Source organism: Myotis daubentonii, chromosome 4 (assembly GCF_963259705.1).
Source record: "Myotis daubentonii chromosome 4, mMyoDau2.1, whole genome shotgun sequence".
NCBI classification, from domain to species: Eukaryota; Metazoa; Chordata; class Mammalia; order Chiroptera; family Vespertilionidae; genus Myotis; species Myotis daubentonii.
The window spans coordinates 47,615,653-47,728,379 of record NC_081843.1 but is presented as its reverse complement, the minus strand read 5'-3'; the positions used below and the strand labels follow the sequence as shown (position 1 = coordinate 47,728,379).

The 112,727-nt window shown below is 40.5% G+C and overlaps 2 protein-coding genes across 3 annotated transcripts; both read left to right on the top strand.

The window, feature by feature from the left end:
• Positions 1–21,762: 21,762 nt before the first annotated feature.
• On the top strand, positions 21,763–84,880 carry LVRN (laeverin). The gene is made up of 20 exons (XM_059693838.1): positions 21,763–23,066; positions 42,133–42,275; positions 42,856–42,992; positions 46,602–46,728; positions 49,834–49,988; positions 51,858–51,971; positions 57,543–57,686; positions 58,217–58,282; positions 58,373–58,438; positions 58,845–59,017; positions 60,831–60,907; positions 61,257–61,396; positions 63,711–63,766; positions 66,946–67,099; positions 68,777–68,871; positions 71,266–71,373; positions 72,905–73,072; positions 73,287–73,424; positions 77,917–77,992; positions 82,851–84,880. The coding sequence occupies exons 1-20, from the start codon at positions 22,411–22,413 to the stop codon at positions 82,989–82,991; spliced, it is 2,934 nt and encodes a 977-aa protein (XP_059549821.1). The 5' UTR covers positions 21,763–22,410; the 3' UTR covers positions 82,992–84,880.
• On the top strand, positions 73,293–111,978 carry ARL14EPL (ADP ribosylation factor like GTPase 14 effector protein like). 2 transcript variants are annotated; one of them, XM_059693858.1, is made up of 4 exons: positions 73,293–73,424; positions 105,520–105,621; positions 110,652–110,791; positions 111,687–111,978. In XM_059693858.1, exons 2-4 carry the CDS (start codon positions 105,529–105,531, stop codon positions 111,907–111,909), a joined length of 456 nt encoding a protein of 151 aa, XP_059549841.1. In that variant the 5' UTR covers positions 73,293–73,424; positions 105,520–105,528; the 3' UTR covers positions 111,910–111,978. The 2 variants fall into 2 exon arrangements, with proteins under 2 accessions (XP_059549841.1, XP_059549840.1); XM_059693857.1 differs by lacking the exon at positions 73,293–73,424 and adding an exon at positions 102,023–105,280.
• The last annotated feature ends 749 nt before the right edge of the window (positions 111,979–112,727 follow it).

Here is a 112,727-nt window from a genome sequence, read left to right as displayed (position 1 = left end):
TTGACTTTTGGTCCCGGTGTATTCCTCTGTCATTCTAAAACATGCCCAGGTCCCCAGAAAGAGGGACCTTAGCTAGCCCAGAAGCATTCTCACATCCTCTGTTTCTTGGTTACTTTAATTATCTACATGGTTCTTTCACAGTCACTGCAGACTCAGGCATAACAGGCAATATAATATTTCTTTCTGCTACCCAACCAGGTTCCTCTCCTGTCTTCGTTCTCTTTGTCATTATGCTACCGTCTCCTTCTGACCCAAGTAGGTTGTCTTAGAACTATCTTGAACTCATTTCTCTACTTCATTTCCCATGATAGTAAATTGCCACATCCTGTTGACTTTTAAAAAAACACAGTTTTATTGAGATAATTCACATATCATACAATTTGCCTGTTTAAGGTGTACAATTCAATCGTTTTTAGGATAGCCACAGATGTGTGCAATCATCACCACAAACAATTTTAGAACATTTTCATCACCTCAAAAAGAAACAGTTTCTTTCTAGCTATTATCCCTGTACTCTCCTGTCCCACTATCACCCCCGTCCCATTCTCTACCCTCTAGCCCTAAGCAACCACTACTCTACTTTGTGTCTCTAATAGAGTTGCTTATTCTGGACTTTCATATGAATAAAATCATGCAGCATGTGTTTTAGTTTTGTGGCTTCTTTCAATTAACTTAATGCTTTTAAAGTTCATTCATGTCATAGCCTATGTCTTCTCCACTGAGTGCCTTATACATTTTTTGGTATTGAGGATAGTTCCCGTTGTTCTGATGGCACTCAACCACACTCTGTCTTGTATTATCATTATTTGTGTACATGTCTTAACTTCCTTAGCCCAGAATCTATATATGAGGTAAATAATAAATATTTCTGAATGGGTAAATAAACATATAGTTGCATCTGTAGAAGACCAAGTGAAATATCCAATTCCTTAGCAGAGCAAATAGAGGGACCTCATCCTGGCAAAGATGGCAGCAGCCACCCTTTTCCCATGAACATATTTATAATTTTTCTTTAAAAAGCTTGTATAATATTATGAAATACTGATCCCCTTTCCAGTACTTTACACATAAACCTTTAATAATGGATTGTGGTTTTGGTCACCAAGGCTATTTTAATTAATTTCAGTAGTTAGCAAATACTTATGGCAAAATTTCTCCCAAGCTCTCTCATTGGCCAGTGCAGCAAACTGTTGTTTTTTTGCCAGGGTCTCTATGCTAGGATGTTTTCACCTTAAAAAAAAAAATTTTTTTTTTTAAATTTCTTTCTTTTCATCATGCTTCTCCTAGACTTTCATTATGGCCTAGCTGAACCAGTTGCCTCTCTGCTTATAATGGTAAGATTACACCTGGAAATAATTGGAGAAGAAACAGTTTCCCAAGTGATGACTATTTGATAAGGACAAGAACGGAGGGAGGGGAGCAGCCCAGCTGGGATGAACTGATGTCAGACTGGTTGGCTGATCCTGGGTAGAATTAAGCTGATGGCTCAGACCAGCACAGATATGTCAGTAATAACCCTGTAATGTTCCCACAAACTGTATGAGTTTTCTAATTGTGTCCATTTTTAAAACTACCATGGAAAACATAACTTTTCCTTTTATATATCCCCAGCTGCTACCATTCATTCTCTAGGCTTCAGTGGTCTAGGATTTCTGCCCCCTTCATATAAGGGCCATAGAACACATTTACATGTTTCATGTCCCCTATGATAATATGGAAGGCTTTAAGATGCCCCTAATGATTAACTCTGTGATAGAAAACCAACTAGACCTCTGCAGAGATGGGAAAGTCGAGCTGGTCCTGTAATGGAGACTGACAAGAAAGGCTGAGGCAGACCATAGAACCAGGGAACTTCAAGGAAAGAAGAGATGAGTTAAAGATCAAGAAGCAGAACTAAAGAATTGAAGATAGCAGGGAATTTCCTTCATTTCAAAAAGTGAATCTATGCATAAAAGCCTGAACAAACCGAATGACCGGTTGACCGGTCACTATGATGCGCACTGACCACCAGGGAGCAGATGCTCAACACAGGAGCTTCCCCCTGGTGGTCAGTGTGCTCCCACAGCCAACCTCCTGTGGCCCCTTCCCCCCTCCCTGGCCAGGCTGAGGGACCCCCACCCGTGCACGATTATAGTATATTCTATAAACTTGAAAAGTTTATTTTTGTTTCGTTTAAATGTTTTTCCCCAACATTAATATAAGCAGAGTAGTTCTTAAGAGAGGAATGCTAATAATAGAAATATCATGGACTTCGGGACTCAAAGACCTGGATTTAAATCCCAGCTCTGCCACTTCTTAGCTCTGTGTTCTTGAGAAAATTGCCTTTGTTTATACAATGGAGATTAAAAACAACTGCCAACAGGGCTATTACAAGGAGTAATGAGATGTATTTACATAAAGTACTTGCTTCAGTAAGTAGCACATAGTAATTGCTCAGCATATGTAGCTATATATGTTCTTCCACTACCACTGTGCTGACCTACCTGATCACCAGCCTCTTCATGATGGATGATGTGAACATGACAGAGTAACTATGACTGATGCAAAGAGAGATGGTAAAGGAAGTTAAAAAGATTAGCTAGTAAGAGATTTCTATGATAAAGAACATTAAAAAAAGACAATATATTTTCTCTAGTGAAAAGTATTTATGACACTGCAAAAGTATTTGAACAGCTCTTATGTAAAACTAGAGGCCTGGTGCATGGAATTTGTGCACGGGTGGGGTCCCGAGCTGGGGGCAGGGGGGTGGCTGGGATGTGATCGGCCCTCCAGGTGGGTGATGGGACACTCTTGCTGGCCCAGGATCCAGATCCATCCCACTGATATTTGCACTGGTTGTTGGGAGCCACATAGTGGCTGCTTTTATATTGTTTCTTCCTTGCGGAGTGTCTAGGGAGGAGGGGAAGCGGCTGCAGTGCCCGAGGCTGACTTTCAGGAGGCTGGTGGTGCTGTCAGGATTGTGCCAGCAGTGCTGGTCCATCGGTGCCTGGCCTGTTCTCTGGAGATTGAACCAGTAGGACTACTGAGGGAGTGAGTGGCTGCTGGTGGGCTGATGGGCTGGTGGGCTGCTGGGATGGGTCTCAGCTGAGTGGCTGTGGGAGCACACTGACCACAGGAGGCAGCTCTTATGCTGAGTGTCTGCCCCCTGGTGGTCAGTGTGCATCATAGTGACCAGTCATTCCGGTCGTTCCAGTCACTTAAGCTTTTATATATATAGAATTGATGTGACTATACCTTTCAAACAGAATTACAGGCACATAAATGCATCAAATAAGTGGATGCTGCCCAGTTTCTGATATAAATTACCTCAATACAGTTCTAACAATTTTAATTCTTGCCAACTTAAGCTTATCTGAAACTCAGGAAAGCCAACTGAGTCCCAGAAAGAAAAAGAATGAAGCAATGGTGAGTTTATATTATGCTGAAAATAAAAGGGGCAAAGTAAAATGAAAGTTATTATTTAAACCAAAGATCTTTAATAACTTTCAATATAAATCACCAATCAACCTTATAATATGAGTTATAAAGTCACGAGATAATAATCAGAAAAACTGGTTACATAGTCATAGCCAAAAATCACAGGAAATCATAGACCTTTGATTTTATCTTGAAAGACAGACTTGATTTGGATTTGAATACTTAAATTATATGCAATCATTTCATCTTCCCCAGTGCTCTAGTGTTCAGAAATGATTCTTGGCCTTAGTAATAACATTATATATATATATATTAGAGGCCTGTTGCACGAAGAGATTCATGCAATAGGCCTTCCCTTCTCCTGGCTGCTGGCACAGGTTTTCCTCTTGGCACCCAGGACCCAGGCCTTTGCTCCGGCTGGAGCCACCTTCAGTCTTCCGTTTTTGCTGCTCCAGCCGGAGGCGCCTTCCATCTTCCGTCTCTGCTGCTCTGGCTGGAGCCACCTTCAGTCTTCCCTCCGTTGCTTGAAGCCTACGTATGCAAATTAACCGCCATCTTTGTTGGCAGTTAATTTTCATATCATGCCGATTAGTCCATGGGAGGCATAGCGAAGGTACGGTCAATTACCATGTTTGTCTATTATTAGATAGGATATATATATTATTGATTTTTTACAAAGAGGAAGGGAGAGAGATAGTTAGAAACATCAATGAGAGAGTTACATTGAGCAGCTGCCTCCTGCACACCTCCTACTGGGGATGTGCCCACAACCAAGGTACATGCCTTTGACCGGAATCGAACCTGGGATCTTTCAGTCCACAGGCCAACACAGTATCCACTGAGCCAAACCAGTTAGAGCAGTAATAACATTCTTAAAGCTGCTTATATGCTAGTAAACATAACTTCCTTGGAAATAGAGTTGGACATAGAGGAAGAAGAACTCTTTAAAATTGTTTATCGAATTTGCAACTCTTTTCATTAATTTATAATTTATCAGGCATTGCCATAGAATGAGCTGTTCTACCTAAATAAATTTTGCAGGCAAGAACAAAAACAATTTTTTTATTCACTTGATTTTTAGATTCACTTGTTGATAGTTATGTATTTGTTCATAATTTTTATTTTTACCTTTTTCTTCTTCTTCCTCTTCTTAAAGAATACCTTTCAGCATTTTATATAATACTAGTTTGGTGGTGATGAACTCCTTTAGCTTTTTCTTATCAGTGAAGCTCTTTATCTGACCTTCAATTCTGAATGATAGCTTTGCTGGATAAAGTAATCTTGGTTGTAGGTTCTTGCTATTCTTCACTTTGAATATTTCTTGCCACTCCCTTCTGGCCTGCAAAGTTTCTGTTGAGAAATCAGCTGACAGTTGTATGGGTACTCCCTTGTAGGTAACTGACCTTTTTTCTCTTGCTGCTTTTAAGATTCTCTCTTTGTTTTTTGCCCTTGGCATTTTAATTATGATGTGTCTTGGTGTGGTCCTCTTTGGATTCCTTTTGTTTGGGGTTCTCTGCACTTCCTGGACTTGTAAGTCTATTTCTTTCACCAGGTAGGGGAAGTTTTCTGTCATTATTTCTTCAAATAGGTTTTCAATATCTTGCTCTCTCTCTTCTTCTGGCACCCCTATAATTCAGATGTTGGTACGCTTGAAGCTGTCCCAGAGGCTCCTTACACTATCTTCATATTTTTTGATTCTTTTTTCATTTTGCTTTTCTGGTTGGGTGTTTTTTGCTTCTTCATATTTCAAATCTTTAACTTGATTCTTGGGATCCTCTTGTCTGCTGTTGGACCTCTGTATATTATTCTTTATTTCAGTCAGTGTATGCTTAATTTCTAGTTGGTCCTTTTTCATATCCTCCAGGGTCTCACTAAATTTATCGGCGGTTTCTAGAAAATTCTTGAAAATCTTTATAACCGTGGTTTTGAACACTATATCCAGTAGTTTGCTTTCCTCCATTTCTGTCATTTGTGATCTGTTTCTTTGTCTCTGAATTTTGGCTGCTTCCCTGTGTTGATAGAGTGGCTTTGTGTGCTAGGTGTTCTATAGGGCCCAGTGGCTCAGCCTCCCCAATTACCTGAGGTGGACACTCTTGGTGAACCCCTTTGTGGGCTGTGTGCACAGTCTTGTTGTAGTTATGCCTTGATTGTTGTAGGATCACTGGGAGGAATTGACCTCCAGGCCAATTGGCCGTGAGAATCAGCTGTGTCTACAGTGGGAGAACTTCTGTGCTGGAGACACCCTTCTGGGGCAAGACTTGCTTCAGTGGGGCTTTGGTGCTCACTGAGTCTGCCCCCTGAGTGTGTCCCTTATGGATATGAAGAGTTGTAATCTGGATGGTCCCACTCTGACCAATGGGTACACTGGCTCTTGGATCTCTAAGGAGGTGCTAATTTAGCCTCTGCCTGAGGCTACCCAGCAGGACCTATGGAGAGATCTGCAGATTCCTCTTCTTTGTTTGGGGTTTGGAGGTGCCCAGATGAGGCCCAGCTGTGAAGCAATGCAAGCTGCTGTGGGGCCTTGAGCCTTCTTTTGGATGTTCTGGGTCTCTCTCCAAAACCAATTTTTTAACTTAACTACTTATTGAGGAAATCTATTACATTTTCAGACTCATTAAGCAGGATTGACAGAATATAATCATTGTTGACTTTTTGACCTGGATGACTCAGGGTAATCATTTTGAAGATCTAGAAGGTAGAGATATGATACAATTGAAAAAGCACAGGATAAGGAGATCTAGATATAACTAGCTAATTCTGTAAACTTGGACAAATCATTCATCTGGGTCTTGATTTTCTCACATTTAAAATTAGGGGTTGATTTCTAAGGTCTGTCTAGAATTAAATCCTTTACTTCTGAGATCAATTATGAGATTATGTTTTGAAGCTACATGTTGTATCCAAGTCCTCATTTTACTTGACCCATCAGCAGCATTTGACACAATTTATCACTCTCTCCCTCAAAACACTTCCTCCTATGGGTTCCCGGACTCTACACTCATCTGGTTCTCCTCTTACTTCAGGGCTTCTCCTTTTCTATGTCCTTTGTTGAATCCTCTTTCTCTTCCCAAAGTGTAAATATTGGAGTGCACACATATTTCCTAGGTTATTTTACCCAGTTCTATGGCCATAAAAAGATCACAACTGTTGATAACTCTCATATTTATATGTATAGCCCTAAGGTTTCCCCTGAATTCCAGACAACCCACTCAACATCTCCATTGGAGTATCTAATAGGCATTTTGAAATTAATGATCCAAACAGAACTCCAGATTTTCCTCCACACACTTAATTCTTCTAGATGCCAGTAAATGGCACTTCGTTCTATCCTGTTTCTCAGTCTTGGCTCCTCTCTTTCACTCACCTTTCACACTTCTTCATTAGCAGATCCTCTTGACTACACTTTCAAAATATACCCAAAATCCAACCATTTCTCAACACCTTTCAAATGTTACCACCTTAGTCCAAGCTACCATCATCTGTGGACATGAGATGGTTTCCTCATTAGTCTCTTTCAGCAGCAGACTAAGCCTTTCCAAATAAAACCCGACTATACCTCTCCCTGCTCACAACCTTCCAGTGGCTTCCTGTAGCAAAGAGAAGAGGATCCAAAGTCTTTACCTGGCTGGTAAGATCCTGCCCTGGTAGAACTCTGTTCCCTCTTTCCTCACCTTTCTCTCCACCCCAGCCACACCGGCTTCTTTGCTCTTTCATCAATTCAGTAAAGCATACTCCTTGCTCTTCCTCCTGCCTGGAATGCTGTCCCTCAGATCTTTGCATGGTTTGCTTCCTCACTTGTTTAAATGTCACTTCTTCAGAGAGATCTCTAGCCAGTCTGTCTAAAATTGCAGCTGTCTCACTTACACCATTCTTTTTCTTCACTGACTTTATATTTCTTTAAAACATTTACTTTTACCCAGTGTTAATTTGTCTGTTTCTCTGACTAGAGTGTCATCTTCATGAGGGCAGGGACCTGGCTCTTTTGTCCACTACTATATCTCCAGCAATTTGTTAAATGAATTATGAAGGTAATGGAGTGTTTGCCTCTGTTGTAATGTACCCCGTGAATCGCACAAAGGACGCCCCAAGTCAAGAAGTTGAATTAAGGAGTCATTTATTCAAAAGCTGTTGGCTACAAGGGGGCTTTAGCTCTCCGAATCTCGCAGCCCTGAGTGACTATAGTAGCGAGCTTATAAAGGTAAAAACCACATCCTACTAGACATTGGAATGTGGAGCTATCTTGCAAAAGCAGATTGGACAGAAGCAGAATTGAGCAAAGTTAATAATCTCTAAAGGTCATCTACATTCTCAGTTCCTGGAGTCACTAAGTCAACGGAAGCAATCTTTTGTGGTTCTGGCCCTCAGGCACAGAAGAACCTTTGTGATGTGGGCTGGCAACATAATGGGGTGATTTATGCGAGTTCCCAGGTTTCAATCTGGAAACTGAGGTAATTATCCTATTGTTAAAACAATCAGGTGTGTACAGAAGCCAGGATAGCAGGGTTAAAATTTAACCCTTTGAGTGCCAACCAATAGATGTGAAGCAATGAAGCATAGTAACATTCATCTGGGTAAAAACTGTTGTTTAATTTGTCTCAGAATGTTTGTGAGCATGATGTTTGATGGCTCTGCAATTTCCTTATTTCTCAGTGTTGCTAGCTTCTACTCTTACTCTCATCTTTCCATAATCTGCTGCTTCCAGTGAACTGTGGTTATAACCTACAGAGAATTCCAGTGTTTCCCGGGGATAGGCAAATAAACTTGTTTGGACAGTGAGATTAATTTTATGTCTAATGCTGCATTAATAAGTTCTGTCTGTGGCAATCTGGGGAAAAGACCTGCATTGGAACCAACCAGTTGTGTAATGGGGTGAGCCACATGGTTCCCCACCCCCTCTTCTATCTTGAAGATACCTTCATATGGCTGTTGAAGAGCAGAGTACATACGTTTATGACACCTATTTCTATCACTACTGGGAAGGTGTGTTTTTCCTTTCTTTTGGATTTTTGGGATGAGTGAAAGATGTGTTTGCTTAGAGTGATATAGGAGTAGATTGGAATTCAGGAATCATGTTCATTAATTTTATAAAAGATTTATTGTGTATATACTATGCCAAGCAGCCTAATAGAAATTGTAAATAAAGTGGTGAATAAGACAGTCCTTATCTTTGCTGTCATGGAGTAGACAGCCCAGTGATAAGACAGGCTTCAAACAAGCCATCACAGGCCAGGAGACCAGTTAAGAGGTTTTTGCAATGCTCCAGGTCAGAGATGATATTAGCCTGCTCTGGGGAGTATACAGGCACTGAGGAGAGAGAAAATTAGATGTTTTGGAGGCAAAACTGATAAAAGTTGGTAATTGATTGGATGCAGAGGCAGGGGAAACCTGAGTAACTCCCCAAATTTAGTGATTGATTAAATGTGAGAAATGAGAAAGAGGGAGGAAACATGGCTATCTTCCACTTTCTGGTTTGAGCAACAGTGGGTGGGAGTGGTGATGCCATTTCCCAAGACAGAAAATACTAGAAGAGGAGCAGATGTGGGGTCAGGAGAAAGAATAAGTCTAGTTCAGGATGAGGAGCCTGAGAAAGTCAGCTAGCATGTCAAGGAGCAGGTGAGCACAGAAGTTGAGACTGCAGACACAAATGTTAGATTCGTGGACTTTTTATGTCATATTTGGACCTATGACATCACAGAAGAAATATAGCACAGAGTCAGAATAGGATAGGGACTTGAATTCCTATGCTTAATATCCAGGTAGCAGAGAACATTGAGCAAAGGTATCTGCAAAGATGGGCCAGAGAGAAAGAAACCAAGGAGAGCTGGGTCCCAGCAGGGTTCAGGATCTGAAGGAGGGGCCAACACACAAAATGAAAATGCTATACAGTACAAGAAATATGAATTTAGAAGGCATTGGGGGCCAGGTGGAGGAGCCTCTTTCTTGAAGAGACACACCAACTTCTGGGCTGCTCCGCTATTTATTTACTTGAATACACATTTGCCGTTTAGCAATGCATACAGGCATATCAAAGTAAAGTTTGGTAAACAGTAAAAGGATTATCAGGTTAGGGAATTGCCTTGAGCCACTGAGCCCACAGTAGGGCAATATTATGCTGATTTTCAGCCCTGCTGAATATTGAAGTCCATTGGCCTTCCAATGATTCTTTTTGCATTAATATGCTAAGTGCTGTGGGCTTTAGCCTCCAGCACAGAACTGTGATGCCTGCTGTATCATGTTGAGAACCAAGGTGATTCCAATGTGCAGCCAGAGTTGAAACCACTGCTCTAAATTCCTTCACATCAGGCTCATTGACTGTAGGCTACTACTGAGTTTAGGTTCCAATGAATTTCAATCCAGATCTTCAAGCTAACATATTAAATGTAGAATATTAAATTAGAGCATCAATATGAATAAATTTGTCCTGATTCAGCCTTTTATGTGATACTAGAGGCCCGGTGCACAAAAATTTGTGCACTCGGGGGGCATCCCTCAGCCCAGCCTGCCCCCTCTAACAGTCTGGGAGCCCTCACAGGATGTCTTACTGATGTCCCTGTGGGGAGTGAGCCTAAGCCACAGTCTGGCCTCCCTCTGTGGAAGGCAACTGGCCGATCAGGTTATAGATACTTTCTGAAGGCAGCACAGACTCCTTCCTTATTCCTTTCCTCTGTCGTTGGAGAATAGGGTACTAAATAGGGTGGAGACAGAACTGTGGCCGGGACTGGGGCTCTTGTAGGTAGCAGGAAGAAGGAGAGGGCTGGGGAAAGTCTAGACATGGTTTCCTTCAATTGTCCTCCCTTCCTCCGGGCCCCTCACTCTGTTCTTTCCTTGTCATGGTGGACGCTTGGGCCTCGGACTGACAGGAGCCCAGCGATGGTGGAGTTCAGCCCCCTCACTTCTCAGCTGAACATATAACCGCCTCACATTCCAAGTGGAGCTGTTTTTAAGTGGCTAAAGTGGTGGCAATTCATGCCTCCTGGCCTTTCCCCTCTGGGGCTTCCTCCATGGGTCAGTTGCAAACTTCACCGAGACACTCTGCCCTGGTAGTTCTGCACCGGCCCCTGCACTCTTCCTTGAGGTCTCTGGGTCCACAGTCTGAGCTCAGGGAGGTCACCCAGAGCCCGTTCCCCCAGACATGTGGGGCAGGGGGGCTAGCTTGAAGAGCTGGAGGAAGATGGCAGAGTAAGAGTTGGTATGAACCAGCGCCTGCTTAGCCAGACTTCCTAAGCTCCCCACCGGGCCCAGGCCAGGCCCCTTCCCCACACCAGGAGGATCCCAGTTGAGGTCCCCTCCCTGCACCCAGCACTCTCCTCCCTGTTCTACCACTGGGGGAAGGGAGCAGCTCACCTGCTCTGGACCCTGCCAACCTGGCAGGCTGAGGCACAGGAGGTGCAGCCTAGGGTGCTGGTGGCTGCAAGCCTTCTCCCCCACCCTGAAGCATGGGGCGGGGTTGCAGCAGCTCACAGCCATCCCTGGGCACCATGCATGGAGAAACCGCTCTCCACTGGGCCACCATCCACCTCGCCTGAGCCCAAGCCCATGAGCAGGGCCCATGGTGGGGAGGGGGTTGGGGAGCTCCCCCCTATCAGGCACAGAGCAGGGCTGCTCAGGGGGTTGGGGTGCCTTCCCTTGTCACGAACAGAGCAGGATGGATAGGGAGGTTGTGGCCCCGCCCCCTGTCACACACAGAGCCGCAGGGTGATCAGGGGGTTTGGGCGCTGCCCCCTGTCACGCTGATCCCAGTGCCGGGAGGCATATTACCCTTTTACTATATAGGGTAGAGGCCTGGTGCATGGGTGGGGCCAGCTGGTTTGCCCTGAAGGGTGTCCTGGATCAGGGTGGGGGTCCCCACTGTGGTGCCTGGCCAGCCTGGGTGAGGGGATGATGGCTGTTTGCAGCTGGTCACACACCATTCAGGGTGGGGGGTCCCCACTGGGGTGCCTGGCCAGTCTGGGTTAGGGGCTGAGGGCTGTTTTCAGGCTGGGAGTGACTGAAGTTCCCAACCGCTCCTTTTTTTCTTTTTTCTTTTTTTTTTATTCTGGGCCAGCTTTAGCTTGAGGCTTGGCTCCAGCTCTTAGGCCTCCGCGCTGAAAGTAGGTTTCTGGCCTTTGCATACAATGTTGCGAATCTGCTGGCTGAAGTCCGACGGTATTTGTTACAATGTCTGAAACTGCAGGCTCAGAGGCCTGCAGCCGCAGGCAGGAACGTTGGTTTCCTCCGTCACTGAGGCAAGCAAGCCTCATGTTAGTTTCAAGCTGCCTGGCTGCCAGCTGCCATCTTGGCTGACAGTTAATTTGCATATCTCGCTGATTAGCCAATGAAAAGGGTAGCGGTCGTACGCCAATTACCATGTTTTTCTTTTATTAGTGTAGATAACACTCTTAGAATCTATTGCTCACCGGCTCCCCAGACTTCTGTTGATACAAAATTGTAAGATCATAGTTATGTAGGTTCTCTTCCTAGAGAGAACATATTTTGGCATCTCATTTCGAGCCTGGAAGCAATGAGTAGTGGGTGGGTGAGATCGGAGATTAAGTATCCCTTTTCAAGGCAAGGCATTGGTCCAGGAGGGGAAGACAGGTTTATGCAAGGAGAGGTGCTCCTCAAACAGAATAGAGAGCTGCTTCCATTGGTAAAAAAAGGGTCAAAGGGAACTGATGGTGTGAAATTCTCAGCTTTGTTCTATGTCTGTCCAAATATCCCCATCCCTGCTCGGAAAATTATAAGATACTGAAGAAAGAAATTGAAGAAGATACACAGAAATGGAAGCAATTACTGTGCTCATGGATAGGAAGACTTAACAATGTTAAAATGTCCATACTGTCAAGCCAGTTTGGCTCAGTGGTTGAACAAATGGTACTCCATCAAACTAAAAAAGTTTTTGGACAGCAAAGGAAACCATCAACAATATGAAAAGACAACTCATTGAATGGGAGAACATATTCACCAAGGATACATCTGATAAGGGGTTACAATCCAAAATTTATAAAGAACTCACACAACTCAATACTTACAAAACAAACAATCCAATTTAAAAAAGGGCAAAGGACCTTAATAAACACTTCTCCAAAGAGAACATCAGATGGCCAATAGGTATATGAAAAAATACTCAAATTACTAATCATCAGGAAAATGCTAATTAAAACCACAATGAGATATCACCTCATACCTGTCAGAATGGCTGTCATCAATAAATCAATAAACAACAAGTGTTGAGGATGCGGAGAAAAGGGAACCCTTGTGCATCGTTGGTGGGAGTTCAGATTGGTGCAGCCACTGTGGAAAACAGTATAGAGTTTCCTCAAAAAATTGAAAATGGAACAGCCTATGACCCAGCAATTCCTCTTATGGGAATATATCTAAAGAAATCCAAAACACTAATTTGAAAAAATATAAGTAGCCCTATGCTCATTGCAGTGTTATTTACAATAGCCAAGCTATGGAAGCTTCCCAAGTGCCCATCAATAGCTGAGTAGATAAAAAATTGGTAGTACATTTACACAATGGAATATTATTCGGCCATGAAAAGAACAAAATCTTACCATTTTCAACAGTATAGATGTACCTAAAGGATAGTATGCTAAATGAAATAAGTCAGTCAGAGAAAAACAAATACCATATGATTTCACTTATATGTGGAATATAAAGAACAATATAAAGGATCAAGCAAAAGAAAAACACTCATAGATACAGAGAACAGATAGTTGTTGTAGGGGGGTGATTGGGGGACTGAGTGAAAAGATGAAGGGATTAAGAAGTACAAATTGGTAGTTATAAAATAGCCATGGAGATATAAAGTACAGCATAGGGAATAGAGTTCATAGTATTGTAATAACTATGTATAGTGCCAGGTGGGTACTGGAAATATCAGGGAGAACACTGTAAAGTATATTACTGTCTAACCACTATCTATATACCTGAAACTAATACAAAGCAATATTGAATGTAAATTTTAATAAAAAAATTTTAAAGAGAAGTTTATTAAAATTTAAGCCTAAAAAAAGAACAAAACAAAAACAAATCGCACCCCAAGTCTCAGCATCCCACTCCTTTCCAGACAGTGCCCTTACCTTAGCATTAGGCCTGGTGGGGTTGTATGTTTAACTGACACTGCAACTCTGGGCCTAATTTCAACTATTTTAACTTGAAGCTAGATAAAGGGCTTCTTTAAGGTGACAACAGAGATTTCCTTACTGTCCACTTATACCTTGAGATGAGAGTTTAAAGCCTTAAATTAATCTTTTTCTTTTTGGCTCTCTCCATGGCAGTCAGAAGATACCATAATAATCCACAATCCTCATAATCACCATTATCACCATAATCACTAAATCTTACAGTCACTCCATCTCCTAAAATGCCTTGCTTTCTACCTATAACCCATCCTATGCCACCAGTGGTGAGAGTTTGAGTAAGCACTGTTCCAGCAGGGTGGATATTCATGTGCTCTTTAGATATGTGAGCTGCCCAATCCCACAGTCACATTTTGGGCATCTATTTCCGGGGACAATCCTGATAAACAGAAAACAGTTTCCAACAGAAAACAGTTCACAGAATCCATGAGAATTTAATGAAGGGGCTGTTTCTACTGATAGGATAAAGGGAAACAATAAGGAATTGTTATACACCTAGGGACTAGCAATAATGAGAAATCAGTACCACTACTTAGAACTGAATGGGGCAAGAGGAAAAAGTTTTAGTAGAACCTGGAGAAAGCTGTGAAAGAGCCACTCAACAGCAGCTGTGGCATAGACAAGCTCAGCCCTTGCCAGAATCCCAGTACTGAGGTACAGATGGACCAAGAGAGAAGAAATACCTCAACTTCTCTCTTTTTGCCTTTTGATCTTTTGACCATACCTCCCATTGATCAAACCCAACTGGACTCAGAGGTCAAGAGAGGCTGGTTGATGCAGTTAGTAGAGGGCAACCTCTGAGAGCATAGAAAAGGGCAAAAATTGAACTAGGTGATGGGGAACTGAGAATAGTCAAAGGTATCAATCTCCCACACACTGCTACAGGAGCAAAACAGATCTTTATGAAATCTTTGTTGATCTTGGCATTTGCTACCCATGAATTTATCTTTGGCCACTGATGGAATGCTTCCAGGATATGTAAGTTTTAAAAATGTTTTATTATTCTTGGGAAACACATCTTAGTGAGGTAGTAATAGAACCAGGAGGGGAAATGAAACTATCCAACTCTTAGCTTGCTGTTCAGTTCTCTGCCTGAACTGCAGAACTCTCCCTCTTGCTTTTGTACAGTGATCCCAAGTCACCTGATGCTGACTAAGGGTCTTCTGACCTCTGAGCAGGCTGAGTGAGATGCTAATTATAGGGAAGTGCTCAGTAAACCCCCACCCCCTCAAGGCATAGGAAATGGGGTAGAGTGGTAATTTTAGAGAAAACACTAGAGACATGAAGGTGCAGTTGGCAGGTATGAGCTCCATTTTTGGGTAAACTTCATTGCTTTTCTGTGACTCATAAACGATGTGACAAATGATAACCACACTCAGAGTGCTGTCTCTGCATTCTTGGATAAAATAATGTTTGACACCACACAACACTTTCCCTGAGGCTTAGCTTTGAGCTTCCTCTTTGTATGTGTTTTATTTAAATCCCAACACAAGAATGGCTGTATAAACTTTTTCTTCAATGATGGCAAAGACTGCCAATTGTCTTCCAGTGTCTGTTTGTTCTTTCCTCCTTTTAGTGATAGAAATCCCCCCTATAGAAATTTAGACACAAATCTAGTTTTCCTCAGGGCTAGATATGGCCATATGATTTCCTTACCATTGGAAAATGAACAAAGAAAGACATGTGCAACACATCTGCATCACTTGTTTAAAAGAAAACACTTGCTCTCCTCTTTCTCTTTCCCTTTCATGGGGCCAGGATGCAGATGTGGGGGTGGGAGCCAGTGTTGAGCATGTGGACAAGAACTACCCCCTTGGGGGATGGATGATGTCATCGAAGAGTCACCTGCCCACCTTGGATACTCCATTTGCCTCTGGACGACTGTGTGAAAAAAACAAACTCTGTCTTGCTGAAGTCACTGCTTTTTCTTGGATCCCTTTATTACAATAGTTTAGCCTAAACCTTAACTATTTCATCAGGGCTCATTTGGAAGTTACATGCCAAATGAACATTTTTGTGCAAATTTGTCTGAGGTTTTCCTATAAGTCCTAACTTCCCATCCAAACAGGTGACTAAACAACATATTTTGTTGAAAATTTGGGTTTTTAATGGACTCTTATGTAATTAAATGGAGAGCTGAGTACTCATTTTACTATGTTTTTAGCATCATATCTAGAATGGTCTTCTCCATATGTTTTTCTTCCTCTCCTTTTTTTAAATAACTGTTTTTTCCATACTCATGGTTCCCACATCAGATTGTGTGCAAGATACTATAGAGAGGAAAACCAGACTTGATCCTCCTCTTCTCTAACGTGTGTTCTCAATTATTATATGTGACCTGCCAAAGTCGACAGTGTGCTTTCTACTTTAGGAAACAGGGTTGATTTACACACAATTGATCTTCATTTTAAACACATTAACTTAGTGAAAGTGACTAAAATATTATATGCAATATGACAGAGTAACAGACATAAAATCTTTGGAACTAATCATTTAAATTCCATCATTCATTCCACAAACATTTATTGAACATAATATGCTGGGAGGATGCTGTGCTCAGTGCTTCATTAACACTGATGCCATGGTTTCTGGGACAAATACCTTTACTATATAGAAGAAAGGAAAGCAATCCTATATAATAAAGAGGTAATATGCAAATTGACCATCATGCCCTTGCACAAGATGGTAGCCCCATGTGGTCACAGGATGGCCAGCAGGGGATGGCAGTTATGGGCAATCAGGACAGCAGGAGAGGGCAGTTAGGGGCGACCTGGCCAGCAGAGGAGGGAAGTTGGAGGTGAAATCAGGCTGGCAGGGGAGGGAAGTTGGGGACGACTGGGCCTACAGGGGAGGGCAGTTGGGGGCAATCGAGCCAGCAGAGGAAGGCAGTTGGGGCGATTGGGCCGGCAAGGGAGGGCAGTTGGGGGTGATTGGGCTGTCAGGCAGAAGCAGTTAGGGGCAATCAGGCAGGCAGGCAGGTGAGCAGTTGGGAACCAGCAGTCCCGGATTGTGATAGGGATGTCCGACTGCCGGTTTAGGCCCGACCCCAAAGGGGTCGGACATCCCCTGAGGGGTCCAAGATTGGAGAGGATGCAGGCTGGGCTGAGGGACACCTCCCCCCCCCCCCCCGCCCCCAGTGCACAAATTTCATGCACTGGGCCTTTAGTTATATATAAGACTGTAAGTGATGGGGTGGAGATTTCTGTAAATAACACCTCATGAGAGCTCCTGACCCACCCTTCCTCAGCTTATCACTAAAATACCCAATCAGCTTAGGACTCCCAACTATCCACTCCCTGGATCAGAAACAGTATTGTTCTGACATGAATCCCCTGGTTTACAAGTGTGGCTTTTGGGGGCAGCCATAGTGCTATTGCTTTCCAATTATCTTCTTTCTTCCCCCTCTTTCATTACACCCAATAAATAATTACAACTCTGAGATAGTTGAGGAGGTAGCCAGGGAGTGACATGTTGCATCCAAGGTGGCATTATTCCCTAAATTAAATTATTTTAAGTGGGGATGGAAATAAGAGGCAGCAAAGCCTTTGGGCATTAGAGTTTCCTTATATTCCATCGATTCGTTGTCAGGTGCTGGTGGTAGTGGAGATATCATTTCAACCTCATGGAATACAGCCCTGTATTATACACACTCTCACCATCCACAGGTGTGCAGGACTCTTGATTTCACTCTCTATCTACTTGATCAAATGTCTTTGTCAGTACTCAGCCTGGTTGCTGCCCTTGTCCAGGTCCCAATACTGAATAGATTTTTCCTTTTGTGCAGCTATATTGTGGTGAGGAAACACTTGATAAATTCTGCAAGAACGACAGAGAAAAAGGACTTAAAATAAAAAGAGAGAGAAAGAGCATAATAGATAATGAAGACAATGACAGAGATTCAATCTAAGAATTATGGCTATTTCTGATGAAGGAACTAGAACAATTGAAACAGAAGAAGCAATAATTTAAAACATAAGCCTAAAGAACTCTCTTAAACTGGAAAAAAAAAACCTCATTACCAATCTCAAAAGAAAATGATGTTCTAATAAAAGTAAATCAACGAAAGAGGCTTTTTAAAAGACATACTTTAGCAGTAATTTGTGAGGAAAAGAAAAAAAATGATAGAAGTGTAACTGAATTTTAAACAGAGCTTTTTCTAGAGTGTGTTAGTTTGGGTGTTCCAGAAAGCAACTCTAAGATGAGATTAGATGTGGAAAGGACTTACTGGGGAGAAATGATGGTGAGAGGAAAAGGGCAGAGATCCAGAGGACTTAGGGAGAGTTATTACCTTGTGATGGTGGTCTGGCCACTATGGAGGAGGGAGGAGAGAGGAGAGCTGGATAAGAAGTCTCGGACTGCAGTGCAATGTTAAGAAAGTTTCTGGGCCAATGGGAAGCCTTCCGGCCAAAGTTGCCTATCAGTGTAATTCTTTCCCAGGACCTTCATTAAGATCCTTGCCATGCTCAGTCATTCGTTGTCTGAGAGCAGCCCAAGGGATGCATGGCCTCAGTGTGAACAGGGTGGGGGACTCAGAGCAGCATTGGGGTTGTCAGTCAATTATACTCACTCCAGCAGGAGATCTGAATGATATATTTCCATGGCCACCACATACAATCAGCCAAACCTTAAACCTGAGCACCATAAATGACAAGTATCAACTCTAAAAGTTTATTGGTATTAGTAAAAGACAGAAAAAAAAAATAGTCAAGAGACAGCCTCCCTAACCAAGCTCTAGAAGAGAAGGCTACAGTTTGGAATTTCAAAAAATATATATTTAAAGGAAAATTTTCTCTCCCTGGAAGGCTACTCCTATTCTTTCTTCAAATCCTGCTTTAATATCAGAAAAGGTATTCCCAACATGTATATTTAACAAAGGACTCATATCTAGGAAATATATAAGCAAAAACAAACGAACAAAACACCCACAGACAACCAGTAGAAAAATGTACAAAACCCTTGAATAAGCCCTTCACAAATGAAGAAATCCAAAGACCTGATGATTATGTGAAAAGGCCCTTAGCTTCATTATAAACCAAGAAAGTGAAAATTAAAACCCCAAACATACCAAAATGTCTCAAGTTCAAAATATTGACAATGTTGAATATTGGCAAATTTATGGAGCAGTGGAATTCATACACTGCTGGAAGGAGTGCAAATTGGTATTACCAATAGCTTTGCATCATCTACTTAAGTTGAAAGAACACACATATTCTATGGTTTAATAATTTAATTCCTAGATAACTATTCAGCAAAAATGTATTCCAGAAGACATATATACAAGAGTATTTATAGCAGAGCTCTTCTTTCTTTTGTAACTGAATCACTGTTTAAAATTTTAAATTATTACATTTATTTTTAAATTTTTACTGAGTTTATTAGGGTGACATGGATTAATAAAATTATATAGGTTTCAGGTGTACAATTTTATAATGCATCATCTGTATATTGCATTATGTGTCCATTACCCCAAGTCAAGTCTCCTTCCATCACCATTTATCCTCCCTTTACCCTCTTCTACTTCTCCCCACCCCTTTCCTCAGATAATCACCAAACTGTTGTCATCACAGACAGTCCTCTCTCTCTCTCTCTCTCTCTCTCTCTCTCTCTCTCTCTCTCTCTCTCTCTCCGCTCTCTCATGTTTTGCTTAATTTCTTCACTTTTTTCAACTAGCCCTGTAACCCCTCTTCCCTGGCTCTCTTCTTGCCTCCCAGTATTTTTCCTGTGACTCCCATTGGTGAAAAGCATCCTGAAACCAGAGGCAAAGAAGTCTGATAACTGCCTACTGAGATACATAAGAGGCAGAAGGTGAGGAATAAATGCAACAGCAGATACCCAAGTGATTGGCTCAGCATTTCAAACTCAACCTGACCAGAAGCCACATACTGATGACCCCTCTCCAAGTTTTCTTCACCCCGTAATCTTCCATTTCACAGTTGGTGGGAATTTCAACCTTGCAATTACTCAGTCTAACCTTGTAATCATCTTTGAAGTCTCTTTTTCTTTTACATCCTATATCTACTGTGCCAGGAAATCATGCTGGTTTTACCCTCAGAATCAGGACCAAGAAATAAAGATGGAAAAATAGTAGACATGCCAAAGCATAAACAACAAAGTAAATAGTGACATAAGATACTAAGGTGAAGTTTCACTTGGGTAGCATATAAAAGGCTTGAATAATTGCTTTAGCTTAGGATTTATAAGTAGCAGCACTGATCACATTTTGGGCAGGATATTTCTGTGTTATGGGTGACCTGTGCATGGTAGGATGTTTAGCAGTAACCTTGACCTCTACCCAGTAGCAACCCCCCAAAGTTGTGACAACCAAGAATGTCTCCAAACATTGTCAAATGTCCAGGGGAGGAGACCATCAACAGCTCTCCTATTGAGAATCACCACTTTAGCTGATAGGAATAGGAAGTAGGTTTTCTGAGTAACTCATTAAAAACATTTTTTAAAACTTTTTGGTCGGTGTTTTTCTGCCAACTGATCTGTCCCAGAACTACTCTTTGGTTGAGATGTTAAATGTTTTATATAATAGTATTTTCCAGTTCTTTTTTATTATTAACATAAGCACAACTCAGCCAGCATTTATTTTGTAACTTCTTTTGACTGAAATTAATGATTTATCAGAAGTATTTTCCCTTTTGGTAAGATATTTAAATTGCTTAATCATTTGGAATGATTTTATGACTATGAAGCTTTTTGTGTGGTAGCCAATCTTTATTTCTTTAATGATATTAGAGAAATAGAGTTAAATACTAGTGTCCATGTACTCACTTTTCAATAATTTCTTATATAAAATTGAGGGGAGCCACACATCTAATATGAATTATTTTGTTTAGCACTGTCTCCGCCCCCCCCCCCCCCCACCGCCTTTTTTTTAAAGGCAAACAAACAAAAAAACCTTTATATGGGAGTCTGGAATCCTTCAAGGTTCTTTAAAAAAAATGTCCAGGAGGTTGTAAGGACAAAAATTAATTAGCACTGCATCTAACAATCCCATCTGACAATGGCCCCTGATAGCCCAGTAACTCACAATCTGGCAGCTGACTTTGGGCAGGTTTTGCAGAAAGAAAGAGAAGGTCTCTACCCAGGATCTTCTGTGATGCAGGTGGTCATAGTTATTTTGAAATATAATTGTTTTGTTTCTGAAGAAAGGAAATCAAACTTGGAATCAGGAGACTAGTCACAGGTTACAGCACAGCCATCTGTGTGAACTTGTTGTCAAGTCTCCCTTCTTGGGTGTGTGTGTGTGGTGTTGTTGTTAATGTGATAACTTTCGGTTCCAGGAGCCGGGAAGATTACATTTCCCTGGAGAATCACCTGGGTTTAACCTGTCTCTGACCTCAGGAGGGAGGGTTTTCTCATTGGAAGGGAGATACAGTTCAAAGAAGAAAAATGAAAACGGTTTTAAGTTTTATGGCTGTAACAGACAAATTCTCTTCGATCTGAAATAAACGAAGGAGTCTAACGACAGGATGCACTCAGATAAATCTTGAGCCAACAACAGGATCTTTAACCGCCCTCTCCCTCCTCTTCCGCCGCGCCTCCTGGAGTACTTGCAGCCATTCCCAATTCTCTGCAGAGCGCGAGCCGGCCCAGGGGCCCGGACTCTCCCAGGAGCGTCGCTAAATAGCAAACAGATGCCCCAACGCCCTAAGCCTCCCCGACCAGGGCACCGCCTGGGAGACGAGTTCCAGCCGGCTGTTCCCCAGTGGAAAGCTTGGGCGCCGGATTGTCTTATTCTCTTTGCTTAAAAGAGGCCAATTTTGCCCTAACTGGTTTTGCTCAGTGGCTAGGCTAGTGCGACGGCCTGCGGACTGAAGGGTCCCAAGTTTCATTCCGGTCAAGGGCACATGCCCGGGTAGCGGGCTCGATCTCCAGTAGGGGGCGTGCAGGAAGCAGCCGATCAATGATTCTTATCATTGGCGTTTCTATCTCTCTCCCCCTCTCCCTTCCTCTCTGAAATAAATTATATATATAATTTTTTTTAAAGGCCGGTTTTGAGACCAGGATTCATTCCCCTTTCCCCGGGCAAGGGAGCGGAGAGCCAGACCCGGCTCCAGGACTGGCACCCAGTCCCTGGTGTTCGCGGAGCCTAGCTTCTCTCCCCGTCTGGTCAGGAGGTAAAGCGCCCCATCCCTCTCCTTCTCCCTGTTTTTTATTCGCCCCCTCCTCCAACCCTCCTTCCAAAAAGCTCGAGATGCCAATCCTTGATTTCATCCCAACTGTATTCAGGAGGTGAATTTTGCGCCAAAGATTTGGCTCCGGAAGTTCTCACCGCACAATTGTCCCTCTCAGGGTCATTTCAGAACGCACCCCAAAAGTACAGGTCCTTAAGCCTCCACCCAGCCCCTGGCGTGCGAGTCCCCGGTGGTGGCCCGCAGGTGTGCGACCGGCCGCTCCTCACTGCAGTCCAGGAGCTCCAGGTGCTCGGTCCTCTTCCTTTCCCGGCACCTGAGCTGCTCCGTGGCACACCCAACAAATCCCGTGAATCCAGATATTCCCGCCGGAGGTGTCTAAATCCGAGTTTGTCCCGACGGTCCTCGCCTCGCAGCGACTCTGGAAGCCTCTCGTGCGAGGTCTTGCCCGTCGGACCCGGAGGGGCGCGCGCCTCAGTGCGCCGGCTCGGCCTCTTCCCACGTCCTGGCGGGAGGGGTGTGTAGGCAGGGACCTGCATCTGATGAGGTGGGAGGGGAAGCCGAGGTCCCAATCGCGCTCTCTTGTCTCCCAACCCCTCGGGGAGGAGGAGGGGCCGTACAAGAGAGGGGCTCCCACCCCCGAGCACCCGGCCGCGGGGTTCTGAGCCGTCGCCGCCTCGCCGCCGCCTCCGGGCTCTCACTCATCCCCGCTGGAGGTCTTGGCGATGGGACCCCGTTCCAGCTCCGGCTTCTTCGTGAGCCGCGCGGTGGCCCTGCTGCTGGCCGCGCTGGCAGCCGCGCTCCTGTTGGCGCTCGCCGTGCTCGCCGCGCTGTACGGCCACTGCGCGCGCGTCGCGCCGTCGGAGCTTCACCCCTGCGGGGTCCCAGACGCCAGGAAGCCCAACCCCACTCTTGAGCCGGAGGTGACGGTCACCCCGGACGTGTGGCGACCCTCGGGGCCCTGGGACCAGCTGCGCCTGCCGCCCTGGCTCGTGCCGCTGCACTACGAGCTGGAGCTGTGGCCCCGGCTGCGGCCAGACGAGCTCTCCCCTCCAGCGCTGCGCTTCACGGGCCGCGTCAACATCACGGTGCGCTGCACCGAGGCCACCGCGCGGCTGCTGCTCCACAGCCTCTTCCTGCGCTGTGACCGCGCCGAGGTGAGGGGCCCTCTGTCCTCGGGAGCTGGAGACGCCACCGAGGGCCGCGTGCCGGTGGACAAGGTGTGGCTCGCGGAGGACATGCAGTACATGGTGCTGGAGCTCCGCGAGGCCCTGCAGCCCGGGAGCCTCTATGAGCTGCAGCTCAGCTTTTCGGGCCCCGTGTACCAGGACTTTAGGGAGGGACTCTTCATCAACCTCTACACGGACGAGGGTGAGCGCAGGTAAGGGCAGGACGGCCTCGGTCCTCCAGGTTTGGTCCGCGGACCAGCAATTGCTGTGATACTTGGGAGCTTGTTCAAAACGCAGACTCGTGGGCCCCTCCCTCAACCTAAGAGATCAGAATGTGCGCGTTAACCAGAGATCCGCAGGTGATGGCGTAGGAGAAGCCGCGGGAGGGGTGGGGTGGGGTGGGATGGGGGGCTATCTCACCCTCCGCCTTGCCGCCGCTCCTTTCCCGGGGCCACTCCGCGCTCAGATCCCTCCCTGCGTTGCCTCTTTACCTCTGCGCTCTGTAACGGCTGCTCTTGCAACAAAGATTCACGTCGGGGCTGTTTGTTCTCTTGTGTTTTTTTTTTCTTTTTGCGAAAGTTCTTGAAACCTTCGGAATGCCCTTCAATTCACCCCCTCCCACCCCTGCCTGGGGCCCGCGTCTGGTTTTGCTAGAGCGCAGCCGCATCCCCCGTACCCCACCCAGCCCTTTGAACAGCTCTGTCAAGGGTCCGAGCCTGCGCTTTTGGGATTCCTCTGCTGGAAAAAAAATAAATAAATAAAAGCGACGACAGACCGCCCCTCTGAGTTTGCAAGCTCACGTAGTGTACATATGTTCTTTTTATACTCATTTGAGATAATGTTTCCCACACGGAATGTTTCCACCTCAAGAACTGCCTGTTGCTACGGCCTGGGACCGCATTACTTGACCTCAGGCGAGCGAGCATGGGGGATAAATGGTTGGAAGATATCAAAAATCTTCCCCCCCCCCCCAAACCGGCGATCTCCTTCACTCACGCACTGGTGGAGCATTTGCGGTTTACACAACTGCATGTACTTCACCCTTTATTGTTAGAGAAAATGTTCTCAGATGTTCTCTCTGGGAAAGAAACCCACTAGATTACCCCTAATCTCGAGCACTATTTTCAAAACTTCGGGGGTTTTAAAATAAGTTTAATAAGCTGCCTTAGTGATGTGTAACGTTTGTTTTTAAGGACAGTATGCCTGGTTGTTCTCTTTCAAAAATGCATCCGTGCTTGAAAAATTGTTTTTGAAAGGTTTCACATTAGGATGATGTGTATCTGGAGTATGAGCATTGGGAACCTTTTGAATGAACTGTGGGTAGCTCAGGAGGCAAGAGTTTTCAGAGAAAAAACAGCCACACTGTGCACACACATCTCTTTCTGCTTCCTTAATGGCAAGTCTTAATGGGGCTCTGGCCCAGATGCACCGCTCCAGCAAACATGGGAAAGCAAAGTCCCCTTTTCTATTGTGCTGCCAACCGGCGGTAACTAGAAACCATAGTTCGAGAACATTAAAATTCAAACAGGCAGAAAACTCAATAAAGTTTTACAGATGTTCAGAGGCCAAGGCAGAGCTCCAGATTTGCGGCATCTTTAAGGAGCTGTTGCCTCAGAGTTGTTTTCAGGGTCCCTGCTTCTGAAGCCACAAGGAAATGAGACCTGCAGCTGAGCTTGAAGCCAAGGGAACAAAGAACCTAAACAAAGTGATGACTTACGGTGAGGCAGATTTTGGAAACCCAGCAGGCACAGTTTGAACCTGAGTCTCTCTCCCTCTCTGCGTTTGCTGCCTCCTTCCTGGAATACACATACTGAGTGAGAGTGTGGTGAGGATTTAATGAGGAAGGGGGAGACGGTGCAATGGTAACTACCGTCATTAACTCAGGATATTATTGTTAGGAGCACCCTCCTGTTATCTGAACTTGGAATCTGCCCAATTCCTGTTACATATGAGTTTAAGAAGATTTCCATGTGGGAGGAAACGGCCTACTGATTTCACATTTTCCTTAGGGTGTCTATAGCTTCCATTGCAGCAGTCAGAACATGTTTACCTCTCTCCTTTGGTGATCCTTTATCACCAAAGATAATATTAGAAGGCCAAAGTTTTTAAATAATTTTACTCAACGCTAAGGGAAACGAGAAAGGAAATCATTCCAGAAAATGGTTTTCAAAGAGCATCACTGTCCCTCACTTCTAATGTTTAGAGGCTCCTGGGGCTGCGTCCTCCCTGTTCTTGGCCTTTTCCCACTTGGCAGGTTCCATCACATTTCTGCCGTATAGGAGCCACGTTCTGGAGGCCCTGGATTTGTGCTTGTGTCAGGATCTAGTTTCCTCCTTCCATGTGTAGGAAGTTGAGAGCAAGATCAAAATGTCAGTGTCCCGCCTGGCCAGTGTGCCACAGTGGTTGAGCAGCGACCTATACACCAGGAGGTCATGGTTCAATGCCGGGTCATGGCACATGCCTGGGTTGCAGGCTTGATCCCCAGTAGGGGGCAGCTGATCAATGATTCTCTCTCATCATTGATGTTTCTATCTCCCTCTCCCTTTCTCCCTGAAATCAATAAAAATATATTTTAAAAAATGTTAATGTCCCTTCAAAGTAGTATTTCCCAAACTTCATCCACTGGCATACTACTATTTAATGTTATGTCATATTTACACATCTCCAGCCATATTATTTTCTTTAAAAAGTTACTTGATTTAAACAAAAATATTAAGTAGATGTATTAAAAAGCAACTCCAGCCGAAACCGGTTTGGCTCAGTGGATAGAGCGTCGGTCTGGGGACTGAAAGGTCCCGGGTTCGATTCCGGTCAAGGGCATGTACCTGGGTTGTGGGCACATCCCCAGTGGGAGATGTGCAGGAGGCAGCTGATCGATGTTTCTCTTTCATCGATGTTTCTGACTCTCTATCTCTCTCCCTTCCTCTCTGTAAAAAATCAATAAAATATATTTAAAAAAAAAAAAAAAAAAAGCAACTCCATACCATTGACATACATGGAAAACCATTTGTAATGTATAGACTGCAATGGCACAGACTAATATAATGAAAACAATGCTAATAAATTGTACCTATTATTATTGCCTACTGGAGGATCTGAAAGCTCTGAATCTGAGAGCTGCTCTCTCTTTGTTAAAAAGGAAAATTGGAATTAGATGTTTAAGATAAATAACCCCAAACAAAGACTTTCTCTTGATTCAATCGAGATGATTCATAAAATTGGAAAAGGACAGTTATGTGTGAGTCAAATCTATTATTATAGTGCATCTGAGGGCTACTGAAAATATTTCTCCATCTATACTTTGAGAGATCCTAATTGGAATAGTGGTTCACAAACATTTAATGTGCACCAGAACCATCAGGGGAGCTTATTAAAATTCAGATTCCTGGGCACACCCTCAAAATTTACAGGTCAGTTGTTGAGTGTTTCCTTCCCACGTCCTGTGTGGATCAGGGTTCAGGAACTGGAAGCAGAGTCGCACACAAATGAAAATGAAAAGACAAGAGATAATTGGAAATATTGGGGGACCAGGCGGGCAAGTCCAACTCAAGGGGAAGGACTTCCACCTGTGCTCAGGCCTCACCAAGCTTTTATTGATCTGGGATGTACCCATAGCATAGCCCTTAGGCAGGCGACCCCCTGCAACAGGCAGACTAGCCCATCAGCAAGGATTTACATAATAATAAATGGGGGGGTTGTTTCAGCTACCACCGTCTGGACAAACAGAGGTGGTGCCTAGCTCCAACCTTTGCTAGGGCTTCAAAGGCACCCAGCCTTGGGGGTGGGGGGTGGGGGGTGGGGGTTCTCTGTCTACGCTTATCAGATAGTGAAGGCAATAAACAGTTTCCCACAGTCAGTATATTCGTGTTGATAGCAATATTAAGGTGGGCAACCCAGTGTCCATTGATGAATGAATGGATAAACAAAATGTGATATATATATATATATATGGAATGTATTATTCAGCCTTTAAAAGGAAGGAAATTCTGAAATATGCTATAACATGGAGAAACCTTGAGGACATTATATAAGGTACTTAGAGTAGTCAAATTCAGAAAGTAGACAGAAAGTAAAATTGTGATTGCTAAGGGCTGGGGAAGTGGGGAGTTGTTTTATGAGGGACATTTTGGTTTCCAGTTTTGGGCTATTATAAATAAAGAGTCTGTGAACAATTGTGTATAGGTTTTTGTGTGGTTGTGAGTTTTTGTTTTTCTGGATAAAGGCCCAGGAGTGCAATTGCTGGGTCATATGGTAGTTGCATGTTTCATTTTTAAGAAACTGCCGAACTGTTTCCCAAAGTGTCTATACCACTTTACATTCCCACCAGCAATGTATGAATGATAGTTTCTTTGCTTCTTGGCCACCATTAGGTAGTCTCACTTTGTGGGTTGTTGTTTTTTTTATTTTTATTTTATTTTAGCTGTCCTGATAAGTGTATAGTGATATCTCATTGTAATTTTAATTTGCATTTATCTAATGGGTAATGACATTGATCACCTTATTATTGTTATTTTTTAATCCTCACCTGAGGATATTTTCCCATTGATTTTTAGAGAGAGTGGAAGAGAGAGGGAAACATCTATGTGAAAGAAACACATCGATTGGTTGCCTCTTTCAAGGCCCTGACCAGGGTTTGGCCAGGGAGGAGGTACGTGCCCTTGACTGGAATTGAATTAACCCGGGACCCTTCAAGGTATGCAGGCCAACCATCTATCCACTGAGCCAAACTGGCGAGGGTGACACTGAACATCTTTTCATGCTTATTTGCCATCTGTATATCGCCTTCAGTGAAATGGCTTGTCATCTCTTTTGCCCATTTTCTCACTGAACTGTTTGTTTTTTTACTGTTGAGTTCTGGGAGTTTTTTAAAATATATTTTATATCTGAAAGGGTTGTGAGATATATGGCTCATAAATATGTCCTCCCAGTCTGTATCTTGTCTTTTCATTGTTATTAATGTCTTTCAGAGACCAAAGGTTTTAATTTTTAATGAAGTCCAATTTATCAATTTTTATAGGTCATGCTTTCAGTGTCATGTCTAGGAATTCTTTTTTTATGAGTATTTTTTAGAGCAGTTTTAGGTTTACAACAAAATTGAGAGAGAAATACAGAGATTTCTCATATTGTCCCTGCTCCCACACATGCATGGCCTCCCCCACTATCAACATCACTCACCAGAATGTTGTTGTTTTTTTTTTTACGAAAGATGAATGTATATTGACACAACATAATCACCCAAAGTCCATAGTTTACTTTAGGGTTCCCTATTGGTGTACATTCTGTAAGTTTGAACAAACATATAATGACATATATCCATCATTATAAAGTTACTAGAGGCCCAGTGCACAAAAATTTGTGCACTCAGGGGTCTCTCAGCCCAGCCTATGCCCTCTTGCAGTCTGGGACTCCTCAGAGGATGTCCACCTGCTGGCTTAGGCCACTCCCTGGGGGATCGGGCCCAAGCTGGCAGTCAGACATCCCTCTGGCAGCCCGGCAGCCCTTGGGGGATGTCCAGTTGCCAGCGCGGAGCAGGCCTAAGCTGCAGTCGGACATCCTTAGTGATGCTGAGAAGGCGGGAGAGGCTCCCACCACTACCGCTGTACAGGCAGCCGTCAGCCTGGCTTGTGGCTGAGCAGAGCTGGGAGCGCACTGACCACCAGGAGGCAGTTCATGCATTGAGCGTCTGCCCCCTGGTGGTCAGTGTGTGTCATAGTGACCAGTCATTCCTAGTCGTTCTGCTGTTAGGGTCAGTTTGCATATTACCCTTTTATTATATAGGATAGAGGCCTTGTGCATGGGTGGGGGCTGGCTGGTTTGCCCTGAAAGGTGTCCCGGATCAGGCTGGGGGTCCCGCTGGGGTGCCTGGCCAGCCTGGGTGAGGGGCTGATGGGTGTTTTCAGGCTGGTCACACCCCCTTCAGGGTGGGGGTCCCCACTGGGGTGCCTGGCCAGCCTGAGTGAGGGGCTGATGGCTGTTTGCAGCTGGTCACACCCCCTTCAGGGTGGGGGTCCCCACTGGGGTGCCTGGCCAGCCTGAGTGAGGGGCTGATGACTGTTTGCAGGCTGGTCAAGCCTCCCTGCCCCCCAGTGGTGACCCTCACCACATGGAGGTTTGGCCAGCCTGGTTAGGGGCTGATGGCTGTTTTCAGTCTGGCCACACCCCCTTTAGGGTGGGGGGTCCCCACTGGGGTGCCTGGCCAGTCTGGGTGAGGGGCTGAGGGCCGTTTTCAGGCTGGCCAAGCCCCCCGCTGATGGAAGCTCCAGCCTCTCCTTTTTATTTATTTTTTATTTTTTTTTTATTCTGGGATTTCTTTACCTCCTATAATTGAAACTTTTTAGCCTTGAGAGGAGCTCAAAGCCGGCCAGGGCAGGCGGGAGGGAAGCCTCCTGCTCACTCCAGCTCCATGGCCACGGCCGGCTGAAAGCAGGTATCAGGGGTTTATTTATCTTCTATAATTGAAACTTGGTTGCTTTGAGTGGAGCTCAGAGCCCACTGCAACAAGCGGGAAGCTTGGCTTCCTCCATCATTGGGGCAACCAAGCCTCCTGCCTGCTCCAGCTCTGTGGCTGCCAGGCGCCATCTTGGTTGGGTTAATTTGCATATCGCCGCTCTGATTGGCTGGTGGGCATGGCTTAAGGTGTAGTGAAGTTACGGTCAATTTGCATGTTTATCTTTTATTAGTGTAGATACTGAATATATTCACTTCCCTAAAAGTCCTGTTATCTGCCTATTTATCAGCTCCCAACCTCTGGTATTTTTATTGTCTCCATAGTTTTGCCTTCTCCGGAATGTCATATTGTAGGAATTCATTGTACATATATAATGGCTATATATTATATAGCCTTTTATCATTATGTATTGTGTATACAAATATCCTTTTCAGATTGGCTTCTTTCTCTTGGTGATATGCAATAATTGAGGTTTCTCTTTTCATGGCTTGATAGCTCTTTCCTTTTTAGCACTGAATAATATTCCGCAGTTTATTCATTCACCTTCTAAGGACATCTTGGTTGCTTCCAATTTTGGCAATTGTGAGAAAGCTGCTATAAACTCTATATGCAGGTTTTTGTGTGGACATGCATTTTTAATACCTTTAGGTAAATACCAATAATTGCTAGATTGTATGGTAAGAGTATGCTTAGTTTTGTAACTATAACCACCAAACTGTCTTCCACCAGCAATGAATGAGAGAGTTCCTGTTACTCCGCATCTTTACCAACATTTGCTGTAAGTGTTCCAGATTTGGGTCATTCTAATAGCTTGTAGTGGTATCTCATTGTTCTTTTCATTTCCATTTCCCTGATGACATAGAATGTGGAGCATCTTTTATGTGCTTATTTGCCATCTGTACAGTTTCTTAGATGAGGTGTCAGTTTAGGTCTTTGACCCACTTTTTAATTGAGTTGTTTGTTTTCTTATTGTATTTTAAGAAATTTTTTTGTATATTTTGGACAGCAGTACTTTATAAGATGTGTCTTTTGCAAAGATTTTCTTCCAGTCTGCGGCTTGTCTTCTCATTCTCTTTATATTGTCTTTTGCAGAGCAGATGTTTTTAATTTTAATGAAGTTCAGGCTGTCATGTATTTCTTTCATGGATCATGTCTTTGGTGTAGTATCCAAAATGAGATCATAATATCCAAGGTTATTTAGGTTTTCTTTTCTATGTCATCTGGTAGGAGTTTTATAGTTTTGCATTTTATGTTTATGTGTATCACCCATTATGAGTATGAGTTAATTTTTGTTAAGGTAGTAGGGTCTTTGTCTAGATTATTATTATTTTTTACATGTAGATGTCCAATAGTTCTAGCTACATTTGTTGAAGAGACTATATTTACTCCATTGTATTGCCTTTGCTCCTTTGTCAAAGGTCAGTTGACTATATCTGGGCTCTTTATTCTATTCCATTAATCTATTTGCCTGTTCTTTTATCTATTCCTATTTTACTGAGAATTTATTATGAATAGCTGTGGATTTTGGCAAAAGTTTTTTTCTGCATCTATTGATCATGTGATTTTTCTCATTTAGTTTGTTGATGTGATGGATTAATTGATTTTCTTTTTTTAACTTTATTTTTATTGTTGACACTATTACAGATGTCCCCATTTTCCCTCTGGCCATCACCATACTGTTTTTGTGTCTATGGGCTGGCATATATGTGCTTTAGCTAATTCGCTCACTTTCTTTCATCCAGTTCTCCCTCTCCCCTCCCCTCTGACAGCTGTCAGTCTGTTCCACGTATCCACGCCTCTGTTTCTATTTTGTTCGTCAGTTTATTTTATTCATTAGATTCCACATAAAAGTGAGATCATAGGGTATTTTCCTTTCTCTGACTGGCTTATTTTACTTAGCATAATTAACCAGTCTTGCATACCTGGGATAAATCACACTTGGCTATGGTGTATAATTCTTTTTAAAGATTGTTAAATTAAATTTGCTAATATTTTGTTGAGAATTTTTACATCTTTGTTCATGAGAGAAATTGGTCTATAGTTTTATTTTCTTGTAATGTCTTTGTCTAGTTTTGGTATTAAGATAATTCTGGCTTCATAGAATAAGTAAAATAGTATTCCCTCTGCTTCTATTCTCTGAAAAAAGATTGTAAAGAATTGGTATTGTTTCTTCCTTAAATGTTTGGTAGAATTCACCAGTAAACCCATCTTGGCCTGGTGTTTTTTGTTTCAAAAGATTATTAATAATTTTATTTTAGCCCAGCTGTGTGTGGCTCAGCGGTTGAGCGTCCACCCAGGAACCAAGAGGTCGCCGGTTTGATTCCTGGTCAGGGCATATGCCCAGGTTGCAGGCTTGATCCCCAGTGGGGGGCATGCAGGAGGCAGCCGATCAGTGATTCTCTCTCATCATTGATGTTTCTGTCTCTCTTTCCCTCTCCCTTCCTCTCTGACATCAATAAAAAATACATTTTAAAAAATAATTTTATTTTATAATTATTAATTATTGATTCAATTTCTTTAATAGACATAGACTTATTCAGATTGACTATTTTTTCTTGTGTAAATTTTGGCAGATTATGTCTTTCAAAAAATTGGTCCATTTCCTCTAGATTATCAGATTTGTGAGCAGAGTATTACATAGTATTCCTTATTATCCTTTTAATGCCCATGGGATCTGTGGTGATGTTCCTGCTTTAATTTGTGAAATTAGTATTGATATAGTTGAATTAATATCTACCATAGTCATTGTTTTCTATTTGTTGGCCATGTTCTTTGTTCCTATTTTGTCCATTCTCTGCCTTTCTTTTCTATGTTGAATTTTTCAATCCATGAACACACATGTCTATCCATTTATTTAGATCTTTGATTTATTTCATCAACATTTTATCATTTTCAGCATACTGCTCTATATTTATTTTGTTAGATTTACATGTATTTAATTTTATTTGAGCAATTATTAATGGTATTGTGTTTTTAATTTTAGTTTTCACATGTTTGTTGCTACTAATAGAAATACTGAGATTTTTATATGTATCTTGTATCCTATGACTGGCCAATCTCACTTATTAGATCTAGTAGGGCATTGTTGTTTTTTTGTTTGTTTGTTTTTGTTTTTATTGTGTGTGTTGTTGTTTTTTGTTTTTGTTTTTTTTAGATTCCTTGAGATTTTCTAAGTACGTAGATCATCATGTCATCTGCAAATAGAGAAGTTTATTTCTTCCATTTCAGTTCATATGCTATTTATTTTATTTTCTTGCCTTATTGTTCAGGCTTAAACTTCTAGCACTGTGTGTAATAGAGTAAGAGTGGACATGTATGCCTTTTTTCTAATCTTAGGGGGAAAGATTTTAGCCTTTCACTGGTAAGTATGATGTTAGGCATACGTTTTTTGTATATATTCTTTATCAAGTTGAGGAAGCTCCCCTCTGTTTATACTATTTCTGAGAGGTGGGTGTTTTGTTTTGTTTTTTCCATAATGAACGAGTATTGGTTTTGTCCAACATTTTTCTGCATCAGTTGGTATAGGATCATGTAATTTTTCTTTTTTTGTCAATGAATATGGTGTGTGTTTTTAATTGAGTTTTTGAATACTGAATCAGTCTTTGTGTCCTCTCAGTGTTTGATAAGAGCAGTTGCCATATAGTAAGAGAGAGTAGTAGGAAGAAGAAGACTAGGAAGGGAGAGAGAAGGAGAAATGGACAAAACAATCTCTCTAATTTTCACTCTCTTTCTTCTGACCAGGTGTGACCTTGAGACAAATTTTCTTGTGAAGGTCATTTCTTATGAAATGTTCCTAGGAAAAACCAATGGGTGAATGGGAAGTATGACTTGGAAGAGAAGGAGGCCAACACAGGGTATGAGAGCAATCAAAGTTCCTTGGAGCAGAGTTCTGGACAGTGTGAGCCACACCTCAAAACTGTCCCTATCAGCACAGAAGGGTCATTGTTCCTATGCTGAGATCTCCTCCATGGCAGGGCTGATGGGCAGCCATATATGAGTTTCCATTAGCATGGATCCCACTGTGGCTCTACCCTGGTGATTGCCTGAGACCACACCCCACTCAATTTTCAGCCCCACACAAGCTATTTGCAGCAGCTTTTCCATATGAATGACCTATCCTGGCTCAGGCTTCAGACCTTCCTAAAATCTCTCAAACAAGCAGTAGCTGGTGTCAGCGTGCCCCATACCTACCAACAAAAGGCCCAAGACTGGGCACTAGCACCAGCCTGCCTTGCTTCACAGCTTGGCCTCACCTGGGCACTTCTAAGCTCAATACAAATAACAGCCATCTGCAGATAGCTCTGTAGCTCCTGCTGGGTGGCCCCAGGCAGTGGCTGACATTGCACCACCTGGAAGGTCCCAGAGCCAGTGGAACACTTCAGAGAATACCAAATTACAATTCTATACATGCACAAGTGACACACTCAAGGGGCAGACTCAGTGAGCATCAAAGCCCCACTGAAGCAAGTCCTTCTCTATACGAGTGTTTCCTGCACAGCAGTTCTTCCACTGTAGTCACAGCCAATTGGCCTGGAGGTCAATTCCTTCCAGTGATGCCAATGGCAACCCAGGCTCAACTATAACAAGACTGTGCACACAGCCCACACAGGGGTGCACCTAAGGTGTCCAGCTCAGGTGACTGGGGAGACTGAGTCATGGGCCCTACAGGACACCTACTACACAAGGCTACTTTACCAATTCCAGGAGACATAGCAGCTCTACCTAATACATAGAAACAAACACAGGGAAGTAGCCAAAATGTGGAGACAAAGAAACATGTCACAAGTGAAAGAACAGAAGAAATCTCTAGAAAAAGACCTAAATTAAATGGAAGCAAGCAAACTACTAGATACAGAGTTCAAAACAATGGTTATAAGGTTGCTGAAGGGTCTTAGTGAGACTTTCAAGGTACTTAGTGAGACTTTCAAGGATCTTAATGAAAATTTCAAAGGCATGAAAAAGGTCCAGTCAGAAATGAAAAATACACTAACTAAAATGAAGAATAATTTACAGGGAATCAACAGTAGAGTAGAGGATACTGAGAATCAAATCAACAATTTGGAACATTAGAAAACAAAAAACACCCAATCAGAAGAGGAAAAAAAAAAGGTGCTGTAAGGACCCTCTGGGACAAGTTCAAGTGTACCAACATTTGCATTATGGGGGTGCCAGAAGGAGAAGAGAGAGAGCAAGACATTGAAAACCTATTTGAAGAAACAATGACAAAAAACTTCTTCTAATTGGTAAAAGAAATAGACTTACAAGTCCAGGAAGTACAGAGAGTCCCAAACAAGAGGAATCCAAAGAGGCCCACTCTAAGACACATCATAATTAAAATGCTAAGGGTTAAAGACAAAGAGAGAATCTTAAAAGCAGTTAGTTACCCATAAGGGAGTGCCCATATGACCATCAGATGATTTCTCAACAGAAACTTTGCAGGCCAGAAGGGATCAGCAAGAAATATTCAAAGTGATGAATAGCAAGGACCTACAACCAAGATTACTCTACCCAGCAAAGCTCTCATTTAGAATTGAAGGTCAGATAAAGAGCTTCACAGACAGGAAAAAGCTAAAGGAGTTCATCACCACCAAACCAGTATTCCATGAAATGTCAAAGGGTATTCTTTAAGAAGAGGAAGAAGAAGACAAAGAAGACGAAGAAGAAGAAGCAGATGAAGAAGAAGAAGAAGAAGAAGAAGAAGAAGAAGAAGAAGAAGAAGAAGAAGAAGAAGAAGAAGAAGAAGAAGAAGAAGAAGAAAAAATATGGATAACAAAATGGCAATAAATAAGTGTTCCACTGGCTCTGGGACCTTCCATATCTATCAACAATTGTATCTAAAAATAAACAATATCAACAATTGTATTTAAAAATAAACAAGGAATCTAATGAACAAAATAAACTGATGAATAAAATAGAACCAGAGGCATGGAAACATGGAACAGACTGATGAATCTCAGAGGAGAGTGGGGGGGAGATTAACCAAAGATCTTATAAGTATACTAGGGACCCAGTGCATGAATTCATGCACCTTGTAAGGAACTGTGAGCCACGAGGCTGTGGTGGGCACAGGGGCGGGTCTTGGCCCATCCTCCATGCCCTGCCTTGTCCCTCCCGCTGTGGCCCCTGGTCCCCTGTCTGCTGGCAGCCCCACTCCTGCTGCCACTGCCGCCGCTCTCATGTGCTGATGGCTCCGGCCCCGCTCATGTCCGCTGACAGCTCAGAGTGATTGGGGCCCAGTGCTGGCAGCAGGTGCGAGCAGGGCTGGCGCTGGCAGTGGGTGCAAGCACAGGCGGGACCACGGCGTACAGGAGCAAAGAATTTTCAGTAACCACCAGGGGCTCACCCAGATGTCAGTGACCAGCGCCCCACCTTGGTCTGGAGCTCCTGCTTGCTTGTTCCACCATCCCGCCATGGCCAATGCCTGCCATGTTCCATGCTCTGTCGCCTGCGGCTGAAGCCTGCCATGTTCCACGTGGGCCCCCTGGTGGTCAGCGCACGTCATAGCAACCGGTTCTTCGGTTGTTCTGCTCTTCAGTCTATTTGCATATTAGGGTTTTATATAGATAGATATGCATTATCTATGGACACAGACAATAGGGTGGTGAGGGCCTGTGTTGGGGCAGGAACCAGGTGGAAGGGGACAGTGGTGGGAAAAGGGGAATATCTGTTATACTCTCAACAATAAAGATATATATATATATATATATATATGCATATAAACTGGAAAACAAACAAACAAAATGTCCTTATCAGGAGCAAAGGAGTAGGAGCAGCTTACTAGTGTGAAATGAATGGCTGGAGAAAATTTGGATCTTTATTTGGGACGGATTAAGGTGAAAAACAGAATGATCAAAATCAATCAATTTGTGTAGGTGTAGAAAGAGCATTCTGAAAATTGAAAGACTTCCCTCCAGCCACTGTTTTATCTAAGAATCTGGCACAACCCTCAGGGTATGACACACAAAAGAGAAGTTTGAGTAATATTAGGAAAGAATTGAGAAGTCTCAACACAAGGTCAGTGAACTCAAGTTCCAGGCACATGATGTCATTGATGTCACAGAAAAAAGAGGTCATTTCATTATCCTATACAAGTATTGAACCCATGCATTTCATACAGCTGATGGTTTTGCCATCAAAGACTTAGATCCTGCATCATTTGAAAACCAGTGTAACCAGCATATTGAAAAAACACACCTCATGGTTTAGCAAAAATACTGCCGTGTTTCTTCCACAGTCCTTTCATAATTTAGTCTCTGGGGTAATCTTTCCTGCTCCTGCATGAATATTCTAGTAGTCTAGAATTTCCTGCTCATTCTTAGGTGGCAGATGACCTGTGGTCACTGAATGACAAACACTGTCCAGATGCAGAAAATGGAAAATCAATCCAGTCCTGCGTGATACTCAAAACTTTGAACTTAACATTCTGTCAGATCTCCCTCTTTCTCCCTCCACCCTCACTTCTCCAAGTTGGGCCTGGCTTCAGGATAGAAGCCTGCAGCAAAGTTGGGGATAGTGGCCCTTCCATTTCTCCACTTCATATTTCTAGTCCTCCTCTTCCATCTTGAGAGCTGCTGTCTTAACCCCACCAGATCCAGTGGGACTGCAGGAGGCAAGGAGGGGGTGACACACAGGGAAGTTTTTACTGGAGCCAGTCCTCTTGTCATTTCATCTCACTTGGGTCTAGCAGACGCCTTTTTCCCTTGAGATGTCATTTTCCTGGACTCTTCAGCGTTTTCTCACTGTTTTTCTTTCCCCTGCAATTCCCTTGACCTTGCAGGATGTTTTTCTTATTTTTCTGTTCTGATGGTCACTTGTGACTCCTTCCTTAGCCCCTAGATCATTGATGGCGAACCTATGACACGCGTGTCAGAGGTGACACGCGAACTCATTTTTTTGGTTGATTTTTCTTTGTTAAATGGCATTTAAATATATAAAATAAATATCAAAAATATAAATCTTTGTTTTATTATGGTTGCAAATATAAAAAAATTTCTATATGTGATACGGCACCAGAGTTAAGTTAGGGTTTTTCAAAATGCTGACACGCCGAGCTCAAAAGGTTCGCCATCACTGCCCTAGACATTGAGTAGTGCATCTCCAAGTTCCTCCAGGTGGCTCTATTGGACAGAACCCAAGACAGTCCCCATACTGGCTCATTCCAAGGAGCACGCATACATCCCTTGCCTGGGACTGACCTGGGTCCCAAGGCAGCAGCGCCCTTCTGATTCTGCCTCCAAAGCAGGCAGTTCTGCTTTTCAGATTCCCACCTGGTAGGAGTGAGACTCTGGCCAATGCCAATTTCAACTTTATCAAGAGTCGGTTGGGCACCAGCCTCTAAGTCTCAGCCTCAGGAAACACATCTACTGATTTCTGAGGGATCTTCTCCCCTTAGCTCAGGGTGAGAGGGTTGCACCTCCTCCCAACTCCCTGAGAGCAGGAAGGCTTAGCAAATAATGCCGTTCCTCCACCCCCAGAAACCTCTTCTCTGATTTTTTTCATTTCCATTTCCTGACACTTTTTTTCTGTTCTTGATATAGCTGAGAAGTCCCAGGGGGAGCCCTCAGGTTCTTGGGAACATTTACTTTGAAAATCTTCATAACATGGTTTGGCACCTTTCTTTGGAATTTTGTTGTTGTTAATCCTCACCCGAGGTATTTTTCCATCGATTTTTAGAGAGAGTGGAGGGGAGGGGGTGAGACAGAGAGAGAAAAACATAGACGTGAGAGAGACACATCTATTGGTTGCCTCACATATGAGCCCCTACCAGCACCAGGGATTAAGCCTGCAACTGAGGTACGTGCCCTTGACTGGAATTGAACCCAGGACCATTCAGACCACAGATTGATGCTCTATCCACTGAGCCAAACCAGCTAGGGCAGAATTTTACATCTATTATTATTGTTGCCTGGTGGAAACTTCAGTTAAGATCCTATTACACAAGTAATAAACAAACATGATTCATGGGCCAATCTTTGAACCACAGTCCAGTGGTATAACATCTGTCTCTACTAAATATTTTGAGTGTGTCATGTAAAAAAAAAAAAATTAGGGACAACTCTCCAAAGAGTCTTATTTCATCTTTGACCACTGTGTTATTTAGCACTTGTTAAATAGAGCTGTAATAGAATAATTTGGAATGAAATGCCTTACTGAGTGGATATTTTTTATATGGTGTAGTTTTATCCCCAAGGGCATCAAGTGGTCTTGACAGCTAAGACCTCTTCCAGCACAAGAAAGGGGTAAGCCCACTGGCTGTGCAAGAGGGCAGGAAAGAAAGTTTCTTTGCAATCCTGAGCTGCTAGGAGACAAACTGTCCCAAATTAACTCCCTCACCAGCTGAGCCCTCTAAACCCAGACTTCATAGGCACCATAATAGCATGTTTCAGCGAGGTCTGAAGGGAGGAGAGGGTGGTGGATGGTTCTATTTTCTGAGGTCAGGATATCCTTACAGGGTTGCTTGAGTCCAAAGCAGAGAGAAGGGAAATAAATACCAGTCTTTGGTCCCCAGATGTAACATAACCAAATCGTATGTGTTGCTGGTTGGTTCTGACCTTTGCAATTAAGATTGAGAGCCAGAAAGACGCTGTATTGCAGGGGTTTTCTCCATTTTGTTTGTTTGTATAAAACCAGGGTGGGAAATAGTTGAGTAAAATCCAAGAGCGTTTCTTTAATTTCACTTCTCCAGAGACCTGAATATGAAACGGAAAGGCACTTGCTTGGTGTTTGATTTGTTAAATTGGTGATTCTAAGCGGCTGTCTCTTAGCCTTTTTGAACCTGTAGCCTGTTTTGGTGCTTACCCGTTTCCTGAAAGAGTCTGATTTTCTCCCTCCTCCCCACTGTGCAGCCTCCTTGAGATTTATATGCTTTGTGAAGTTATGGTATCAGAGAAGATGTTATCAAGCTTTAGTTTCTATAGTTTTTGTTGCACAAACAATAGGCATTTGTTGGCCTTCCAAATATATCAGCGTGACTACATAATTGGATGTGCTTTTTCACTCTACATTACACCTTCTGATGCTAATGTATCACTGTTAGTACAAAATATCCGGCAATTTCAGAGAGCCCGCAGATCTCCTGAAGCTCATGTGTGAGCTCTCAAGGGACTGTTTCTCCCAACCCTACATGACCTCATGGACTCTTTTTCCATCCGTTGGATTCTTTAACACTGTTAGAATCAATTTTAGAGTTGTAACTGGACTTAGTGATCACCTAGTCCCATCTGTGAATTTTATGGAAATGAATTCCCAAAGAGCTTAAGCAATTTTCGCCAAGTTACACCACTGTGTTTGCACCACAGACCCTGAGCAAGAACTCAGCTCGCTGAATTCCCTGCTCAATATTCTTTCCACTAGATTTTCAATTGCTGCATCTCCCCTACTGTATCCCATCCCTTTTAAAGATAGCAACCAATGCTACAAAACAAACAAATGCCAGTGTAGCAAAATCTGCAAAACTACTTTGTAGTATTTATATACTAATATCAAGCTGCCTTTATATTATAGTATCTCCAAAGCTGAAAAAATACTTATTCAATGGATATGAACCTACCTTTTTTTGCCAAGTACTGTAAATGATACAGAAGAAAAAATATGTAACCCTTAACATCTGGTTGTTTAAAATTTGTTGGGTAGACAGACATGGTTCATATTCAGCTTGTGGTCAACTGTGACCTCTGGAACCTTTTAAAATACATTTGTAATTAGTGATTTCCAGCCCTCCACCACTACCCTATAACTTATTCCTCCTTGAATTCTTCTGTAGTTCATTTATAGCAAGAACAATTTGTGAGATTGGGAGGAATATAAAATAATTCAAAGATCATTTGTTGGTAAATTTAGTTACTAATAACATGGAAGCTCAAACAACAATAAAAGATAGGTAGTTTTGTCATTTTTTAGATGGGGAAACTGAGGCTCAACAAGAACATGGGACTTGTTCAGGACTGCTCACTTGGTAGTAGATGGAGCGGAGTCTTGTAGCTGAAGTTGCTAGTGTTAGAGCCCATAGGCCCAATTCCAGTCCATGCTAGCAAGAGTATAATAAAGTGAGGAAAAGCAAGTAGGGCAAAATAGGCTTGTTAAAAATTGTATTTTTGGCCCTAACTGGTTTGGCTCATTGGATAGAGCGTCTGCCTGCGGACTGAAGGGTCCCAGGTTCGATTCTGGTCAAGGGCATGTACCTTGGTTGCGGGCACATCCCCAGTTGGGAGTGTGTAGGAGGCAGCTGATCGATGTTTCTCTCTCATCCATGTTTCTAACTATCCCTCTCCCTTCCTCTCTCTGTAAAAAAATCAATAAAATATATATTTTTTAAAAATTTTATTTTTGTCACAGTGAGGTTATGAACACATCAAATTAGTTGACTGTGAGAAGTTTTTGAACATGCCAACTTTTGTGTGTGTCCTTCCTAAAGCTGTGTGAATTTCTATGTGAGCAAGGGCCTTACCACTACAGGAGGAATCCACAGAGGTAGGTGATGGATGGGCCATGCTCTCTTGAGATACCTTTGTTTAATTCATGTCTCACTTACCTAAGAATGGGGCCTGAAGCAAGAGTAAATGCTAGAGACATTTGGTCTCAGGACCTCAGGAGAGAAAAGGAATATAGCCTCCACGATTGTTATCTAAAAACTAGTGGCCCGGTGCACGGATTTGTATGTGCACATGGAAAGGAAATTAATTAGAAGAAAGATTTGTGTGGTAATTACATTACTGCAGAAAATTACATGTCAAAATAGTATATGTGATATAGTATTATAAAATTCAAATACAAATTATTTTAATAGTAAATCAGACTCAGGGCCAACAGTACCCCAGTAACAACATAACCCACAGCCTAAGGTGGAATCGTGCGGGCCCTGCGAGAAATGGGGCTCCCTCCTCTCTGGTTCCGGAGTGCGACACCCGAGAACTGCCACTGCCAAGTCAGCAGCTCCTGCATTGAGTGTTTGCCCCTGGTGGTCGGTGTGCATCATAGGTACCAGCTGGTTGAATGGTCGGACAGTTGGATGGTCACTTAGCCTTTTATATATATAGGTAGGTTGCCAGGTCAGGAGTCTGGGAAAATGGGACAACGAGACTGCAGATTTATTCTGAGGAAAAGGTTGTTTGCTAGGACCCACCTGTTAGACGCAGGGAGTTTTTACAAGGGTGAACCTTGTTTGCTCAGGGTACTCTTGTCCTAAGCTTTTCCCTATAAATCACTGGTGCACAGTGGGATAATGGCATTTTTTGTAGTTTTCCATGGAGATTTGGGGAAGGAGCAGTAAGGGATTTGATCAATCTATCCATATATAGGATAATTCAAAAAGTAAAATGCAGGTTGTTTTGTTTAAGCATTTACTTACATTGTTTATCCCTCAAGAATGTTCAAAATAAAACATTTTGTATGTTTCAACCAGGAAGAAGAGGGAACATGTGAGCAAAAGATAAAAATATAGACATGCTTCAGCTGATTTGCATTTCAATGGAAGATAAAAGCAATAGACCATTCCCAAAACAATAATTCCATTTTAAAAAGTACTTGGTTTTCAAAAGCCTGGCATTGCATATTTGTTATTTTTGTTCCTATTTTGTTTGTAAAAGGTTTTAAAGGCATATGATGTAATGAAGTAAATATTATTTTGTGGTTGAAAATTAAATAGTTCTTTTGTATTTTGGTCTTGTGAGAATTGCAGTGTGTGTGTGTTATGGGGAGGGCAGCAAAGGAAATGAGGGGAAAACATTATAGCTCCTTCCTGTATATAATTATAAGTCATAATACCTCAGTAGTTTTTTCTCCCACTAGTTTGAGATAAAAATAAATAGATTTTCCCCTAAAATGTATTTTAGGGCCCTGTTAGCATCTCAGATGGAACCAACATTTGCCAGGAATGTTTTCCCTTGTTTTGATGAACCAGCTCTGAAAGCAACTTTTAATATTACAATTATTCATCATCCAAGTTATGTGGCTCTCTCCAACATGCCAAAGCTACGTAAGTAATGTTTCCTCTCTCTCTCTCCCTCTCTCTCCATATATATATAGTATATATCTACTTAACTCTGTAATAGCTTTTAAATCAATAGCTTTTCTATGCAATATGCTGGTAGTGTATTATAATTAGGAAGATCAGTCACATGGGATATGTGGTGGCACCCACATTTTGGAGATAATAAATCCTGTTTCTTTTTAAAAATTAAATTTATTGGGGTAACATTGGTTAATAACATTATATAAGTTTCAGGTATACAGTTTTATAATACATCATCTGTTTATTGCATTGTGTGCTCACCACCCAATGTCTAGTCTCTACATGGGGCCTAACTTAGAGTGCTCATGGATGTGGCACTCAGTCAAGACCAGTCACTCAACATACTAATTCAGGACTAAGATGCTGTCCTTAGATCTTCCCAATGTGGTCTTGATAAGTTAGGGTTAGAGAAATCCAAACTGCTAGACTGTGGGACATAGTTGGGAAGAAGTAGCCAGGTGACAGTCAACTTGACAAATTAATTTAAAGGTAGATATTGTTACTTAGGTTTATGGTGATTTTGGACTAAAATAAATTTCTCCAGGTCAGTCTGAAAAAGATGTGAATGGAAGCAAATGGACAGTTACCACCTTTCACACCACACCCCGCATGCCAACTTATTTAGCTGCATTTGTCATATGTGACTATGACCATGTCAACAGAACTGAAAGGGGCAAGGAGGTGAGTAAGGAAGTGTCTCCAGGTAAGGGTATCTTTGTACGGGCTGCAGAGTGTTCATTCACTCTCTCTGCATCTGGGAGCATGGCTACACATCCCATCGTCCCCTCCTGGTACTCACTCCAACTTTTCCCAAGTCCTTTACAAGCTCGTAGTGTGACTTTGAGGAATGAAACATAATCCCCGCTATAGCTCTGTGGAGGGTTTTCCATGGAAGGCTACACACTAAGTCCACTCAAGGCAAGTTCAGACCTCCCTCTTCCCAGGCTGTTGCTGCCTTTCAAAGGACAAGGGAGAACAGGGAGAACTGACGTACTAGCGCCTTGAAGCTCAGGTTTACCTGTTGTTTACCTCCCTATAACTCAGCCTTGAAGCTGGTGATACTCAGTGTGGCATGAGCATGACCCAGCTGGGAACGGTGCTGTGGTTGAGATGGAACGTGCAGGTTAAATACCATCTCTGCTGAGAAGCAGGGCTGTTGGCTTCCTCAGCTCTGCAGCTCATAACACTTCCCCAGATTTGTATAAAATAGGTGCTCTGTCCTGAAATACCTAGTTTTCTCCCAATGATATCCTCATTACATAATAATCCTTGCGGGAAGTACCCAACACTTTGTATACTGGTTCACTCTCTATGCTAGAGTGTGGAGGCAAGTAAGGCCACTGCTGTAGTCCTGGTTCTTTCTGGTCAGACTGACTTGATTGGGCTGAGAAAGATTCGGCCCTACAGCTGGCTGAGGCTCTCTCTTGGGCTCGTACTTTGTCTCCTACTTGTGGAGACAAGGAAGCTGTAGATGAGCCAAGTCTGTCATCAGGGGGAGAATCACTCATAGTTACTCCTTTTGCACTCCTAACTAATGATGAATTGGAAATACCGTGCTGGATGCAAACAGCGGCTCGTTATCTCCCTCAGCTCTTGGCTCCAGCCTGATTTTCTGGATTGAATAATCACTGGTAAATCCTTGATGTTCACAGATATAAGATTGGCCATGTCGAACCTTCATGACATCTATATTCATCAATATACTCAGGCACGATTTGAAAGCACACGCTTTGTGTCTGACATGAAGGAGTGGGCTCCAGAGCACACGAGCGACCCAAAGCGCTCTGTCAGCATCCACATCTCAAGTGGCTTGTTGCTCTCAATGCTACTTGCACAGTGAACAAGTCTCAGAAAAGCATCAAATCTGTTTCGTAGTGAAAGATTCCCCCTACAAAAAGGCCAGCTGCTATAGAAGCAAAGAGGAAATGCCGAAGAAAGTAATGTTGTCAGCCAGAAAGTTGAAATTTGGGATGAGTTTATCAGTGGAATGTTGCATTTGGCTAAGGCTCAGTGCTACAATGAAGGAGTCCTGTATACTCTACAGGAGAACTAGAATGTACCCTTGGAATAATGCCGAGATTGTATAAAAATTACTCATCAAGTAGGAGAAAACAGTGAAATTGAAAATGTGATTAATGTGTGGCATGAGGATAAACATAGGAAACACAGAATTAAGGTTGGAGATAACACATTTTAAGTAGAATTTAGCACACATGGGTATGTGCAAAGACATGCCTCTCTCTTAGATGCTGAGGTTGGCTGTGTATCGGGAGGGCCACACAGGAACACACTGGTGGACTAGCTATGGTTTTGAAGGAACTTTATGGCTCCATCTCCAGGTGCTCCTTGCTGCTCTACCCGGGCCACTCACGTCTCGCACCCAGCTAGAAATCTCCATTATTTGCCTGCCTCTTGGCTTATGGAATGGTAGTTTATGGGAGGAGCTTTATAAACTAAAAATTAACATAGAGACTTTAATTGTTATTGCCATTATTTTCCAAATAATTAAATGAATTAAAATGCATTCATTATCTTGAATGTGGGGAGAGGAGATTGTTCTTGTCACTCAGTAGTGTGCGCTTTGGGTTAGTAGTCTTTCTGTTGATGCAAAAGTTAGAACTAGAGTTGGGGAGGGTAGAAGTAGGGCTGAGCCCTGGGCCCATTTTCCCGAGGGTAATGAGACCTCGGCAGCAAGGGGAAGGTTGGAGGGAGTCAGGGGATCAGTGCAGAAGGCTTTAAAAGCAGGTGGTTACATGCTGTGAAAGGGGAGCATTCCTGAAGATCTTACATAATTCAAAATGTGCGTGCTTCAAGACACATTTTTCTAGCAGAAATTAAAGCAAAGTAAAGTGAATGTGTTCTTGAAGGGCAGTAATCTGCAAATATTGTTATGCTGTTTTTCATTTACTTAGCATTTTCCCTAATGTTTTGCAGAGAGATCTTTCTCAAATTAACTGTACTCACATCAGGACAATTATTTTAATTCCCTTCCCTTTTCATTTCAGGGTTATTGAGTTTCATACATGTTCTTTAACATTAACACTAGCAACTCCATTAAAAAGTGCTTAGATGGCATTGTTTTGGGGTATAAAATAATTTCATATAATTAAAATAATAATGAATGTTAAAACAACAGTAGTCACCAAAATTATGCAAATCAATTCCAAGTGCCCAAACAACATGGTTACATTAAACTAATAAAACATGGCAGGGATTTCTTTTTACCTACTATATATATAAACAGAGAATATAATTTACTTGCTTCAACAACTATAAAATCATAAAACTTTTGATGAACTCTTTAAAATCAGGGAAATTAACCATATTCTAAGTTTTGAAAGTAAGATGGGACTATTAATGTTTTCATTAACAAACCATTTTAAGTTGGCACGATTCAAATTTGTTTAATGTGTACCATACTGTATAACCCTCACTAACCACACAATTCTTTTTTGGGACATTGGAAATATGTCTAGAACCAGGAAATAAGGGCCCAAGGTGCCCACTTACTCTCTAACATAGAAGCTACATTTTCCGGCCGAAACCGGTTTGGCTCAGTGGATAGAGCGTCAGCCTGCGGACTGAAAGGTCCCAGGTTCGATTCCGGTCAAGGGCATGTACCTGGGCTGCGGGCACATCCCCAGTAGGAGATGTGCAGGAGGCAGCTGATCCATGTTTCTCTCTCATCGATGTTTCTAACTCTCTATCTCTCTCCCTTCCTCTCTGTAAAAAATCAATAAAATATATTTAAAAAAAAAAAAGAAGCTACATTTTCCGTGGAGGTAGGCACAGATTGTTTTGGGGTGACAATAGTTATACATGTTATTGCAAAAGACTGAAATAACACACTTTTTGGGGGAGCCACTGTTCACAACTCAGAGAAGAGCCTTCTGGGCTTTTCTCAGCGTGCATATGCATTTAAATGTTTTGTTATGTAGCTTCTTGTGAAACAGTGTGACTTTGGCTCTAGAGTCTAGAGCAGTGGTTCTCAACCTTCCTAATCCTGTGACCTTTTAATACAGTCCCTCATGTTGTGGTGACCCCCAACCATAAAATTATTTTCGTTGCTACTTCATAACTGTAATTTTGCTACTGTGATGAACTGTAATGTAAATATCTGATATGCAGGATGTATTTAGGCGACCCCTGTGAAAAGGTCGTTCGACTGCCAAAGGGGTTGCAACCCACAGGTTGAGAACCTCTGGTCTAGAGTATCAGGGAATTGGAGCAAGCAGGCTTCCACTTTCCAATACTGCTTTTTCGCATCACTGCTCAATTGTTTTTATGTAGATACGCATCTGGGCTCGGAAAGACGCCATTGCAAATGGAAATGCAGACTTTGCTTTGAACATCACAGGCCCCATCTTCTCTTTCCTGGAAGATTTATTTAATATTAGTTATCCTCTTCCAAAAACAGGTGAGTCATCTGCCCTTCCAATGCACTTGTTTTCCTTTTATGGGGCCCTGGGATGAGGTTGTATCCAGATGAGCCTCCAAGGAGCCACTGTCACCATTTAGCTGCTATTTTGGGGTTAGTTTCATCCCCTCCTGAAAACATGCAGGCCTGTCTGCTCTTCCTTCATGTGGTGTCCTGTGCCCAGCAGGTTTTCCAGGAGCTCTCAGGCTTTGGATCCCTCGCTAGCAGCCTCACATCATCCAGACCCTGCCTTCTCTCTTGCATCCAGTACTTTCCTCTCATAATGCAAGTGTGCAATGCAATGCTCTGGATTCTTTTAGCAGGCCTGCGTGAGTCACTCAGTTCCCTTTAGTAAGGTTTTATTGGTTTAAAAAAATATTCTTTAGTTTTGAGTCATTGGATTAGGATTTAAGAGTCCCATCTGTGAATTTTTGCTATATAAAATTGGAATCATGTGTGAAGATAATATGATTCTTGAGGAAATATGTAAACATTTTATCTCTCATAGATCTATACAGTATGTCCTTAAAGAGCCACTCAGCTTAGAAAGTTGTTCAATGTTTTTTTCTCTCTCTCTCTCTAGAGTGAGGGTATCATGTAAATGTATGTTGTTCCTTTGTCATGCATTGGTGGTGGGATGGGAGTGGGTGAAGGAAAGGGAAGGTTAGAAGAATGGGAAACTTAGGCTAAGGCAACTAAGTTTGACCCAAGATAATAGAGCATTATCTGTGGAGGCTATGAAATGACCTGGTTACACACTTTACTACACACTGTCAACTTCAACCTTGTATAAGGCCAACTTAAATTATTGAATTTAGCACAGCATAGAACATTCACTGGACAGATGTAGCACAGATTGTACGAATGAGATTTCTTCTAGTAGCAAAAGAAAATAAAAAAAACTTATTGTTCTTCTAGTTACAAAAGTAATAAATGATAACACTGTAGAAAATTTGGAAAAATAGGGGAAAGCACACACACATAAAAGAGAAGAAAAATCTCCTGCAATGCTGCCACACAGATATAACCATGGCCGAAATTTGGGTATGTCCCATTGCCTCTCAGTCTGGATCTCTGTCTTTCTCTGTTTGCTTCCTTGTTTTTTAACAAAATGTATTGACATGATCCAGATAATTAAGTATTCTCTTTTATTGTATTTAAAATATGTTTATTATTGATTTCAGAGAGAGAAAGGGAGAAGGAGTGAGAGATAGAAACATTAACTATGAGGAGTATCATGGATTGGGTGCCTCCTGCATGTCCCCTGCTGGGGATCGAGTCCACAACCCTGGCATATACACTGCCTGGAAATCAAACTGTGACCTCCTGGTTCATGGCTCAATGCTCAACCACTGAGCCACACCAGCCAGGCTATTATTTATTGTCATTTTAAAGACATAGAATACCTACATATTCAACTTGACAAACTACTTTATTTACTCCTCAGTGGTTGAATATTTGGACTGCTTCTACCACTTTGGGGGGACTGCTTTCAGGACACTACAGAAAATCCTTGTAAGAAAATGTTTACAAATATATGGGATATTTGCCTTAGTATAGATTCCAAAAGTTGAATGATTTAGTGAAAAGGTAGGAACATTTCTAAAGATTATGAAGCATTTTGCTGGATTGCTTCCGAAAGACACCTCACCAGCAAGCCATGTGCCAGTTTTCCTATAACTAATTATTAATACTAATGCTAACCAGTACTAATTAGTAAGCTTCTCATACATTTAAAAGATTAAGTTATACCATTATTTTAATCTTTGTTTTTTTGAGAAGTAAAGAAGTTGAACATTTTAGTAAGATTTTTGGCTGTTTGAATTATTTCTTTAGTGAATTATTCATATATTTTTTTAATTTGTCAGAATTATTTACTAAAAATATATTGTCTAGTTGTGATATATACTTTTCCCAGTTTGTGGTTTGCCTTTCAAATTTGTTTATGGTGTCTTTTAGTGAACTAAATGTTTAATTTTAAATAGACTTTATTTTTTAGAGAGTTCCCATATACCATATGTAGAATTTTTAGACTGGCTTCCTTTACTTAGTAATATACATTTACGATTTCTCCACGACTTCCCATAGCTTGATAGATCATTTCTTTTTATAACTGAATAATACACTATTGTATGGATGTCCAACATTTTGTTTATCCATTGGCCTTTGAAGGACATCTTGGTTGCTTTTCATTTTGGGCAATAAAGAGGCAATAAACATGTGTGTGCAAGTTTTTGTGTGGGCATAAATCTTCAACTAGGGGTGTAAATACTTAGAAGCTCAGTTGCTAGACTGTATGGTCAGCCTATATTTAGCTTTATCAGAAATCACCAAACTTTCTTCCAAAGTGACTGTACCACCAGCAATAATGAGAGTTTCTGTTGTTCCAAATCTTCTCCAACATTTGGTGGTGTGTTTTGGATTTTAGCCATCCTAATAGGTGTGTAGTGGTATCTCGTTGTTTTTGTTTTATTATTGTTTTAATTTGCAATTTCCTAATGACATATGATGTAGAACTTCTTTTCATATGCTTATTTTTCATTGGTATATATTCTTTTATTTTTTTAAAATATATTTTATTGATTTTTTACAGAGAGGAAGGGAGAGGGATAGAGAGTTAGAAACATCGATGAGAGAGAAACATCAATCAGCTGCCTCCTGCACACTCCCTACTGGGTATGTGCCACAACCAAGGTACATGCCCTTGACCGGAATCGAACCTGGGACCCTTGAGTCCACAGGTCAACGCTCTATCCACTGAGCCAAACTGGTTAAGGCAGGTATATATTCTTTAGTGGCATGTCTGTTTTGATCTTTTGCCAAATTTATAAAGTTATTTATTTGCTTATTGTTGACTTTTAAGAGATCTTCGTATATTTTGGATATAAGTCCTTCATTAAAAGTATTTGGTTTTTATATAATAAAAACAATTTATTTTCTGGCTTCTGTCTTTGGTATTTGTCTTTAAAGTCTACTCTCAGATTATGCATATTTACTTGTATTTTTTCAGTATTTATATGATTTAACTTTGAGATATTTATAACTGAAAATCTCAAATTTTTTGAAAGAATGATTCTATTGTTTCCTCCATTGAATTCCATTCAGATATGATTGCTTTGCCTACTTTTGACAACCGTGCAATGGAAAATTGGGGATTACTGATATTTGATGAGTCATTATTGTTGCTGAAACCAGATGAGCAACTAACAGAAAAAAAGACGGTGATCTCCCACATTGTCTCCCACGAGATTGGGCATCAGGCACGTGGTAAAATGTTTTCTCTTATTTCACATGAAGATGTTTCCCAGCTGCTCTACCAAAAATAGCAAAACACAAAGTAAAAAAAGTAAAACAACAACACCTGCCATACACCAAATTTTAAAAATTTATTCAAAAAATGGGACAATGAGAGTCCTGGCCAGTATGGGTCAGTTGGTTGGATTGCAGCCTATCCCTGGTAGTGGGCATGCAGAAGGCATTCAATCGATGTTTCACTCTCACATAGATGTTTCTCTCTCCCTTTTCCTTCCCCTCTTTCTAAAAAATACAATATTTAAAAAATAAAATGGGAGCCGTGGCCAGTGTGGTTCAGTTGGTTGAATGTCTTCTCATGCAGCTAGAGGTTGCAGGTTTGATCCCCAGTAGGGGTACATGTCTGGGTTGTGGGCTCAATCCCCAGTAGGACGCATGCAGGAGGCAGCTGATCAATGTTTCTCTCTCCTTCTCTCCCTTCTGCCCTCTCCAATATATATATATATATATATATATATATATATATATATATATATATATATATATATATATATATATATCATGAGAAAAACAAGGGAGGCTTTATGTAATCACATCCTGAGTAGATCTGAACAGTTGTTGATGGATCACAGTGATGAGACCTTTCAGTCCATTGGAGGATTTGCTATTTACATCCAAGGATTAACTTGCTCTGAAAAGTTCCCTTCAGGAAAAATAAGACAAGTAGAGCTATGATTATTTGTTTTCATGCCATCTCAAAGTAAGGTACCTCATAAAAGGTTACGGAAAGATATCCACATTTCATCAGTAGGTTGTTACAAGCTCTTTTTTGGGGTGGGGGTGGGGGAAGAGAGGTTAAAGGAATATATACAATATATTAGTGTCAATGAGATGAGTGATAATTAATCCTCGAGCTGCATCCCCAAAACTGGTGTAAACAAAGCTCATTACATTAGAACTATATACTTTCATGTTGTGGTTTGAGAAGTTCAGTTTGATGGAAATTTGGTTTGATGGAAATTTTCGTATGTGCCTTTTGACCTTGACTCCATTCATACAAGCCAGTCAAGAAAGAAATAACTAAACTATGAAATTATTTTGTTACATAGATTCATAAGAAATTTTGGGAAAGTGATTTACTGGGGTTGAATAACAAACACCCTGTTACACAGTCAACACACACTTCCACAAGTTTTGCTCAGTCACCCAAGGTGTCATTTTTTATTATATCCTAAGTGACACATTGTTTTGGAATACAGGCTAACTCTTAGCACATCACAGCTGTTCTAATAATTTGGTTAAATACTAGGGTGTGGATTTGTTGGTCTTGGAAATTATTGTGTTTTTCTTTCCTGATTCTATTCATCATCTGTTTGACACTTTCTTTCTATTAAGCTCAAATAGAAAATAATGATAGTGGTGCCATTTTGCAGAACAGGATTACTTGAGTGATTTGTACACAGCACAGATCAAATCATATTTTTAAAACATAATAACTGCTTACAGCCAAATCCTGCTGTAGTTTATTTAGAGTATAAGATGCTGTAATTAGTAGGTATTACATGACATTTAGAACTTCTGCTTTATTTAACTTATGGGCAAAGTGGACAGTTTAAGAAATGTTCCTCTGGCTTTCATTATTTTTGAACATCACATTAAAACAAAAATTGCTTTCAATCTTTGAATGTGAAATAATTATTTCATGGAAATGAGCGCATGACTAATATTTCTTCATGTTAAAACATGTTTTCTGGATTCCTGTTTTATTGATAGCAAATGAAGTTTGTCTTTGATTCTACATTTATTTAACATGCAATTTCAAGAAATATTACCTAAATTAAATTTAAGAAAACTCTTTTCTTTTCCATTTTCAAAAGTGGTTTGGAAACTTGGTTACCATGAGTTGGTGGAACAATATCTGGCTCAATGAAGGATTTGCATCTCATTTTGAGTTTGGAGTAGTTAATTACTTCAATCCTAAACTCTCAGGAGTAAGTATGTCTGTCAAATTTACTTGTAATTTTTTCTCCTACTTATAAAAGTAATGCATAGTTATTGTTGAAAATGTGTAAAATATAAGTAATACTACATTATCTGTAATACCAGAGATGATCAGTGTTATCTTTTTAATGTATTTTCTTTTCCTAGGCTTATTTATTGTAAATATTCATAAAAGTGGGAATTACACAGAAATGCATAATGCCTTTTTTAACTTCAAATGATATCAAAAGCATTTCCACAAATCATTAATTATTTTTGAAAACAAGGTTTTTAAAGGGTTGCCTAACATGTTATTATATAACCTTATAAGGTATATGTGTATAATCTTTTCCTATTATTTGATTTTAGGTTATTTTCACTTATTCCTACCTAACCTAAATTTTAAAGCAGTTATGATCAGTGGTCTATGCCTTTAATGATAAGTGATATGCTATATTATATATTTAAAATAGTACAAATAATTTCACATATAATATAGTTGATATGTAATCTATATAATAAAAGCCTAAGCAACTATTACAGTGGAACGACCAGAATGACCGGTCGCTATGATGAGCACTGACCACCAGGGGGCAGATGCTCAACGCAAGAGCTGCCCCCCGGTGGTTAGTGCGCTCCCACAGGGGGAGCGTCACTCAGCCAGAAGCTGGGCTTATGGCTGGCAAGCACAGCAGCGGTGGCGGGAGCCTCTCCCGCCTCCTTGGCAGCGCTAAGGAGCAGCAAGTCAAGTGATAAGGAGCGAGCAAGCAGGCGGTAAGGAGCAAGGGATCCTGGATTGTGAGGGTGGACATCCCCCAAGGGGTCGTGGACATCTAGAGGATGCAGGCCGGTGCATGAATTTTGTGCACCGGGCCTCTAGTATATATTATATAGCTGATGTTTATATATTATAGCTCATATTATTTTGCTCTTTTGAGTAACTGGTAATATGAAAAAAAGCATAAATTTATGGATAGGCAATTCTGATTATTTCAACTCTAAGTTATATTTTTGATAATTTATTTAGAGTAATTAGGTAGTGCTTTCAGGATGTCATGATACAGCTAAATTGACTTTATTTTACTTAGATGTTTACGTGTTTAAATTTAATATGCTTTGACACAGACCTCACCCCTTTATAACAAACCAGAGGCCCTTTCTTCTCTTCTGGTCCTGCCTCCCGCCACCTCTCTGATCCTTAGGGCAGCTCTTCCTGCTGCTCTCTGCCAGCCTCTCCCTCATCTCCCCTCCCAAGTGGTTCCCAGGCTGGATTCTTGTCCTCTTGTCCTCTCCCCACCCCCACTCATTCAAATAATGGATTGTTATTTGAAATGTTGATCTCCACTGGCCAGCTCCTCCTTACAGGCTAAATTTCTTCACTTTGAAGGAGTTTGTAAGAATGTATTGGTAATAAAATTTGCCTTCTTTTATGAAAGGATGGTGATGGTACATAGATAATGTTTGGTTTTTGTTGATTAAAAAGATGGTAGTGCCCTAGCTGGTTTGGCTCAGTGGATGCAGCGTTGGCCTGTGGACTAAAGGGTCTCGGGTTCAATTCTGGTCAAGGGCACATGCTGAGGTTGCGGACTCGATCCCCAGTAGGGGGCGTGCAGGAGGCAGCCAATCAATGATGCTCTCTCCTCATTGATGTTTCTATCTCTCTCTCCCCTCTCCCTTCCTCTCTGAAATCAATAAAAAAATATATTTTTTAAAAGATGGTAGAATAAAAAGTTGACAAACCTGTCTTAGCCCTACAGACTTAAAAAAAAACTTTTTTGCATCTGTTTGTGAAATCATGGTTTCTGGGAAGCACTGATATAGCAACCGCTGAATGTCCCAGTTCCATGCACCTACTCTCCCCTTTTCAGATATCCTATAAAATGCCCACAACCCTGCAGTCCAGCTGCTCTGTGGTGCCTCTGTTCTTTCTCCCTTGGATTGGACATTATTATATAGTTCAGCAGAAAGAAGTATCAAAAGGTTAACTGACTTTCCAAGTTCATTTTCCTGATTGGGACAGAACTGTGATTATAACCCAGTTGTCTGGATCTAGTCTAATGACTAGGGTAATGATGAGAGTGACAACAGTAATATGGTCTTTGCCATTAACTGAGCACTTCGGACTTAAGTGCCAGGTACTGTGAATTCTATACACACATCATCTAAATCCTCAAAACAATCATCTGAATGTAGTTGTTATTTTTTCTATTTTATAGTTAAGGAAACAGGCATGGAAGCATTAAGTGCAAGGTTTCAGAGTTATTAAATATCAAAGGTGAGATGCAATTCCAAATTCTCTGACTGCAAAGCCCATGCCTTTAACCACCGTGCTCTGCAGAGAAAGCACCCGGGAGTGTTCTTGCTCTCAAGGAGCCAGTGTGTGTGTGTGTGTGTGTGTGTGTGTGTGTGTGTGTGTGTGTGTGTGTATATGACTCTTTTCATATATATAAACTTTATATACATGTAGTAAATCTTAGTTTTCTTCAAAAGCCCTATCCATATACTCTAAACCTCTATGCTTAGAGTCAATAAAGAAGTTCCATTCCCAAAAAATAATTAGATTTACTCTCTATGTTCTTTTTAAATTTTATTTTCAATAACAGTTTACATGCAACATTATTTTTATTAATTTCAGATGTGCAGCATAGTGGTTATACAGCCATATACTTTACAAAGTGTTCTCTCCCAATTTTCTCAGTACCCGCCTGGTTCCATATATAGTTACAATATTATTACAATACTAGAGGCCCAGTGCACAAAATTTGTGCACTCAGGCGGCGGGGGGGGGGGGGGGGGTGTTCCTCAGCCTGGCCTGAACCCTCTTGCAGTCTGGGAGCCCTTGGAGGATGTCCAACTGCCGGGTTAGGCACACTTTTTGTCAGTCAGACATCCTGAGCACCGCCCAGCTTCTGGTTGAGCACATTGGCCACCAGGGGGCAGCTCCTGTGTTGAGTGTCTGCCCCCTGGTGGTCAGTGTGTATCATAGCAACTGGTCATTCTGCCGTTCAGTCGATTTGCATATTAGCCTTTTATTATATAGGATTATTGACTCTATTCCCTATGCTGCGCTTTGCATCCCTGTGACTGTCTTGTAACTACCAATTTGTGCTTCTTAACCCCTTCACCTTTTTCACCCAGCCCTCCAACTCCATCCCCTGTGGCAAACATCAGTCTGTTCTCTGTTTCTATAAGACTGTTTCAGTTTTGCTCATTAGTTTATTTTGTCACTTAGATTCCACATATAAGTGAAACCATCTGGTATTAGTCTTTCTCTGACTTACGTATTTCACTTAGTATAATACCCTCTAGGTTCATCTATGTTGTCACAGATGGTAAGATATCATTCTTTCTTTATGACCTGGTAATATTCCATTGTGTATATGTACCACTTGTCTATTGATGGACACTTGGGTTGCTTCCATATCTTGACTATTGCAATGAACATAGGGATATATATATTCCTTTAAATTAGTATTTTGGGTTTCTTTGGATATATTCCCAGAAGTGGAATTGCTGGGTCATAAGGCAGTTCCATTTTTAATTTTTTAAAAAACCCTCCATAATATTTTGCATAGTGGCTGCACCAATTTACATTCTCACCAAAATGCACAAGGTTTCCCTTTTCTCCACATCCTCACCAACACTTGTTGTTTGTTGATTTACTGATGATAGCCATTCTGACAGGTGTGGAGTGGTATCTCATTGTGGTTTTAATTTGCATTTCTTTGATGATTAGTGTTGTTGAGCATCTTTACATATGTCTATTAGCTATCTGTATACCCTCTTTGGTGAAATGTCTATTCAGGTTTTCTGCCCATTTTTAAAATTTTACCCTGTTCAGTACCTCTTAATGCAACTAAAATGGCTAAGGTATTGTCAAATCTGGGAAATTTGATGAAAACATATTAGTGGTGTTTTTGAAACTTAGATGGTAAGCTTAGCTCTTTTTGTATCATTTAGTTATTTTTTTCATCATTGGTTCTTTTTTTTTAAAAAAAATATATTTTATCGACTTTTTTACAGAGAGGAAGGGAGAGAGAGAGAGAGAGAGTTAGAAACATCGATCAGCCGCCTCCTGCACATCCCCCACTGGGGACGTGCCCGCAACCAAGGCACACGCCCCTGACCGGAATCGAACCTGGGACCCCCCAGTCCGCAGGCCGACGCTCCATCCACTGAGCCAAACTGGTTTGGGCCATCATTGGTTCTTAATTACTCTTTTCTGAGCTTACATTTCTCAATTATTGTGCAGCAGAGTGAATACAATCCTTGCTAGAAGAGCATCAGATCCTGGCACTTGAGAAAATTAGCATAAGCTTTGAAAAAAAATTTTTTTAAGCTTAAGGCCTTATTTCAATAATCTTTGAGAGATCATGGACTTTTAATCTAGTCATTAGATTGAAATTGAGAAGGAAAATCAGAGAACCATATGCAGATGCAGAACTCTTGAGTGTTAAATTAATAAAACCTATATTTAATGAATAAGATCAGACTTATGTAGATGTTGCCCCTAAATTTTTGTGACTCAAAGTGTGATTCTCAAATTAGCAATGTCAGCGGCATCTGGTTAAAATATAGGCCCCACCCCAGACCAATTGACAAAATCCCCAGATGATCTTTATTGACATTAAAGATTGTCTTTATTGTGATGCATTGCCCTAAATGATAGGCTTTCTCAGAGTTTGATAAGAGCCTAATCAATGGTATTAATAAATCTAAAAATACTGTGCTAATGGGAGAATGATGATTGGAACATAGGCTAATGGAAGTGGGGCAGAATTTGAAAGTTTATCTGACACTGACCAGGGGTGAGAGAGTCAATATAGGACCCCCAAAAGAGGCTTCATGTGGATTATCAGGGGCTCTCCAGGGTATGCTATTCCTGCAACTCTCCATTGTTCCTTCTTTGGCTCATCTACCTCATGCACCTCTTGGCTATACTTTGGTTATCCTTTCAGCTTTTCTTCAGAAAGAAATGGCCCTTGTCATGGGTCAGAGAGATTTAGTCTTTTATAGAGTTCTGTACTTCTTATTAAAATATAACAAATTGCCTTCTTATAATGTATAAGTTATATATAAACTTTTATATCCAATCTGTTACTTCCAATTACAAATTATTATATCAGCATTCTTTTGAATTTATAAATATGGCATGCTTTTGGTTTATGAATGCCCATGAAAGAGATACTGATTGATCTTAAGGGTTTGCTATTAGTAATTAGATTAATATTAGATTTTAATAATTCTCTATAAAATTCTAGAGGATTAAAACCACCAAGAGATACTATTCTCCCCCTCACCCCACCCCCCAGGAACCTCCTTAGGAAAAAGGTATATGGAGCTCTTGTAATTGATTTTTTAAAAATTGAAATAAAGAAAGACACTGAATGGGAAGGAAAGTATCCTAGAATTTTATTACTCATGGAATTCTTGCTTATTTGGCATATTGTAGCTCACAGAGCACTTCTCAATTATTGTTTTTCCCTTCTTCAGTGCCAGTTTTTTAAAGTATTTTGGGAACATTGAACTTTGTGTTTCTGTGACACCTCAGAACTTAATGTGGCTCAATCGTTTCCTTTTAGAATGAAGTGTTTTTTTCTAACCTTTTACATGATGTTCTCAGAGAAGATCACTCCCTGGTGTCACGAGCTGTATCCATGAAGGTGGAAAATTTCACAGAAATTAGTGAAATAAGTGAGCTCTTTGACATATTTACTTACAATAAGGTAAAATCAGTCATATATTTCCTCTTGTTCTGAACTCTTGCAGAAAGTTGCATAAAATAGATTCCAAGGTTCATAAGCTAATTTGCTATTGTATAACTTTTGATACAAATAACCCTAATTTTATTCAGTAGATAGATTTCAGAAAATGTGGTTAAATCAATTATTATCTGGTAAATATTAATAAAGCACATCTTAGGTGCTCAGTACCATCTACCATTATGAATAGACTTAGACACTTAGACCTAGACACTTCTATTTGGTACAAATTTATTTTTGCCATATATATATATAACTTTAAAACATTTTGTGTACCCTGAACTTTTTATATGTAGGGCATTAGTTCACCTTGTACCTATTAATTAGTGACAGTCTACTATTTTATTAAAATGTTTTAGAATAACTGAAGTTATTCAGCTAAAGTGCACAATGCAGTCAGGAGCACAGCCCAGCATAATGCTTGTTGAAATGAAATGTGTCAGTATTTAGATATTGAATTTTGTTCAGATCATGGACAACTTCTTATGTCTTAGGGAGCGTCTATGGTCCGGATGCTTTCTAGTTTCCTGAGTGAGAATTTATTTATCAGTGCACTTAAGGTAAGTTTACAAAATGTTACCTGGAAGGCAATAAATGTAAATTGCTTTAGGATGTGATTTATTTTAACCTTAACTTTTCTATTTTTACAGTCATATTTGGAGACATTTTCTTACTCGAATGCTAAGCAAGATGATCTCTGGAGGCATTTTCAAATGGTATTGGCCTACTTCCTGACATGTTTTTGCTGAGTTGTTCTGTATGATAGAGTTCAACAAGATGGGGCAGCCAGGCTTATATGGCAATGCCACAGGAAAACAGTTTTACCTTGTTTGGGAAACTCCCTTAAGTCGGGCTGTTTCTTTTGTCTCCAATACTGTATTCCCAGTGCCCAGAACAGAGCCTGCACATATTAGGTCTAAAAATATATGTTTAATGAGTGAATGAGTGAATAAACTAAGGAACCATTCAGGTATAGCGTTGAAGGGAGTTCTGAATTTGGCCCGGTATATCACCCACTGGGAATTACTATATAGAATAGCTATGTCGTTTCTTTTAGGAGATTGCTACCTCAAAAGATTTTGAAGATAAATACCTGCTTTTCTGATGTTTTTTTGAAAACAGGCCATAGATGACCAGAATAAAATTGTTTTGCCAGCAACAGTAAAAAGTATAATGGACAGTTGGACCTACCAGAGTGGTTTTCCAGTTATCACCTTAAATGTATCTACTGGCGTCATGAAACAGGAGCCATTTTATCTTGGAAAGGTTAAAAATCAGACTCTTCCAACCCACAAGTAGGTAGATTTGCTCCTCTGTCTCTCCCTTCCTTGGGTTGAGTTCTGATCAAATGGAAACCAGCCTGTGGGTGAGGAAGCATAACCCCTGCTGGCTACACCTTTTTGCAGAGTGACTCTGGGACGGTGACTTAGGACTCCGTGTAGGACGTTCCTGTGGTGCTAGGATAAGGGAGAGCTCCCGATGTCCTGAGCCAGGCCAGAGACCTGCTTTTAAGATTTCAAGGCAGTGCCTCTCCTCAACATCATTGACCAAAGCTTTGGGTGTTATGTATTTCTTTTTTGTCCTTCAGACAGAAATAACAAATTACTCAGGATTCTGGGTGACAGGCAATACGCTAGAGCCATAGATGACCTCATGCTAGTTAAGAGAAACGGATATCGTGTTGCAAGGTCATCTTCTTTTCTCTAGAAACAGTACCAAATGGTAACTATGTCTGAGGAATAGTTTTGTGCATGTCCACACATGCATGTCTATATGTATTTGTACCCCTACCTATAGCATTAGAATTATGGGCTTTCAATACTGTTAGGCCTGGGTTCAAATAGGAACTCCACCAAACTTCAAATCTTAGGTAGGTCTTATTTCTCTGAGTTTTAATTGGCTTATCTATAAAATAAACATAATAACAGGTATCCCAGTAGATTGTTGTAAAAATGAAATAATGAGTATAAAGTGGCTTAGTATTCATCATTTTCTCCTTCCCTCCTATTTCTTAATTTGTTAGATAATTTTTAACTGTTTTTCCTAAAATTTTGATCCTTACATCTCATTGTAGTATTGCCACAAATGAGTAATTAATTTTCAAATACCACCACCAAACTTTTCAGGCCCTCCTACTCTTTCTTTAAAACCCCAGGGGAGAGGAACAAGAGACCTAAAGATTTCTTCTCACTGTGATATACTGTGTCTTTTGAGAAGAGTTATGCCTTAGTCATCAGGTAAAACAGAGACCCTCAGTTTAATGCCTTTGAGAACCCAGACTTGTGAGTATTTGAGCAGATTGAAAAATATTGCCCAAATTCCAAGTAGCATGTCCGTCCCTTCAAATGACTAATGTCCTCCTTGTGGTCAGCTACTTCATCCAGGTCATGTCCACAAACATGGAAAGAATGCTGGCATTCAGGAAATATGAATGATCTGGCTGACTCATGCTGAACATTTTTCAGATGGGGAGAAAGCTTGATGCAGAAAAGTATTTTGAAATATTTGCCAAGTTTTTCTTCTTAAATTTCTCTTTACCTCTCTTGGCAAGGACGGATTTGGGTCTGTCTGCAGCATTTGAACAACCTCTGAACAGGCCAGGTGGATATAATTTATTATAAACAGGCCTTTAAAGTTTCAGATACAAGATAGTCCTAGAAGCTACCTTAAGTTTTAAGAAGTCAATCTATAACAGTGGTTCTCAACCTTCTGGCCCTTTAAATATAGTTCCTCATGTTGTGACCCAACCATAAAATTATTTTCATTGTTACTTCATAACTGTAATGTTGCTACTGTTATGAATCATACTGTAAATATCTGATATGCAGGATGGTCTTAGGCGACCCCTGTGAAAGGGTCGTTGGCCCGCCAAAGGGGTCGCGACCCACAGGTTGAGAACCACTGATCTATAAGATAAAACAAGAGAGAGTAAACCAACAACTAAAGCCAAACTGGCTTGTAAAATCAATAGTGAATAATAAAAAGCCAAGTCCTACATATCCAGAGGGAATGACCAATTTCTGTCTGTTATTTTATCATCTCATTTAACATTGGCTCAGTGCTTACATTCTTATGTGAAAATTAACTGAATTTAAAATTTTTTCTAAGTGATACATGGATTGTACCTGTTCTTTGGATGAAAAATGGAACTACACAATCTTTAGTCTGGCTAGATAAAAGCAGCAGTAAGTAACAAATTTTTTAAATATCTTCACATATATACATGCATATATATAATATAAAGGATAAAAAGTTGAAATATTTAGCTTTTGAAAAGCTATCCTGTTTAAAACTAAAGTATGATATCATTCTTGTTGAACATAGAGATTTAAAGAAAAGTTTCAAATCAAAAGCTATTAATGTGAAAAAATGTAATTATATGGTAAGATATGTATATATATACATATATATATGAATTCCTTTAATTTTTGTTTCATTGGATTTATTGTTTAGAATTAAAAGAATATAGTATAAACATATATTGAAATATTTTTCAAATGTACCACATCAAACATTTCACATATTTCTTTGTAGAATTATTTCCTGAAATGCAAATTTCAAATTTTGATCACGACTGGGTGATTTTAAATTTGAATATGACTGGATATTACAGAGTTAACTATGATAAATTAGGTTGGAAGAAATTAAATCAACAGCTTGAAAAAGATCATAAGGTAAGATTATTTTTGTATCTTTTTAAAAATATTAGTATTGCACTCTCTAGCCTTTCAGAGTTGAGTTTTCATACGTCTGTCTGATGAGAAGAGACCTTCCCCTCATTACTTATTCTTAGCAAGGGGAGATTTTGGTTGAATGCTTTGTATTTTGGTACATGCCCTTGACCAGAATCGAACCTGGGACCTTTCAGTCCGCAGGCCGACACTCTATCCACTGAGCCAAACTGGTTAGGGCGTATTTTTGAACATTACTCTCACTTTTCCACAATAATTTTACCTTTCTAGTTAAAAATAAGAATACATTTTCCTATTAACCATTAGTTTTGTGATGTTAGGCAAGTTACTTAAATGTTCTGCTTTCATTTCTTACTTTAAATGGAAATAATATTATGTATTACTTATTTATCATGAGGATTAGAGATGATGTAGGTAAACATATACTTAAAATTTCTAAGCCCATAATAGATGTGCAGTATATGCTAGAAAATGTTAATTTTTGTAAAAATTTTATTCTCACTCTTTCTCAGAGGGGAGAATTTAATCCACAAATATCAATAATAATCCAATATCACTTTAAATTGTGAAAGAATTATAAATCATTATACAATATGTAAATATTAAAATGTTGGCTAGCTCTAATCAGTAAGATTTTTATTGATTGAATTTAACCAAATCTCCATCGGTGGAGATAGATGCTGGCTTATAAGTCTATAGAGTTGGCTCAGCTGTGAAATCTTGGGCACGTCATCGAGACGACATTTGTGAAACTAGAGTGTTGAACTAAAAGAAATCTTGTTGTCTCACTCTGGAAATTCTCTGAGACACATGCAGGAACCTCTCCACCAGAAGAGGCAATTAAGAACATTGGTCCAGACTTTGGATTTTTGGTCAGGTAGATTTGTGTTTATATTTATGTTCCTCATTTGCGAGGTGTGTGACCTTAGGCCTCTTATTTGGCCAGCCATGCCTCAGTTTCCTTCTCTCTACAAATAAAGCTCTCACTGGTGCCAATTGCACATGTGTGTTTCCATCTGTCATTGTTGATCGTGAGTTTGGTTGACACTTCTATTATAGAGAAAGGGCGAATAGCGATATTAAAATATTTCTTCTAATTAATTTCCATTCAATGTGCATGAACTTGTGCACTGGGCCACTAGTCTGTATAATAACAGACCAACCTTGAAGGGTTGTTGTGAAGATTAAATAAAGTGATGCATGTGTTATGGTCTAACAGAGGCCTGACACAATTCAGGCATTCAGAGCACATTCAGTAATTTTTAAAAATTACTATTATACTTTTGAGTAAAGCTACAAAACCGACTTATGATGGCATTTTAAAATCTTTTTCTGAGTAGCTAAATTCTTGTTAATTTCTAAGGGCACGCTTGGCTATGGAAGCTTTAGGTCATGTTATTATAGCAATGATTTCTTGAAACCACTGCAGACTTACTTATTTAAAGACTGAGGTTAATTATTCCTACAACATAATTGGTGAGCAAATAAAAAAATATTTCAGTTATTAATATTGATCTATAAAATAGGTTATTACTGCCAGAAAGGAAAAGAGACTACTCCCAAGAAAAGAATTAAGCTTGGTTTGCTTAGATGTTCAAAGGGATGTAGTGAAGATAAATTTTCTAGTACCAAATATATGAAAATCCTGGAGCTATTGAAGGAATACTGTGGGAGGCGTTGGGCATCCTTAGGACACTACAGCTGAGACAGAGTCCTGTGGCCTGGCAATGCCAAGGAGCTCAAACAGGAGCCTCTGGAGTTAGGCTGGCAATTGACTCCTGCCTTTCTGTGATTCAAAGGGCCCTACTGGTGGTATTGTGTCAAAGCAGTAAATTCCTGAGAAGAGAGATACCATTTGAAAGAGTACCTCAATCTTACTAAAATAGTGCTAAATAATATTTATTTAAGCCCTCCTATGCCAAAAAATTCCCCTGACAATAATTTGGACATTGTCATACAATTTAATGTATGCTTTCTGTTTTGGAGAAGCCTTTTAAACTTGGCTTCCTGTTTTTATTTTCTAACATGCTGTTTTCAGGGAGAATTTTGGCATAGCTCTCTGCCTTATTTAAACCTTATGATTCATGTCCAGAGGGATCATTTATCAAAAACAGATGTATAATACATAAGTTATGGGGACTACCCTTAGTATTTATCATTTCTCTGTACATGAAACAATTCATGTGAAAGTACTTTGTAATTAGCCATGATCTTTAAATGTTATTCTTTTAAAATTATTTTTTTTTACTAAAAAAATTCTCATCTTTCTCTGCACATATTGGGATCTAATTTGCAGGCCATTCCCGTTATTCACAGACTGCAGCTGATTGATGATGCCTTTTCCTTGTCTAAGTGAGTATATTTTCTTCTCACATGGTTTTAGAGTTCACCTTGAGAATTTATCATTATGAACTTCATCACTATGAAGTTGGTTCTTTAGCATATCCAGGCCATAACTTCTCAAGATTAAGATCAAATTCTGTAGTTATAGTGGAATTTTATTACATAAAAGTGCCTGGAATGTGCAACAACATGGATGAAACTTGAGGGCATTATGCTAAGTGAAATAAGCCTGTCACAAAAAGAAAAGTACTATAATATTCCGCTTTACAATGAGGTGCTTGGAGTAATCAAAATCATAAAGATTTAAAGCGCAATGGTGGTTGCCAGGGGTTAGGGGAAAGGTGAAAAGGGAAGATATTATTTAATGGGTACAGAGTTTCAGTTTTACAAATGAAAAGAGTTAAGGAGACAGATGATGGTGATGGATGCACAAAATTATGAATGTATTTAATACTGCTGAACTGTACACTTAAAAATGGTTATAATGACAAATTTTATGTGTATTTTCCCACAGTAAAAGAAAGACAATTTAAAAAGTCCTATGAAGAAAGAGCAATAATGTCTATTATAATTAGAAAGCCACCAAGAAACAATGTTTTGAGAGAAAAAAATATGTTCTTCTCAAGTCAAACCTTGGCATTCAATTATAATCAAAGTCCTATATATTTTCGATTACATTAACTTTGGTATAATAAGATTTAAACTAGTTATGGAGAATTTTTAAAGGGTTTTAAAAGAATAGCAAAGATAACTCAATGTTTTGAAAGAAACACCTTAAAGGAAAAGTTTGAAAAGGATGTAGTAGAGATGATATAAAGAGAAAAAAGATAATAGTGTTTAAATATTTATAGGTTTATTATAAAAAGCATAAGAACCATTATTTTCAAAGTATCAATCAGGAATAAAAACTTACGTAAATTACAAGTGATTCAAGCTTACCTTTGTAAACTCTAGTAAATGTTAAAATGGATAAATATAGGAAGATTGTGTTCATATTTTTCTGTGATATTGAGTGTTAAGGAAATAAAGTAGCTGTCATCTAAAAAACGAATTGCTGGAAGTAGACTATTAAAATTTTGAAGTGATTTATGATACCTGACAATGATGGCTGTAGGTATAATTTTAATGAGATATGGCATTTATTTTAACATATTGCAAAATTATTGATTTTATTTATATCATCCTTATTCGTTATGATATAAATAAAATGTGACATATATGTAAAAGCAGCTGGTAAGTATTTGACCAGGCAAATTAATATATGTTCAGAATTTAAATTTTCAGACAATAAAATTAAGGAGTATACATAATAAATTATTTAGTGTGCTCACTCTCTCTTTGGCTTGTCCTATTTCTTGAATGAATGTCTGCTTATTTTATCTTTTATTTCTTTACCACTTTTCCCCTCTGTAACCTGCAGCATACTTCCTTGCTCACTACGTTGTTGAAACTCCTCTCTGAGATTACCCTGACTTTGGTACTGTTGACCACATCCTCCTGGAAACTTCTTTACTGGCTTCCTGAGACTTTAGTATGCAAACGTGGTTCTCCTCATGTATCTGACTTCCCTTCTTCTTGCTGCTGTGAGCATCCTAAAACCAGTGATGGTTGTGTTATTTTTTTCTATCTTCCCTTGGGATAATGCATGCATTTTTAAAATTTCAGTGATTTTATTACGTACATGTACAGTGCCTAGAAGATATAAGGTACTCAATAAATGTTTGTGGAAGATATGTTGATGACTTCTAAACCTACATCTCTACTTGTCTCTTCCTGTCTTCTATTTATCCTGTGGTCATTTAAATTCAGCACCTGGGACACTGAACTTTATTTGTCTCTAAACTGCTCCTGCTATCATTTTTTTCTCTCTGTCAAAGGTTCCACTATTCTTCCCATCACCCAAACTTGCAACATAAGAGATATCCTGAACTCCTGCACATTTCCCAAATAGTCACCATGTCTTTTCTATTCATTCCTAGAAAAGTCTTTTGGATTCCCACCTTACTTACTACCTCCACTGTTTCCATACTAAGCCAAGCTTTCATTGTCTTTTGCTTGGCCTATTGCATTAGCTTCTCGCCTTTAGTGCCTTTGAATTCCATTCTATCTTCTTGAGCCCAATTATAATAAAATTTTTAGGCATCACCTTCATGATGGTACCCAGGTATCTAAACATCTTCCCACCACATGTAAATTCTATATCCTAACATTCATGGCTCTTCACAGTTTTGATCCACCTTTCCTATTAGGCCCCACCTTCCAACTATACACAAAAGAAATTCTCTGCTTCGGTTAGCTTGGTCTGCCCATCATATTAATTCCCAATAATCTTCTTTGTCCTAAACTGTCTTCTTTTTTACTACCCATTTCAATCCTACCCAACCTTCATTGTTCTTCTCAAATTCCTACTCCAGGAGGCCTTCGCTGACTTTTCCATTACATGCCTGTTTACCGTCTTTGCTCCTTTATTGTATTCATTGTCTTTCTTAGGACCTTTTGTTAACATTTACTTATGCATAAATCTCAGCTCCTCATTGAAGTAGTAAGATCCTCAATAGTAGGAGAGCGTATTGTCCTATATTCTAGTTTTTGCTGGCAGAACATTAGAGAGAGAATGACTTTTAATTAATACTTGTTGAATGGAAACTATACTCTCATAAGAATGCATACTAAATGCATAAATATTCTTTTGCCCGATAATTAGGCCAATATTGGGCCTGGATTTTCTTTTTTTTTAAATATATTTTATTGATTTTTTACAGAGAGGAAGGGAGAGAGACAGAGAGTCAGAAACATCGATGAGAGAGAAACACCGATCAGCTGCCTCCTGCACATCTCCTATTGGGGATGTGCCCGCAACCCAGGTACATGCCCTTGACCGGAATAGAACCTGGGACCTTTCAGTCCGCAGGCCGACGCTCTATCCACTGAGCCAAACCGGTTTCGGCAAGGGCCTGGATTTTCTATAAAATCTCCAGGAATTTGGGTGCACATACCAAACTGAAAGGGAGGGTTGGTCAACATTGCTTGGTTCCCATCTTATCAATGAGATGGGACCTTTGCCCTCTAGCTTCTTGATTTCACATACTTTATAAAGTCAGGCATTGAAGCATGGAACAAATATGGAAAGTGTGCAAATCATTTTTAGCAAGTGAAGGTTTTTTAGTGTGTGTTTTTAAACCAAACAGAAACAATTATATTGAGATTGAAACAGCACTTGATTTAACCAAGTACCTTGCTGAAGAAGATGAAATCATAGTATGGCATACAGTCTTGGTGAACCTGCTACCCAGCAATTTTGTTTCTGATGTGGGCAACTATGATACATACACATTATTAAAGGTAATTTCATTCTTTGTTTGTGGTTTAAAAGAATCCATTCTTTCTCATTCTATATTCTAAAGAGCATCTGTGAAACAGGCCTTCCAAAAGTAGTTTATTTATATATATATATAACTAATTAATATATACATATTCATTTTTTTCAAGGAATGATTGATTATTCTTAAAAGAAAATACCTTAGTCATAAACCTGGTCTAGGAGATGAGTATGATAGAAGTTTAGAAAGGTATTTAATTCTCATGGAAGTGGCAATGTGTCCTAAGAAACCAGAGTGGATAGATATGGTATGCCTTTTTGCTTACAGAAAAGGATAGTATGCATTAGTAACTATTTTCCTAAAAGATTGTTAATCAAACAGAATGACTTTTTACAGTCCTATATGCATAAGTGAGATGCTTTGATTTACAGGGCCAGCACTTAAAACCAGAGAAGTGAGTTCCAGAAAAAGTAACGTTTCAAAGCTGCTCTTGATGTTGCGAAGAGAGTGAGGGAAATTAGACTTAATGACTAAAGACATAACATGCCATCATAACTGAAACAATATAAAAGGAGAAAAGTTCCATCATTTGGTTTTAAACAGTGATCATAAGAAAGATAGCACAGGTAGAATCAAAGCCTAAGTTAGGGAGCAAACCTTTGGAGAGTTAAGGGCTACAAACAAACTGGAAAGTAAGTTAGGTGAGGATTCCAAGTGAGTTGCTGAGGCAGTTTGAGGCTGAAATCATAACTACCTCAGGGTTCCATACTTTCTTTTCTTTTTTTTTTTTAATATATTTTATTGATTTTTTACAGAGAGGAAGGGAGAGAGATAGAGAGTCAGAAACATCGATGAGAGAGAAACATCCATCAGCCGCCTCCTGCACATCCCCCACTGGGGATGTGCCCGCAACCCAGGTACATGCCCTTGACCGGAATCGAACCTGGGACCTTTCAGTCCGCAGGCCGACGCTCTATCCACTGAGCCAAACCGGTTTCGGCATACTTTCTTGTCTCTACTGTCCAAAGTGCTGATGGAAACTTACTGGAATGTGGGGTTGGTGACCAATAGAAGGCACTTTAATATTTGTGGGATCAAGGAAACTCGTTGATTTATATCTGATGACTGGGTTTGCATAAATAAGTAAAAACTAATACTTGTTTTTAAAGAATTTCAATGAATACATTTAGTATTTCAATACAGGAATGTATAACTTTTATAATCTTATAATCTTATTATTTACTTCAGATTCAGGGCTTAAATTGTTTGAGACATAAATCAGTTCTTGTTTTCTTGGAGGTTTATATATTAAACATGGAATTTTTAAAATAGAAAGTTTAAGTTTTAAATTTTTATACGTTTTTCTCATTTTTTATGATAACGAGAAATGAATAGGATGATATTAAGTTATAATAATAGCTAATATTTATTGACTTATTTGCCAGGCAGTATGCTTACATACATTATATTGTTCAGTCTTCACAAAACTATAATAATGGTGTTATTGTAAACCTTGTTTTGTGTGAGAAAACTGAACCTATGCAGGCTAAAAAATAAACCAGTTACACATTACTAACAAATAAAAATCATTTCTGAAGACATATCTGTCATTATTAATGTCTCTTCAGATAAAGAGAAATGCAATGCAAATTCAGTGTTGCGAGCTAGACTAACAGTATATTTTCTTTATTGTTTATAGAAGTATCTATTAAAGAGACTGACCTCAATATGGAATCATTATTCAACTATAATTCGTGAAAATGTGACAGCATTGCAAGATGACTATTTAGCTTTGTAAGTATTTTTGAATAGTAATAATTGCATAAAATTATTCATATTAATAAATAGGCTTCCATACTTACATCATAACATCTTAATACCTATGATTCACTGAGAGATTTTTATATACTATTTTAGGACAGTAGCTTTGAGATTGATAAGCTACATGTATCCTAATAGGAAATAATAGTTTGGGATCTTAATTTACCCACAAAGCACATATGTGTATACACAGAAAATTTTTAAAATATATATTTTTTATTGTTGATATTATTATAGATATCTCCCATCCCCCCCACTTTAACCCCCTCCTCCCTACCTATACCCCCCAGGTACCCTATTGCCTGTGTCCATGGGATATGCATATAAGTGTATAAGTTCTTTGGTTTATCTCTTCTCGTTCTCCCAAACCCACACTGAGGTATGTCAGTCTGTTCCATGCCTCCATGCTTCGGGTCTTATTTTGTTGGTTAATTCATTTTGTTCATTAGATTCCACAAATAAGTGACATCATGTGACATTTTATGCAGGAATTTATAGCTCTGTATTCTCAAATCTTACTGGTTGAAATTGTAAGTATGTCATACTAATGGTGAAGAGCTGTGCTAAGCAAAGTCAGCCTATCCCAGTGAATTAAAGGGCATGGAAAAGGGGCCCCTCTGTATATTACTGGTGACAGAAATTCTCTCACAGTGCAAATTTTATGAGAGGTTGACAGTGAAATATATCAGTCATTGTGTATGATCATAAGTGTTATAAATGATTTTCAAATCATTGATTTGGTGAGAGAAGTAAGCACGTTGTCATAATGATCCAGGAAGGGGGTGAAAGGCAGAATACAGCTCTGCTGTCACCGGCCTCCCTGTGACCCAAGGCCATGTGTGTATGCTGGGCTTCTAGATTTAGGGAGGGAGTTTGTGATCAGCTATGGTACAGGGATTATATTTACAGCACTAGTCACATCAACTTTAAATCAATTAGACCGAACAAGAAATACAAAGCATACAAAATGTGATTATTATCTCTCATGAGTATCCTTCTGAGAGAGGAGAAAATTTTAGTGCTAGGACCTGTGACTAGAAGGACATAGGGTTGAATGGACAAGTAGATTGAAGATGGGAAGGACTAGTTGGAATAGTGAATGTGTAGGCATGTGTGAATAAACAGGAAGGCAAAAGTGTGCTCAAAACTGCAGGCATGGCCCTAACCGGTTTGGCTCAGTGGATGGAGCATCAGCCTGTTGCCTGAAGGGTCCCAGGTTTGATTCTGGTCAAGGGCTCATGCCCCAGTTGCAGGCTCGATCCCCAGTGTAGAGCATGCAGGAGGCAGTCAAACAATGATTCTTTCTCCTCCTTGATGTTCCTATCTCTCTCTCTCCCTCTCCCTTCCTCTCTCAATTCAATAAAAATATATTTTAAAAAAAACAACACACACGAAGGCAGCACAACTGTTAACTAGCCATAACCTTGGATTAGTTAATTGGACTGAAGTGACCTGCTTTTTTGTAGCATCCCAAGACGAGTTCTCTGCAGCCAGCTTGGGATGGGTGGGGAGGGACAGTGTGTGTATAAATGAATGCTCAGAGCTGTCTTTCAGAAGGCCTCCACCCTTGGACATTCCACTTCTGCTTATCAGAGAGTCAGGTCAAGCCGAGTTGAAACTAGAGGGTGGGGGAATAGAGATTTGGCTCTTGCATTTTCTGGAACTTTATGGCCACTTTGATTTCCTTTACCTTTTACTTCAAACTTGGGGAGAGCAGGGAGATATACCCCACGCACCGCTTATCTGGATTTATAATTGTTCTTCACTGTATTCTTTTGAACTTACTTGTTTTGAACCATAATGTGTACCCCTTCTCAGCTATAAAAACAAAACAAAACCTCTATCCTTTTTCTGGCCATAAATATAATAGCCAGGAGGAGTTGAAGAAGAAACAGAAACTTAAGCAAGGAAAAGCACATGGTTGAAAGAGAGAAATAAACCATTCCTTTCCATGTATAAAGAACTTTCTTTTTAAGAGTATTAGATCAAATACTCTAAAGTCATTTTTTATCCACAAGGCAATTATTATAAAAGGGAGGAAAAGTAAATTGATAACAGATGTGGAGTCTGTGTACACCATGTGTGATTGAGGGAGATAAAGGATGGCAGTAATTTATTTCTAACTTTTCAAAAAATACCAGTCTTAGGAGCTTATTTGGTTCCTGACAGGCTCTCAGAAAACATTTCTCTGAATCTTAAACACGTTTGTTATCCACAAAAGCGTTTTTTCTTCTTTTTTTAGCAAACTTGATGTTATTGGAAGGATGTTTTAAACTACCCATCTTTTTATGAAACATATTCTTGGAGGGAGAAAAAAATAACGTGGTAATGCAAAATAAAATGTTTTCCTTTGACTGTTCCTTCAAGAATATCGCTGGAAAAACTTTTTGCGAGTGTGTGTTTCTTGGGCCTTGAGGACTGTCTTCAGCTGTCAAGAGAACTCTTCAAAGACTGGATGGACAATCCAGAGAATGAGTAAGATAAATACTGAAATTGCACTGGTCTTTGTCCTATTTCAACACCAGCAATCTTTCTACCTTTTTGATGCTCTCACTCTGGGAATGATTGTTTTGTTTTCACTTGGTTAATCTCTCCTACAATTTTATTCAAGTATCTTTCTTTAAAAAAAACTATCTAATGTAGGTCTGTTCATAACAATAGATTAGAACTTATACAGCGATTGTCACTCAGGATCTATCATTGCCAGTGCATTCCCTTTAAGCACTTATGCTTATTTTGAGTCTTATTTAGGTTGTTCTTTATTATATACATACATACATCAGAGCAACTCTTTTTTTCTATTTGTTTGCAGTCTCTCAGAGAGCTGAGGCTAAGACTCTATTAATATATCACCTCAGATGTACTGTTAGGAAATGTGATAGTAAGATATGAACCCAGACTTATCAGTGCCGGGGTCCAACCCCAGCGGGTCCAGGGGTTCCCAAAGGTGTAGACGGAGTCGGCGAAGGAGGAATGACACAGAGACAGCATTCAGTTGATCAGCAGCCTAGCCAGGATCTCCAGCCAAGTTCTGGTCTGGATCTCTGGCAAAGTTCTGGTTAGGATCTCCAGAGAGGTTCTGCTTAGGATCTCCAGCCAGGTTCTGTGTCCATGTTCTCTTGCTAGGCTCTCCAGGTTCTCCAGCCAGGTTCTGTACTAGGTTCTCCAGCCAGGTTCAGTCACCAGGTTCTAGTCAGGTTCTCTTGCCAATTTCTGTAGTCAGGTTCAGTCCAGGATCTTTTGCCATGCTCTCTCCAGCGAAGTTCTTCTGTCCCTAGAGAACGTTCTGTGTAGGTTCTGTGCCTAGGTTCTGTCTCCTAAGTTCTGTCTTCTGAATTCTCTTCTAAGCTCTGTCTCTTTCTGTCTTGTTACATCTGTATTTATACCAGTTGATTCAATCCTATCAATCTCTATTCCAAAGGTTAGGGCGTTTCTTATCTCCATTCCAGGGAGTAAAGATTATGTAGCTTAAGCATGATTGTTCGTAGTTAAAGTGATTAATTACCCGCCTGGCACTTAGTTGAGGGGTTTTATTCCCTCCCTAACTTCAGGGGAAAATCCCTACCTGGGGAAACAACCTTTCTCAGAGGTGACCTTGGTTAAAACACATAGTGCCAAGAAGGTGAGGTTCTAGTCAGGTTCTCTTGCCATATATGCCAGGTGAGGTTCTAGTCAGGTTCTCTTGCCATATATGCCAGGTCCCTTGAAACAGCAAGCATGGACCGGCTCCCGGCATATCAGCATATACTTACCAATTGTACTACTCTAATTTATTTCTCCCCTAAACCCCTTTCTAAACTAATTTGACAGTCTCATCTCATCACGGTAACACTAATGATAGTTCCCACAGTTGCCTTTCTAGATCCCTACTTTTGCTCTTTATATCTGAGATCACAACATTTTTTTCTAGCTACATAGTTCTGAATATATGATAACCCATAAACACAAGTAACATGTTTATAACTCAACTTCTATGAGAAATATCATTACATGTTATACTTTACAGAATACCTTATCCAGTTAAAACTGTGATTTTATGTTACGGCATTGCCTCGGGAAGTGATAAAGAGTGGGATTTTTTGTTAAATATCTACGCCAATAACACAAATGAAGAAGAAAGGAATCAACTTGCTTATGCAATGAGCTGCAGTAAAGACCCATGGATACTTACCAGGTGATTATGGACAACTTACCTTGAAAGTTCCTGGTGGAAGAGTGCAATTAATAAACCAAAGGGAGAAAAGTATCACTGTGCTACGATAACAATTAATAAATATTTGTGCATCATTAACTTGGAATCATATGGGATTTTGATTCCATTTATTTAAATTAACTTCTTGTATTGCATAATTTCTACATCTTTATTTTCTGCAAATGCATTTTTACAGATATATGGAATATGCCATCACTACATATTCATTCAATTTTAATGAAACAAATATAATTGAAGTTGTGGCAGCATTTGATGTTGGCCGATATGTCGCAAAAGACTTTTTAGTCAACAATTGGCAAGCTGTGAGTGAAAGGTAAGAACAGGATGTGAGACCACCCTTTCATTTAGGTCATGAGTTTGGTGCTGGAAGCACAGAGTCAGCCTGGCTAGGTCACAAAAGTCCTTTGCACTGACTAGAAAAGGCATTTAGTTTCACCATAAACTGGCTGTGTTATGGGAGAGAAGGTCACTTATCTTCAGTTTTGGCTTTCTGAATAAAGATAGATTTGCATGGGATAGTTTTATACCACAGTTTCCCTGTTGTGCCCGCTCAGAAGTTTGAAAGCGAGACTAGAGCAAGTCACATTTTCCTGGTGCATGTACATCACCATTCGTTTATTTTGTGAAGTGCATCACCATGTCTTTATGAAACAACAACGCCCATCATTACATCAGCTGGATGTTGCTTGTGTGCTTTACTTGTCAGATTCCCTTTTATATGCCTGGATTCCATAGTCTTGAACTTTTTAATATTTCTCATAATTTAAGACTAATCTGTTTGCTTCCTAGCCCACCTATTGGGTAACGTATACATTGGCATACAAATATCAGACAGCAGGCCCTGGATGGCTGGTTTTTCTAGAACATTACTTAACCATGCATTCCTAATAATCACATGCTATAGAGTGAGCAGATTCGAAGTAGCCAACAGTTCAGGTACAAGCAACTGTAAAGTTGAAAGCTACATTGTATAAATAAATTCTTTTGAAACAAAATATTTTTAGCATAAAAATGTTTAAGAATGTGAATATGGTTCTCTTACAGAGCAAAATAATGGAATAGGGTGCATTTTTTTGGTTCTGTGTGTGTGTGTGTGTGTGTACATTTATTGAGCACCCATACAACATGTAGTTTTAAATCAGAAATAAAAAATGTGTAGATAAAAGCTTATTTGTACAGTACCATTACAGGCTCATCAGTGGAATTTGAGAAAATTGTCTTTATCTCCTGCTTTAAATGACTTATCATTCTAGGTTTATTGCTTCAGAGGGTGTTATAAATTCCTTAAATGTCTGGGATCCCTAAGACCTTTGGGATAAATGGTGTTTTCATTTTTGCTTAAGTTGTTAAAGATAATGCCCTCCTTCTTAGGTCCTACTTCTCACTGGGAATTCGGCTATAAATCAGAATTATGTCCACAGGTCCCCTTGTTCCATGAGGTTTCAGAGATGTGCCCACCCCCTAGGGTTGTATGTTTTCTCTTTCCCTGGAGCTTGTAATGAAAACTTCACCCCATGTTCACTCTAGGTCTGAAATGCCTGCCTTTTCATCTGTAATCCTACTATGCACTATAAATGTTCATGTAAACAAAGTATCGTTTTGCTAGTAGATCAGTCCTATCAGGATAAACGCAGATGAGAAAGTAACTTATCCATTTGACTTGGGGTGGTGAACACACAATACAGTGTACAGATGGTGTGTTATGGAATTGTGCACCTGAAACCTGTATAATTTTGTTACCAGTGTCACCCCAATAAATTCAATACAAAGGAAAGAAAAAGAAAATAAAGAAAATAAGTTCTCTCACCCTCTCATTTGGAACGGGAAGTGGAACATCTATTTATTGTTTGTCTATGAACATTGAGGCCTTAGTTTCCTCTTCTCTAAAATGAAAGACATGTATTTATTAATTCTAAAGTTCTTTCTAGTAATAAAGTATTTTGGTTTTACTCTGATAAGACAGTTAGTTTCAGCTGTTGTTGGGGATATAAAGTGATTAGAATGTGGAGATGGAGGCAGAGAGGGCTTTGGGGACTCAAAGGGAAGGAAGGGAATTGAGTGAGGTTTGAACAGGCAGATTTGGGAAAAGTCACTTTCCACATGGAAGGACTAAAAGATTGACTTGGAATGAGTCACATCCCTGGCTGGAACTTGGGGCTCTGGAAAGGGGGAGACAGGGGAGGTCACAGGGTTGAATTGAGCACACTGCCAATAGCAGTTCAGAAACATCTGCTCCCCTCGACCACGCCCAGGACTCTTCTCAGAAGGCCCAATCTGAAAATACATTCTGGAATATTTGCTTGAGTAAAACATCTTCAGCTTGCTCCTGCTCCTCCCTCCCTTGTGCAGACACTGCACTGGTCTCTGAGGGGTAATTATTTAACTGTTGGACCAAGATGATCCTTTGAGCACTGATCTAAAAGAAGGAACCTCCACTGACCATAAAGACATCTTTCAGGTTACAGGAAAATCAATATGTACATGTAGATGTGGGTAGATTCTATGGAAGAATGTGTGGATAGGGATGGAACACCAGGATTTTTGTGATCTTTTGTTGTATGTGGTAGAAGTTATATTTATGCCCTTATCACCCTTGTTAAGTTGCTTTTAGCTTTCTTAAAACAATGTGGATTTCACAGCCAACAGGAAAATGCTAGTTTTGTTTGAATATAGACTATAAGGTATAATCAGTTCCAAACTCAACTGGCCCAAAATGAATCTTCACTTTTCCTTATCAAACACTCGATTTCTCCTCCAAATATTGTTATATTGTCTAGAGTCCTAAGCTTGAAACCTGCACTTATTTTCACTTCCATTCTGTTGTATTTAATGATGGGGAACACAGAGTGGAAAAGGTTAAGTAGGAGCACAAGGGAACTGCGTGAGTTGAGATGTGGTTGGAGTGGACCCATTCCCACCACCTGCCACTGGATTGGGCTGGATGCCTTGGTGCCCCATGCTTGCCACAGGAAGTCAGACATGGCAGGGGAAGGGGGAGGAGAGAAGGAGAAATGTGAGAAAGGAAAGAGGCAGAATGCAAGCCAAACTAGAATACCCATATCACCGTGTCCACACTAGCATTGAATGTTATCAGTATTTTTTAAAGGGTAACTATGCTGACACCCACTGGCTCTTGTCTTGATATTAATTAGAATGCATTTGACTAGGGCAGAGATAAACTACTGGTAAAGTATGTATTTTTGTTTAATATTTCAAAGAGATTGCTCTCGCAACAAGAGTGACAAATCCTCTCTGTCTCAAAAATTATCTCCGCTTGAAGCTTGCAAGACCAGGAAGGAATGATGTGTGCCAGGTGCTCTGATAGATGCCACAACATACATTATCTCATTTACTCTCCAGAACAATGCTTCTAACTATATGTTATTCCTCATTTCTACAACTTATGAGTTGCCCAAGGTAACTTCAAATTGGGCCTCACCTGTTGAGGTAACCTTTCTTCTGGATCTGGTAGAAAATCCCATAGTTAGCACCTTATGTAGTTTTCCGCTTTTTTTTTTTTAAGCTTGGGACTTGGTTCTTTGCAAATTTTGCCAAGTCTCTTGAGTCACCTCACAGGCTTTTCATACCTGGCCAATAAAAATGAAAAATAAGAAATATTTCCGCTTTCCCCACAGAAACAAGTTTGCTTGTCTGAATTACGTGTAAACTGTCTCTTGTCCTCTACTTTGCTCAAGTAAACACAGTTTACACTATAGCTGGAGATCTAAAAAGAACAAAAGCACTGTTTTCTCTTACCCTTGTTTGTGTAGTATGCCAACATTAACTCTTATAATTTTAAATTTCAAGTATACTTTTTGAAATAAATTGTGTGTATAATTATCAAGCCAGTTCAACCATTTCTTATTCAGTCTGTATTAACCCTATCTTAATTTTCTTTCTTTTTTAATGCATCCAAAAGTCTTTATTTACTTTTATAACTACAGCACCACTTTGGGCAGGTATGTATCTGTTCTTTCTCTACAGCAACACTTCATGGCTTTTTTTTTTTTTTTTTTAGATGATTTTCATTGGGTATCAGGGGCACTAAACTAAGGAGGAAGTTTCAGTGACCACGCTTGTTTGAGGGAATGTAAATAGAGTAGAGCCACGTACTTAGCCGTGAGAATCTCAGATGATATGGATCCTCTTTCCAAAAAGCACGTACAAATACAACATTTTTAATGAGCTTTCAGTGTATTTTAGTCAGAGTTAAAAAAAAAAATACAAAAAAACCCACTGTTTTTAAGGGACATAATTTGCATATTTATTTACTCCCTTACAAATTTTCTGATTTTGAGGTATGTAATGGCTATTCTAACCACCTCATTTAAAAAGATAAAAACAGTTGACATTGTTATTGTTTTTAAAAAGAGTTTTTTTACATTTAAGTGAACTAAAAACTATGTGTTACACAAATCAGTGTTTAAATATAAACATTTTTAGTGCTAATAGAATTTTTTATTGATTTTAAAGAGATAGGAAGGGAGACATCAATTTGTTGTTCCATTTATTTATGCATTCATTGGTTGCTTCTTGTATGTGCCCTGACCAGAGATTGAACCTGCAATCCTGGCATATTTGGATGGTGCTCTAACCAACTAAGCTACCTGGCCAGGGCTAGAATTTTTTATATAATAGATTTTCTATTAAAAGATGAGGGTAAACTAATTCATACATGTTTTCTTTTAGATGTTGGAGATAAAAATTAAAAAGGGCTATATACTTAGCATTTATCTGGCAAATAAAATATAGCTTTGTCTTGCAAAACATTTCCCAACCCTGATTAGCATCTTGTTGCTTTGCAGGTATGGAATACACTCGTTGGTTACTATAATGTATTTAATAGGGAGAACCATAAGTACAGATTTACAGGTCATGGAGGTAAGTACTTTAGATATTATGAATTATAATGATAAGTTGGAAGTCACTTTTTTGTGTCATTTAGAGTTGCTAAAATTAAAATGCTTATCTGAATTATAACATTCTATGCTTCCATTGGTGCTGTCATAACTGTACATGAAATGTTTTTTAATTCTGTCTTGCTCTTGAGGGTTGGACATCATTCTTTCTCACCTGAATTACTTTAGTAGACTCTGGCCCAAGCTCCCTGGCCCAGGCTGGGCTTGCCTCCATCCATTCTGCACACTGCTACCAGCCATTGCCCTGTTCGCAAAGCTTCAGTAGCTTATCAGTTTTTAGGAAATTTTCAAATCTTTTCATTAACACATGAAGCCCTTAATAATCTGGACCCTGCCTTACCCTCTAGCTTCATTTTTGCCCAGCTCACCACTGAGTATCTGAAACCAAGAGACAGACCACCCCCAAATACTTTCCCTCTAGCTATACTCCACCACTTACAGATTTTCTGAAATTATTAGGTTGTTTTACATTTTCTAGATTTCAGAACCCTGTCCTTGACTGGATAATTCCTAATCATCATTTAAGACTCTGCTCCAACCACCTACCTATTCCAGGAATTTTTTATGAACTGATTTATATCTGTCCTTCCTCCATACTCCCAAATCATCCCATCAATATCTTTATTACAGCACTTACCACATTATACTGTAATCAGTGTGTGCATACATCTACTCTATGAGGGTAAAACAAGCTCCCTGAGGACAGAGACCATATTTTAATTATAACTGTATTCTAGAATCTAATGTGGAGCTTGCTGTTTCTAGCGTCTGCTTCCCTCTGGGCTGAATTTCTTCTTAGGCAGACTTTCTTCACATGGATGCAAACATAGGTCCAGCCTTACATGATCGTTAGCATCCTCAGTTGTAGAAAAAGGAATACCTTTTCACCCAGCTTCAAGTTCCAGTCCTGAAGGCAGAACTCTGATTGGTCCTACTTGGCTCACATGCACCAATCACCGTGTCCAGCGGGAAGGAAATACTCTGATTGGCCTAACCTGGGTCATTTGCCCACATTTGGAACCAGCCCCACCCAAACCACAGACACTGAGATAGGGAACGAGTAGTTCTGGAAAGAAAAGGGAAATCCTATAACCACAAGGTAAACTGAGTGGCAAAAGCAAATGTCTACAAAAAAGCAACACACAAAGTAAAACAAGAATAAAATATAAATACAACCTCTACACACCCAGCAGCATAGGTAAAATTAGAAAGATTGGCAATACCAAAGGTTGGCAAAGATGTAAAGCAACTGGAACTCTTACCCTACTGGTGGGACTGTGACATGGAAACTACTTTGGAAAACAGACAGTATCTCTAAATGTTAATTAGACGCATGTGACCCAACAATTCCACTTTAAGGTTTTTACTCAAAAGAAATGGAAACCTATGTCCACACAAATACTTGTACATGAATGTCCCTAGCAGCTTTATTCACATTAGCTAAAAACTGGAAACCACCCAAATGTCCATCAATAGGTGAATGGACAAGGAAAATGCAATATATCCACACAATGGAATTCTACCCCACAATTTAAAAAAGGAACAATTTTGTGTAGCAACATGGATGAATTTCAAGATGATTGTCCTGAGCAAAAGAAACCAGAGACTTTCTAGGAAATGCAAACTGATCCGTAGTAACAGAAGGTAAATCAGAGGTTGCCTGGGACAGAGGGAGGGATGACCTGAAAAGGGCAGGAAGGAACGTTGGTGGGCCATGGAAATGGACTGTATCTTGATTGTGGCTATGGTTTCACAGGTGTATACAGAGATCCAAACTTGACTTGTAGACTTTAAAGCTTATGTATATAAATTTTATCTCAATAAAGTTGATTATGAGTAAAAAAAAAAATACATGAGTAAAAATTAACTATGGCCTGGAACTATATTAATAAAAATAGTGCCGGGAGCCGGTCCATCCTTGCTGTTTCAAGGGACCTGGCATATATGGCATATGGTTCTTAATATGTTTGCTCACCTTCTTGGCGCTGTGTTTTAACCAAGGTCACCTCTCCAAGAAAGGTTGAATCCCCAGGTAGGGATTTTCCCCTGAAGTTAGGGAGGGAATAAAACCCCTCAACTAAGTGCCAGGCGGGTAATTAATCATTTTAACTATGAACAATCATGCTTAAGCTACATAATCTTTACTCCCTGGAATGGAGATAAGAAACGCCCTAACCTTTGGAATAGAGATTGATAGGATTGGAATCAACTGGTATAAATACAGATGCAACAAGACAGCGAGACACAGAACTTCAGAGACAGAACTCAGAACACAGAACTTAGGAGACAGGACTTAGAAGACAGGACCAAGAGAGACAGAACCTAGGCCCAGAACCTACACAGAACGTTCTCTAGAGACAGAAGGACTTCGCTGGAGAGAACATGGCAATAGATCCTGGATTGAACCTGACTATAGAACATGGCAAGAGAACCTGACTAGAACCTGGTGACTGAACCTGGCTGGAGAACCTGTACAGAACCTGGCTGGAGATCCTAAGCAGAACCTCTCTGGAGATCCAGACCAGAACTTGGCTGGAGATCCACCTTTGGGGACCCCTGGACCCGCTGGGGCTGGACCCCGGCAAAATAGGAAGGGACTGTGTAAATAAGAAAGGAAAATCAACTCCCTTCCCTAGCAAGTAAACAAATAAATGTTTAGGACATAAAGCCTGAAATTTGATCCTGAGCAAGAAAAAAAAAGCAGTCAGTTATGTAGTTGTTATAAAGAGAGAGAGGAAGAACTGCTAATTCCTGAAGGAATTAGCTTTGTTTCAGTTTGGCTTGCCTGAAGATGAACTGTCAGGACCTGATTTATCAGGGATTCCCTGGATCAGAGTGTGAAGGGCGCACCCAGAAATGCTGGAAAGAAGGCTTGGAATCCTGTGGAGTCTTCTAAAGTGTATCAGTTTATCTTTGTAGTTTATCTCTACAGAACCCAGTAAAATTTTATTGTTTTTCATTTTTAATTTTTATTGATTTTTAGAGAGGAAGGGGTGAGGGGGAGAGAGAGAGAGAGAGAGAGAAAGAGAGAGAGAGAGATTGGTTGACCCCTGCATGTGCCCCAACCGCGAATGGAACCTGTCTGTCACCTTTTGGTGTCTGGGATGATGCTCCAACCAACTGAGCCATACTGGCCAGGGCTTGTTGTTGTTGTTTAATGAATGAAGGTTGTATAAATTTAGCAGTCTTCAAAGTTCCAAAGCTCTGTAGTCACTGATAGTTTATTTAAAACTAGAGGCCTGGTGCACAAAATTCATGCATAGGTAGGCCCCCTAGGCCTGGCCAGTGATCAGGGCTGATCGGGGCCTTCGGCTGCCAGCTGGGACCTCCCTTCCCTAGCTGCCGGCTGCCGGCGAGGGTCTTCCTTCGTTCCACATCACCCCCTGGTGGCCAGCACACGTCATAGCAAGCAATTGAACTCCCTGTTGAACTCCTGAGGGGACAATTTGCATATTAGGCTTTTATATAGAGAGATGATGTAAAAGTGGATTTAGCAGTGATTACATTTTTGCAATTTTGAAAACAAGTTAGCTATTATGAATATCCTTGTCAAAAACCTATTAATGCCCAATAGTCCTCCTATAATGTATTAATTCACATGATAATATAAAAAATAATTACTAAAAAGAGGATGAAAAGGAAGTCACATGAGTCCCTTCTCCTTCCAGACCAGCATAGTTTCTATATACTCTTTGCTTCTCTTGCTCTGTTCCTTATACACTACCCTGTTGGAGCGTGGCCGCACTCATGCTCTCAAGCACACATAAAGCCCCCCTACAATGTCACGGACCCAACTCCTCTCCCACTCACTGCAGGTGCATGATCATATGGGGTTGTGGGGAGGTGGATTCCACTGCCTGGTAGGTATGGACAGGTGTGGAAGAGGGTGGGAGGTTCTGGTTCCTTAATCTACTTTTTCCAGAATGTTCCTTTTCCTTTGTAATTAGCCTTGATAACCCTATTACTACTCAATTTTAAGTGCATTAGGGTTTAAATGGCATTTTGTGAGCACGGGTATGCTGTCATCTCACATGTGCTAAGTTCTAATCCTTTGAAGGAGAAATAGACTAGGAATATAACTAATTAGTCAATTGGCATCTGGCTTGTACATAATATTGCATATGTTCCTATAGCTTAATGCTTGACTTGACTCAATGAAGGAATTTAGTCAAATGGACAAATCCTCTATCTAAATATCTATAATAATAAAAGGGTAATATGCTAATTAGACTGGACATCTTCCTGACATCATTCTGGACATCCTTCCTTACCAAGCTGGGGCTGGAGGGAAGCCATCCTGGGTCTTGGGTGCCTGTGGGCAGCCAGAGGAAAGCCAGCCTGGGCCCCAGGTGCTGGAGGGAAGCCGGTGCTGGCAGCCAGGGGAGGGAAGGACTACTCTTGCATGAATTTTTGTGCATTGGGCCTCTAGTTCTTAAATAAAGGATAACATCTGTAAAGACACAGATGTTGTGTGCCAGTTTTGAGCTTTGAAAGTTGCAAAGTATTTTTTGAAGTAAGAAAAGGTCTCACTCTATCTCTGTCCACAAATTTTGTCTAATATCTAGTATGCATTCAGTAAATCTTTATTGAACACCTACTAGGTAGTTGGGGAATAGAGCAGTGAATAAAATAGATGAAGTTCCTACATCATGGAGCTTCTAGTCTACATTTGACTCTCCAGGGTAGGTGGTCTTCACATATTGCCACCCATTCCAACTGTCATTGGCCATTTGCAAAATCATGTTGCTACTTAGAGTGAACCGTCCTGTTTTGTCTAAATGAGGAGTCAGATTGCCCTGACCGTCTCTTTGTCCTTTCAGCTGCAGCAGTTTTTCAGCCCCATGTTGGAGGAGCACCAGAGGCTCGAAGTTCATGCCAAATTACAGGCAATAAAGAATGAAAATCTGACAAACAAAAACCAAAGTGCCAGGATAGCTGCATGGCTACGGAAAAACACATAATTTAGTGGCCACTTTTGGCATTTCCCCTTGTATATTATACTGTAGTTTGCTGACTGTTTTGTCTTCTAATACTTTGTGAGTCTAGAAAACCACATGTTTTGTTATTTGTATTTCAGTCACATTTACTACTCAGCGTCCTGTTCCTCCCGTGTTGTCACGCTGGCACTGAGCTCACTGATTGCTGAGGAGTTTTCCAGCACTGCTGTGTTTTGGGGGAAGATTTCACTTCAAGTTGGGCTATAAAACCACAAAATTTACTTTAAATGCCTTGTAAAAAACAAATTTACCTTAGAAAGTCTTGCTTATTCTGTTGTGAAGGCCAGTAGAATATTAAATCATTGGCTAAATGAGCACATTCTTTTCTAAAGGAAATACAGATTTGCAATACTCTAGGGTTTATTTAGTTCAACTAGAGGCCCAGTGCATGAAATTCATGCACTGGGGAGGGGGTTCCCTCAGCCCGGCCTGCAACGACACCAGCGTCCCTCACCCCGGCCTGAGGACCCTCCCCTTCCTTCCCTCCACATGGCCGGGGCGCAGATGCTGGACTCACGTTGCCGGGGCGACACCGCCAGCATCCCGCCCCAGCCACTAAGGATGCCACCATCTTTGTCACGGAGTGATGCTTAATTTACATATTACTCTTTTATTAGATAGGGTATTTAAAAGAATAATGAGCAAGTAACACAACAGTGTAAAGAAGGAGAACCAGAAGAATAATACCCCCTAGAAATCAGAAAAGCTGAAGAAAAGCAAGTTTTAAAAAGAAGGTATGGGCAATTTTATGAGCCATGTGAACTGCCCTAAAAGCAGGAAATGTGTCTTGTGCCTCTTTCTCTCTACCCGGAGTACCTAGGCATTGTGCCACACTTTACTTACTGGCTACTGAATGTATGATGTCACAAAAAGACCCAGGATCACAGGATCCTAAAGTATCTTTAGGCTTGCTGTGTGGAGGCCAGATTGGAGAGGAAGGCTCTGCCTTGAAGCTCTTGACTGTATTTTCCTGTGGGAATGGACATTCTTTTAGCCAAAGTTTATGAGCAAAAATAATGTCAACAGACAATAGCAATTATAGGGTAATCTTCAGCACAAAGGGAGATGGTCAAATAAAGAGAAATGAAACTAACTGGCTAACCAGAATATACTCTTCACAGCTTTGCACTCGGGATTAGTTTGAAATGTGGTTTCATTTGGCCAAATTGAAACTACTTATAGTTTGGACAACTTTAAACATTTTCATCAGTCACAATGTATGGAATTAGATTAGTTTTATTATCCCTGATAAAAACCAGGACAGCTAAGGCAAATCACCCTACTCTAGAGTTTGTGTATATCTGATTTAACACTGTGCTTTAATTTTGATTTTGTAGAATGGGGATTAAACTACAGATCTCCTATCTACCTCAGAGCGATATTGTAAAAACTAAGGACTATGTCAATGAAAGGTCTTTAAATATCTAGGATAATAAAAGTGTAATATGCTAATTAGATCAGATGTCCTTCTGGACGACCTTCCAGACAAAGCTGTGGTGGCAGGGGCCAAGGCAGAGGCAGCTGCCATGGTGTAGGGGGCCAAGCCCCTTGCACGAATTTTGTGCATCGGGCCTCTAATGTTATATAAACTCAAGACAGGGTGATTTAAGGTTTTATTCCCTATTTCTTATATAAGTTAATGCAGCCACAAATTAAAATTTTATACAAAAATTCACTTGCATATTCGCTTCCTAAGAAGATGCTCCCTGAGTGTGAGTGGAGGCTACGAGACAACCATGAGGACAAACCAATGCACATTCTACTCAGATTTGACCATGGGTCACAGCTCAGAAAATTTTTCCTTGAAATTTAGAAATTTAAAATTAAAGCAATAAAATATCCCCATGTTTTCACATCATTGTGTATGAGATATCTTATGTTTCCTTAAGCATTCTTTCTATATTTCCTTTTTTTTCCCCTCTGATCATCAATCTCATCTTTTGATAATCATGTCACATGTCTTCTCAAGTGCTTTTCTCTTCCTCCTCCTTCTCTCCTCCACTTCCAGCTCTTCCCTCTCTCCCTCGGACTCCTCTGTCTTCCTTCCTTTTCAGTGACCTCGGCCTGGTTGACCATGTCCTCTGTCCTTGGTCTTCCTACCCTACTGTGTTCTCATTCCACCAAGGGCAGGTGGAGGCTGACACTCGGGGCCCCAGCAGGCTCTGATGCCTGTTGTTGGGTGATGCCAAGCACTGCCTGATCCTACCAAGAAGCACAAGCACTGCCTGATTCAGACCATCTGCTAAAAATTCACATCCCATCTTAGCCTCTGTGGTAATTAAATAGTGCTGGAAGTGGTTATCCAAAGTCAAATGCTCAAGTATTTGGTTAATAGTCCTTCCTCTAAATAGGAAAAGGAATTTTGAATAATGTAAATTGTTTTCTGGCTTGAATAAAGCCAGTTACTTTGACAAGAATTACATTTTATTATATTGTACCTAATAATTGTATAAAAAGAAGTAATTATGAATTTATTATTGTGACAGCAGTAAGTCAGGGAATGAAGCTGAGCCAGATTTATCTAAATGGTGTAAATACTTTATTAACTAATAAGCCATCTTATCTATTAGCACCCAAACTATAAATAGTTTCTCTTTATACTGTTCATCCTAAGAAAAGTTAACAAGATGTACAATGTACTCATGATTTTTTTTCAATTTTGGTAATTAGGAATTAAAGTTTTCCTCACAATCTCATGCTTCTTTTCTGCTCAAACACATTCAATGACTTTAAGTGAAAGAACAAATGCCTTTGTCTTGAAGACTGGAGATCCTCTATAATTCAAACCCTGAGGCCAATCTGTCTGTACAGTAAATCCATTCTGAGGAACAAATGAAAAAGCAAAATAAGATGAGATTTAAAAGGGAGCTCTACTTGATTACTTTTCCGCTTACCCCAATAAATGCTATCTTTATTTCATCCAAGCTTTAGCGAATAAATATATCCAAAGCAAAGTCTTAAGGGTGCTTATAACTAAATATAGCTGGCGCCTCTACAAAGAATTGTGTAGCAGTCAGCAGCATTTGAAACCACACATATATTGCTTCCAGCTTCGTCTCTCTAATTCAACAAAATTCAGCAAAGATATTCATTACACGCATAGGAGTTAATTGGACTCTTCCTTTTCCCTTTCTTTCAAAAGAGTCAGTCCTAAAGGTGAGGCAGGGCAAGGTAGGCTTCTACAGCAGTGCTGGCCTGTGGCCTGGAATGAGGTGGAAAAGCTTGAGTGGGGCAAAGAGGGAGTCCACATTGTGGGAGCAGCTTGGCACTGGCTGTCAGAGCCCAAGAAGAGTCAGTGGGTGACATAGTGCAGAGAGGCAGCTATGACATGAAGGGTCAGAGCCAAACAGGGTAAGAAGGACCTCTATGCAGGGAAGCCGCAAGCAAGAGCAGTCAAAGCCCAGATGGTGAGAAGAGAAGATGTAGAGCAGGGGTGGGGTGGCCCAGCATGAAATATTAGAGACTGAAGAGGGTGAGGGGGGCATCCATATGGGGTGAGGGAGAGGCAGAGATGGGAGCTTGGATACCACAGGGTTATGAAGCCAATAAGGAAATAGATGCGATAAGAGAATCCAGGTTTTCTCTCTGTGGAAGAGAGTTGCAGATATTCAAAAGGAAAAACAAAACAAAACACTAGGACAAACCCTTTGTTTTTGGATTAGAATTGGAGGTATTGATGTGAACAGATCTCACAGTTCTCAATACATGGATAGATTATACATATAGATGTAAATGTGTTTATAGACTTATCTTGCTCTTTCTCTGTATAGATATGTAATTATAGTTAATAATATATAGAAATATGGATAGGAATACAGATGTAGATATATGGATATAGAAATATAGCTATATAGATATAGATGATATAGATATAGAGCTAGGTATTCAACTGGTAAAGCCTGGGAGCAGCAACATGTTAATAACAATGAGCACCATTAGTGTCCAGATCTTGGCTTCTAAATGCCATATTCTGCTAGAATGAAAGAGAAGAAAGATATGTGGCAACAAAATGTGATGTGATTCTGAACTGGATTCTTTTGCTATAAATGACATTATTGGGACAACTGGAAAAATTTGAATGAATTCTGAGGATTAGGTACTAGAAATGCATCAGTGTTAACTTTCTGACTTTTATGGTTGTGTTGTATTTATGTAGGGAAAAAATCCCTGTTGTAGGAAACCCACATCAAGGGGTGAATGGGGCATCAGGTGTGACAACTAAATATTAATGATGCAGAAAAATATTTTTATTATAATTCTAACTTCTCTATAAAATTTTAATTATATAAATTACATTTAAAAATAAATAAAATATTTTTTTAGAACTGCAACGTATTTTTTTTCAAATTTTTTTTTTTTTAATTTCAAACTTGTTAAGGATCATAGCCACAGTCCTGAAGATATCTATTAAGCATTTCAGGAAGCACAAAGTGAAGGCACAGGTTGTCCCAAAAGACTTAATTTCTTGTTTCAGTCAGTAGTTTCCATCTTAAATCAAAGGGACTAAAATATTAAAATAAAAATATATTATTCAAAATTAGCAGAGCTACAAAATGTAAAATAAATGTAAATAATTAAATTTTTCTAATAAAGTTTGTTTGAAACTTGTATGTAAGTTTGTAGCATTTATGCTTCTGAAGTTTTTAAAACTGAACTATGTCTTTTGAAAAAACCTATATACACAAGGATAAGTGTAACCTTGAAAAGTCACTATGGAAACAACTTCACTTAAGCTATGCAGAGTGATGTCTAAACAATAATTGACTTAAGCTATGCAGAGTAATGCCTAAACGATATATTTCACACAACTAGTAACAAATGGTACATAAGTCTCAAAGTTGTATAGTATGTATTCTTTACTACTATCTTGATTTATTAAAAATTCTTTGCTAAGGCCCTGGCCAGGTGACTGGGTTGGTTGGACCATAGTAGAGTAGAAAAGAGATGTGGTTGGTAGGAAATCACTACTACCTGTTTAGTACCCTCTACATAGGACGTACTGAGCTATGTGCCACTTTATCTCATCCTCAAAATAACTCTATAAGACAGTGAATCCATTAAGATCCCGTCAGAAAAATAGAATGTAGCCCATTTTTGTTTGTTTGTTTTACCAAAGAGATTTTAATGTTAGGGATTTGTATAACAGCTATTAGAGAAGTGAAAATGCAAAAGAAAACCCCTAAGTTATAGTGCAGGAAGTAGTTCTCTTCTTTAGGGCTGGAGGATAAAGGGCAAAGGTTGGAGTTACTAGAATGTAGGAGCTTGGATTAGACAGCACACGATTTCCTGTTTAGTTTGGTCCACCCAGATGTCCACATTCCAAACCTCGGGGTCTCCTTTCCAATCAGTGCCCTAACTCTCACGGTGGAACCTTAGCAAGCCTGCGAATTCAACTTGCATTGTAATGACGCATCCTACAGAGCAGCTACAAGAAATATGAGATTTGGAGAGAACTGCCTTTGAAGGTCTTTGGCTCTTTATCACTTGAGTCAGCAATTTCCAACCAGCATGCCTCAGCAGGCAAACTAAACTGGTGTGCCACAAGAATTTTTAAAACATGGAATACCTGACTATTTAGTCAGGGGCACTGACCTCTTTTCCCTTAGGTTGTCCAAAAAAAAAAAAAAAAAAAAAAAAAAGACAACAGCCAACACAAAAATAGTCTGGTATGAATAAATCAAAATTATACCTATTTTTTGTGTCAGATTGGAAAAAAAAAGATATATTTTTTTGGTGTGCCACAGAATTTTGGTAATTAGTTTATGTGTGCCGATGAAACAGGTTAAAAATCGCTGACTTGAGCTGATGATAATTCCTTCCTGTAAATTATCCAGCTCATTCAGAAATAGCCATTCCTTCCATATCCTCAAGGTCACCCTGGTTAAATACAACAGCCCCTGGGCCCCAGAAGCCACGTGCTTCGGTAGATATCTCACTATAATCAAACACAGGTGATTACCTGATTCACCGGGTGGCATTAGGGGGTGAGCACTGTGTCCAAAGACAGGGCATGGTCAGAATCTGACCTTGAGATTCTTTTTCCTGGGAGTCTGCTGGCATCAGTCAGGAAAACAGAAACCGGATCAGCTTTTTTTGATTTACAGAACTTAGTATATAGCATTGGTATGTACGGAACTGAAAAAGGCAAAAGAGTAACACTGAGCTAACACCAAGACAGAGCTGCAAGAAAGAGCTAGCACGCCTAGGGCAGGGGCAACAAGGAGAAGGGATGGGGTTATCTGGGATCCAGAGCTGGTGCTGCTGCCTCAGGAGCTCAGAGGAAGGGTCTGGCAGAGCTGGGATCCAGACCCCGAAGAGGGGAACGGCTTGGCTGGGGCGGGTGCTCTAGGAACTCAGATGACGGCCTCTTGGTGCTGGACCCGGACCTCTGAGGCGGTGGCTCTGCCAGGTGCTGGTATCTGTGGGTGGCTCAACTAGGCTGGGCCTGGGAGATGGGGACGGGGTGGGGATGGTGAATCCTGAGAACCGGAACCCAACAGCACCAAGTCAGTAATAAGAATCTCTGCAGAGGAGATGCTGAGAGAAACCGGAAGCCAACAGCACCAAGTCAGTAATAAGAATCTCTGCAGAGGAGATGCTGAGAGAAACCGGAAGCCAACAGGGGAGAGCCAGCCTCTCCCTCCGCTAGTCTTCCGGGTCCCTCAGCGCCCCCTGGAGCTAAAGCGCCCTGCGGTTTGCAGACGCCCAGTCGTAACCCCTCAGGCGGAGGACAAAAAGGTGGATTTGGAACCGAGAGAGCGGCTTACGACCCGACTCCGGTCAGTATAACCGGCCAGATTTAAGACCCAATCTGTTTGCTGCCCCATTTACTTTGGGTTTTTCTCTGATCTGTTAAATTAGGACACGGTAAGACACTGCTATATACCGAGAAATCTCAGGTGAAAGCTTTGGATCCACACCATCTGTGGACCAGAAATACCGGGTGTCAAGTAGAATTTATCAGGCAGAGCTTCATGTAGATGTAACTACCCAAACAAAACTTTTTAAGAGTGAGTTTTAAAAGAGACTTAAATTTGGGCTTGTATTGAAAAGAAACGCGGTGAATTTATTTAAATAGGTTGTATCTACTTTGCAAACATTACGTAGACAGATTTTATAAAGGTTTGCAAAATTTTCTTTTTTTTTTGCAAACTTCTTTAACTAGCTTCATGCTGTCAAATCACCATTTGTATGGTTTATAATTGCATTTAAAAGTTATAGACTAGCCCTGGCCAATGTGCTCAGTGGATAGAGCGACGGCCTGCCCCGGTTGGATTCCGGTCAAGGGCACATGCCCAGCGGCTCAATCCCCAGTAGGGGGCGTGCAGGAGGCGGCGATCGATGATTCCTTCTCATCATTGATGTTTCTATCTCAATCTCTCTCTCCCTCTCCCTTCCTCTCTGAGATCAGTAAAGATATATTGATTAAAAAAATTATAGACTATACAGGAAGTACAGTCTGAGGACATTTTGATATAAGTAAACTTTATTGGTATAAATAAGACCCAGTAATATGCTTATATTACTCAACTAAATGCTGACTTCCTATAGTTTCATTAAACACATACATAAAAAGGATGGAAGTGAATCCAAAGTTTAAGATATCAGAAACTTAATTCAATATAAATTCTAAATGTTGTAAATTTTGTGAAAAGTATTGGTGTCGTTGTTATTGATGCATTTTAAATGGCCTTATTGTACCTTAAAACCAATTAACAATTTTTTATTTGCTTTTTATGTAGCTTTTCATTTCACATGGGAAGCTCTTCTCTGAGCATCTCTTTAATCAGCAGTAAAGTGACCGTACTACGCTGCATTAGAAGTTTTCTCTAGGGCTTCTTGGGAGTATTTTGTAGAGACTGTAGATGTTGATTCTGTCAGCCACCAAGGAAGCGGGGGTGGGGCGTTTGAATGAAGAGAAGGCCCACCATGGCTCTTGTCCTCAACTCCCGCTTCTAGAGGATGGTTCCAGTTTTGTTGCTTTTATATATTGTGATTAATTTAGAGAAAAATATAAAAAACAAATTTGAAAACTGATGGACAATATGATTTTCAAAGCCCTTTCCTGGTACAACATTACATTGACATCTAGCGCCCATTCCTCAAGATTCTTTTACACAAATCATCTTGCTCTGTAGCCTCTGTAGTTCCCACACTTTCCTTATTGAAAGACCCCTTATTTACCTCTGAAGTGACACCTTTGACTACAGAAGAGGTCAAACAAATTATATTTAACTAGAGGCCCAGTGCAGGAATTTGTGCACAGGTGGGGTCCGACCAGCCGGCCCCAGTTGGGGCACATCGGGGCTGGCCCTGTCAGGAGGAGGAGAAGGTGGGAGGTTGGCTGGCTGCCCGCCCCATAGGGGCCGATCAGGGCCGGACGGCTGTGGGGAGGGGCCGAGGGAGATTGGCTGGCTGGCCCCACCCCCTGATCTGACCAGTTGGTTGGCCGTAGTGGACATCATAGCAACTGGTTGTTCCGGTCGTTATGGCATTCTGTTTGCTGGCTTTTTATATATCTATAGATAGACATGAAAATTCCATTTTGATTGATTCTTAATCACCTAGAAACATACCATCCACATGGCATTCTTGAAGTAATAAGGGTTATTCTTTTAAAATGTGTTTAATTCTGGGTTGGGTTTTTGCACCATCTGCTGGACATATGTGTTTTGTACATACTATGAGAGAACTGTACATTTATTCTCAGATGTATGTTTGAAATATTTATTAATATTTTTAAACATGTAAAGGGTATCAACACTAATAAAAGAGAAAAATGGTAATTGGCGTACGAGCTACCCTTTTCATTGGCTAATCAGGGCTATATGCAAATTAACTGCCAACTGAGATGGCAGTTAACTGCCAACAAGATGGCAGTTAATTTGCATATGTAGGCACAATGCAGGGAGGCCAAAGGGAAAGCAGGAAGAAGCCCCCTGCCACTGACAGTGATCGGAAACCCAGGGGGGAGCTAAGAGCTGGGGGGCAGGGCAAAGGCGGCCCTGGGGCTGCCTTTGCCCTGCCCCCCAGCCATGATCAGAGAATCAGGTGCCTTTTCCGCCCTGGCCAGTGATAGCAGGAAGTAGGGGTGGAGCCAGCGATGGGAGCTGGGCACGGTCAAAGCTGGCAGTCCCAGGAGCAAGGGGTCCCTTGCCTGGGCCTAAAGCGAAGCCCACGATCGTGGGGCCGCTGCAGCTGCGGGTCCCCGCTGCCCGGGCCGAACGCCTAGGCCAGAGGCATCAGGCCTGGGCAAGGGGCCGATCCTGCGATTGGAGGGTGATGGGGGTCAACGCCTGAGGGCTCCCAGTATGTGAGAGGGGGCAGGCTGGGCTGAGGGACACTCCCCCCCCACACACACACCCAGTGCACGGGGATCAGCGGAGCCGCGAGGCCTCCCGGCACCGGCATCAGTGTGACAGGGGGCAGTGCCCAAACCCCCTGAACCCCCTGATCGCCCTGCGGCTCTGTGTGCGACAGGGGGCAGGGCCACAACCTCCCTATCCGCCCTGCTCTGTTCGGGACAGGGGAAGGCGCCCCAACCCCCTGATCAGCCCTGCTCTGTGCCTGATAGGGGGAGTTGCCCAAACCCCTGATCGCTCTGCGGCTCTGTGTGTGACAGGGTGCAGTGCCCCAACCCCCTGATCGGCCCTGCTCTGTGTGTGACAGGGTGTGGTGCCCCAACCCCCTTCCCCCCCGTCCCCCCCCAACGGGTCCTGCTCTGTGTGTGACGGGGTAGAGCCATAACCTCCCCTTCGGCCCTGCCCTGAGTGTGAGAGTGGCGGCGCCCCAACCCCTCTGATGGGCTCTGCTCTGTGAGTGACAGGGGCCAGCGCCCCAACCCCCTGATTGGCCCTGCTCTGTGCGTGACAGGGGGTTGCGCTGCAACCTCCCCATCGACCCTGCCTTGAGTGTGACAGGGGGCGGTGCCCCAATCCCCCAATCGGCCCTACCCTGAGCGTGACTGAGGGTGGCATCACAACCTCCTGATCCTCCCTGCTCTGTGCATGACATGGGGCGGTGCCCCAACTCCCCAAATGGCCCTGCTCTGAGCCCGACCAGGGGCTGCACCTAGGGATTGGGCCTGCCCTCTGCCACCCGGGAGCAGGCCTAAGCCAGCAGGTCGTTATCTCCCGAGGGGTCCCAGACTGCGAGAGGGCACAGGCCGGTCTGAGGGACTCCCCCTTCCCCCGAGTGCACAAATTTTTGTGCACCGGGCCTCTAGTGTTTATTATAGGAGGGGTTAAGATAAGAAATAATAAAGGATAAGACAAAAATCCAGAGATACCTATTATTAAGATCTAATGGTTTTATTTTCATGCACACAAGAATATGTTATCTTTCACCTTTGATTTGTGTTTTTTTTAAATTTTTATTGAATTTCTTGGGGTGACATTGGTTAATAAAATTATGTAGATTTCAGCCTCTGGCTGGTATAGTTCAGTTGGTTGGAGCATCATCCCTTGCAACAGAAAGTTGCAGGTTACATTCCCAGTCAGGGCACATACACAGGTTGCAGGTTCTATCCCTAGTTGGGGTACATACGGTATAGGTGTATCTCTCTCCCATCTATGTTTCTCTCTGTCTCCCTTCCTCCCTCTCTAAATCAATAAAAAATTATATAAGTTTCAGGTGTACAATCCTATAATACATTATCTATATAATGTATTGTGTGTTCACCACCTCAAGTCAAGTATCTTCCAATCACCACTGTTCTTCCCTTTACCCACTTCTACCTTCTTTCCCTCTGGTAATCACCAGACTGTTGTCTGTGTCTATGTATGTTTTTTTTTAAACTTAATCCCTTCACTTTTTCTATGCAGCCTCCCCCCCCCCCCCAACCCTCCTCCACTCTGACAGCTGTCAGTCTGTTCTATCTATCTATGAGTCTGTTTCTATTTTGTTTGTTAGTTTATTTTGTTCATTAGATTCCACATTGATCTAGTGAAATTATATGATATTTGACTTTCTCTGTCTGGCTTATTTCACTTAGCACAATACTGTCCGTGCCCATCCATGCTGTCCTAAAAGGTAATATTTCCTTCTTTTTTATGACCGAGTAGTATTCCATTGTGTAATTGTACCCGGTTTTTTATCCACTCATCTACTAATGGGCACTTGAGCTGTTTCCAAATCTTGGCTATTATAAATAATGCTGCAATGAACATAGGGTGCATATTTCCTTTTGAATTAGTGTTTCAGATGTCTTTGGATTTATACTCAGAAGAGGAATTGCTGGGTCATAGGCAGTAATTTTTGAGGTAACTCCATGTTGTTTTCCACAGTGGCAACACCAATCTGCATTCCCACCAACAGTAAAACAAGGATTCCCTTTTCTCCACAACCTTGCTCATACTTATTGTTTGTTGATTCATTGATGAGAGCCATTTTGACAGATGTGAGGTGATATTTCATTTTGGTTTTAGTTTGCATTTCTCTGATGATTAGTGATATTGAACATCTTTTCATAAGGCTATTGGTTATCTTTTTTTCCCCCTTGCCCAAGGAGATATATCAGAAAAAAATATTGCTACAAGAAATATCCAAGATTTTACTGCCTATATTTTCTTCTAGAATTTTTATGGTTTCAAGTCTTACCATTTAAGTCTTTAAATCCATTTTGAGTTTATTTTTGTATATGGTATAAGAAGGTAAGAAGGTGGTGTAGTTTCATTTTTTGCACATATCTGTTAATTTTCCCAACAACATTTATTGAATATTTTAGGTTCTTGCCTCCTTTGTTGAATATTAATTGACCCCAGAGGTGGGGTTTATTTCTGGGCTCTATTCTATTCCATTGATCTATGTGTTTGTTTTTATGCCAGCACCATGCTGTTTTGATTACCATGGCCTTGTAGTACGCTTTAATAGCATGATTCCTCCAACTTTGTTCTTCTTTTTCAAAATTGTGGTGGCCATTCTGGGTATTTTGTGGTTCCAGATAAAGTTTTAGAATATTTTTTCTAGTTCTGTGAAATACACCATTAGTATCTTTAAATTTTTTAAAAATATGTTTTTATTGACTGCAGAGAGAGGAAGGGAGAGGGAGAGAGAAAGATAGAAACATCAGTGATAAAAGATAATTATCAATTGGTTGCCTCCTGCATGCCCCCTTTTGGGGACCCAGCCCGCAACCCAGGCATGTGCCCTGATGGGAATCAAACTGTGACCTCTGGTTTATGGGTTGACAGTCAACCACTGAGCCACACTGGTCAGGCCTCCGTTGGACTAGTAAATTTAGTGAGGTATTATTAACTTTGAAAAATACTCTTTCATTTTTAAAGATTAAATTCATATCTTTTTAAAACATGATCTAAAGTTCTTTTGAAGATTTGCCAGTTAAACACCAATTAGTTTCAAAAGCTATTAGATTTTGCTTGAGAAACTTGGATATAATACGGGATAATTATTTTATATGATTTTTTTCTTTTTTAAATTAAAGAATTAAGAAGAAATAACTTTCTATTCTGCGGTGCACTATTATTTCTCAGCACTTTAGTTTTTTAAGTGTTCAATTGGGACTTCTCTTGGTTTTTAAGAGGATCACTGCCCTTGCATTGGATCTTGATATGTTTATTTTTTTCTGTAGCATCTTGAGTGGTTAGATCAGTGAAGACTACTTTTTTTCCGTTGATTGTATAAGAACAAAGCCAGACATTGGACAAAAATGTATTTTTGTAAAGTTTGATTTACTGTGGAAAGTGTAGTAGGATTTTTACCTACTTTGAGGTTTATCAATCCTTAATTGACAACCCTTAAATGGAAAATTTTTGAGAAGCAAAACATATGGTGTAATCTCAAAAATATAGCAGTTGCATAATGGATATAGTGTTCAGGTCAGATATACTTAATTCTGGTATCACCTTAAGGTTTCACATCATTGCCAGGTGCGTTGCAAGCTCTGTTTTTGTTTCCTTTCCTTCGTCTTTGCAGCAAAATTAATTAGGAATGAAATGGCGGTTTTTACCCTATAATTCACAAATGAATGGATGGTTATTAACTTGTAGTAGAGTGGTTTTAATGACTCACAGCACAATATCTGACTCCTAGTGGTAGAGGACAATGGTTAGAGCATTATAATTTAGAGATTAATATGTCTTAGACAATTTATGAACATGGTTTAGTTCTCTCTTAGGACAATAGTTTTTTCTTAAATGTTTTTTATTTTAAATACATGTATATATTTAAGCAACTTGCCAAGATTATATATATATATATGTATATAGATAGATAGATAGATAGCTATAGATAGATATAGATATAGATATAGATATATACACACACAAACATACTATATATATATATATATATATATGTATATATATATATACACACACACACACACATTATATATACTTTACAGTGAAGTATAAAAATAGCCAGGGGCAGTTTAGTGTTAATATTAGTTGAACACTTGGAGTTGATACATGAGACTGAGCAGTAGAGTCAAAACGTGAATTCTAGATTCATTTCTTAGTGCAAATGCAAAATGAGTGAGCAGATGAATTATGACTTCCTGATTTCATCTAATTTTAGAGTAGACTCGTGTTGGAAGAGAGAGTTAACAATGTTTACATCTATACCCTCCCCCCAAAAACCCCTCTGTTTCCCCACCTTTCCTCCTCTTGGCCAGTATTATTAAAGTGTTAAATTATAGCAGCACCTTGGGGGCCTGTGACTTTTCCCCTAGAGAGTTCTATGGTTTCTCAGCAAAACAAAGGAAACAAAGCAGTACAGTTTCTCTTTTTTTCCAGTATTCCTTCCTTCTTTTTCATCCAACTTAAAGGTATGTGGACTTTCTCCTTACCACCTATTGCTTCAGCTTGACAAGGCAACTCTCATTGAGAAGTAGGGAGTAGGAGAACTGTGGAAGGTCATAATTAGAAAGGCACTTCTTTTTCAATGATGCATTTAAACTTGATTCCCTCTGAGGCTGGTAGAGAAAGAAGCAGCCAAAGCAAGCCACTGAGTGTTGACTGTGAATATATATTGCCATATTAATGTGTTGTAGTTAAGAGTGGAAGAAAATTGGTGTTCTTTTGTTGCAGTGTGGACTGAATTAAAAATGGAAGAAAAAAAAAGAGCATAAAAGGGCCTTAGAGACCTGAAAAAAGCCTCCATACTTGAAATTTGGGATGAGTGGTTTTGAAGTATTTTTGTCAAAATAATGCTGACTGTATTTATCAGGATAATGCAGAAAATGGCCCAATCTTCTGGTCTCATAAGAGTTTTCTTCCTTCTCTTTGCTTTCTATTGATGGGGCCTAGTAAACAGGTTTCTGCGTTTTAGGATCCTTAAAATTGCAAGGAAGAATTTTAATGTATGATTCAAGAGATCCAGATTATAAATAAGTTGTGTATAGAGAGCCTCTCATGGAAGCTGATCTGTAACTGACTAGATGGCTCTTCAGCGGATTTGGTTTCAGAGCAGTACCAGATTGCAGAATTCCCGCATTAGCAAAAGCAACATCTCTCATTGTGTTCCACAGCTTCTCAAATCCTCTGCTGAATGAACTTTCAAATTGTTTTAAAAATATATTTGTATTCACATTATTTTATATTGAGCCACAGAAGTGTGTGTGTGTGTGTGTGTGTGTGTGTGTGTGTGTGTGTGTGTTGGAATATACAGCAATAAAAGTGCCTTTAGGAAAATTTATGTACAGTATTGTAAAGAAAGTTGCTAATCAAGCATTAACATTGTTTATCTAAAACCACTCTCAACTGGCTTAGATCAAAAGTACGTTTCATTCTTAGGAGAAATGATGATGGAGATTTTATTAAAGGTTGTTGAGCAGTTTTTTTTTGTGACTTTGAAAACAGCTGAATCAAACTGGGAGGGAGCAGCAAGGGAATGACTTAATTGATCACCTGCACAGCAGGTGTTTCTCTCCACCAAATATGATCCTGCTGGGATTTGATTTACCTGTCAATTATCCCAGTGACCTGCCATTTTTAGCGAGTATAGAAACCAAGGCCACAGACAGAATGAGATTAAAATAGCTTGAGCCTCTACTGTGATTGCTTTTAATGAATACTTTTTGATTAAGTTACTACTATATTACCCATGTGAATGGTCTCTGTCCGTGTCCATGTGTGTGTCTTTTACTTCTAAGTGTTTTCTGGGGGGTGCCTTACAGATAGTGTCGTTGAATAAGCCTATTTTTCTGCTACTGAATGAAATTGGAGGCCTTTTGAGCTAGAGTTTAAATTAAACACTTTTCTTGCTTTGGTAATTTGCTAGAGTCCTTAGGGATAAAAGTAGAAAAAATACTTTGTCTATATTTTGCATGGCACAATCAGCTTAACAAAATTCAACTGTCCGGTGCTGGGGCATTCTAAAGATAAGTGTAAATGAGTCATTTGCCTGCATTTCCCTTGATGACCTGTTCCTCAGCGTGGGGCAGTAAGATGGAGATCTGGACCCAGTGGTATTTCTATAAGACCCAGTTCCTAAGGCCTCCATAGAGTAAGCAACATGCCAGGGTGTGCAGATTCTGAAGTTTAAAGGTAAACATAATTAACTATGATGGCTCCTATGAATAAACCAACTACTTCATACGATGCTCAATCTAAGAAACAATAATTTATTTCAATACTGGAGAAATGCCTGACAGTATAGGGCTAGTCAGGCATTTCTAGGCATTTTCAAGGATAATTTTGTCTGCATGTGACTTTCCTCTTTTATGCTGACTTTAAGTTCCAGTCCTGAGCTCAGATGTGGTTCACATGCCTGAATGGCCCACGGTCTCTGTGCTATGACAGAAGAGCTGGAGGAGGTGAACTCACGATGATCTGAAGTGCACCTTCCCCTCCCCCTCCTCCAGGCTGCTTTTCGAAAGGCTCTGTGTGGCTGACACTGATTACATCCCATCCCTCAGCAATATCCTGTTGTAGAGATGGTGGTCATCATTAAACAAACCTTGAAGCAGTGTAACATCCTGAAAGGAGCTTAGTTTGAGAGCCCAGACAAGTCTGGGTTTCAAGCCATGCAGCCTACTGGTAACTATGGGGCCTAAATGATCCTTCTGGGCCTCAGTTTCCTCATCTGTAAAATACAGATAATAATATCTAGTTCCGTGTGTTGTTATGGAATTAAATGAAGCAATATGTACAGAGAATGTTTAGCCAAGTACTTGGCACGTAGTAGGTACCTAGTAATTGGTATTATTAGTGTTATAGGCACCTCTCACCAACACCAGAGAGGACAGCCCCCTGAGTCAGCGGGAGAGGGCTGTTCCCAACCTCAATCCTTGTCTTCTCATATAAATGAATTTATGTGAGAGATCTTGACTGCATTGTGAAAAGCCAGTTTATTATAGTAACTAAAGCATGCATCTTTATTGAAAAAGGCAAAAGCAAAGCTAGCAAGCCTATACATCTGGCTTATGAAGCACAGACGGGCTCAGCTAATCTGAAGAGCAAGTTGGGCGGGGGCCTGAGGCTTGTATACCTTCCTGTCTACAGGCTTCAAAATTCTTCTGCTGACTATTTTGGTACAGATTAATTCTCAAGGTCCCTTTTTTCAGTTTGTTGTGCCCCTCCCAGAATGCATGAAAAGCGCCAGGCAGCTTTATCTTGCCAAGCCTTGAGGCTGCTGGCTTCTCTGCTTAGGGAGTAAAATGGACCTTTTTTCCTTTCCCCTTTCCTCCTCCCTTTCTGAATTCTCTCATTAGGGAGTTGTTGGTTTGTGTGTTTTTTTACCATTTGCTCTGTGTCCTTGGCTGGCTACAAATTGCCCACACTGTTTGGCCTTCTTTTAACTTTTCTCGGTTTCCCTATTCCTCCTGCCCTGGAATCTGTAACATTAGCATAATATTCATGAGATATTTATTGAGCCCTGACTATATGTACTAGTCCTAGGTTTGCTGGGGGGTAAAGAAAATTATAATACTGGTTCCAGAGCTATTGACCTAATAGAAATAGGAATTTACATGTGAAAATTGAACTAAATATAGAAGGAAATTGAGTGTTATAGCGTGTGTACTCCAGTGCTAGTCAAGGTTCCTGTTCAAGGTGCTTCAAGGAGCTTATGCCAGAACGTGAATCAGTGAATTGCCTCCTCCGGAAGACAGTCTTGCTATGAAGAAAGATGTCAGCTAAACTACCCAATGTACTTAGTGAAGCAGTTGACTTCCATTCTGGCCCAAGTCTGGTACCCTTCTTGGTTCACGCTCTGAGGATCCCTGCTCTTGGAATCTGTTACATCTGCCACTTGGGGGAGCCTCTTCTCTTTGTGTCTGACTGTATTTTAAATCTTTATAAGCAATCTAGCATAATGTCAGCACAAAATAGAGAGTTTGCTAAATTGATGTCATACACTTTTTGTTCCATTAAATGCAATAATAAGCCAGGATAGACCACATTGCTTCCAGCCTTATGCTTGAAGAGGAGCATCTTCTATAACTAGAAGCTGTTCTTTTTTCCTCACCATGATCAATGGAGGTGGTAGTGGCAGTCTGTTCTCCCTGTCTCTTTGCAGGGGTTCTTAATCTTATTTTTTATGTTATGGGCCCCTTTGGCCAACTGTTATATCTATGGACCATTTCTTCAAATGATGTTTTTTAATCATATAAGACACAATCTGTAAGGTTACAAAGGAAACCAATTATACTGAAATATACTTATTGCAAGGTTAAAGCTAGTGGTGCGAGGGCAGGCTAAATAGCCACCTCAGACAGTGATTAAAGAAAAACTGAATTTATTTAAGGAAAAGGGGAAGGTGGTGGGGATATCCAAAGGGAAGGGCTGCACAGCACTGAGCCAAAGGGTATTGGGTCCATGATGGCAGCAAAAATATACTTAAAGCAATGAAACAAGGAAGGGCCTAGAGAAGAACCAGCAGAAAAGCCTAGGCTGGGCTGCTTTGGCTCACTGAGAAGTCAGGAAAAGGGGCCTTTGGGGACCGGTTCAGGGGGTTAGCTGCCACTGCCCATTGCTCCCCTGGTTGCAAGTCTCATGGGGTCCATTAGAGGTTGGGGGATATGTGACTATGGGGCAATCGTAGCTGGGTGCTCTTCGGAGGGATAGCATGCACTGGGTCCTTTGTTCTGAGTGAATTTATCTCTTTCTTGCAGGTGGAAATCTTAGGGGAGGTATCAGGGCAGGGTCTTAATAGAATATTCATCACTTTCCAGGTGTGCTCTTTCAGGGTCATGGTCTCCACTGAATGGTCAGTGCCAGGGCAGGTCCAACCAATGTAACTGGTCCTGAGGCAGCCACAGTGTCACTTGTCTGGTTTTGCTGCTTTTCTTGGCTTGGAGCTGAAATACAACTGAGGCCTAGATGTTATCTTTAGGGAGGAAAAGGTGGGGGGGAGGGGGGTGCACAATCAGCAGATATGCTAGGGGAGGAAAGGTTACCCTGGAGGTGAGGTTCTTGTTTTTCCAGTTTTGTCACCTGCCAGGCATCTGGTGAGCTTCTGTACCTGGCCCATGTCTCTGCTCTGTGGTCTAACACTTCCAAATGTTAAAAACAATTTGTGATAGTTATATATGTGTTTCATTATTAACATATAACAAAATCTAGCATCTAGTCTGAGAGCTACCATTGTTTTGAAGAAGTGATAAGCACAAATAACATTTTGACCTATCTATAACAACTCTGACGGGTTATGAAACCATCTGTGCTTTTATAGGTAACCAAGTCACAAGTATTGCTACCACGGTTGAGGTTTGTTGGTTGCATTATAATAGAAGGAAATGCTAGAATTTCAGTTAGAAATTAGTGAAAATAAGTATATTATTCTTTCTTTTTTTTTTTTTGAAATATATTTTATTGATTTTTCACAGAGAGGAAGGGAGAGAGATAGAAAGTTAGAAACATCGATGAGAGAGAAACATCGATCAGCCGCCTCCCGCACATCCCCCACTGGGGATGTGCCCGCAACCCAGGTACATGCCCTTGACCGGAATCGAACCTGGAACCCTTCAGTCCGCAGGCCGACGCTCTATCCACTGAGCCAAACCGGTTTCGGCAAGTATATTATTCTTTATTGATCCAAGCTGAAGGCCCCCTGCATTCACTCTCTGGTTAAGAACCCCTGCTTGGGAATACCAAGCTGGGAAAAGGGGGACTTCTGAAACTTTTTATTACTTTTCCTGGGACAGATATTTTGGGCTTGTAATAAATCCAATTATAGTTTTAGTCCCTGCTAAGGTTCTATTATAATTTTCTTTTGTTTTATTTGGAATACAAAGGAGCAATTTTTCTCTCTAATCTATTTGTGGAGACCAACATTCTACAAGGACTTAAACAAAGACATCTCAGGGAGAGTATTTGCATAAAATATTCATTTCTCCCAATGCAGTTAAATGGATGCCTCCTCAGGAACAGTTCTTGCTTTCAAAGGTGATCACAAGGTCATCTATATTCCCAGGGGGAGGAAAATTTGTTGCATGAAGAAGCTAGAGGGCTTAGGGCCCTTTGGGGGGAATTTTCTTGAGGAAGCTGTAAACAGAGAGAAAGGGATCTTGGAATTCTAGAGTGATGGAGGGGCTTCTTGGAGCAGAGAAGTAGATCAGAGTTCACGTGGGAGGGCTCAGTTACGTAAGAGATGGGAAGTGTGTTCAAGAAGTGAAGAGTCAGCTAGTTTTGGCCCAAGTGAAAGAATGAGGGACTATGAGCCTAGACAGGTAGATTGGAGATGGTTGTGATGGATCTTCACTGATATGCCAGGGATGTGGAACATTATTGACAGAGGGAGTCAGTGAAATCTTTTAGTAAGAATGAGATAAAGAAATTTCTGATGCAGGAATATCAACATGACCACATGTTTTTAGTTGAATTGGGTGTGGGAAGTAAATATGGACAATAGTTTGATAATCAGGTGGCAAGACAGATGGATAAAATTATCTCTGCTTTCCCTATCGTAACATCTTCCATAATGCCTAAGAATAGGATTCACTAGGAGAGCTTATTAATTATACAGGTTTCCAAGATTCTGCTCTGCAAATTATATCCCCAGTAGGTCTGGAATTTGTCATTTTTAAAACTGCTCCATGTGATTTTATCTTCTGACAAGTTGGAAAATACTCCACAGGAATGTTGGTCTGATCAGATGAGAAACTGAATGTGAGAATGTCACAGCAAAAATTGCACTGGACAAAGTTAAACAGACTGTGATGACTTTATTCAAGGCTATTGTAATGGGGAGAGAAACCAGAACTCAGTCTGAACTCAACTCCACATAAACCAAAGGGAAAAGGAAAAAACTAGAGTATTTTAAGAAAGAGATAGGTCAGTGGGATGTGTAGAGCACATTGACTTATTCCCAAGTTTGCAAATGTTTATCTCTGTGATTTGGCCGCCTGTGTTTGCTAATTGGTTCCCACCAATTAGCTAGTTAGGCTTCTACCTTCCCCCAGAGACTGGCAAATAGGGACACTATCTTTCCAGCTGGTTACATTTCTAAGGGATGGCTTCTAATCTTTGAGAAAGGCCTTGCTGGGTTGTAAAAGTGAGAGAATCTGGGAGATGACTTACATCTCGATGGGGAAGAAAAAGAATTTACAATTACAAGTTTTGGGAAGTAAGTGCTCCAAGAAGAGGGAGGTCAGGGACACAGTCTGGAAGAAGCCTGTCTGAATTTCAGTCAAGCTGACAGGAACATTCAGGCTGTTCTGGCCAAGGGCAAGGTACTATTAGTAGTACTACTGTCTTCAGGGTGGGTAGCGCCTGACAGGGAGTGGACAGGAAGAATCAATATTAGGAATATTGGGAGGGAAAATTCAACTTCCTAACCTAATGTTGAGAATTAATTGGATGGGGGATACAGAAAAGTGAGCAGTCAATGTCTAGTGACTCTAGACACAGGGAGAATGAAGGTACATTGACAAAAATGGAATTTCTAGTTGGCAGGCAAGTGGTGGTGCCAAAGGACCCAAGCCATCTTGGTAAAGCATAATTCTTAGTTTCCTTTGGTAGAAACGGGACCCTATAGTCAGTGCCATCAGTTGACAGAGAGAGAGAGAGGGAAAGCAGCAGGGCTGTGGAAGCCTCCTCTCGAGGGTGGGTGGTCCTTTCTAACAGAACCTGCAGAGCAGCCTGGATGGTGCATTTGTGATTAGCATCCTGTGTTACCTTCACCTAAGTCACACACACACACACACACACACACACACACACACACACACACACAGGCACCCTGGATACATACTGAAGCATTTCAAAGTAAATTATAGGCATTTTAGCAGCTAAGATTTATCGGAAAATGATTACTTCCATTTAGCACAAGTTGTATTAGAAAATTTTCAGGAGGTCAGCCTGGGAAAGGTCTCTGAAGAAGAGACAACTGAAACCATGGGAGTGGATAAGATTTTCACAAACTTACTGGGGATATATCACATTAATGTATCTTACCTTTTTTTAAGGGAATATAAAGGGGCAAAAATAGAGATCTAAGAATTCAGTTTTGTTAAGCAGTAGATGGTGGTCCTGGTGTTGCCTGCTCCAGTGAGGTCTGCGATGCTAAGAACTGTAAGAGGTGCCATTGATTTGCTCATGGGACACTGGCAAAGGAGAGCATCAGTAAAGTGGACAGGGGAGTCAAATGCAGGATTTGAGAGTGAGTGGTGAGACAAAGGAAGATAAATCCCACATCATAAGTGATTTCACTTATATGTGGAACCTAAAAATCAAAATAAATGCACAAACAAAACAAACAAGAACAAAAGAGTGAGTGGTAAAAAAGAAACCAGGTGTGCAGATGGAGGTCTGGCTTTGAAAGAAAGATGTAGGAAGAGAGCAGGAAAGTCACAGTGTTATAGTAATAAGTTTGAATTTATAGTGATAGGAAATAAAATTGTATTAGTGTGTGGTTTGGTATTATAAAGTTCATTCTAAAACTCCATCTTATATTGGAGGCATAACTTCATTTTGTATTAGAAGTGAAACTTAACCTGTGTGTGTGTGCATCCCAGGTAAGTACTTTGCAAACCCCTGCGTGTGTACCCCGATAAGCCCAGAAGGCACCACCGGAGCACACTGATAAGAGACACTGAAGAAGCCCATCCGTCGGGTATAAAAGAAGGACGCTCACACCAGCAGCCAGACGCCTGTCTGCCCTCCACAGACGAGACGTTCTCCTTACCCCCGGAACTTCTGCCGCTCCTGCTCTGCCCTGAGCCCAGACTGTTAGAGGCCTCTCTTTGTGTCAAGAGACGGAGCACCTGCAGCTGCGTATCTGACGACCTGTGTGTCTCTGTCAGCAAGTGTCTCCGGGTGGCCTGCCAAGGACTGAAACCCATCAGCTCTCTGGTAAATAAACCTGTGTGATTCTTGTACTCTGTTTGTCTCCTGTGTCTCCTCTCTTCTTAGTTTTGGTTTAAGCTCGGCCTAAATAATAAAGTACCCTTTGACGTCTGTATTGGTATATCCAAATGAGGCGGACTGGGTCACCTGTGCATACATTCCCATAGAAGTGGAACACACAGGATTAAGTTACTGGGGATGCATGAAATTAATGTGTTTTACTTTTTTCTATTTACCTTTTTTAGTGATCAGAAATGAGTGAACAGCCAGAAAAAACCACTTCCACTGAAGAGGGACACAGAGGTCAAAGTTCTGAGAAAAACTGTCAAATCGGACAAAAGCAACTGGTATGGCGTATGGATATTATGAGTCCATGGAATTTGGGGAGTTTCCAGCATGGGGGTTCCTGAGAGGCCCCAGATTTGCAGGGAAAGGTGGGCTAACTCAGGACTCCTCATAGAGGATTTCTGCCCCCTCCCCATAATGATGGGCCTTTTCTTCCTCTTAACTCTACTCATCGCTAAGCTGGTCGCACCTCATGTATCTCCGCTGTGCCTCTCAGTTTCAGAATTTTTATTAATGCTTGTATTGAGTTTATTAGAATGACATGGATTAATAAAATTACTAGTATATAGGTCTCAGGTGTACAGCTATATAATACATCATCTTCATATTGTATTATGTGTTCACCACCCCAAGTAAAATCTCCTCCATCAACATTTATCCCCCTTTTAATCACTGTATTATTGTCTGTGTCTATGAGGTGTTTTTTTTCTTAATCCCTTCACCTTTTTCACCCAGTTCTCAACCCCCCTTCCCTTTTACAGCTGTCAGCCTGATCTATGTATCTATGAGTATGTTTCTATTTTGTTAGTTAGTTTATTTTATTCATTAGATTCCACATATGAGCAAAATCATATGGTACTTGTCTTTCTCTGACTGGCTTATTTCACTTAGCAAAATACTTTGCAGGTCCATCCATGCTGTCACAAAAGGTAAGATTTCCTTATTTTTTAAAACTAAGTGGTATTACATTGTGTAAATTACCACAGCTTTCTTATTCACTTATCTACTGATGGTACTTGGGCTTTGTACAGATCTTGGCTATTTTAAATAACGCTGCAACAAACATAGGGGAGCACATATATTTTTCAATTTTTAAGTTGTGTTTCAAGTTTCTTTGGATATATATCCAGAAGTGGAATCCTTGGGTCATAGGCAGTTCCATTTTTAATTTTTTGAGGTAACTCCATACTGTTTTTTTCACAGTGGCTACACCAATCTGCATTCCCATCAACAGTCCATCAGGGTTTCCTTTTCTGCACAACCTTGCTAACACTTCTTTGTTGATTTATTGATGATAGCCATTCTGAGGTGTGAGGTGATGTTTTAATGTGGTTTTATTTGCAATTCTCTGACGATTACTGATGTTGAGCAACTTTTCATATATCTATTGGCCATCTGTATGTCCTAAATGGAGAAGTTTTAATTCAGGTCCTTTGCCCATTTTTTAATTGGATTGTTTGATTTTTTTGGTGTTGAGTTGTATAAAGTTCTTTACAAATTTTAGATATTAACCTCTTATCAGATATATCATTGGCAAATATGTTCTCCCATTCAATAAGTTGTCTTCATTTTGTTGATGATTTCCTTTGTTGTGTAAAAATGTTTTAGTTTGATGTAATCCAATTTTTTTATTTTTTATTTTGTTTCCTTTGCCCAAGGAGATATATCAGAAAACATATTGCTACAAGAAATGTCTGAGATTTTTACTATGTTTTCTTCTTTATGGTTTCAAGGTCCACCATTTAAATCTTTAATTTATTTTGAGTTTGTTCTTCTGTATGGTGTAAGAAGATGGTCTAGTTTCATTTTTTCCCCATTTATCTATCCAGTTTTTGTAACACCATTTATTGAATAGTCTATCTTTATCCCATTGTATGTCCTTGCCTTGTTTGTCAAATATTAATTGACTATAAAGGCATGGGTTTATTTCTGGGCTCTCCATTCTGTTCCATTGATTTATATGTCTGCTTTTATGCCAATACCATGCTGTTTTGATCACTATGACCTAATAGTGTAGTTCTATATCAGGTTGCGTGATACCTCCTAGACATGGGTCTTTTTCCTTCTTTAGGTTGTGGAAGTTTTCAGCCTTTATTTCTTCAGATTGTTTCTCAATTCCTTGCTCTTTCTCTCTTTCTTCTGGTACTCCTGAGATATGGATGTTGTTATGCTTCATGTCATCCCAAAGGTTCCTTAAGCTATTTTCATTAAATTTGTTTTACTTTGTGCTGCTCTGATTGGGTGTTTTCTACTATCATTTCCAAATCGCTTGTTCCATCTTCTGCTTCATTTAACCAGATATTGTATTCTTCATTTCTGACTGGTTATTTTTTTTATGGCTCCTGTGATGTTTTTTTATCTTCCATCTCTTTGTTAAATTTTTCACTGTGTTCCTTGAGCATCCTTATAATTGTTTTTATGAACTCTACTAGTGGCCTGGTGCACGAATTTGTGCACATTGAAAGGGAATTAATTAGAAGAAATATTTTAATATCACTATTTGCCAAGTCCTGGGTGTGGGTATTCGGCTCCCTCCTCCCTCCTGTCAGAGTCTGGGCCGACACCCGCAGGGATTCAGTGTCAAGTCCTGCCAGCACTGCGAGACCCAGAGTCAAGTCCCCACCCCCCCACACGCCCTCAAAATCACACAAGACCCAGACCCGCCAGTGCCTGCAGGGATGCAGCGTCAAGTCCCTGCCCACCCACGCGCACCTCGCCATGCACACAGCCCCGCCCACCCGTGAATGCCTGCCATGCACACAGCCTCCTGGTGATCGTTTGTTACGGCAGGAGGGTATCACGACTACAGGCTTTTTATAATATGGGATATCTGGTAAATTGCTTACCTATGCTTCATTTAGCTTTTTTTTCCCCTGGAGATTTCTTCTATCCTTTCATTTGGGGCATCTTTCTTTGTCTCCCCATTTTGACTGCCTTTTGTCTGCATTTTGTTTGTTTATATATTAGATCTGCTATGACTTCCAGTCTTGGAAGCGTAACATTATATAGTAAGTGTCCTATGGGACCCAGTGATGCAGTCCCCTTGACCACCTGAAGTTGGTGATCCTGGCAATGTCCCTTATGTGTATTAAGTGGACCTTCCTGTTGTACTTAAGTATTGCTTTCTATTAGCCTGTTCATCTGTGGGGTCAACCCTCAGACTGGCTGGCTTTCAGTGTACAAGCTGCTGTACCTCAAAATAGAATTTGCCTCAGCAGGGTCTGGTACCTGTTGAGTTCTCCCTTTGGTTATGCTGTTTGTGAAGCTATTTGGTTTCTGCTCTGATGTTGTCTAAAGCTGGCCCCTGGCTATGTTGGTTCTGTGCCTCTTGGGAGAGACTCTAGTGCAGGTCCATGTCAGATGCTGCCTGTGACTGGTCCTGGGCAACCTCTTTGAAGCTACAAAGCAGTCCATAGTTTTTGGCTGCCTCTGCTGAGCCTGAGTGTGTGCAGGAAGGACCAAGCTGTGCACCAAGGCCATCTCTTACCAGCATCTTTTGAAATTCAGCAAAAGTTCCAAGGTACCCCATGATCCACCTCCACCTGCCTCCATCTGCTGGCTGCCTGTTAGGCTTAGTCACTGAAGAGCCTCTAGTGGTACTTGAGTTGCATGAGGTAGGTTCACAGTGAGTCACCAGGTAGAGATGAGTGGTGTTCACCAGATCAATACAGTTTCAAACTCGGAGCCAATGCTGGGTCTGAGGCCATTCAACAAACGTCCCAGGGTATATCAAATCTAGCTGTCACCTGCTGAATTTTTGCACACCTTATGGTGGGGGCAGGGTCTCAGGGAATTATCAGGCCCAATGAAACCAAAATTTGGTTGTGTAAAGGGAGGGCTCTGCTCGATTTTCACAGACAGATGCTATGTGGGCACCCCTTCCCATCTCTGGTTCTCAGGACTGGGGACCCAGCTTGGGGTTTATGCCCCACGTTTCTCAGGAGGAACCTTTGCAGCTGAGATAACCCTCCAGAATCTCAGCTGCCGCTTGTGGGAATAGGGCTAGCCCTTTTCTTGTCTCCACCCTTCCTACCAGTCTCAATGTGGCTTCTTCTATAAATCTTTGGTTATAAGACTTTTCTTCGCCGAAACCGGTTTGGCTCAGTGGATAGAGCGTCGGCCTGCGGACTGAAAGGTTCCAGGTTCGATTCTGGTCAAGGGCATGTACCTGGGTTGCGGGCATAACCCCAGTAGGAGATGTGCAGGAGGCGGCTGATCGATGTTTCTCTCCCATCGATGTTTCTAACTCTCTATCTCTCTCCCTTCCTCTCTGTGAAAAATCAATAAAATATATTAAAAAAAAAGACTTTTCTTCAGTGAATCTTCACTTGGTTATTCAGGTTGATTGCTCTCTATTTTAATTGTAATTCCAGTTTTGTTCAGGGAAGAGGTGAGTGTAATGTCCCTAAACTCTGCCACCATCTTGGATCCCTCCTATTTATTAATTATTGTATTACTTTCCATATGAATAACTAAACCTACTTTTACCCCTATACCCTTGTATAGTAGCCTTGTATAGTAGCCTATATGTTTTTGGGCCACTCAGGTTATCCTTATAAAATCCTTTAAAAGAGCATTCCCTTCCCTCATTACTTTTATGACACATGTTCAAAATAAGACATCGGGATTGCTTGAAGCATCTTTGTTACTTGTGTTCCTGATTAAGGCCCATTAATTTGGAATTATAAATAACCCCAAACAGAGACTTTTGAAAATTTGCATTAACACTCTAGACAGCATTTTAGCAAGATTTTCTTTTTCAAATCTGGCTTTGCCTGAGAGTGTAAACTTCATTTGGCTGCGGTCTGCATCGGAGCCCTGGCAGAGCCCACACTCCCAGGGTATCAGTCCTCCTGAAAAGTCCCAGAGCACGGAAGGGAGGACCACATGTACTTGGGCCCTCTGTGATGTGACACAGTTTACCTGGGCTTCTTCAGCCAACAACTGTGGAAAGGCCTTTGCTCCTTTGTCCTTCTCTACCACAAAATGCTAATTCTCACTTTCATCCCCATCATGTTTGAGGAGCCAGCTGGTGTTTTGCTGGTATAAAAAGAATTATGTTCCCATTTGTTGGTTTGTTTTTACATATGTCTTATACTATGGATTTCTTTGTTCAGAAAGAATGACTTAACTTGAGAAAATTTACATCATCTTCTGGAACTTAATCAGATTAAACTGGTTATTTCTCTACGTAATAGTATCTGTCCTCCATGCCATTATGGTAAACATTACAGAAAATTTATTTTGACACAAGGTAAAATAGATAAAGCTATCCAGTTTTTACTGCTAATACATTTTATTTGTTTCATAGCAACAGATAGAGCGGCAGTTAAGATGCTTGGCATTTCAAAACCCTGGGCCCCAGGTAGCCGACTTTAATCCTGAAACACGACAGCAGAAAAAGAAAGCCCGGATGTCAAAGATGAATGAGTATTTTTCTTTGAATTACAAGTAAGATCATGATTTATTTTATTTGATCTCTGGGATAATAAAATGCACGAGTTCTACTTGACAAAGCAAAGTAATTAAAGGTTCTCTCTTGTTTATGATTTAAATATATGTTTTCTAAAGTACAGTGTCACCCGACGTATCTGGAAGTTAGTAACTTCAAGAAATAAATGATAATCCCAAACTAGAATTCAATTTCAAAAAAAAGCTTCAGAGAAATTTAGTAGGAAAAATGATTAAAAGTAAGATACATCCTTTGAAGGAGAAATAATATAACCATGGGAGTGAATTCAAATATCAGATGAGCACGAAGTGTCATAAGTACAATGATTGCTAGTGCATCAGAAGTATAAACTAAGTAAGCCACAAAGAAAAAGCTTGATAAATTCTACTACTTTGAAATTAAGGATTTATAACCAATCAAAGACACCCTAAAATAATGATACACAAATCACAAGGTAGGAAAAGTTACTTATAATTTAAAAGATTAGTGTACAAAATCTATAGAGAATTCTACAAGTTGATTTTTTTTTAAAAGGTAAATTTCCTCTGAGAAAAAAGTGAACCAAACAATGAACAGACATTTCATAGAAGAAAAGGCTAATAAACACTCAGGATAATGAGCGCCATCAGTAATGTACGGAGAAGTGCCCCACTCCCCAGACAGCAAAGAGTTCAGTCTGATAATATCAGTGTTGATGAAACTATAGAACACATATTGGCTGAATTTCCCAGAACATCACTGCCATATAATATTTTGAAGTGTTGCTGGGTAATCTCTAGGGTACTGTTTCCTCTGAGTTAAGGGATCACATTAATGACATTGTTGCATAATAATTTTTCCTCAGTGTTGAGGAACATTGCACTGTTGTGTTAGTGTCATTCTTTTTCTTTGCAGAATTATGAAGAAGTATGACAAAAGTGGCCGGCTAATCTGTAACGATGCTGATCTGTGCGACTGCCTGGAGAAGAACTGCCTGGGCTGCTTCTACCCCTGCCCCAAGTGTAACTCCAACAAGTGTGGGCCCGAGTGCCGCTGCAGCCGGAAGTGGGTTTATGATGCCATTGTCACAGAGTCTGGAGAGGTCATCAGCACCCTGCCATTCAGTGTTCCTGACTAGGAGCCATTACATGTGAATTGATTTGTTACTTCTTCTTTACATTTAAGCCAATCCATTTATCTTGGTGAATTGTAGGGCATGGGGGGGGGGGCGGGGGGGAGGGAATGTTGGAAAAAGCATACTTAAGAGTCGTGTTCTCCAAAGCTGTAACACAGTGTAGAATGGACAGTCATTCTATAACCTTCTTAATGTGTCTTCTCAAATTCTTTCACTTGGGAAGACTGTGATAGTGGATGGATCTCTGTTTCTCTCATCAATACTTCCATCTCTTTCTTTTTTGCTGGTACATCTGAGAAACTGTAATTTTAAGATTTTCAGATTTCTTTGGCTTTAAGTTTGTTTTTTTTTTAACATAGAATCATACATTTATAATACCTAGTTATCCTTAGAATTGTACACATCACTAGTTCTAAATCAGAATTGCTATTTGGACTTTTAAAAAAGGACCCAAACCTTATGACTTTGCATTGCATATTTATAGTCTCATTTATCATTGTTATTTTAATAATATTAAATTTGGTAATGTTTTTATTAAAAATTTATATTTTACTTGTAAAGTTGAGAAATGAGGACTTGCATATCCTAAAAGCCAGTGATTTACATTGTTTTCATTCAGGCTCAGTATCTCAAAATTTGTTTTCAAAAGAAGAAAACTTAAGTTATTATACAAATGTGAGTTTGTTGTATGTTTGCTAATTAAGTGTATGGCTATGCAGTTGAATAGATATATGCTGTGTGTTTTTTCAGATCTGATGCATTGTGGGAGGTTTATAGAAAGTTGAGCTGTCTTCTTTGAATTTGGTTTTATAGTCCCATTT

Coding starts and splice junctions, on each gene's coding strand:
- LVRN (XM_059693838.1), top strand. CDS start 22,411: ATGGGACCCCGTTCCAGCTCCGGCTTCTTCGTGAGCCGCGCGGTGGCC. Junction 58,439..58,844: donor TCTGGAGGCATTTTCAAATG/GTATTGGCCTAC, acceptor TTTTGAAAACAG/GCCATAGATGACCAGAATAA. Junction 77,993..82,850: donor CAGATTTACAGGTCATGGAG/GTAAGTACTTTA, acceptor TTGTCCTTTCAG/CTGCAGCAGTTTTTCAGCCC.
- ARL14EPL (XM_059693858.1), top strand. CDS start 105,529: ATGAGTGAACAGCCAGAAAAAACCACTTCCACTGAAGAGGGACACAGA. Junction 105,622..110,651: donor AAATCGGACAAAAGCAACTG/GTATGGCGTATG, acceptor TTTGTTTCATAG/CAACAGATAGAGCGGCAGTT. Junction 110,792..111,686: donor TATTTTTCTTTGAATTACAA/GTAAGATCATGA, acceptor TTTTCTTTGCAG/AATTATGAAGAAGTATGACA.